General features: G+C 36.7%; 3 protein-coding genes across 3 annotated transcripts; 2 read left to right on the top strand and 1 right to left on the bottom strand.

Moving 5' to 3' along the window:
* The first annotated feature begins 22,480 nt into the window (after nt 1-22,480).
* Nucleotides 22,481-87,038, top strand: LOC120627652 (RNA polymerase II degradation factor 1-like). Its single transcript, XM_039895665.1, has 4 exons — nt 22,481-22,554; nt 81,557-81,667; nt 83,840-84,034; nt 85,572-87,038. Exons 1-4 carry the CDS (start codon nt 22,537-22,539, stop codon nt 86,760-86,762), a joined length of 1,515 nt encoding a protein of 504 aa, XP_039751599.1. The 5' UTR covers nt 22,481-22,536; the 3' UTR covers nt 86,763-87,038.
* Nucleotides 87,039-94,731: 7,693 nt separating this feature from the next.
* On the top strand, nt 94,732-96,708 carry LOC120627728. Its single transcript, XM_039895752.1, has one exon. The coding sequence runs from the start codon at nt 94,732-94,734 to the stop codon at nt 96,706-96,708; it is 1,977 nt and encodes a 658-aa protein (XP_039751686.1).
* A 6,847-nt stretch (nt 96,709-103,555) lies between these two features.
* On the bottom strand, nt 103,556-123,967 carry LOC120627611 (protein TsetseEP-like). Its single transcript, XM_039895623.1, has 6 exons — nt 123,947-123,967; nt 109,553-109,677; nt 107,936-108,059; nt 106,156-106,278; nt 104,472-104,663; nt 103,556-103,885 (listed from the first exon to the last, which is right to left on the bottom strand). The coding sequence occupies exons 1-6, from the start codon at nt 123,965-123,967 to the stop codon at nt 103,556-103,558; spliced, it is 915 nt and encodes a 304-aa protein (XP_039751557.1).
* Between the last annotated feature and the right edge of the window lie 1,094 nt (nt 123,968-125,061).

Raw genomic sequence — 125,061 nt, 5'->3', positions numbered from 1 at the left:
GGGTACTAACATCGATAGCATGATAATCGCTTGGCGGCAAGTCTTTAATTATTGATTTTTTTTTTATTCTTTATTTATTTATTTTTAATCTGTATTATATTTCTTTTTTTGTTTATTTTAAAAATCTGTCTTAAATTTATTTTGTGTTAAATTTTGTATATGGGTCCCCGACCTGAAATAAAATTGTTTTATTTTATTTTTATTTTATTTATTTGTTTTATTTATTTGTCGGTAGATAGCTAGCCACTCTACTGTTAGAATGGATGAAACCCGCCAACCCGCGTTGTAGCAGCGTGGTGGATCGTAGCGCGATATCTTTTATTCCTTTTAAAAAGACCTGTACTAAACTTTGGGATATTCATAGTAATAATGAGGACTGACAAGTAGACTTCCTTCCTACGCAGTGGTGACCGCTGTGGTCACCTGAGTGGAGGTCTCAGGTCCGATACCTGGATGTGTGTATTGTCGTAGTATATTTAACGCTTATCATGTGCGGCATAATGAAGTAAAAGGTTCCAGGTCATGCTATGCTTATTTAGGAGGTGTACCTTATCACGCCTTAAAATAAACCAGCAAACTGCTGCTTTCTCGTAGATCACAGTTTCAACAGTCGATGGTTAATTAAAAATGGAGTTAATAAATAAATAAACTACGACAACACACACATCGCCATCTAGCCCCAAAGTAAGCGTAGCTTGTGTTATGGGTACTAAGATAGCTGTTGAATATTGATGTAAGAAGTATTTATATGTATGATGAATATAATGCATATAAATACTTATAATATTCAGATAAATACCCAGACACTGTCAAACAATCATGTTCATCACGCAAACATTTTCCAGTCGTGGGAATCGAACCCACGGCCTAGGACTCAGAAAGCAGGGTCGCTGCCCACTGCGCCAGTCGGCCGTCATACCACGTAACGTGAGTTCTAGGAGTAATATCGAAACAGCAAACATACAGCGTGTGCGTGTGTGAGCTTTTATCTGCACAAAATATTGAGTGCAATGATTTATCTACCGATCTAAGAAGCAGCTTCCAGCGGTCAGATTAATCTTACAACAATGCTCGGCGCCTACGCGGAATCGAACCTTGAACCGCGACCTTTACTCGACTGAACAATTACGACGAAAGGTTGACCGCGGTCTGTGAGATACGAGTACGGTGGGCTCTGTAACTTGAGCAAAACGTGTATACAAACATTATAAAACAAGTCTATCATAATAAAATCTGTCTGTATTATAACCCATTACCGGCCCACTACAGGGCACGGGTCTCCTCCCACAATGAGAATGGGTTAAGGCCGTAGACCACCCAGGTTTTACAATCTAGGGTTATTCAAGGGGCGGATAAACAAATTCCTTGAAAGCCGGCAACGCATCGGTGGCTTCTCTGGTGCTTCAGATGTTTATGGGCGGCGGTGATCACTAAACATCGTATGACCCACTTGCTATTTTCCCGTTATTTATTTAAAAAAAAACCACTACGCTGGCGCAGTGCGGTTTTGTGGACTCCACACACTATTGAGAACATTATGAGGAACTCTCAGGCATGCAGGTTTACTTACGATGTTTTTCTTTGCTTTATATTTTGTTGGCTTAAAGCGCACATAATGTAGAAAAGTAAAGACGATAGGAACTTCGATGTGACAAATATGTGTGAAAATTGCTAAAAATTTTGCTACAGTAGGTCCTTCGAAATCATTGTTAGTGTAGAATGGTGTTCGTTTACGAGGTTTACGGGAACATTCTTATTTTTCCACCAAATAAAGTCCTCACTTCGCGCCCTAACAAAGCAACCAAACCGCTTATAAACCGCGGGTAACACTGCTGGGCGCAGCTAGTCATGTTACTAAAATGTATACGAAGCCCGTAAAAGGTAATACAGTCATATTTATTTTATTAGAGCGGGCAAAAGTTTCATTAACCTAAGAATAACGTGTAACCACAAGAGAGCCTTAGATATTATTATGCTTCTAATAATATTTGTGCGCCTTGACCCGACCGCCTCGTAGGTAACGTGAGGTACCGCCCCCCTAATTGTGTAGGATAAGATATACAAGATATGCAATACTAGTTTCCCCGCGATTTCGTCTGCGTACAACTTTAAAAACACAGCACAAGTCCAGGTAAACGCATCGTCGGTCGGCCGCCAAGGAGGTGGACACTCAGAGCTCAGAGGCACTCAAGTCGGACGATGGAGAGAGCTATAGGAGCTATAGGAGCGTTAGGAGTATCTACGTGATGAAATCAGATATGAGGAGAAGAATTTGAGTTACTGACATAGCTGAACGAGTTGCGAAGCTCAAGTGGCAATTGCAGGACATATAGCTCGGAGAACGTTGGCGTCCTATGGTGCCAGAATGGCGAGCCCTCTGATCACTGAGAAACGCAGCGTTGGTCAACCCCCAATGAGGTGGACAGACGACTTCAAATGAGTCGTTGGGAGCCGCTGGAAACCCAGGCCCGTGGATTTAGAAACTCCCTACAAAAGACCGTGGACAGTCAGTGGACTTCAATCGGTTGAAGCGATGATGACAACTTTTAATAAGAAAATTAACATTCATTCTACGTCCCACCGCCCAGCATCGCCAGCACGTCGCGTTGCCCAACACAAAAAGGGCTGTACCGCAATTCTTTCTTAAGATTGTGTTATCCGATGCCAATACCAGCTCTTAGTTCGAAAGATTAGTTGTTCTAACAAATACATTTTGTCCTTTATTTATTTTTGGGGTTGGATGGTCTAAGATTATGAAACATATTGTTTTACCTACTTAATTAAAAAGTAATTACCAATTTTCATCAATATAACCAGAATAATCACGGACTGTCATACCAACTTTCATCCCATATTTAAATCCATTGGGGGTGGAATTTTCATCAATCGGAACCTAAAATGAGACATTTTAAATGTCGATCTAGATTGATGGATGTGTGGTGGATTCGAAAATAAAAACAATATTGGTACAACCAAATATTTTAATAACTTTTCAAAAAAATGGCGGACTTTGGCTAGCTTCACGTACCAAACCATGATGGCGGCATTTTTAGCATGGCGGTAAGGTACGACAACATGGCGGCTTGGCTTTGACAAATTGTCTATCTATAATCTGCGGTCGATGCACTGGCTGACGTCTCATCCGTTACAATAGGTAAGTTATGAAGTTATAGTCCTATAAAATTGAAATATCTATTGTAACAAAGATTTTTCAAATAAAACAAACATTAAACAAACTATTTAGTTTTACTATTAGTTATATATAACAGATAAAATATTAAGATAGATGATATACAAAGGATTGCACTGGCGCGGGTCTGGCAAAATGTCAGAACTGTGAACACGATATTTCGTACAAACTGTGCACACGTGGACCGTGCACTCTAAAACGGGGTCGCTTACTGTTGACCTCATAAGAAGGCTCAGAGTCATTCAGCGGACGATGGAGAGAGCTATGTTAGGAGTATATACGTGATTAAATGAGATATGAGGAGAGCCGTAGAGCAACTAAAGTTTTACCGACATACTCAACGAGTTGCAAAGCTCAAGTGGCAATGGGCGGGGCATATAGCTCGGAGAACTGTTGGACGTTGGGGTCCCATGGTGCTAGAATAGCGAGCCCGCACTGCTAAACGCAGCTTTGGTCAACCCCCAGTAAGGTAGGCAGAATACTTCAAACGAATCTCTGGGAGCAGCTGAAAACTAGAGACCTAGGACTGTAGATTTTGGAACTCCCTACAAAAGACCTATGTCCAGCGGTGGACGTCAATCGGTTGGCGTGATGATGATATTCTTTCGGCTTTGTCGCTTGAAAAGGTCCCCATTCGCAGACGATCCGGCGCAACAACAAGTAGAAAGCCGCAGTTAGTAGCTTATATAACAATATAACAGTACAATTAATTTTTCCATCTTGATATATGATGTATTGTTTATATGTCATTACTTTTTATTGTAGGAAAGTATGTTTTTTATGAAACTTATTGTTTATCGGAATAAAAGTATCCTATATGTTGACCCGGTATATCAGCTACCACTATAAATAAATTTTATTTAAATCCGTTCTGTAGTTTTCACGTGATGCCCGGAAAGACAGACAGACAGACAAACAAAAATTAAGTAAAAATCTGTTGTCGATTATAAAGCATCCCCCGGTCAAAATTTTCAAAATATATTAAATGTACAGAAATCTTCCAGTTAAAGTTTTATTGTAAGTATAGATATAAGAAAAAAAAATATGTTGAAATAAATAAAAAAAATATTGTTATTAAAAAAAAAAACTTAATGTACGTATGTTTTTAATATTTATATACATATAAGAGATTTCCGCCTATATTGACTCATCACGATATCTCTGGAACCATAAGGCGTGGAGACTTGAAATTATGTAGGAATATTCCTTTCGGCGAGTAGAAGTCAGCTAAGGACGGATTTTAATTCCACCAGCAAGGGGGCGTTAAAGAACAATAAATTTTTTTTAATGATTTTTGTGAAATTAATTGATCAAACTTAAAGAAAAATTTAATTGTCAATGAAAAAAGTATTCAGAAAGGTATAAGTTGTTTTAGAGCAAGAAAAAATTTGAATGTAGAATAGGAGTTTCCACCTATATATTGACTCATCACGATATCTCTGAAACATGCGTACCATCCTACTAATATTAGAAATGCGAAAGTTTGTGTGCTAGATGTATGGATGGATGGATGTATGTATGGATGGATAGATGTTTGTGACGCTTTAACGCCACAACGAATGAACCGATTTGGCTAAAATACGGCAGAGATACCTACAATGTAGTCTGGAATAGCTTATAGGCTTCTTTTTATCTCGGAAAATCGCAATCGCAGTCGCTGTCGCTGTCGCTGTCGCTGTCGCTGTCGCTGTCGCTGTCGCTGTCGCTGTCGCTGTCGCTGTGGCAGTCGCAGTAGCAGTCGCAGTCGCAGTCGCCAGTCGCCAGTGGTATCAAGACAACCATGGTTCACGGTCCATGTGGATCTCTCAATTTAAATTCACTCTGTATGTAAGGTAACTGTATAAAAAAATACCGCAAGGTATTTTTAAAAGAAACTCAAACAGGAGATGACGGATATACCAAATATCGTAGATTCGTAGACGATCATCAGGAGACGGAGAAAAAACTTTCAATCTTAACAGCTAGCTAACACAATTTCATATTTCTTTCACTTGGCATGTACTTTTCAGCCACGCGAAGCGGGCGTAGTAACATTTCCAAAATATTAAAATACGTTTGTATGTGATCTCAGAGATCGCCTGCGATGAAAGTATTTGAACAAATACATACATACTACTGAACTACGCAAGCTACGGATTGCCGAGCGTGCCACGTGACGGATTGCCCCGTGTATGACCCTCTGAATTATTTACTTCGTGTATCAATCCAGCGAGCACATATTAATTTAACTCTTTATTTGTATACCACGACATTAACATATACATAAAGTAAAAACAGAAACATGGAGAAAGAAGTAGAATACAAGAGGCGGCCTCTGCCAGGCAACCTTAGAAATTAGGATACATACATAGATGCTAATAACTACATTCTAATACATAAACCAATTTACACAAATTAATCAAACATAATATAATCCATCCGGAAGAGATCGCTATGTAGCGATAAGGCCGCCAAATTGTATACCTTTTGTTAAATTTTTACTGTTAATTTGTTATGTTTATGTGGTGTACAATAAAAGGGTATTCATTCATTCATTCATTCATAATTAATAATTATAAAAATAAACTAATCTATCTATCTATCTAATCTATCTAATCTAATCTAATCTTATATATTTAAACGAGCATTTCTTGTATATATATAATTGGAATCTCGGAATCGGCTCCAACGATTTTCATGAAATTTAGTATACAGGGGGGTTTCGGGGGCGATAAATCGATCTAGCTAGGATTAATTTATATTGGAATCTCGGAATCATTTATATTGGACAAACGACAATTTTTTTAAGTCGACTCATTCGCGGACGAAGTCGCTGGGATCCGCTAGCATATATAATAACAACACATAAATATTTAAATACTTTAACATACGATTTATATTTACGGGTAATGAAATAAATAAATATACCTACTGCGACAATTCACACATCGCCGTCTAGCCCAATCTAGTAAGCGAGCAAGTAAGCGTAGGTAGTATAGTTTGTTATGTAGCGTAGCTACCGTATTAGCCGTATCAAGTTATAGTGAATGTACTGTAATAATTATTGTTATTATGATTTATAATTATAGAGATATTACGGAGATAATTAAGTGACAAGGACTTCCGTTTGAAAATTATTACATTTGTCAACTATGCTCTAGAAAAACGTGTTGTACGCCATTCATTATGAATTTATAATAGTTATTAATCTTTAATTAAATGTCACAGAAACATTTACAAAACAAAGTTCAAGGGTAAATGGTAACATTTAATATTAAAAAAAAGATTTATTAACTTATTATTTAGGTTTGGTAAAAGGAAGAAGTTATTCTTGCAATATCCACACGGATCCGACTGCCTTTTTTGTGACAATGCTCGTCCAGGGAAGTACGACAGCTACGCATATTTCTGTCGCTAAGCTGAATTTCTGTTCAGGTTTTGTAAGGGCATGGTTGCCGGTGTTATTACAGGCACAAGAGGCTAAATACAAACGCCCCAGGTTGATGTGCACATGGATTATGTACACTAAAAACGATTATTTTCAAATTAATTTACAACTTTAGACAGCCGGTTGGCGCAGTAGGCAGCGACCCTGTTTACTGTGTCCAAGGCCGTCAGTCGATAAATTTTTGAGTGATGAGCATGAATGTTTTTCAGAGTCCGGGTGTTTGTGTGTTTATTACCTGATTATATTTATAAAAATATTCATCACCTATCTTAGTACTCAACACAAGCTACGCTTACTTTGGGGCTAGATGGCGATGTGTGTATTGTCATAGTATATTTATTTATTTAACATTGAATAGAACTTCCAATCCTAGAATCGAAAATAATTTCACAAGCTCGATATTTAAATGTTATTTTTTTATTTTCAGTTACAATTGACTTTTCTTTTCGCACGTCGTGCCGCTCTTATTTTCGATGCGCTGGTCATATTGTAGCGTGAGAGGTTGTAGCTTTCCCATATTTGAGATATAAAGCTCTGAGCACTAGCAAGAGTACAAAGAGAAACCCAGAGGCGATGACAAGGCTGCTGATTTGAGAGTTTATGACATTCATAGCACCTGATCCTCAAGCATATGCCTCTCTTCACGCGGTCAAATCTGGTTCTTTTCTGTCCGAAATACATTTATGTATTGTGAGGTGATTTCAGTTTTGATTGATCTGAAAACAACATTTTTTTGAGGTCAAATTAAATTGAGATAAATAATAATTGACTAAGGGAACAGTATAGAGGGCCGCAGCGTCCTCTATACTGTTCCTTCGCTACTACTACCATCTACTGAGATTGCTATCCCGTTTGCCCAGCGTGGTGTTTTTTTAAAATTTGGAATTACAATGGATCAATAAACAGTGCCACGATAACTGTTGAATCTTGAAGGCACTGTGTCGCAATAATTAAGGCCCACCTCACACAATAAATGTATAGTACCCATAATACAAAAGTAGAACATAGTAACTACCTATAACGAAAAGGATAGTGAAGTAAATTAAACAGAAAAAAAAAAAATAAGGGCAAACCCTCCCGTTGGTAGAGGCCTTTAGTCCGACAGCGGACTGTTATAGGCCATCAATAATGATAGACTAGCGCTAGACAACAATTTCACCTCAAGGCTAGTACGGGCGGAAGATAAAAATTGTATCCCCTAGGGATATAATTAACGAGCCCACGTGCTAAATCACTGGAACATGGAATAGGAGAAGTTTACCCCCGTTTATTAATACACATACATGTATATTTGGATATTATTTCATCTGAAAGTTAATAAAGCTGTGGGAGACGATAAATTTATATCCTTTCCCCAGGGGAAAGGATATAAATAAAGCCCATGCTATCCGTTCTTATGTAAAAAAAGTGAACGCGCTTGCCCAGAAGATATTCACTCATGTTTTAAATGTACCCATGTGACAGGGTTACATGGGTACCTTTAAAATGGGAATTGGAATTAGGAAATATACTGGTATGGGAATTAGGAACACAGAACTCAGAACGGCGTTCCATACCCCAACCCCAGCCAGCGTATAAGAAAAGAAGATGCATATTGCTTCTTAAGTCATACAATATAATCCAACCTTCTCTAATAAGCTGCGTTATAAACTACGGCTATGTCCTTAGGTACGAAGCTACGTGTAGAATTTCTTATTTCCCGTGAGGTTTAGAAATTCTATCGCAGTTGGCCATGGCACTGTCTACAGTAATACATAGGACGATATAATATATAAATGTTATATAGTTTCACTTATATGATATAAAATTCCAGTATCACGATGTTTGTCTGGGATGAATTCCGAAACTACTAAACCGAGTTTAACCAATTTTTATTGTGTGTTTTGTTCCGACTTAGAAAATAGAATAGTTTATATCTCAATTTATAATTGCAATATTATTGTATTGCGAATTATTTGTTATTATCGGACAAAGTGTCCTAACTTTCTGTTGTTTGATAAGATTTTAAAGGAGCGCTGTATAAGGTAGTTTATCATCATCATCATCACCAAATCAAACAGATTGACGTCCACTGCTGGACATAGGTCTTTTATAGGGCGTTCCAAACTCCACGATTCTGGGCAGCTTGTATCCCTGTAACTTGTTTTATGTCGTCTATCCACCTGGTTGGGGATCGACCAACGCTGCGCTTACCGGTGCGAGGTTGCCACTTCGACACTTTCGATTCTAGCTCGGAGAACCGATGGACGTTGGGGTTCTAAGGTGAAAAAAAAAGTGAGGTGCCCCGCCCATTGCCTCATCAGCAACACACAACTCGTTGAGCTATGTCGGTAACTCTCCTCATTTCTGATCACGTAGAGGTACTCCTAATATAGCTCTTTTCATCGCACGCTGATTGACTCTGAGTCTTATGAGGTCCATAGTTAGCGACCATAAGGTTGTTGACTTTTGGTTAGTTGACTGAATTAAGATAGTATCCAATAGATGGCGCTATTAATATTAAAAATGTGAAATTGTGTTTTTTTGTACTTTCGTCACGTCCTAAGCAATCAAATTCATATTTGGCAGTTAGTTCAAAGGACTGAGAGTAACATAGGCTACTTTTTCGAGTCGATTTTAAATGAGAACTTACCTATTGACTTTCCGGACTGTCTTCACAAACTCCTTAGCTCGGCCATGTACTTTAGGCGTCCTGTGGTGGCTTTTGACTTTTAACAGTTTTAATGGTACTGGTGACTGAGTCGGCTAAAGTCATATTTTTTCATAGCTGTGTTGCTAGAAACCGGAAGCGAGACGTTTTTGTTATAGTATTAAATGTTTACATGATTTTTAATCGTAATCTTAGTACATTGCCATTTCGTAAATTTGTCTATAAATAAAAATTTGGTACGGAATCCTTCGTTTGCAGGCTCAATTCATACTTAGCAGGTTACTTTTTCTTTCTTATTCGTACAATGACAAGAACGTATTGTCAGAGGTACATTCTTGAGATAAAATTTATTGTATGTTTATTCAATTGCTTTTTATTTGCATTGAAATAAAGGGATGTATCTGTTATTTTTCCTATTTTATTTTTATTTAATCCGTGGAGTCTGAGCTTATAAAATACTTTTTTTGTTTAAGTGTTTCCATTTTAAGTTCGCGGTCCGATCTTGGATTTCTTTCTTTAACATTACATTAATTGACTTGAATTTTTTGATAACAAACAAAAATAACACCCAGATAAGTTTGTCCAGCGCAAGGATGCGCATCACGAGAAAATTAGGTCGTCTATTGCTACAGAAAAAATACGAGTAAAGTGTAGAGATTGAACATGCCACGATGTTAGCCCTATGGAACGCGTTTGGAACGGGGGTTCCAAGGTTCCGGGTGTTTTGAGTAACGTAAGTAACGTGTATTTCGCAAATAAAGATATACTTTTCTATTTTATTCTATGTTGGGCTCAACGACTGCACTGGTTTTGATAAAATTTGGCAAATATGACCTCGTACCCTAGAGATGGATGGTATACTTTTTATCCTAAAAAAGAACCGGGTATTTATTACCTATGCCTGGTTTCACGAGTAAAACGATACTGGCAAAATTGCACATAGAAATTGGTGTGGCAATTATTTATTTAATTCAAACAAACACATAAAAAGTATCCAAAGAATACAGATAAAGTCTGTAAATTCCACAATAATACTATTGTGTCGTGGAAATCACATAGTTCACCCACCCAGGTGGGTGTACCCACCAGGCCCAAGTGCTGATTGGTAGACTTCACCCACCTTTGCGAGCTTTGTGGTGAACTCGCGTTGTTTTCTTTTTTAATTTTACTACAAGTTAGCCTTTGTCTGCAATATCACCTGGTGGTAAGTGATGATGCTGTCTAAGATGGTAGCGGGCTAACCTGTTAGGGAGAATGGTAGTCATACCCCCTAATCGGTTTCTACGCGACATCGCACCGCAACACTAAATCGCTTAGCGGCACGTCTTTGTCGGTAGGGTGGTCATCACCAGACCAGACCAGAGAAAATTCAGAAATTATAAAATCCCAAATTAATCCTGCCGGGAATCGAACCCGGGACCTGGTACTTAAATTCACAGCGCTCAGCGTTTCACAGCGCCAGGGAGGTCGTCGCTACCTTTATTCAAAAATTCAAAAAATATTAAATCTAGTTAAGTTATATTTTAAGTTAAGTAATATTAAATTAAGTTATATTTTAAACTTTAAATAAAATATGACTTGCTTTAATATAAAAATAAAACACATAATATTCAGAAACGGTACAGGTGCGTGCTGGAAATTGAACCCCTTTCCGAAAGTTCTAACCACTAGGATACCGCTCTATAACAGTTAGTATAATAAATAATAATAATAAATATACTACGACAATACACACATCGGAATCTAGCCCTAAAGTAAGCGTAGCTTGTGTTATGGGTACTAAGATAAAAGATGAATATTTTTATGGAAAATATACATAAATACTTAGATTATACACAGTGGCGTGCACTGGATTTCTTACCAGGGTATGCATGCAGCAGGAAAATTGCATAAAATGGAAAAAACGGGCTCTTATGCGGGCTATATTTAAATTTTAGGGTATGCAGTGCTTTTGTTCATGTATGAAGTGCACGCCACTGATTATACATATAAACACCCAGACACTGAAAAACATTCATGCTCATCACTCAAACATTGTCCAGTAGTGGGAATCGAACCCACGGCCTTGGACTCAGAAAGCCTGGGTCGCTGGCCACTGCGCTAGTCGGCCGACATAAGTAAGTGTAAGTAATATGGGTAATTGATTTGCACGTTGTAGAAATAATACAATTTAGTAAGACCGTCGCCTCAGCGTAGTTTTGGCCGGACACGACTTATACCTACTTATGTTTATTCAAAGAAAGTGCTATTTGCACACCAGTCCTTGACATATCTGGTGCCGCACTGTAGCAATGCGATCATACATAACTAAGGAGCCAGCAATAGTCTTTATTGCGTGCGCACAAGGTCGAAGGTTGTGTAATGCGGCATTCAATTGGGATGCATATCGTGATGCAGTATTCGGCGCGGTCCCTAACGTAACCGCCTCACGGGCTGAATAATCGATGTTGTTGCCTCGATTCGGTGCTTTGACATCTGTCATTGCGTTCGCGAGTTCACGCTCGTTTGTAACAAGCTGTTACCCGCGCTTTCCGTCCGCGTTTATCACGGTTTTTTACAAATCCCGTGGAAACCGTTTGTTGAAATACAGAATCACAGTAAAGAAAAGTATTTACAACAAACTTCGACCACGTTAAAATTTTCCCTAACCAACATAATCCAAGTTCAGTTAAGCCTAATTTTCGTAATAACTCTATGAATTTGCTCTGTAGTGTACAATAAAAGTGTATTCATTCCTTCATTCATTGATAGCTTAGAAAAGTTTGAGGTGCATGCTAGGAATCGAACTCGGTGCTCCGAACGTGAAACAAACGCCTCGAGCTCCGGCACTCAGCTCTTAACATTTCGGAGTTATGTGCGTTTTAAGCAATTAGCTATCACTTGCTATAACGGTCAAGGAAATTATCGTGTGGAAACCTGCATTCCAGAAAGTTATCTATAACTCTCATGGGTGAAACTCAAAGGTGGGTCAAGTCTTCCCATTAGTACTTGGCCAGCATGGTGAACCCTTAAAGCCTTATCCCTTCACATTATGAAAGCTGACCCGTGCTCTGTTGTGGGTCAGTAACGTGTTGGTAGTCATGATGATGAAGATGACAAGCTTTCATTCACTAATCTAAACAACACATTCCGAAAAACCGCGTTGCATCGCCCGCCCGCCCTTTTACTTCATTTTCGCTGAGCGTACTTTATTTATTTAACTCTTTATTTGTACACCACTATGAAGTTAGGAAAAAAAAAACAATAGAAATACAAAGACAGATGTAGAATACAAAAGGCGGCCTTATCGCTTAGTAGCGATACGTAATTTCTGACTGTCCTTTGTTTCAGCTCGGTTCCTGAAACTATGTCCAGATACTTTTTCCGTATCATGGATACATATTCATTGGTTGGTAACTCAACCTATACATCGCATGCGGGAAGTCCCCGTAGACGGATTAACTCGGACACTCGGAAAAACTATTCGTGTATGTGTTGACTCGGATTCAATCAAAACTGAGAGCTACTGACTTGTCACGAACTCTACAAGCCACACCTCCAGTATTACCGGGTAAAAGGGCGTGGGAAACAAATAATTGATCATAAGTCCTTTAAATCATTACTGACTGTGCCGCGCGATTTTACCTGCATGAAATTACGTAACCTAAGTAAAAATCTAAATGTAGAAACCCTTTTTTCTCTATAGTTGGGAAGGTGGAAATATGTAATACGAAGTTAATCTTTTGGTCCACGACTTTTTATTGATTTCACTACTTTTAGAGCAATAACTGTCTAGAGTTGTCATCAATACGGTGCAGAGACAAAATATATAATATCAGCTGTGATTTTATCAAATTAGATAAAGGATTTACATTTCATTTCTTTTTATTAACCCCGACTTAAAAAAACGGGGTGTTATAAGTTTGACGTGTCCGTGTGTATACATATGTTTGTTGTGTGTGTGTGCGACTGTCTGTGTGTGTGTCTGTGGCATAGTTTTTCACAAACGGATGGATCCATTTTGATTTTGTTTTTTTAAGGGCGGCCGTCGCCACATGATGTTGGATTACATATTTTTAACACTACTCCCTATATATGGGTATGAAAGATACATTAGTAGAACAATATATACTATTGAACGTTGAGGGTTTGTTAAATTTTTAATTTATATAATTAAACTAGCTGTTACCCGCGACTTCGTCTGCGTCTGATTTTGTTTTTATCGTATTCAGTATCGCTAAGCCTTAAATGAGTACATGTGACTGTCAATTAATTATAGACAAATAATTTGCAATAAAATAAAATTGCGACTATAATGAAATATCTAAGCTATCCTATCTCTTAAGTTGGACCAGACTGCTCACGGTGTGCCAATTTAATTTAAAATCGGTTAAGTAGTTTAGGCGTCCATCGCGGACAAACATCGTGACAGGAGATTTATATATATTAAGATAAGATTGGTGTTGATGTCCACTGCTGCTAGGTAATGTAACACAGCACTCGGTTCTAAAAGTTGTTATCATAATATGATTTTGATTTACAACAAATTGCTTATAGCTATTAAAGATTTGCCATTTTTGAAATTCAAGGCAAAAGTACGTGACTGGTTGGTTGATAAATGCTATTACTCGGTAAGGGAGTTCTTGGATAATAAAATATTATTATTAGTTTAGTTATTTTTTACTTGTCATTCCATGTTTATTATTCCATACAGTAAAATTAATGAAATTTTATTATATTCAGCCGATTGTTTTGATTTTATTTATTTTCATGTTTTTTTAGTTATTACATAAATGAATTTGTTTAAATTAAGATTTTCATGTCATATATTATGACTAAACATGTATACCTACAATTTTTTATGCAAATAAAAGGATTTGATTTGATTTGATTTGATTTAGGTCTACTTGTAGTCTTTGGTAGGGAGTTTCACAGTCAACGGTCTTGGCCGCTTGTGTTCAGATACTGACACGTTACCACTCTGATATATATAATGAGTGAGTATAATAATTCAAAAACAATGCTATGTAGCGCGGACATTATGTTGTTGACGATGATGACGATGATGATGACGACGACGACGACGACGACGACGATGTTGATGATGATTATGTACCGAGATGGATTATGTTATCAAATATAAAAAAGCGGGCTTATAGAGAAGTCCTATTATAGTATAAAGGACAACATAATAGATAAAAAAGCTTGGTTGTGAATTATCGCTTTAACCAGGTTGCTCTTCTAATAATTTTAAATGACAATGTGAGATGGTGATAACAATAAAAAACACACGGCTAAGTTTGTTGTGGATTATACTTAGACCAGGACGCGTTTGGAACCCTCGTAGCTTTAAGTTTACGAATATGGTTATCGCCAGCATCTAACTACCGTGTAATTCTCATGTAATGTACACATCAAAAGTGCCACCTATGGGTCTGCTTGATTAAAGATATTTTTGACTTTGACTTTGACTTCAATCACGGAGCAGTAACCAAGTATAATATAATTTCGCTATGTAAATCTGGTGCTGTAAATTTGACCTGAAATATTCAAATAGTACATTATTTTGAGACGAATTTGTACTAAAACTGCGTCCAGACTGACATTGAGTAAATATTATTTCGTAATGGTTAACTAAATTAAGATTAAGATAGGCATCGTGGAAAAAATAGTAATAATGTTAATTTTGAATGACGCATAGTGTAATATCGACAGCGGATAGACAACCGGACTCGAGGCGGCCTTGCTTTGTCCAGCGAAGGTTCACCGCCACCACATATTGTTAACGTACAGGTCGTACGAGCTGATTATCAACATGTAGGTGTATTATAGCCGAGTACTTAAATGGTTTTCTAAGTTTTTTTTACCGTTTTCCACACCACCTATTTAATTAGTAGAAGTATTTAATAGTATTATACAAAAAAAAAAAAAAAAATGCTGGTAACAAACAAACGCTTTAAAATATTCAGTATCGCTAAGCCTTAAATGAGGGGTTTGCTGCTGTCCGCTGGGGAGTTCTGTTCTCTATCTGCAACCACACAGATCTATACAAAGTTTAGGCAAAAATAAACACATATTATAACCTCTATAGTACAAAAATAATTATTTAAATCGGTAATAAATTGTCTGAGTTATGGTGTAAACTTCCAAGAATGTGTACAAAGTTTCATGGAGATCGGTTAAGTAGTATTTGCGTAAAAGCGTAATAAACAAACTTACATTGACATTTATAATATTAGTAGGGATAGGGATTATAAGTATAGTTTTTTGAAAAAAAATCTATACTTATACTACCTATTATCGAACACTATTAAAAAACTATCAAGACTTCAAAAATAGCTGGCATACTGTGGTCAAGGTAAGTCTTTGAACTGGGACACCTGGAGAAGGTCTACAATAAATTAAAGTACTGGATTTTAATGATAATAAATTGAAATTAACCCATTGTCTATATATTATTTATCAGCAATCAAGGCTTTTGTTTATTTAATTAGTATTTGGAGCCACCGCCATGATTGTTTCTGCAGCTAACCAGCATTGTTTTGCTAAATGGTGGTTGTTAAATGGTGTGGTTCGGCATGTCATTACAGGCACATAAATAAGGCTTAAGGTGAGCATGAAGGATTCTTTAGAAATCCCTCGCTAACGTTGTTAATTTAAGGTAGTGAAAGCGTTCTTCCTAAAAAAGCCATCGTTTATTTGCCAACGTTTAACGCAGAAGAGGAGCATTTAATGGGATTGAAGTTCATTTAAAAATGTCTACAAGTGTCTTTTTTTTTGTAATTAGGAGGGGAAAATCCTCATGGACATTCCCATTGATAGTGTCGGACTTCTACCGACTAAAAACCCCTTCTGCCTTCTACACGTTAGTGTACCACTAACGTCGTTTTCCTTTTACCTTCCCTCTCTTTCGTCACTCTCATTTACTTTTATTATCACTTCCATATCTTTTATACATTTCCATTTCTCTGACGACTCTAACATTATGAAGATAAGGTTTCCTGTCTTTATTTCACTTCCTATTACCTTCTCCACATTCTCCCTATCTTTTATAAATCGTGGGCAGTGAAACAGGGTATGTTTTGCATCATCACATGGGTGTTCACAATACATGCAATCACTACTTACTCTTATGCGTGCTATATATTGCATGACCGGTAAAGCACAGTGTTTCATCCGAAACGTTATAAATAAACAAAATAAATATACCACGACAATACACACATCGCCATCTAGCCCCAAAGTATGCGTAGCTTGTTATGGGTACTAAGATGCCTGATACATATTTTTATGAATTATATACATAAATACTTAGAAAATACACATAAGCACCTAGACACTGAAAAACATTCATGCTCATCACACAAACATTTTCCAGTTGTGGGAATCGAACCCACGGCCTCGGGCTCAGAAAGCAGGCTCATTGCAACAGCCGTAGTTATGTTTCCATGTTTCCTATGTACCCAGCCCAAAGTACGAGTAAGTGTCTGTAGCTGTGATTCAAGATTATGAATACGTGGTATGGTAGGAATGTAATGCTGTTCATTGAATGCGAGCGTAGGCTGCGTGAGTATTGTCAATTTGTCAGGCAAGGACGGAAAGGTAAGTATAGTAGGTAAGTATATACATTCTTAAGTTTTTACTTTGCGGGCAAAAAAGGTAGGAGCTCCTGAGGATGCTCCGTTGTTGGAGCGAAACGTGCGTAGAAAATACATTTACTCGTAGGTGTGGTTGGTGTGGAGTATACCGGTTGAAGTAGTAAACTGTGATAGTGTTTAAGGAATCGTTCAATTTCACCTGCTGATCTTTCAGTGTATACAAAAATTTTGATTAATTGTTGTCTAATAGACAGTTTTTTTTCAAGTTTCTTTTCAAGTTTGCAAATAAAAAGTCATACTTTTCATTTTAGTCCTATTATTTTGGTTGGTAGCAATAACAAGGTACATTCGTTATGGTAATATGATAATGAGACATGAGTATAGGTTCGTACTTACATCCTCATATAAAGTAGATAGATTAGTACGGTTGTCGCAAATTAAGCTCAATGCCATTGTGACTTAAAACTTTTCGTTTACGTACCGTTTCGCTACATCGGTCATCTTAATTTGACAAAAAAGTTAACAACATTCCACATAATATTCTGTATTGTGTTGGGCCGACTAGGCAATATGCCGGAATGCCAAAATCTGTCAGTTTAAATTTTCATAAGCTTACTTAAGATGTTGATAGACACCAAGGGTACAACTTGGATAGATTTTCGACGGTAACCGGATATCGGGCGAGTGTCGTGAGTTGAGTCCATTGTTTCCATTTTACTTTCGCCGCGCGACTGCGGGCGGTGCGGGGTGAGGGGGGTGTCAAGGTCGTTTGTGGGCCAATCTAACTTCATCTAGAAGCTTTTCGTTTTAGAGTGTGTCTTGTTGTTCTGCAGTACTCGGTTATTATAACCTTATCAATGATATTATGAAGTCTCAATTGTTAAAACCAGCATAACCGAGGCACGACGCCATCTCAGCCTAACATACTCGAGACACTGACGTGTAGCTATAAGATGGCATGAATACGCTCCCCCAGAGAGCCAGGTGGAAGTCCTAACCACAAGGCTTTCTCCCCCTTGATACTAATACTTATATACTAAATTATTAATTGGCAGTAATTACATCGTTGGAAAGAAATGCATTAAAATACTCGAACGTGTTACATATCTATGAACATAATAGAATAGTTGTTTAAAATGTCTGTGTAGCAATTTAAAAAAAGAAGATATATTTTATGGTTCCTTTTTCTTTTTATTTACCTGTAATATGTAGACTTACGTCCAAAACAGAGTTTATTCCCGGCTTGTACCTCTAATTTTTGCATTTAATATCACTTGTATTAATGGTGAAGGAAAACATCTGCACGTCCGAAATTTTTCTACAATGTTCTCAAAGGTGTGTGAAGTCTAACCATAATGTGAACTACGGTTAATTCTGCTCACTCTGAGAGGAGACCCGTCTTATTTATTTAAATTATGTTTCTTTGTCTTTCCTTAACACCAATTTTAATCAGTCAATCTTCTTGACTTTTGGCAATGAGTTAGTTGAAAGAACGGAGAGTAACATAGGCTTTTATCCCAGGAAAAAAAACGGTTTCCGGTTTCGGGATTTTTAAAAACCGTAATAAAGGACATGGGGAAAAGCTAGTAGTTTGATAATGATTATGTATATAATAATGTGGTCAAGTTGTTCTTTTAAAATAGAAAAATCTAAAATGGTGATCCTTTTCCAAACAAGTTGGTTTCTAGTTCAATAGAAATGGACTTTCCTTCAATTGCGTTATCGTTTAACTTCTTCTGGAATAAATAAATAAATAAATATACTACGACAATACACACATCGCCATCTAGCCCCAAAGCGTAGATGACTAATGAATACTTTTTTTATGAATGACAAAAAAAAATCACTTAGCGCAAGACCGCAAGAAGTTGGCTGAGCTGACGGCCAACCTCCAGTAGTGGAGAGGCACAAAAAGAGACAGAGGTGAATAATATACATAAATACTTATAAAATACATAAAAACACCCAGACACTGAAACACATTCCTGTTCATCGAACAAACATTTTCCAGTTGTGGGAATCGAACCCACGGCATTTGACTCAGAAAGCAGGATCGCTGCCCGCTGCGCCAATCGGGCGTCAAATGGAACGGGTATTCCTTGTACATGGACGTTTTTTTTCTTTGACAGACAAAGTCACATGTAAGTGCATGAGTGCGGCTAATCGATGAGTTGTAATAGAAGCCGACAGTAATAGCGTTGGGCAATACTGAGGCTCGTAACACGAGTAGTCATCCATCATTGACTCTATTGGGTGAATTCTGTGTCAAGAACTCGGTGTATGTTACTTTTTGCTACACTTATTTATTTACTAGCTATTGCCCGCGACTTTTTTCGCGTTTTTGTCGATATTAAAATTCCGCAAGATTCGTTAGTTTCCCGCGATAAAAAGTATCTAAGATCCGTCCTAAAAATAGCTTGTATCCTAGCGAGCTATTTTTATGCAAAATTTCTCCAAGATTTTCACCTGTGATGGCGTGCATAAGTAACAATGTTTATTTTTTAATTTTAAAGATGAGTTTGATTCGTAAAACATATTTAATCTAGCTTTCGATTCAAAGAAGAACTATGGAAATATCCCTGACTATAAAAAAAATTAAGTCTTAAATTTATACAATGTTTCGTCCAGATCGATTGTAAAATACGAACTGTGAAAAACAAAAGAAACTGACAGAACTAAGAAACTTTTCCAGACTTAAAGAAGATAATACCCTCCGAACTGAACGAACTGGTATCCAGTCAGTAATGGCTATTTGTGGACATGAATTTTAAATTAAAACACTGCACTCCAATTAATTAATTCTAAAAAAAATATATTTAAGGGAACTCAAAAATGAAGGTAAATCTATGTAGTATAATGAACCAGATCGCTAACAGCCTGTTGAAGATTCAATTAATATGTAAACCATACATTATAACAAAGAATTAAGAAAAATAAAACTATCCCAACAATCGGATGGCTGAGCTTGATAATCTCCACAAACAAAAAAACTTGATTTTTTTGAAGTAGGTCCAGACGGAGCAGGTTGGGAACCCCTGCTATAGACTGTATACAAGGCACGGCGCGCAGGGTCGTCTCCCAAGCTGGCCCAGTGCGGATTGCTAGAGTTCACAGGCCTTTGAAAATATAATGGAGAAATCTACATGCAGGATTCCATACAATATTCATCGTTAAAGCAAGTATCATTCAGTAAGTATGGTTATTTGTGGACGTGAATTTTAATTTAAAACACTGCATACCAATTAATTACTTCTAAGAAAATTATATCTAAGGGAACTCAAATATGAAGTTAAATATATGTAGTATAATGAACCAGATCACTAACAGCCCGTGAAAGATTTAATTAATACTCCAGTTATTTTTAAGAAGCGTTGCTTGTGTAATACATCTATAGGATTAGGTAAGCGTTAACATAATTTCTAAAACCACAAGTGCATAAGGTTTTATCTACAAAACAAAGTTAAATTCATGGTATTTTAAACATATATCATCACATTTTGAGTGTCATGTCCTACGGGATCTTGTTATGGGGCAAAGCTGCTGGTACCTAAACTATATTTATATTGCATAAAAGAGATGTACAATTAATATAAACTTAAATAACGCGAACCCCTCAGTCATAAAGAAATAGGTATATTCACGGGAGCTTCTCAATATATTTATAAGAATATAGTATTTGTAAGACAAAACATTACTCTTTATAAACGATAAGTGGATATAAACAACCACTTTACTCGAAACGGACATAAGTTAGTTACATCTGGATATCGTTTGCGAAAGGTGCAAAAGTCATATGTGGGATTGAGTATACGCCTTTATTATATGATTCCTACTAATGCATAAGTTAAAATAATGTGTTAAAACACATTTAATTAGTCGTGGTTACTATACGATTCATTAATTTCTCAACGACAAGGTTGCTTGGAAGCAGGCTACGCTTTCATCTCTCACAAGTTAGAAAATTTAAAAGATTGTAAACTATAAAATGCTGTTGAAAAAGAGCAATCTGCTGTGTTTCTTGTCGGCTTTTCTCTGAGGAATCTGCCTTCCGAACCGGTAGTAGAGTCACTACAGACGCACAGACTTGACGTTTCAAAAGTTCCGCTATCACGTTTGCAAAATGCGGATTGGTAGACCTCACACATCTTTCAGAACATTATGAAGAACTCTCACTTCTCAGGCTTGAGATTTCGTAATATTTCTATGAATAAGTACCTTATTCTGGTTATACCTTAAACTACGAGGATTTTACAAGCATCCGGATAGTATTTAAATATTAATAATAATTCACGACTTGGGCAACTATAGTCTTAGTTTCTTTCGTTTTATACTTTAGAAGTTTTATTTCTAAACTACAACATTTGTGAACTTCATACGAAGACAGATTTAGGTTACTCAAAAGCTAGTCTAAGATGAAGCCCAGTCTTATCGTATCAGTCAGCGATAATGTGTCATCGGATAGAAAGCAAACACCACCTTACGTCCTGATTGACGCACTACTAGCTAACGGCGAAAATTGCTCAACGCCTGGTGTCAATGGGTAGTATTTGCAGCCCCGCTTGCACGCTTCAAGTATTCAACGCGCTTCAACGTTGAATAATGCATTATAGCTCGCGTGTCGTAACCCGCCGAATCTGGTCGAGTTACAGGTTAACAAATCGTTGCTACAGTTTATCCTGATTTGTTCTACGGAGAAAATGTTACGGAAAATTGTATGAAACTGCTACGTAATTTGGAGCTTAGAATAGGTACTTAGTGCCTAATTGAACTTGTTAGCATATTCGGCTACGGATCATCAGAAATTCGGTTTTAATCGTTCTTAATTATTGGGTATATCTACCGAGAAATTTCCAGTCTAGTCCCAGGAACTTCGTGTCTCAGAGGCCACGCTAAGCCAATGGTCCCGGTTTTTATCACTGGTTTTATCAATAAAACCTACTAAACTGCATGGGACCAGCTTAGTGGGCGTTTGCTCTAATGACCTCTCGCTATAGAAGTAAATTTAAAAAGAAAGCTTTATTACAGAAAATTTTCAATGTTCCTGAAACACTTCCGAAATATCTTTAAATAATCTCTATTCAACAAGACATTTGAAACTATTTCTCATTATTATTATGAATGCGGAAGGGCAAAATGATAATGAACAAAAACGATCAAAGAGGAGATGGTTGGATTATGCGAAAGTGCTTGTTGTATATTGAGCTGGATGGCTTATACAGATGAAGATGAAAAACTGTTGAGAATCAAGCCATAATTGTTGAGAGTCTGCATTAGTAGTTAAGAAGTTACTGAAACAAAGCTGTTCTAACCATATGCGGTGGAGTAACCATGTAGGTAGGTATAGAACCCTAAAAAAAAATTAGGTTACATTTGGCTTCCGTTCTACACAGCGTACCGATGATGCTTCACCGTCAGGGTGTTATCTCTCCTGCGCCTACGCACCAACTAAGTCTCGGAACTTTTTACACTTTCTCTATTCAAATTTATTCTCGTTTCGGGATTATCGAACTAGGAAGCGTTTAATCCAGATCGATCAAGCCTGTAGTGAAAATTCAATCGTAATTAATATAATAAAGGTTTGGGGGGGCGGGTATATAACGCGGAGCTAGCGGCCGGCGCCATTCGCCGCGCGTCTTTCCGCGCATGCGTCCACTCGCGAGTGACAAGTGACAGTTGACAAGTGACCTACAAAATGTCCGCCAAAATTTACGTAAGTGTCAAAATTACGCGTATAGGATTGTGGTTTTTGAACGCACCGTGGATTTTTTCAGTGTTTTTTTTTTTAATAAATGGTGTTTCAAAGTGTCAACTGTTTGGCAATTCCGAGGTGGTTCTGGACCACATTTCTATGGCTATTGTCGTTTTAGTACTTGGGCCTTGTAAATATTCTCAAGCTTTTAATATTTTATAATCTCTAATTAGCGTTAATTGCCATTTAAAGATTATGAACGGATGTTTTTCTTCGACGGTTTATGTATTTTTTTATGTTCTGACCTTTGGCCACGCTTTGACCTATGCTTAGAGTTGTAACTACAGTCTGTGATCTTTTATCGAATAGCGATAAATATTTACATTCTTAACTTTATTCTAATAGTATAGGTATGGTGATTTATAGATTTTCCTACAATTAAATTCATTAAAAAATTATGACTGGTTCTTTTAAGTTTAAAAAAATACGATTCGACTGATATATGCAACTTAAAATTTTTAGAAAGTGCTCAATTTAAGAAATGGTGTCATTAATTAGAATAAGAGCTTAAGAAGATAACTAGAGAAAGATTAACTTAAATCAATTAAAGTATACCACATGCAATCCGTGGAATTACAATTCACTGAGGTAAACAGTATGTAACATTCAAACTTTTTCTAGAACTATCTACAGGACATAGTGTATTATAGAAGTCGGTCGGATTTTTTTTCATAACTCAATGATGATGTGGTTACTTTTGTTAGTCCGTGCTGTTGGTGATTTGTTTTCACACGCTTGAAATGAACAAATAAGTACTAAAAATAATATTTTTTTCGTCACACTTATCATAGAACCAGTCTAAGATCTCAGGTACCTAGCTATTAACGCATTGAAAGCTTTATTTGGTTATACTCCGCGAAAAACAGGGGAATCTGTTAATTCTGACTAAGCGATTGTTCGTTGTAAAGTCATCATCTCCTGAGGATGCTCCGGTGTCGGAGCGAAACGTGCATAGAGAGACATTTCTGAAGGTCGTATTCGTATGGAGTTTAAAGAATGAAGAAATTATAAACTGCAACGTCCAACTTTTCGCTGAGTATATCAATTAAAGTTTAGTGTTTAAGCATTTCGCGGAATTCCATGATATCGTCATGAAATCATGGAAATCCGCAAAGTGCTTTTTTCCAATACTAACGTATTGAGTGAAATGATAACGGCGGCGTGCGTGCGGCATCTTGCCTTAGACCTTTGAATGTGATCCCGGGGTCAAGTGAAGCCTGTTTGTGATATTAAAATGGTGGGAACCTACTCCACTTTAACAAACAACTTATTTATATAATAAATCGTCAAAAAGTTGCAAGAAAGTGGGCATACAGAACTGATTAGGGGGAATGGGTTTAATATATACATGCCATACCCCTAATAGGTTAGCCTTCTTCTTCTTCTGCTTGCGGCTCAGGTTCGCCTGGTCCCTGGTGCTACGATCTATAGTGACGCCGCTGTCTAGATCTCCCAGCAAGGATTGGTCGCCGCCAGGAATAGCAGCACTTTCCTTGCTGGAAGAAGTTTAGCATCCTCTGGTTGTATTTTATACTTCCCCAAAATAGTTCTGCGTTTATGCATCATCGCGGGGCAGGAACAGATTAAGTGCAGCGGCGTCTCCGCCTCTTTACAGAGTCAACATAGATCTGTGTTCTTCGATTCTGTGTTGAACATGTGCCTGTTAAGCCCACAGTGCCCCGTTAGCGCTCGCACTAGGATGCATAGGTTTTTTCTGTTGAGTGCTAATGCCTATGACGCGGTCCTTCTGTTGAATGGTTTTATTAGCACTCGAGAGTGGTTAATTCCTAGGTTAGCCTGCTATCAACTTAGTCTGAATCACCAAATACGATTTCAGAAATGGGTAAACTTTTGTAGTAGAACAAAAAAAAAGTTATAAATTAAAAAAAAACAATTGATTTAGGACAAATAATTAAAAAAAAAATTAAAAAATACGTTAATATAGTTATGATACTTAAGCAGATTAAGAGGATATTTTTTAGTATTGCAAAGTATAGTTGTAGTATAGTTACCATTTACTACCATCACGAACCCGTTGGTTTAAATCCAGCAGTTACTGACTGTTATAGACTTTTCGTTAATTAAAGTAGTAAAGCCTAGACTTTACAAGGATTCGAGAACCAAGAGGCTAAGTTAAAAAAAATCTGAAAGTTCAATATGTATTCATTGCGTAATTTTTTATGACACATTTTTACTCTACCTATTTTACGTTATATTTTTTATTTTTATTTAATACTAGATGTGCCCTGCGGCTTTGCCCGCGTAATTTTGGAAAGCAGCGTACTGCTACATAGTCTACCCCTATAGTCTTATATGAGATTTTTAGTTTTTTTGACAAACATTTTTTTTTATCTTATGTAATTTTTTTTTCACAAAAAAGTATACTATGTTATTTCTGATACCTCCAAGAATATGTATAAAAAGTTTCATGAAGATCGGTTCAGTAGTTTTCGCGTGGAAGCGTAACAAACAAACTTACATTCACATTTATAATATTAGTAGCGATTATGTCTAAAACTGGTAAACGTTATTTACGCGAATGCTGTGCTACTTAATGCCTAAGTAGTCGTTATTAGAATTTAGGAAGTTTGAACCATTTAATTTAAAATGACCTCGACCTCTGAGTCATTTCTACTAACAATGTTACACATTTTCTACTTTGAAAATGTTTAAAATATTTTTTGGGTTGCTACTTGCCAAACAATTTTAATTAGAATATTGCTCAACAGTAGGTAGTTACTTACGTGTTTAGTTACAAAATAATAATTAACAAGTTTGTCCGTGTATGGTAGGAGCAACAATCTAATCCTTTGTGGATTCAATACGCTGTAAAAAAGTTTCGAAAATTCTAGTACTAACTAGATCTCTTGTCTTAAAACGCTGTAAGCCTAACCTAAAACATAACAATTTATTTATTGGAGCTAGCTAGCAGATGGCCGAAAATTCAGGAAAGTCCCGGAAAAGTGTGTCGGGTTCCGCGTTAAATGGCAATGTTATGTTTCAGTCTTTTCGCATTTCCGCCAGCGAAACTAGTTGAAGTTGAACTAGAGAATTTTAAAGAGTATTTTTGGTTTTCCCTTCAATTAATTAGACAAACCTCTGTGTGTTGTACTTGGCAGCAAGTCTTTGTCGGTGGGATGTTAACCAGCCATGCCAAAGCCTACCAGACAAAATACATAGGTAGAAACACCTTCACACCGGAAGAAATATTATGTATCCGCAATAACGTTGATTAATTTTACAATGATCTTTCAAAACACAGTTAGGAAGTGCTCGGTGATTGCTATTATTGTCTGTGTCATAATATTTGGTTTACTCCAACACTGACTCGACTCTAACTGCCACTTCCTGCCGCTGAGTTAGTGTGTTTTCACTTTCGTTGAATATCGAAAGTGAAACGCGGTGTTAAGCAAAATGTATCAGCTGTGTAGCCTGAGTACAAAATTTGCTCGCAATCGAGCAGACGTTTTCGCATATCAAACTATACCCTCAAAGTAAGATAGGTATAATATCACAAGTTTTAGAGTCGCAAATACTGTACGTCTGGTTTTTATTTCAAAAACGTTCTGCTATAAGCCCTAGACACAGTAAATAAAAATTAAATATAATACGACATCGCCATCTAGCCCCAAAGTAAACGTAGCTAGTGTTATGGGTACTAAGATGAATATTTTCATGAATAATAAACATACATACTTATAAAATACAGATAAACACCCAGGCAATGAAATACCATTTATGTTCATCACACAAACATTTTATAGTTGTAGGAATCCCTTGGACCTTTGGCCAAGACTCAGAAAGTAGGATTACTGCCCTCTGCGCCAATCGGCCGTCAAATATTTTGAAGCAGTAGGGAAACTAAGAACAAACGTTAAAAACGGCACACAGATATGCGCACCGATAAGGCCATAAGCTATTATCGCAGGATTTAAGTCGGGGCTACCGTGTCGAGACGAGCGTTTGCTCGCGTTTCTTCGCGCCACGGATCATCCTCGATAGAGTTTTTAGAAAGTCATTAAAATCTCTCTGCTTGCAAGGGTAAATACAGCCCGCAGACAGACGGATGGACGGACAGTTGTCTCTTTTTTAAGTCCGTTGGCAACCTTTGGGTACGAACCCAGTAAAAGAGCATTACTGATTAGCTGCGATACACAAAACTTTTGTAACTGTCACATAAATTGGAGCTGGAGAGTTTAAGGCAAATTTGAGCTTTAATTCATTAGGTATATAAGATCCATTTTACTTCTCGATTGCGAGGGAACCTCGTACTAAGGCAAATGTATCGCGATGCAAATCGAGTTAACTAAGTATACCCACTGTTATAGCGGTCTTTGTGAACGGCGCGAAATATTTATTTCAATCACACCGGTTTGTTAATGCACCGTTATTGAAACACCAGAAAATAAAACAGTATCTGCCTTTCTATAGTAATATTATAAAGATTTTTTGTTTTTATGTACCCAATAGGCTCCGAAATTACTTTACCCATATAAACCATTTCTTCGCTGTAAGAAAGCTAAACTATCACAAAGTAACATAGGCTATTATTTATTTTCGACGACCTCTGCGAAGTAGGAGATTCCGGGTTCGATTTAGAATTTATAATTTCTGAATTTTCTGTGGTATGGTCTGATGGGAGACTTTAGCCGTGGCCACCCAACAAGCGACCAGACCAATTCCCAGATTAAGCCCTGGAGGGGATCAAACCATGGACTTTCCACTTAAAACCCTAGCGCTCACCGCTGTGTCACGGTCGTCAATAAAGCTTCTTGGTCAAGTTTATAGGTTCGATTTAGAATTTTCAATTTCAATATTTTTAAACCTGCTTAAGTTATATTGTCACAACTTCTCAGTTCACTTATCGGTATCGCCTATCACGAGCGGCGCGTTGGGCGTATACAATATTTCTACACCACTGTAGGCGTGGGATAGTTTAGAATATTTCCGAGCCAGTACTCGACTATTAATCTTTGGCCAGTATCTAACTATCTATCATTACCAAAAACATAGCCAACCGAGATCAATCCCCGGCACGTACGTTTTTGGAGTTACGTGCGTTTTAAAGTATCACTTGCTAGGAAAGTATCAACCGCTATAGATTGATATATCATATCTTAATTTCAGCGAATAGAAGACCATGGCCACAATAGCAATTTTTTTTAAACTCTTATTCCACTACACGTTAGCCCTTGACTCACCTTGATCTCACCTGCTGGTAAGTTATGATGCAGAGCTTGTTGTATTGGTTCGATACAATCCAGGCAATCTCCAACAGCAATAATATTCACGGGAGTTAAGCCGTCAATACACATTTAAAATCAACTTTGCTCACCATAGTTCAAATTCGAAAACTTCGTTCCAATTAACATTTGAAAAGATTTAAGTAAAGTACTTTGATTTCACCATTACCTCAGATTGCCAGACATTACCACCATTTAGCAAGCACTGAGAGAAATTAGAACTCCACTGACTCCTCAGATCACAGCGTTTGAAATTCACTTTCCCTTCAATGACTCGTCATATGTTTTCAGCCAATCTTTTTGTGGCTTTTACGTTAGAGATTTCTGTGCTCATTCATATGTTACTCGCGACCAATATTATATTTACTTATTCGTATGTAATTTTTTTTTAATGATTGCATATATATGCATAGCAATCATTCTGCTTTTTCCATGTTTTCCTAATCCTAAGATAGTCAGGATATCTTATATCAGAGATCGCTTCTAAGCGATAAGGCCGCCATTTTTCCTATTCCTATTAAGTATATTTCTTTAAATTGTAGTGGTCTGCAAATACAGAAGAGTATAAATAAATATTATACTTTAAATATTTTTCATGATGAATGTTTTCAGGGTCTGGGAGCCGAGAATTTGCTTATAAACAAAATTTGCTTCGACCCCACAACGTTAGCTGTAGACAAACATGCTAAACGCTACATGCACTAACTAGGTAGTTGTATAAAACAGTCAAAATCGTGGTTTTCGCCTGTCACGAGTATGATGCGTTATTCACTTCCGCTAACCTGAGAACCAGGTCGGCGTAATTTACTAGAACATAATTGAGACATAGAAAACTATTTATTTAAAATAACCAGCAATCAGCTTTAGAAGTTCAGTTACACCTTTCTTCTAATCATCATCATCATCGTCACTATGATCAACCTATGACCGGTGCAGTACTTTGTCTTCAAATTCAAAATTCATTTATTTCAAGTAGGCCTAATATGTGGATGAATGTTCCGAGTCGTCGTAGGACACCCTCAGGTCGACGTCTCCCACCTTCCCCGCGATGTCGTCGAGCCCTGGGACTCTTCTTATTACGAGCTCTCGCGCTTGCCTTCCTCCCCCGGTGACGCCGTAGCAACCCCTCAGGTGGTCATCGGCAAGTGTCCACCCGAAAAAGAAAAAGAAGAGAGGCAATTCCCAAATTCCGGGCTGGTACTAAGAATTTCTGATTTTGTTGATAGAAAACCCCAATATTATACCCTGAGTTTTAAAATTGATGGTGATTCACCCTCCTGAAAGTTATGCACTTTAAGCACTACAGTCGAAGAAGCTCACGCAAGTCCAAAGAGGTAGTATGGTTACCTACCTTAATTATTGGAGACATAAGTGTAAAGACACTTGTTCCAAGGTTACAGTTCTTAGTTACCACAGTTCCATAAGATCACATAGTAAGGTGACTAACCTTGTAAATATTACAATGAAGAAGTGCAAAAAATAACAATTTAATTATTATTTATCATGCTAAATTAATCTCAATTCAAATCAAGTGCGAACTTCAGCGATTGCGATCACAAGAGCATCTGACGGAGTGAATATTATCGCGAGATCGCCTCTGCTGTACTGGGTCACGAATTATGAAATGAACAATAGATTATTGCGCCGATGGTAATCGTATTGTTTGTCTTGGCTTTATCGGATGCGTCACATCAATATTGCGTACGACTTGCATACGACTTGCGTACGACATTCGGACAAGTTTTAAATCATAATCATGATTATTCATTGTAAAGTCAACATCTCCTGAGGATGCTCCATCACTCCCTACATTGCCGAATCTCTATTTGGTGTGAAGTATAAAGATTGAAGAAATTATAAAAATACACCATACAAATTCTCCGGCTTTTCAAATTAGCAAATTAAGCTTAATTTTCATAATTGTTAACTATTTGTGCATTTGAACTTCACTTTTGGGGGGCCGTGTTCGAATCCCAGCCTCAAACTTTTCAACATAAAAGGTGGTAACATAATCGGTAGCCCTAGTACAAGATTTCTCGCTCGTAATCGAGAAGTCGTTCTCGCGTATTAAACTCTGTATCATCAAAATAAAACGGACTTAATATCTCTCGTTTTAGAGACGCAAATCCTGTACTTCTGATTTTTGTTTTACAAACGTTCTGTCAAAAGCCCGAGCTAAACTGTTGTTGGCCAATTCGAGCTTAAACGAATGCAATTAAGATCCATTTTACTTCGCTGTTCTAGTATTCGTAGTTCATACGAATGCAAAACTTGTACTAAGTCTGGTCGTGCTGTGAAATATTAAATGTTTTATCGAGTATCTGTTGGTGTGAAATATTATGCAGCTCTTTAAATGATATTCGCTTTTTAAGGGTAGTATAATTGGCGACTTTTCCGCAGTTTGCTGCACTGCATTTCGTCAAGGTAGATAACATCGTCCAACCAGTTGTATTTGCAAGTAACAAATGCTTTCATAGGTCAAAGTTTGCCCCGTGGGCAGTTGGCACAGCATTGCTAAGTTACTTAGCGATTACTCAATTGGCAACGCAAAAGATCTCCATCTATATTGTCATAAAGCTACGTAATTAGGTTAGTATAGTAGATATGATAGTACTTCGTACCTTAGTAGATACTACTAATCTTTATATATATATTTCTTGTGTGCGTGTGTATGTCACTGAACTCCTCCTAAACGGCTGGAACTAGTTGAATGATTTTTTTGGTATGCGTTTGGGTGGCACCCTGGATGGTTTAGATTCACAAATCAGCCCGACAGATGGCGCTGGGGTCGGCTATTACTATTATAATAATGAAATCCATATTACGTGGTCCATGGTATATTATTAATCTTTTTATTCCACTACATGTTAGCCCTTGTCTGCAATCTCACCTGGTTGTATGATGCAGTCTAAGATGGCATCGGGCTAACCTGTTAGAAAGTATGGCAGTTATATTAAACCCATACTCCCAGAAGCTCCCTTGAGTTTGTACAAACTTCCTATAAGAAAGAAAACTTTTAGTTGCTTATGTACCTACTTGCGGGACATTTAGCTTTGCCTACAATCCTTATTCCAATATTTAAAAAAATTGGATTCAATATGCGCCGTAGAAATATAATTTTTTTCATCATCATATCGACACATTACCGGCCCACTAAAGCACACGGGTCTTCTCCCACAATGACAAGGGGTTAACGCCGTAGTCCACCACGCTGGCCGAGTGCGGATTGGTGATTTTTTATGTGAAAAGGCATTAATCGAAAGCAAAAGTCGTTGCATTGTTTCCGTTTTTCTCGCACTAGTGCGTCAAAGAAACATAATTAGCTTACACATAATATACGCACAGAAAGCGGTTTAAGTGACTCGGTTCTCACGTGCTGATGACGTTGAGAAAATTATCTCGCGATTGTCTAGCACTTTACGACTGTTTGTAATTAACATATGGGTAGCTTTCAGAGTTTTTTTTAAATACTTAACTGTTGAGTTCATTGGACTAGACTAGCGGCGATAGCCTGGTGGTTAGGACTTCAGGTTCTCCCTTTTAGGGTCCCCAATGTTGACTCGGGTTGCGCGTTGGATTGTTATTGTAAAAAGACCAATTGATTTAAAAGTTTAGTTTAGTTTATTAGCTTATAATATAATTATACTTAACTACTTATAGTATAATTTTTTTGCGTGATATTTGCCGACCCCCCTCTCTCCAACGTAAGATTAGATGAGATTTGACTCGACCCCAGACTTTCTTGAGAACATTTCAACAACGTCTTTGAGAACATTATGGGGAACTCTTAGGCTTGCAGGTTTCCTCGCAATGTTTTCTTTCACCGACGATTTTCTTTTGACGCCCGATTGGCGAAGTGGGCAGCGACCCTGCTTTCTGACTCCAAGGCCGTGGGTTCGATGCCCACAACTGTAAAATGTTTGTGTGATGAACATTAATTCTCTCTGTTTTGTTTTTTTTTCTTCTTGTTTTGTCTCTAATCTCGATGCACATATGGGAAGACACTGACCCCCAAGACACGGGATATCCTAGTTTGGGGGTCCAGGGTAATATTAGAAAACACATTGTACTTTTAAGCAAATAAAAACTTTTTATTATTATTATTTTTATTATTATTATAATGTTTTTCAGTGCCAGGGTGTTTATCTGTATTTTATCAGTATTTATGTGTATTACTCATAAAAATATTCAACAGTCATAAAACAAGCTACGCTTACTTTGGGGCTAAATGGCGAAGTGTGTTTTGTCGTGGTACACTTATTTATTTATTTATTATATATTTTTCACCTTTAGAGCAAATGATATTTTTAAAGGTTGATTTAAAAAAAAACATTTTTAATTGATTTTCGCCTCGTAACAATGTTCATTAAATCTTGATATTTTCAAGTAGTTTACAACAATTTCCTATAAGACGTACCTACTTATTGTGTATTATGCAGTATTATTGCAGGTAGCTTATTATACTTTTAATGTTGCCCTAGATATTACACAAGTAGGTGAAATTGTAGTTTTTCATAACAGAACAAAAAAAAAACGTATTCTTATACATTCCAGTTACAAAAAGTAATAGAAAACAATATAGTTTTTATTGTTCCGTTCGCTTTGTAAACGGAATCCGTAACCTGAATACCTATTATGGCGAAGTTGGCAATCTATATCTAGATTTCTAGCCAGTGAAACTTCTAAAAATTATATGAAGGTAACAATGTCGCAGCCCGCTAATCCGCATTGGAGCAACGTGGTGGGTCAACGGTCATAATAACTCTCCCTTATGAAAGATAAGGACCCCAGTGCCCAGCCGTTAGGCATAGGACTTTAGGTATATTTAGTTTCTTTAATAGAAGTGATGTGTTATGTCCTTCAGAGCTCAAATTTTCCCCACCGGGTATCAAACCCAGCCACTATTGCGCCAGAGAGGTCTTCAAAACATCTATTGAACTTTAAGCTTCATCAGCATCATCACATTAACACATTACCGGCCCACTGCTGGGCACGGGTCTCCTCCCACAATGAGAAGGGGTTAAGGCCGTAATCCACCAAGCTGGACCAGTGCGGACTTGTGTACTCCACACACTTTTGAGAACATTATAGAGAACTCTCAGCTATGCAGGTTTTCTCACGATGTTTTCCTTCACCGTTGAAGCTATTAATATTTTAATTGCATAAAACGCACATAACTTAGAAAGTTAGAGGTGCGTGCTGGGATTCGAACTGGGCCCCCGGAAAGTGAAGTTGAAGTCCCACCCACTGGGCTACCATTGCTATAATCTTACTTACCTTATATTATGTACTATACCTAAACTTCCAAAGAATATTATTTTTATGTGTTGTTTTATGTAAGAACATCGTTTACAACACGTTACTAAACAACATAGCATAGATTCTTACAACAGATAAAAAACTAACGACGAATTAAAAACTTAAAAACCCGCTAAGTGCGAGCTCGACTTTCACACGCAAGGTTCCGTACTAAGGCTCAAAATTAATCACTACATAGTATTAACTTTGTTACACTCAAGAAAAAACTAAGAAAATCACTTATCTTATATGAAGATTCGTCTTTACTTTTAAATTTATTTTTAACTAGCTTCTGCCCCCGACTTCGTCTGTGCACTTAAGGATTGGGACTAAAGCGTCGGGATCGGGAACTACTTAAGGAATCACGATCAAAGGAGACTACTACTACAAAAAAATAGAATAAACAAAATATACTACGACAATACACACATCGCCACCTAGCCCCAAAGTAAGCGTAGCTTGTGTTATGGGTACTAAGATGACAGATGAATATTTTTATGAATTATATATACATAAATACTTAGAAAATACATATAAACACCCAGACACGGAAAAACACTTATGCTCATCACACAAACATTTTCCAGTTGTGGGAATAGAACCCACGGCCATGGACTCAGAATGCAGGGTCGCTGCCCACTGCGTCAAATAGAAAAATAAATACTGTCGAACTCTCTGTTTATTACGGTTAGCTACAAAGACGGACAACGGAAGCTAATAGAGTCACGTCGGTAACCTTTGGGAACGGTACCCTAAAATCGTGATGTTAAAACAATTTTCCGAGAAATGACTACGCAAACAAGTTATCTATACTGTGAAACAGCAATTATTTAGAGGCCAATGTAGTACGTAATGTTTTAATTGTATGCGTACGTGAAAACAATTAGGCATGTAGGTAGGTGGTAACAAAGGAGCAACGCTAGTCACGGCTCAGTCACGAGGAATTCATGACCTCTGCACCCCGGATTTACGGCGTTACGGAAAAAACTTCCGCAGCTAGTTAACCAAAACTGTTAATGACGATGGTGCGATAAACTAATCGAGCTATAAAATTAATGTTTTTCGGTATCTAGGTGTTTATCTGTACCTATTTTATAAGTATATATATATATATATACATATATATATATATATATGCTTATAATATAGGTTTAATGAATAATATATATATATAAATTAGTAGTAGCTTATCGTACGTAGTACCTTGTACATTTATTTATTATTTGATTCGATGAAATTTATATTTCACTAAGCAGAAAGTTGCCGATGGCGGTCTGCGACCATTAATCCGATACAATTATGTCCACGGCTCTTGTAATGGGTCCTCATCGATCATGGGGCTACAATAACAATAAAAGCGTTTCAAAACCCCGCCGGCCGCACACGCCTCGCTTTCCCAACCGACAATGTGATTAATACGAGAACACCGCGCCAGTGCCGCTGTTATCAGATCAATCTATTAGCTAGTGGCAACACTAATATATAATACTTGTATCATCTGTAACTAAATAAGGCTTTGTCCTGACTAACGGACAAGTTGTCTGCGACAACCTACTGCACAAACGGCTGAACACTTGAAATTCTGGATTGTTGCGTTATAACTTTTAAAAAAGCACTACTACATACGTGCGGAAAAAAAGGTTTTTATTCAAACGTTTCAGAGTCGTGCCACAAAAGTTGGTGTTAAGGCATTTGGTGAAAGTTTATTTCCACAAAAAATGGAATTTTGTATTTCAATTACGCGTCACACAGATTTGAAAATGTTACCAGTATCAGTGTAAAATATATCCCTTATTACTGTATCCATAATACATCGTTTATATCTGTTGCCCACCAACCAAGAGGAGCAGTGTGGTGGGTCTATGAGGGCGAGAGGCGTTGACAGTTGACACCTACGGTAACCATGGACTCTCCTGTTCAAGAAGCCCTGGTCGCTTCTCTCGCCATAGCACCATCAACGACATCATCAGACGATCTCTTGCTACCGCTCACGTATCAGCTGTATTAGAACCTAGTGGTTTGGCACGGAGCGTTGGCAAGAGACCTGATGGTATTAGGCTCATTCCTTGGAGGCTGGGCAGGTCACTTGTGTGGGATGCAACTTGTGTCGATACCCTAGCTGCACCGCACATCCAGGCCACCTCGTCAATGGATGGTGGGTGCGGCTGCTACCAGTGCCGAGACGGACGTAAATATGAAAACCTGGATAGCAGTTTCATTTTTGTGCCTTTTGGAGTAGCGACTTTGGGACCGTGGGGACCGGAGGCACGAGCTCTTTTTAAAGAATCATCAAAAAGGGTTATCGAGTCTACCGGTGATCCTAGAGCGGGCCAAAGAATTAGTTTGGTAATCCAAAGGGGCAATGCTGCCAACATCTTAGGAACTGTGCCTCGCTGCGGTGGTTTCGAAGACGTTTTAGATTTTATTTAGTTTTACATACTTTATTTTCGGCAATATTTAAATAACAAATTTACGCCTTAAACTTAAAATAGATTAATAATATAAATGTAAATATACTACGACAATACACACATCGCCATCTAGCCCCAAAGTAAGCGTGGCTTGTGTTATGGGTATTAAGATGACTGACAAATATGAATAACATACATAAATACTTATTATATACAGATAAATACCCAGACACCGAAAAACATTTACATGCGATGTTTTATATTTATTTTAGTTCTTGTTCTTTTATACAAAAGGTGTTTCAATTATATTTTTTTATATACTTTTTCTTGACACGATGTTATTATCGTCAGTCGATGTACGTGCTGAACACAATATTATTATTAGGAGTCAAGTTTTAAAGGATGCAAAAAAGACTATACCCTAAGTCGACATTGAAGCGATTTCCACTTCACTAAACGATATTACGTACCTACCACCGAGGTCTTCATATTTGTCCTTTTATTCTTTTGGTCGACTAAATATTTAATCATTTGATGGATGGCAAGTGTTGGACTTAGTTCTAAGTGAATAAATGAAAACATGAATAACTTGTCCAGAAAATAACATAAAATATAATTGAAAATTATATAAGAGCGTATAAATAATTTTTTATACTTTTGAAAATTTTATTTTTTTTTCCCAGCAGGGCTAGCACAGGCAGGAGACAAAAATTATATCCCCCGATTATATCCCCTGTCCACCTGCTAAAGCACGGGAACATGGAATAGCCCCCGTTACCCCCGTTTATTATAACACAGTTAATTGCGCCAATGTTGATGACAGTTTATATAATAATTAAATAAATAAATAAATATACTACGGCAATCCACACACCACCATCTAGTCCCAAAGTAAGCGCAGCTTGTGTTATGGGTACTAAGATAACTGATGAATATTTTTTATGAATAATATACATAAATACTTATATATATATAGATAAACACCCAGACACTGAAAAACATTCATGTTAATCACACAAATATTGTCCAGATATAATAAATAAATAAATATACTACGACAATTCACACATCGCCATCTAGTCCCAAAATAAGCGTAGCTTGTGTTATGGGTACTAAGATAACTGTTGAATATGTTTATGAATATTATACATAAATACCTATATATAGATAAACACCCAGTCACTGAAAAACATTCATGTTAATCACACAAATATTGTCCATATATAATAAATAAATAAATATACTACGACAATACACACATCGCCATCTAGTCCCAAAGTAAGCGCAGCTTGTGTTATGGGTACTAAGATAACTGATGAATATTTTTAATGAATAATATACATAAATACTTATATATATATAGATAAACACCCAGACACTGAAAAACATTCATGTTAATCACACAAATATTGTCCAGATATAATAAATAAATAAATATACTACGACAATACACACATCGCCATCTAGTCCCAAAGTAAGCGCAGCTTGTGTTATGGGTACTAAGATAACTGATGAATATTTTTTATGAATAATATACATAAATACTTATATATATATATATATAGATAAACACCCAGTCTACTAAGATAACTGTTGAATATTTTTATGATTATTATACAAAAATACCTACATATAGATAAACACAGCCACTGAAAAACATTAATGTTCATCACACAAATATTGTCCAGTTGTGGGAATCGAACCCACGGCCTTGGACTCAATATAGCTATGGGAGAAGATAAAGTCTTCTACCCATGCTTACCGTGAAAGAAGAAGAAAGAAAGAAGAAAGAAAAATTTATTTTTTACATTGCGCAACACATTACAATATTCACGACACCACATATGTTATGTGTGGCACAACCTAGAAAATAGGTGCCAGCTCAGCATTGTGCTGCATGCGCCAATGGGTGCATACACCACGGAAATACGTAGCCATCCACTGACCACATTTTAATATTTTAATAATAAACTAAGCAAAAGTATCTATATACTTATATAACTTTTGCTTAGTTTAACAAAAATCAATACTGTGCAACACCGTGCTGATACTTTCCCCGATTGCTTGAGACCCTTCAGCCGACTCGCAAAAACAATAACCACTTTAGTCCAAGGCTGAGGGTTCGATTCCCACTACAAAATGTTTGTGTGATGAACTTAAATTATTTTCAGTGCCTGGGTGTTTATCTGCATTTTATAAGTATTTATGTAAGTATATAATTCATTAAAAATATTCATCGGTCATCTTTATAGCTATAACTCAAGCTACCCTTACTTCGGGGCTACATGGCGATGTGTGTATTGCCGTAATATATATTTCATATGAAATGAAAATGAAATGAAAATTCACTTTATTGTACACCTAACAGAAATTAAATTATAAACAAAAACCACACACTAAAACACAGGTACAATGGGCGGCCTTATCGCTAAAAAGCGATCTCTGCCAGGCAACCCAACAAAGGCAAGGGAAAATTAAAACACAGACTTAAGGGTTAGGTTGTACACAAGAGCAGAGCAGTTACCAAATAGTATATTTATTTAGTATTTATTTTAGCAGTATATTTATTTATTTAGGCTGCCAGTCCACCGGAGCGGAGCTGAGAAATGGACTAATGCGGAGAGGAGTTGCGTACAGCGTTTGACCACCGGAGCGAAGTGAGAAAGTAATACGGAGCGGAGTTGCTGTGTTTTTCAATATGCGGAGCTGGGCAGCAAGCGATGATTTACTCGCTGCGCTTCCCCGCATGTAATTCTCCGCCGTGTTTCCCCGCTCCGCTTACCGGTTTTATACAAATTTTTAAACTAGCTCGCAAGTCCCTGTCCACTTAAGAGGAGCGGAAATTTTGTGGCAATCCTATTGGTTAAGATTTCTCCGTTTCTCGGCTCGGCAGCCTCGCTCCGCCCCGGTGGACTGGCAGCCTTAATCTCTGCAAGGCCATCAAGCTCTGGAGGATAAATCAGTGACAGCATTATTGGCATCCCGAAGACTGTAATAAGCGACAAGTGACACAAGTTCGAAGCACCCATGCATAACGGTTTCCATGTGCTCGGCACTTGAGTTATGTCCTAGAGAACACAAAGCATATACTAATGAACGATAAGGTCTTGTCAGCCGGTATTGTTGAGTTTATCTCGCAACCTTGCGGCTTCATTGTAAGCGAGATGGGTTCAAAAGGATAATAAATTCTGTTTGAGACTATCAATTACTGAACATTTTCGCACATACATTAATAAGCCCTCAGTGTTTCAACTGGACTTAAACATATAATATACGGTGGCGTGCACAGAGCTTTTGACCAGTTTAGGCATAAAGCAGTAAGATGGCATAAAATGGAATAATTGTCCTCCTACACGAGTAATATAAAAGTTTTAGGGTAGGCAGTGCTTTTGTTAAAGTATGAAGTGCACGCTACTGATAGTAGATGCTATAAAACCGTTTTATAGCTATTCAAGGTAAATACGTTACTCCGTTATTTGTAAGGACTACGTTTTCGCGGCGCTTGCGTTTGAGACTCTGGGCCCATGGTCTTTGGACACGAACATTTTTATTAACATCGTGTCCCAAAAATTGGTCTTGACGTCCGTGACCAAAGAGCTGGCGCTTACTTAGCCCAACGGCTAAGTCTAGCAATTCAAAGGGGCAATAGCGCCAGTATTTTGGGTACCATGCCCATAAGTGAACAGTCAGACGACTTATATTATATTTGAGTTTGTAACTGAAAGATAAATATGTTATTGCCAGTTCTTCTTTTTCACAGATTTGATAGTAAGACATAAGTGTTTGAATTGAGTGCCTTTATTTGCACGTAAAGCAAAGGCACACGTGTAACAAATATGCAATACATACACGGAACGCTAGCTTTTTCTCTATTTCCATATTTATTTACTATTTCTACAAAAAAATGGTTATCATATTCCTCTAAGAAGCGGTGATAGTCAAGTAGGTAAGACTTTAGCCTCCCTTTTGTTAGAACGTTATCCTCACCATGAATTTCTACGTTTCGGAGCTATGTGCGTTTTAAGCAAATAATTATATGATAAACGACTAAGACACCGGGAGGCATCTTTGCATCGTTCGAGTCCATGTAGGACTAAAGTGTATCTATAATGCCATCGTATTTATATCAAAATAGCCACCGAATCAATGTCATGAACATTGATTATTAATCAAATATAATTTAAATTGTTTGTTGAAACTATCTATAAACTAATCAATATTTATTAGGGTATCTGTAAAATCCTGATAAATTTAATAAAATATCTGGCAAATGTGAATTTGTAGTTACCAAAAGTTTGGTTATTTACGCACTTTATAATATTACTGTAACATATAACTTCCTCATGGGGAACCCTGCATGAGAGTTCTTTGGACAGCGTGGTGGAATACAGCCTAAACCCTTCTCATTCTGAGAGGAGAATCGTGCCTTCTGGGCCAGTAATGCGAAATGTGATGACGATGATGATATCCATAATATTTAAACCGATTAGGCCCCATTATGAAAATTAACCTTAATTTTCTATACTCCGAGAAATGCAGGAGAATCTAAAATTTAAAATTTCTTCGATATTTATACTCCACAAACAGATCTTCAGCAATGTTCTGTACGCACGTTTCGCTCCGACACCGGAGCATCAGGAGATTTTGACTACACAATGAATAATTGTTTAAATTTTTCTGTTTATTTTTCTTTAAAGTTAAAGGATATAACTCTTTTAGGTACAATTCGTTGAACAAAATTGATTTGATCTAAGAGTACCCGGTTAGTATGGCTCAAAAAAAAACGTTTTTTATGGACACATCGACATTTGTTTAACTAATTTGAATATGGCCTAAAATACTTAGTTCGGTGTGAGAAAATTTCCCAAACCGCTATTATCTCTCATTCTATTAGGTAGTATAAAAGTTCACACTAAACACAATATAATAAATAGAAAGCGCCTAAAACTTTCATTTCGCACTCAAAATTGTTACAAATAATGACAAAAAAACTAGTGCTTTCACTTGTACAGTGTTTTGCTTTGATATAACGAACTGATTAGGTAAATGTTATGAAATATTATGTTTTAACTATTGTCGTGGTTAAAAATGTAAGTTCGAACTTTCTGTATTGAAACAGCTGTATAAAAGCGATAGAGCTATTTCTCGTACACTGTATAGCTTATGTACAGCTTTAAAATAATTATTAATTTCAATTTTCATTATTTATTTCAATAGGTAAAAGATGCTTTTGAGTTTTACATTTTTTACATGGTACTGAGATGATTGTTGGAAGAAGCAGTGATAATCTCAGTAATAATCAAATTCAATAATCAGTGAAAAGAAGAAAAAAAGTGGGTACGACTTTAGCTTCCCTATCAGGGAACCAAACCCCAGTATGCACCTGTAACTTTTCAGTGTTATGCGCGTTTTTATTTAAGCAATTAGATATCACATGCTTTAATGGTGAAGGAAAATATTTTAAGGTAACCTGCATGCCTAAGAGTTCTCCATTATGTTCTCAGCGGCGTGTAAAGTCTTCTAATACGCACTTGGCCAGAGCAGTGGACTCTGACCTAAATCTTTCTCATTCTGAAAGGAGACCCGTATCGTGTAGTGGACCTGTAATGGCTTCATAAGATCATGGTGATAACTAAATTCGTAAAATTAAATATAAAGGCGTCATAAGGCATAAAAAACTCAGCCAGGTGTTCCATTTGTTATCACCATCTTCCATTGCCACATAAAGCTATTTAAAAAGCAACCTAGTAAGAGCAAAATTCAAATTCAAAAAAAAAATATTTATGTAGACCTTATCACAGGCATTTATTAAGCGATCATACATTTAACATGTTAACACTAATGTTAGGTGACGGTGATAACTGCATTCGGTAACTTAAAACTAAAGCTAGGAGGGTTCCAAACGCGCCCTGGTCTAAGAAGAGCCCACAACAAACTTAGCCAGGTAATAAAGCAATAAAGTTCATACCCAAGCATTCTTTCGCTTACGTGCTCCTTTATGGTATAAGGATTTTTAACATAGCTTTTACCCTTACTCAATAACCTGGCTATCTGACGCAAATATAGGTTTTGAAAATCAGATTGGGAGTTCCGAAGATAAACGCCATCAAATATACAAACAAACTAACCACCTTAATCGTATTACACGTATAGATATAGCATAGATTATTTAATATGTGTGTTAACCACTATTAGAAATTTAAACGCCAATTAGGTATATATTATATTATATGGTCTAATAGTTATGACCAACTATTTTTATAATTAATGTAATTGGGTGTTAAATTCACCTAAATTAATAATTATTCTTTTATTGCTTGTACACCTGATTTAGTAGTAGTAGTAGAACTTTTTGTGACTTAGCTCCGCAGAAACAAGCACGGTAGTAGCACTTCCCCAGAGTGGGGAAGTGCTACTACCGTGCTTTTTTCTGCCGCTAAGCAGCATTGTTGCAATGCTGTGTTCCGTTGAAGGGCGTGGATGCCGGTGTCATGAGGGGCACACGAGGCTTAACACCTACGTCTCAGGTTGATGGATAGGGCGGTATTTCGTAGGACGTGTTCCTTGCATGCCCGTCGTTGTGTTGTGTTTATAGACGCTGGTAACACTGGAATCCGTAATTTTTTATTTAAAAAAAAAGTATTTTTATATGATTTCAATGTAACTGCAATAAATTTGGAAAATCCAAAAGTGAACGCCTTATAGCGGTTGTTCAAATTAAAAAAAAAAATCCTAAAACAGAAACTCAAGTATTTTAAAATGAAATAACAAATAAAATTAATATCTTTATGTCTCACGCGATTTTATGAGACGAAATTTGCATAGCGCAGGCGCGAATCTTGATTTTCCAAATACTCTTGCATATAGAAAAAATAGTTTTTGATAAATTATAATTAAACGACAGTACTTAGAACGCTAATATTAACTAGGAATCAGCACAGTGCATTACTTTATATAATAAAAATAAAATATTCCGGTACGTCAGACATACGGACGTCCAAGAATGATTAGTTTTATTATTATTTACTATATTGAACAAGAATAATTGCTTATAAAATATATATCATAAGTGCTAGACAGATTATTTAACTTGATGTTAGTGCACTCATATTATCCTGTAAGTGTTATACTAATAAAAAAAACATCATTTAAGTTTTGAAAGACTGGGTTTTTTGACATGTCGAGAGTAGAGCGGCACCACACGCTCCTCTTATGAGGGGTGCAATTAAGGTCAAAGGAATATATGGTTATATGTCGGGTATAACTAAAAGGCGTGTTTTATATTTTTAGCTGATTTTGACTATGTTTCCGCTGATTAACATTATTATCAACGCTTTATCGGCCCACTACAGGGTAAGGATGTCTCTCAGACAGAGATGGGCCATAGTCTATACAACGCTGTCCAAGTACGGATTGCTAGACACACACATTTGAGAACATTACGATGAAAGCTCAGGCATTTAGGTTTCCTCACGATGAAAATTAAATTTACCTTCACCGGTTATATTTATTTATTTAATTTGTCCTCTTGATTTGCACACTACAAGTTAAAAAAATAGAAGAATAATTAAAAACACGGAAATAAGTTGAATACAAAACGCGGCCTTATCGCTTAGTATCGATCTCTACCAGGCAATTTTAGGAAAGAAAACTTGGGGATAACAGAGTGTAGGTTATAACTAAAAAAATACGTACGAATAACTACATACTAATAATTGAACTAGATTACACAAATAAAATAATACATGATAAGATAAATACTTGAAAAAAAAACTTATAAATACTTTAACATATCGTAAATACATAAATAACAGTAAATAATAATGAGAGTTGTAAATAATTATTAAAATTAAAAACGCACATATCTCCAAATAGTTAGGGAGGCGTGCCGGGCATCGAACTCGGCCTCCTCGAAAGGAGGCAGTGTAAACCACAAGGCTGTCACCGCACTACTGACACTAATTGCGACCTTTTGATTAAAAGTATCAATACATGTGGTTCAAACAACGGTATTAAGCTTAACATAAGTTTCGATAAAAAGGGTAACTATCCAAGTGTTTCATAAAGAAACAAGTTCAATAACCGAGTTAATAAAAAAAAACAGAAATGTGTTAACTTATTATACAATAAAAATATTAAGAACACTGTCTGTACTGTGTATATGCGCAAGTTATGTGCTCTACATTCTGCCCTTCGGACCGGTTACTACAAAGTTATAACTTACAACTTGTTGGGTTGCGTAACCATCTTATTGCTACGCGAAACCATAACCTGCGTACAGGTTACACTATTAACATTTCATAATTATTCTTACTGTTACGTGACGATCTTGTAGTGCAAGGCTTAAGGCGTTAAGGTCCTGTTTTTTTATCCCGACGTCGTCTTTAAAGCTTCAAAGAAATCACCTTCATTGTTTTTTCGTTAAGTTTCGAAGGGTACCTAGAAGAACTTCTGACCTGTACGGTTTAAGTATCTTATTTCAACCGGACGGAAGCGGTGAATAGAGATTCTTTGACATATTCTGTTTCTTGATTTATACTTAAGCATAGGTGCATAGAAGTTTTCTACGCAAGCGCGTCCCGTAATACGCCCATATTACGAATTCAGAACTCCACTATGTGAAATTGTTGACAAAAAATTCTTAATTTCTTTATTTGTAGTTATATGAATATTTGTAGGTATATATAGGTCGCAGGGAATAGAAAATAAGGCTGCACTGATCGACTGTCTGACAATTTATAATAAAATAAACAGAGTGATATTGTCCAAAAAAAGGACAGTCAATACATAACTTTGATAAACGTTAAAGTAGCAACGACTTAGCAAGCGGAGTGTAGTTGCAGGGTTCCCCCCACTGAAGGTGCGACGACTTCCGGTAAGTAGCACGCATTGGATGCAGAAGGTTGGAAGATGATGATGATGACAAAAGTGACATCTTGGAACAACAAAAAGTTTTCTTTATTCCAACAATATTCCTTCTCTCAATGTTTGGGTTCGCAAAACTCGAAAAGCAGTTGCTAAAATCTTGTCTTAAAATTTCAAGTAGATCACTGAAATTTTAAGATAAGATTTTTGTAAAAGATTTGGATATATAAGACTGAGCTATATAAGGCTGACCACTGATATAAAGAGTGGCCAGGTTCATTCATTAAAAAACACACAAATGTATTTAGCATATTTGACCGACATTATTATTAAATTTCATAATAAACGTATTCGTCAAATCAGACTTAGGTGCTTATTTATGTTCGCATATGAGTACGAGATTGAGCTAAAATGTAATGCAACAGCATTTAATTTGACTGAAGTTATTGTGACTAAAGTTACGTAATGTATTAGCTCAGGCTGCAGATTTAGTTCAATTGCAACACCTACCATAGCTCGCAGCCTCTAGAGAAAGAAATATAAAAAACAAAGAATAATATTTATATTAACTAGTGATAATTAAATTAAGAAATGATTGCAAGGGAAAAATTTCGGCTCCGTGGATGATTTTTTCCAATATAATAAAATACAACTGTGATATATGTATTTTATTTTGACATTGAATACGAATTTTTAATTAATGTTTCTGCGTTTTTAATAATTATTTTATACTATAATTATTATTATACCAACTATTGATTGCAATTAACACATAGAATCAATTATAAAATAACATGCAATTTTAATACAGTATAGTTGCTTAATTTGGGAATTTATTATATCTGATATTTTCCTGGTCTGCTCTGGCGGGAGCCTTCAGCTGTGGTAAGTTACCATCGTACGAACAAAGACGTGCCGATAAGCGATTTAGCGTTCCGGTCCAATGTCGCGGGCATGGATTTAACATAACTGCTATTAAGAAGAGGACAAAAAAAGGTTTCTTTTTTTGTCCTCGGCCAGCATAGTGGAAAGTCTAAACCTTGCTTAAACGACTTCCAAAAAGGAGGAGGTTCTCAATTCCGTTGTGTTTTTTTTGTTTGTAATTTGTGTGTTTTCTCAGCCATTAAACGATTTGAATTTTTTTTGTTTAACATGGTTTACTTCCTATGTAGTGCCATTTTAATCAGGTTTTCATCTGTTGAAGAGATCATGGAGAAATTAATGGAACTCTTTAAATATTATACGAACACCTCATACCTGTGTAGAAGCATTTGCCTACCCTTAAAAAATTATACCACTCGTAAAGTAGGATGATTTTTCCATTTTCTGCCTAGTTTCCAAGAATAAAAGGAAATACGAAGTATATTAAGGTCTATACCTTATAATTTTCTACATTTTACTTGGCACCTACTTAAAAATGTTGCACAAAATATTTATTTTTTGCATTTCAGCAGTCTAAGATTGTAGGCTAACCTTTCAGGGAGTATGGCTGTCATACCCCTAATCAGTTTCTAAGAGACATCGCACCGGAACACTAAATCGCTTAGTGGTACGTCTTTGTCGGTAGTGTGGTAACTAGCCACGGCCGAAGCTGGCTTTTTATAATGATAATGAACCGCAGATCTTATATTTATCACGTTCAAATTGTTGAACCATTCGTGTAATAAATAATTAATAATGTATTATCTTTCTGTTACAGGTAAGTACCTACTCCATTCGATCACAGCGTAAGCTCTAGACATTAGAAATTGTCAGGTAAATAAACACTACTTATGTAAATAGCCGCAACGGTAGCAAAAACGCTATTCACTCGTAAACAGTTGCGAGTGATACTATTTTTACATAATCACTAACAAGTCAGAACATTTCCTATTCGAGATAGAAAATAGCATTTATTTTATGCTCTCGCTACTCTAGATTAGTTTAATTTATAACCTCAACAACATCGTTGTCGTTGACAATCACTGTGTTGACACACAACATAATTTACCTGAGATAATCGTTAACACTAAAAGTTTACCAATATTTAAAAAATTTTTGTTATTGAACATGTACAAAATACCGTTCAGTTAAGTTAATGTGACCTTCCTTATAAAACGATTTGTATTATCGCTCGCTAACTTTTTATTTATTATTTATTTATTTATTTATACTCTTTATTTGCACACAAATAAAAATACAGAAGAAGAATAAAAGAAAACACAGACAGAAGAAGTATACAAAAGGCGGCCTTATCGTTTTGTAGCGATCTCTTCCAGGCAACCTTAGGATAAGGAAACCAAAAGGATAATATACTGCAGGTTGTGCATATTAAAAAAAAATACATACTAATACTTAAACTAGATTACACAAATAAAATAATACATAATATATTAAATATTAAAAAATAAAAAATAATAATAAACTAATATGTATTATAACATATCATAAATACATTAACAACAGTAAATACTATTACAAGTCGTCTTCAATGTAAACTATAGTGGTTTTTGACAGCTTTCTTAAAGATACAAAGTGACTTAGACTGCCTTATGTCGATTAACTGACCGCAAAAAAAATTACTTTTAAATAATATGGTACATTTGTACCACTTTAAGATTTTGAGATCTACTAGTTTTAAAAAAATATTGTGTTCTCGATGTAAGTGAACTATTCTGTTCTTTTTGAGAAATAAATGTCTTTAAGCCGAATACTAATATAATAGATTTTAAACTAAGGTTTTCGTGGTTAATCAACATTTGTGGTAGAATTATGCAAAACAAGAAAGCTATGATGCTTTCAGCTTTTCAATTTTAAAGTGACGTTGTCAGTGTAGTATGTCGTACAATTCTTGAAATACCAACAAAAAGAACACGGAAGCGGGTAGGCAGATTCTGCCCGACATCCAATGACACGCAGTTTCCCTGACCGATTTGCCCCACGTTGTCACGTGTTGTGGACACGTTGGAGTGTCCGTTTTGCTAAACTACTACGTATAACAGAATTCAGTTGTCACTAACCCACCTCTTCCCGCGGGTGTGGTGTGCGACTACGAAAATATAACGGAGAGTGGGTAGCAGCGTTTTCTGTGCTACTATTACCATTTACTGCAAACACTAAGCGGTCTGCCCAGCGCATTGAATATCGAAATAATATTGAAGGATACGTAAGTATATTTCATAAGGAATCACCCTGTACAATATTAAATCAATAGAAGCATATTTATTTTTCCATACAAACGATTCTTAGTGTTTACTTATGACAACCCTGTTGAAGATAAAAGACCGACACAGGCATAGTACCTAATTAACGCGACGCGTACCTAATAAAGTTACAACAGTCATATGATTTTAATTTTGCATGTAATGATAGGTCTGTATCTAATTTCTCTCAATAAAAACTGTGGCAGTGGTTTACTCGAAAACCATTAGATTTTCGGTTTCACAGATAAGTCTCAGAGACAGTACATAATTACCTCTAAAGCCGGGGAAGTATTATTTCGGTATTTATACACACGTTGTATAGCTGCACAGCGTAAATAAATATAAGAAATATTATTATAAAATATTAATATTAAATATTTTAATAGATATATTATAATAGAATATTATAAATAGAATATTTATAATTAGAACTATTTTAAAACTATTTTAATAGAACGTTTTTTTTTTCAATTACTATGCTATGCTACCTACCATTATGTATGCAAAAAGGTCGCCTAGGTCGCTCTAAGGTCGCAGAAACCAGACCTAAAGGCAAAATACCTAAACGGCTAAAAGCACCGAGTCAGCCCTTTAATGAATGCACTTGCCCTAATAGACGTCGGGAAATTATGAAAGGCTACTCACCCATATTTCCAGTACAAACAAGTATGCGAACTAAATAAAGCTCGTTATAGATAACTCTTTGAACCGCATTCTTGTGATTTTTTCATTAGCGACTCGCGGAAAAACTAAGAAAATGGATTCCGATAATATCAAACGTTTGGTATTTTTGTAAATATGTTAACGGTTTCTAGGTGAGGTAGTGTTTCGTGGGAAAACGGATCTGTCACTAACAAGCCTGGCGTGACAGAGTTGCTCATAATTCAAACTATTTCGATAAATAAGTAATAGTACCTCAAATCACTCGATCAGTAGTTAGACGATCAGTTCAATTAGAAACAGTATTATACTGTTTAATACAAAATTTAATCACCATCATCATATCAACCCATTACCGGCCCACTACAGGGCACGGGTCTCCTCCCTCAAAGAGAAAGGGTTAATGAGAGGCCGAGGGTGATGGAGATCTCTCAGGTATGCAGGTTTCCTCACGATGTTTTGCTTCACCATTGAAGAAAGTGACACTTTAATTGCTTAAAAAGCACATAACTTACAAAAGTCAGAGGCGCGTGCTGGGATTCGAAAAACTTATCCGCGGTACGAAGTTCGCCGGGACAGCTAGTCTGTATATATAAAAGAAAGATGTGTTAGTTACACCATTTATAACTCAAGAACGGCTTGACTAATTTTTATGATATTTGATTTTTTGGATTCCTGTTAGACCGGAATAGGATAATAGTTTGCCGGGACAGCTAGTATATATAGTTGGGAATGCGCCTTCAGTGTAAGTCCATGTAACCATATTCGTGTAATCATTTTACTCACTAAAAGGCAGTGACTGATTCAGCAAGAGCGGAGCTCGTAGCAAATTCTTTAAAAGAGCTTCTTGATCTGCTATGTGTTCCTAATTATGAAGTGGTAAAAATACAATTCAATACTCAATACGTATCTTAAATACAACACAATTAAAAGGTATAGGTATGAATCCGCTACCATATACGACTGCATCATACCATACCACCAGGTTATATTGCAGTCAAGGGCTAACGTGTAGTGGGTAATAAAAAGCACAACAACTTTTAAAACGTTAAATTTAGCCCATGCTACCCTTAAATTATGACTCAAGTAGGTACTCACGTGTATTTGCATTTCAAAACGGCTAACTACAGAACAATGTGGTTCAACAGCGTGTCACATTTATACCTGTAGCCTGCTTCTTTAGAAGTAACCAAAGTAAACAGAACTCTTTTCTTTTAATCTGCATAATCAGTTTATAAATCCTATTTAATATTTATTACTGTACAATTATTTTTCACTTCATAATAATTATATTAGGTGAGTTTTTTTTCCAAGTCACAAAAAACTTTTTATAAACTATATATTTATAAAGTAGACCTAGTTGAAGTTAATCTTAGAATTATTTTAATTTAAAATCTCATTTCTCTACCTGCAGCCTGTATTTAGGCTTGTAATTTTTGAAATTTTGTAAAGTGGTTAAATAATAAGTAAACTTTGATAACTAAAATAATTTGGTATGTGCCAGATATTTTATTATATCTATTAATTATTAATATTTGCTTATAATTCCTATAAAAAAAATACTAAAATTATATTTCATCCTCAGCTAATGTTAATGACATTATGTCGGGGGGTATTTTGATTTAAATACTGGTGCATTTTTGATAAGATGATGCAAAACTATCCCGAGTCGTTATCGCAATATTGGAAATTTCTTTTTGAACAAACCTTACGTCTGTAGGTAGCGGGCAGCGAGTGGCCTTCAAGGTATCCTTTCTAAAACTTTGCCACTCTGATTCTAACCTTTTAAAGAATGTGCAGTAATTTGAAACTCATATAGGGAAAACTGCCTCGTTGGTCTCGTGGTTCGCATGTCCAAATATGGAAAAGGTCCTGTGTTCGATTTTGAGAAAAAATTGTAGGCAGTTTTTATTTAAAAAAAAAGTTAATTATTTAAGTTGAACACTTACAGTCATAATAAAATTTGCCATATTTATATATAGCTGGGGAAGCATCTTCAATCTTGAAGATAGGAGTATTATACTTTCTATCCCGGAAAACCTAGTAACCAAAGGTAAATCCCCCGAGAACGTTGCCTGTGTGGGTTTTTTTTTAAGGTACATTTTGCTACCGCATAAATCACTTATAAATCGATTGCGAAGATTTGAAAAGAGATTGGAGACAAAAATAAAAAACTTCACCGCAAGCACCGCGTCCGTCCAAGCAAAATTGTTGCGGGAATTTAAAAAAGTAAAAAAAACCCAAAAGATATTTATATATAAAAAGTTTAAAAAATTCTGTAATTTTAAATTCATTTATTCAATTATCCCTAGTTCAGGAGTATGTTTTTAGTGACACTGCCACTACTGGAATTGCTCTTTCTCAATATCATATATGTGTTATATACAAATATATATAGTACAATATATTATAATATGGCGCACGTGCTAATTCTGCCGTGAAATAGTTAATTAGCGTTCATCAAATAAAATTATTATGGTTCTAATAACGTAATTGATTTACTCGTACAAACAATATTACGATTGTTCTGCGTAATATTGCATAAGCGTAACATTACATACATCGCGTGAGCAACGGTCACGGATGTCTGATATTTGTCTGTCCGTCGGTTCATTATACACGCAAAGTAGATTAAAAAAAGGTTCTTAAATTATATAATGCTAATCGTAACGAATGCGGGAAGATTTACTTGCATACCTGTTTGGTATGTATAGACGAAGCTCGCTCGAAGTTTCCTTATATAGTACTAAATGACGGATCAAGAAGATGGCCCACCTGATGATAAGCTGAAAACAATCGCCTACGAACAGAGTAACTCTTTGCAGGGCATATAAGGAACACTTCCACAAACTGCTGTCTTGTGCAGTGGCGTGCATTGGGTTCCCTACCAGGGTATGCATACTGCAGAAAAATTGAATATAACGGCTAAAATTCTCCTCCTATACGGGTTATATAACAATTTTAGGGTATGCAATGCTTTTGCGCATGTATGAAGTGCACGCCACTGGCCTTGTGCCCATGAACCTGAGGCGTAGGTGTGTAGCCTCGTGTCTGTAATAACAACGCAACCACGCCTTTTAGGCTAGAAAACAGGATTGCGTCAGTGATGCTTTGCGGTCACAAAAACCTCTTGTACAACAAAAACATCATCAACAATTGTACCAATTGACGTCCACTGCGGGACAAAGGTCTTTTGTACGGAGTTCCATAATCCACGGTCCTGGGCCGCTTGCCCGGCATTGCGACTCGCCTGATTTCGTCTGTCCACCTCGTTGGGAGCCGACCTACGCTGCGTTTACCGGTGTGGGGCCATTAAGGTGCTGGCCTTACGACCCCAACATCGATATTGATGGACACAGGACGGCATGTTGCTGGACGTGCTCCTTGTGAAGTGTTGCTGTGTTTATAGGCGATGGCTTCTCACTTACCATCACGTGGACCAACTTCTTGGTCCGTCAATTAATACTATTCATAATGCTCGATAGGAAAGTAACTCGTGTAATAGATATTAACGTCACATCTTCGTTTATAAAGTCCCATACCACGTAATTATATTTTGACACAGTACTCTTAAAAATAGCCTGGATGGTTTTTTTTTTATACAAAGCAAATGTCTGACGCATATCACTCCGTTGGGGAAACTGTGGGACTTACACCTACTAAAAACTTTGTGTGTCCCTCGATAGACCTATAAGTGAGAGTACGAGTTCACTTGCATATTCACCGGACTCTTGCCAAGGTTTTGCTTCTGAAGTGTTGCTGTGTTTATGGGCGATGGCTTTTCACTTACCATCAAGTGGGCCAACTGATTGGTCCGTCAATTAATACTATAAAAAAGTACTTCTTCAGTACTTCTTCTCAGTAGAATCTGCCGTTGCTTGAGTCACTACAACGTCTGTCGTACTTGATGTTTCAAAAGTGCAAACACTATGTGAAAAGGATGTGATTTATTGACCTGGCAATTGACGTTATTTTGTTCGAAAAAAATATTGCCATTATAATGAAATTCGAGATTTCCTACAGAATATTATACATTTAGTAACCTTGAAATCCGATAATCCGGAAATGAGCAGCCGGAAAGTCTTAATTTACGATCACTTTAATAACCTAGCCGATATTAAAATAGGATGCTTAATAGTATCATCAATATTAATGAAAGTCATACAAATTATACAGGTTTATGAATATTTAGCGTACAAATGGAAATCGCTGCATTAATTAGGTGCACGAAGACCACAACGTTACGTCGGTAGTATGAAAAACTTGTGTTCAAAAAATATCTTTATTCTAGTATACATATTGGTGGCACTTTTGATGCGTACATAAGAACCACACGGTAGTGAGAAGATGGCGATAACCACATTCGTAAACTTAAAACTAAAGCTACGAGGGTTCCAAACGCGTCCTGGTCTAAGAAGAAGCCCACAACAAACTTAGCCGGGTGTTTTTTTTTTTTTTTTTGTTATCACCATCTCACAATGTCATTTTAACACTAAGAAAGCACTAGAACGACATGTAAAACGTAAGCTTATAGAAAAGTCCTGTTATAGTATTAAACGTCCTATTATAGTTGTCGTATCAACGATAAAAATACTTCTTTAATAGTGACAATGTGAGATGGTGATAGTGATGGTTCATTTAAAGCGCTGATAGCTGTTAAATGGTGTTAAAAGCATTTATGCCCAGTTTTTTCTAACTATGAACAAGGCAATACTTTAATAAGTAGCGCTTAATCTAAAGAGATTCCTAGGCATACATCATTTCTTCACACATAGTTTTCACCTAAGAGTAAAACGTTTTTTTCACCTCGCCTTTTATTATTAGGCAATCGATTTAGGCAATTCCTAGGTTTAGTTGAAACGGGCATTAAACTATTAATAATTTGTGTTGAGCGAAAAGAAAATATTTTTTGTCTATATTCCTGACTTTACACGATTCAGTCAAACTTCTTCGATAGAAAAAAATGGTGACGAAAGTTTGAAGTATGTTTTTCTTACTTATTGATTAAAAAAAATGCATAAAATAAGAATTACTACGTTACTGAATGGTTTAGTAGTTTTTAAATTTTTTTTTTTATATATTAATAGCGGGCAAACGAGCAAGTGGGTCACCTGATGGTAAGTGATCACCGCCGCCCATAAACATCTGCAGCACCAAAGGAGCCACCGATGCGTTGCCGGCTTTTAAGGAATTTGTTTATCCGCCCCTTAAATAACCTACACTTAACTTTTTACTGATTTATAATGTAGTATATTTCCAAGTGTAGGTCATTTTATAAAAATATAAAATTTTAATTATTTAATATAACAAATTTATATATACGATTATGTATCAGAAATTGCGGAAAAAAAAGTGCCATAATCGTCTCATCTTTTAGAAATAGGACGAGAAAATGGTAGACTATTGGCAGTGCGTACGCTTCATAAATGCACAAAAGCACTGCCTACAGTAATATTTTTGTATAACTTATAAAGGGGCAGGGTTTTATGCCATTTTTTGCATACCCCGGTCAAAAATCCTGTGCACTCCACTGACTATTGGTCTGAATATCAAAAGGCTTCTCAATGTGAAAACATACACAAACGTCCAAACAACAAACACACACACACACGCACACACATACACTCACACCCACCGAACACCCACCCATATACACACAACCTAAAAAGCTAATCGTAATACAGATATAGATAAGACTTCGTTGCGTCGTTAGTAAAAAAAAAGGTAAGTAAATAACAGTATGTCATTAAAGTTAACTTGAGGTCATTTGCGTTATAAACTTTCTCTAACCTCAAGCGCTGACCGCACGGCCACAACTCCATTTCACTTATTTGCTTAAGATTACCAACTCATATAATAATGATTTGATGGGAGGCTTCGGTCGTGGCTGGTTACCACTACTACACTTTCAAAAAACGTACCTCCATGCTACGTTACGATACTGCATAGAAACGATATATCTGCCATGCACGTTTTCACCGTTCTCGAAAATAATATCATAATCATATTTTACATGTAAAGTACTCATCAAAAGTGCCATCTTTGTGCCTATTTGAAAAAATAAATATTTGACTTTGACTTTGACCTAGACTGGTGGTTACACCAGGTTATCACCGCATACTAATATGTAAGTAAAACACGCAAATTTAGAGACTTATGTTCCGATTTAATCAAGTAACCATTATAACGTGTACCAAATTAAATATTATAACTTGTTACGAAATAGAAAAAAAAGAAATAGGATTTTTTTGCTTGAATGTGAGCGTTTTAAACAAACAAACAAAAACTCACCTGCTTTATTTTATTTAATTTTTTCATATGGAACGCGTTGAACTCTTTTGTTCGTAACGCTCTAGCATCACGCATGAACTGCGAGAACTGAGCACCTCATAAAGATAACATTTTGGAATGAATGAAATTGTCTTAAAGGATTTCAGATCGATACCTACTCCCTCCGACCGTTGTATGATCTGCCCGTAAGATAAAGCTTGAAAATTACGATGATATATATCCTACTATATCTTTATATATATATTTCTTGTGTGCGTGTGTATGTCACTGAACTCCTCCTAAACGGCCGGACCGATTTGAATGAATTTTTCGGTATGCGTTTGGGTGGCACCCTGGATGGTTTAGATTCACAAATCAGCCCGCCAGATGGCGCTGGGGTCCGCTAGTATATTATATATCCCTATAGCTATTGTTTTTTGTCAACAAATAAATTTTTCATTTCATCATCCCTATCCCTATCCCTATCCCTATCCCTATCCCTATCCCTACTAATATTATAAATGTTAATGTAAGTTTGTTTGTTACGCTTTCACGCAAAAACTACTTACACGATTCTTATGAAACTTTGTACACATATTCTTCGAAGTGTTAGAAGTAATATAGGATACCTTTTAACCCGAAATTAAGCTCGGTTTCTTTGGGAGAGGGGTTGAAAGTGTTTGATGATTTTATACCATAACTCAGACAAATTATAACCTATTTAAATAATTATTTTTGTACTATAGAGGTTATAATATTTGTTTAATTTTGCCTAAACTGTGGTTGGAGATAGAGGACAGAACTCCTCAGCGGACAGCAGCAAACCCCTCATTTAAGGCTTAGCGATACTAAAAACTTAATTATTTTTTAATTTTCGGTCTGAGGCTTCAGTCGTGGCTAGTTACCATCCTACCAATAAAGACATGCCATTAAGCGATTAAGCGTAAAACTAATCAGGTTTACTTTATCTGCCATTCCCCTAACAGGTTAGCCCGCTACCATCTTAGACTGCATCATCACTTACCAGTTAGATTGCAGTCAAGGGCTAACTTGAAGACTCCTCGGGATAGAAAAGGAATGTCAAAAATTATGAATTAGACATACACGAAACTTATATACTTGAAAAGTTAATTTAAAAGTTGCTTATACTCGTATTCATAATTTTTTAAACAAATTCTAATTGTATTACCATATACTTTTGTCTATTAAAAATTACCCTAAGTTTTATTAAAACAATTGTTTTTTAATTTATATTATATGTATTGGTAAAAAGTGTTCTTCATTGTTTTTCCTTTATATCTACACTTGTTGGGGAATAAAAATACACTATAAACAATTTAAATATTTTTTTGTACGAAAATCCTTAGAGTATTTATTATATCTATTCCCGCAGTATTGTCTCATTGTTTCGTTAACTTTTATGTAAAAAGAACTCTGTATATTAGCTAGTTTAAACGCATAAAAGCCAACATTAAAAAAAAATCACGTGACCGCTGTGTACGCAGGTCTTTAGTCCCTCCCAACACGGTTAATTGTCAAGGCCGCCTCTCCAGTGAAAGTGTAAGAGGGGCTTCTCACAAATTACCTCACCTGTTCGTGTCACATACTGAAAGTTTGGACCATCTGCGAAATTGTTTTGTAAATCGTTTTCATTACATTTAACTATTATTTCTGAGTTCAAGGCCGTGGGTTCGATTCCCACTACTGGAAAAGTTTTGTGTGATAAGCATGAATGTTTTTCAGTATCTGGGTGTTTACATGTATAAACTAAGTATTTATGTATATTATTCATAAAATATTCATCAGTTATCTTAGTTCATCTTAGTATCCATAACACAAGCTACGCTTACTTTGAGGCGGCGATGCCGATGTGTGTATTGTCGTAGTATATTTATTATTAATAACTATTAATGTCTAGTGGTTAGCATGTTCGAGTACTGATCAGAAAGTCCTGAGAACCATTATAACATTACTATATTGCTATCATAGTAGGTACGGCTTGCATAAAAATCATTGCAATTTTATATACTAAAGTAAAACCGTGTTACCAAGCAAAATTATTTTAGGTTACACCTGTTGTTCATCTATTATATTATAACTATTTAAAAAAAAATATTATTAAATATTTGGTTATTTTAATACCTAGCAAACCAATGGCTGAACTTACAATTCAATTCTTCAATCGTCAATTCCTCAATTAATCTTTCTCAAAATAGTGCGTAAAGCTGGCTTGGAAGTACTTCGGTGTTAAAATTACGCGGGTACTTGTGTACAGACCCCCTGGACATATCTGAGATGTATGATAGTCAAAGGTCGAGGTCAACTTTGCTTTATTTCAAATCAAGATTGATTCTATCGCCGCGTGATTGATAATTCTCGATGTAATGGCGTTAAGAAATTCTCCCGACTTGATTATCAATCATCGATTTTAATGGTTTGGGAATTCATTTTTTCTCTTTTGTTTTCAAACCCTTTGTATAAATAAATATTGTTGAAACACCAACACATTTGTTTTAATATTTTTTAATTGGCTAAAGCATAGTCTAGTGGTAATATTTGTTTAACACCTTAATGGAAGAGGCAGTATCATTTATAGTATCAATTGACGAAGCTGATGGCCCTTCAGATACTTATTTGTAAACCTTCACTAATGTCGAGCTAAATTTCGCAGGACATGCAAGGAAGTTTGTTGTGGGCTCTTCTTAGACCAGGGCGCGTTTGGAACCCTCGTAGCTTTAGGTTTAAGTTGACGAACGAAGTTATTACAACCTTACAATTATGTAAACAATATATATATGAACGTTGTATAACTTTTTAACGACAAGGCTGCTTGGAAGCAGGCGACTCCGCTCTCGTCTCTCACAAAACAGAAAAATTGTAAAGATTGTTAAACTATGAAATGATGTTGAAAAAAATAAATGTGTTGAGTTTCTTGCCGGCTCTTATCAGTGGAATCTTCCTTCCGAATCGCTGGTAGAGTCACTACAAACAAACTGACTTGACGTTTGAAAAGTGCTTATAAACTAGGCCTACTAATTCAAAATTCAAAATTCGAATTTCAATAAGTGCCTGTGAAAGGCCTGTGAAGAATTTTCGAATTTGATTGTGTGGTATCTTGCTGATTTTGGTTTTGAATTGCCAGAGAATTATTATTAAGAATTGAAATAAAAAGTACTATTGGTATTACAAAGAACCTTATTAATTATTTTATTGTATCTGCATACGTATGTTTTAAGTTTCGACATTACAAAGTTCACAGGCTGTGTAATCAGTGAGTCGCCGCGGCCTTGCAGAAGTAATTATTGTTTTACTGTTTCGCTGTAGGTCTTTTTTTCTCTCATATATTTTGACACCTAGGATTAATGTAAACATTTTTAAATTTTTTTATTAAACTACAAGTTAGCCCTTGACTGCAATCTAAACTTTTGGTTAGTGATGATGCAGTCTAGATGGTAGGCGGGCTACAGGTTAGGGCTTAGGTTAGGTAGGCAGTATTCAACCCATGTCCCTAATCGGTTCCTACGCGACATCGTACCGGAACGCTTAATCACTTAGCGGCACGTCTTTGTCGGTAGGATAACTAGCCACAACCAAAACCTTGCACCAGCCCTGAACAGAGAAAATTCCGATACTATAAATTCCCAAATTGTCCTTGCCGAGAATCGAACCCGGTACATCGAACTGAAAACCACAGCGCTAACCGCTGCGGTTAATTTAAGTAAAACGATACCATAGAAATTAGAATACGCACATTTTTGACGATTTCCCTGGAATCGTCAAAAATGTGCGTATTCTATGGTATCGTTTTACTTAAATTCATTTTCTTTTAGAGTACAGAACCATCGGTGTATGAGTATGATATACTTGGCAAGTTTTTTGTTCTGTGTTCTGTTCTCGTAATTTCTAGTAAGTTCAAGGCACCGCCTGTGAAGAGAGCAGTGAATCCTCTCTCACAGTCGCCTCTCGTCCGAATAACATTTGCGTCATCTTTACTCTGTAACCTTAGTACAAGATTTGTTCGTTCGCAATCGGAGTCGTTGTCGAGTATTGAAATACTTGAACGTCGGTGTAAAACGAATCTTATTTACATTGTGTTAAAGCTCAAATTTGTCTGCAATGCTTTAGCTCGGGCTTATGATGCACTTTTGTAAAAGAAAAATTAGAAGAACAGGATTTGCGACACTAAAACGAGGGTCACTAGGTCCATTTTACTTTGACGATACAGAGCTATGCGAAGACGACTCGATTGCGAGCAGCACTTCTTATGCTAAGGCTGCTGTTGTAATCGGCAACGGTTGATATTACAATAATAAGCACTTACGCGGATCGATAAAATCGTAAAATAATTAACGAGCGAAATTGATTTTTTTGCAAAGTCACGACTAAAACCACTAAAACAAAGAACTTGTAGTGTCTCGCGATTTCACCATCATCCTATTTTATTACAGCGGATAGATGTCTACTGCTGTTGTTCATATTTCGCGTGGAAGGCTTTGCTCCCATACCATACATAGTTACCACCAAGCAGGGCTAGCAAAGGCTGGAGACAAAAGTTATATCCCCTGACGAGTGATTTAATTAACGTATCCAGCTGCTAAAGCACGGAAACATGGAATAGGAGAAGTTTACGTCCGGTTATTATGAAAGAACACTAATTAGAATCCTGATATCGTGTATTTGTAATAGTTTTTTGTTATTTCAAGAATTGCTCTTTTAAAGATATCTTATATCTTTAAAAGAGCAATTCTTGTATATATATATATTGTATATATATATATATATATATACAAGAATTGCTCTTTTAAAGATATAAGATAAGATGTACTGTTTGTAACACTTATCATGAATAAATGTTTTTTCTTTCTTTCTTTATATTTATTTATTTTATTTATTTATATTTATTTCTTTTGCATCCATGCCTTCACGTAGTCATGAAGCCCTGTCAGGGAATAACAATAACAAACAGTTTGACCCTTATAACTATTACAAATGTATACAAATGTATACTAAATTTCATGAAAATCGTTGGAGCTGTATATATATATATATATATATAATTGGAATCTCGGAATCAGCTCCAACGATTTTCATGAAATTTAGTATACAGGTTTCGATCTAGCTAGGATTCATTTTTAGAAAATGTCCTTTTATTCGTGTTTTATCGATAAATAACTACTAGATACATATGATATGCCTATATTTTGAAGTTGACTCTTTTGCGGACGAAGTCGCACGGGTCCGCTAGTAATAATAAAGTAACAACATAGTATACAACATACAATGTCTGTGTGTAACACCAGACAGAAAGGGTGTACAGCTCAGCATTTGCCTAGCATTGTACCTAAGTACATGCATGCCGCTGATTTTCAGCTGAGACCCGAGTGACGATACGGCAAACTAAATAGATAAATAAAAATAATGAAATAAATAAATCAAGTGAAGCACAGCTTATTCCCATTAAAGTAGGTAATAAAAGTGATAAAAGCAGCAAATTTATGATTATATTAAAAAATAATAAAGATCAGAAATACTATTAATTACATAATAATTAAATAAAATGTTGCAATTATATAATTAGTGTGAATATAGATTAATATAATATAATACGATTTGTATATAAAGATAACAGATTAACTGAAACTGACACATGTATTATTTGGATATTATTTCCACTTGTGCGCCAGTGCTCTGAGAGTTGATAAAGCTGTGGGAGAAGATAAATTTGTATCCGTCCCCGGGGAGATAATTGTCAGCCAACGCTAGAGCCGTGCTGCCGTCAAACGAAACTATGTAGCGGTCTGGTAATTGGTTGAAAAATAAAGAAATTAAAAATAAAATCGTTTATACGCCGTGTATTAATGCCGGATTGGTGGACACCACACACCTTTGATAACTCTCAGACATGCCGGTTTCCTTACGATGTTTTCCTTCATCGTAAAATATCACTTGCTTTATATTTTAATAACTTAAAACGCACAAAACTAACACAAGTTAGAGGTGCGTGCGGTCGAACTCGGGCCACCGAAATTGAAGTCGAGCTCCCACCCAATGCGCTATCACCGCTGTTATACAACAGTATATAATCATTAATCACCGTATAAGTCGACGCAGTGTCAACAACTCTACCGAGATCCGGCGCTGGGGCAGTACCAGTGAAACCATCTAACGGCTTTCTAAGGCGTCCCGCGCATGCGTAATGCGGAACGCCGGACACAGGGGAAAGTGATTCCGTCCATTACACACGACGCATAGATGGCTAACGGTTTTTAAGCATATTAAACTACGCCACAACTAGTGCAATCTATTCGAAATGCATGCTGAATAATAAACATTTGTTCTGCATGCACCTACATCACAACACACATCATATCTATCTTTGTATATCTTTGTTAAGTACTTAGTATTTATCGCCACTTGTCACTACTTAATGATCATTTTAGCGTAAATATAATTTTAATTTATTATAATTTTTTTGAATTATTTTTAAGTAAATATAATTTTTAAATATTATGTTTATATTGGTTACTTATTTATTTATTTGTTTTTAGTTATAAATATCGTTTTATATATATTTATTTAAGTAATGAAATAATTATTTAATGGGAATATATAAGCGCCACCTAACTATTTCTGTATTTTTTATCTCTGCCATTGGTTGCCTGGAAGAAATCGCTGCCAAAAAGGCAGTCAAATTGTATACGTTGTTTTGTTTTACTTTTCTTTTTATGTACTTTTTGTGGTGTGGAATAAAAGTATATTCATTCATTCATTCAATTTTAGAATTTAGTTATGCACGACGAATGATTGTCGATGGCGCAGGGTGTAAAATTTAAAATTCAAAATTCATTTATTTCAAGTAGGCCTAATATAAGCACTTTTGAAACGTCAAGTCTGTCTGTGTGTAGTGACTCTACCACCGGTTCGGAAGGCAGATTCTACCGAGAAGAAGCCGGCAAGAAACTCAGCAGTTGCTCTTTTCCAACATTAACAATTTACATTTTACATTTCAAAATTCATTTTTCTATCTTGTGAGAGATGAAAGCGGAGCCGGATGTAACGGTAGATATCTTATCATCATCATCATCATTTCAACCCATTACCGGCCCACTACGTGAATTACGTGCACTACAGGGCACGGGTCTTCTCACTCAATGAAAAGGGGTTAAGGCCGTAGTCCACCACGCTGGCCAAGTGCGGATTGATGGATTCCACACACCTTTGAGGACATTATGGAGAACTCTAAGGCATGCAGGTTTCACCGTTGAAGCAACTGATATTTTAATTACTTAAAACGCACATCACTTTGAAAAGTAAGAGGTGCGTGCTGTGATTCGAACTCGGCCCCGAAAAGTAAAGTTGAGCTCCTGGGCTAGCACCGCCGCAAAAATATAATATTAACTTTATTATCTCCGAAAAAACCTAATTTCAACTGACCGACGTTCTCAACCGACAGTTTCTGTTAATGGACTTCCTGACAGTGACAGTTAAGTTGCCAGGAGTAAAGAAATATACGTCAACTGTCATTACTGACAATGTCAACCGACCATATCTCTATAATTACCAAGGAGAATCGATATCCCATGGACATTTTCGAAGCACTTTTCTTCCTCGTTTCTAATTCTCACTACAGCGTCAACAAGCCATTACTGTCCCACTCTACGAGGCTCGGCTTCTTCCAGTAGAGAAGAGTTTAGGCCGTAGACTACTACGTTGGCCAAGTGCGGATTGTATTTTTTCGTTGGCTGGGATCATTCTCTTTGAGCTAGTAAACTAATAAATAAATAAATAAATATACTTGGAGATGTCTCTTAAAAAGTTCAAAGTTTGTATTAAACGTAAGCTTATAGAAAAGTCCTATTATAGTATAAAGGACAACGTAATCGATAAAAAAGCTTGGGTGTAAATTATTGCTCTAACCAGGTTGCTCTTCTAATAATTTTAAATGACATTGTGAGATGGTAATAACAAAAAAAAAACACCCGGCTAAGTTTGTTGTGGGCTTCTTCTTAGACCAGGACGCGTTTGGAACCCTCGTAGCTTTAGTTTTAAGTTTACGAATGTGGTTATCACCATCATCTCATTACCGTGTAATTCTTATGTCAAAAGGGCCACCTATGGGCCTACTTGAATAAAGATATTTTTGACTTTGACTTTACTACGACAATACACACATCGCCATCAAGCCCCAAAGTAAGCCATGTAATATGGGTACTAAGATATGAATATATTCATGAATAAAATATACACTAACAGTTATAGTAAATAGATAAACACCCAGACACTGAAAAATATTCATGTTCAGCACACGATAAATTTTCAGTTGTGGGAATCGAACCCACGGCTTTGGACACAGAAAGCAGGATCGCTGCCTACAAAACAACTGACGAAACTAGCTAAAGTGGAGTGGTTTTGGTGGTTTTTTGAAGCTTCAATTTTAGTCGTATACATAGTTTCTGTATATTCTTTATTCCGTGACAGCATTTGTTGAAGTTTATTTAAAAGCTATTGAAAGATGACGGCAAGAATTAGTGACATAGCTGTTGTTTACGAACGTCTAAACTAAATTGACAAATCTAATAGTAGTGCCATCCCTTTCATTGCGTTTATTGTGAAACAGGATAGCACCATCTTTAGAACAGACAATTTCGTTTGGAGATTTGTGTTTTGAGTCGGCACTACTGGCGCGGTTCAATTATACGTTTGGTTATAAAGTGCAAAATACTAGTGTTACGGTTAGTGCTTCATATGTGATAATTGAAACCTTTCGTGTTCCAATACATACTTAATTAATATGTATATAATAATTCGAACAAACTTAGCTCTGCACAATACGCGGTAAAAAAGATAAGTCGTATGACAGATATAAAAACTGCTAGTTTATTAATAAAGGTCTACATGAATAAAACATTTTTGAATCTGAATTTAAAATAGAAATTGATTTTGAATTTTAAATTTGATTTTCATTTGAAAAACTAAATAGCTTATAGTTTATTCCTTCCGTGTTTTATGAACTTGAAACCATTCACGCGTTTTTATAATAATTCTTTTAGATCAATGTCATGATCCCAGATATCAAACAACAACACAATGGTTAAATGGTTTAGTGTCGACAGAACAATTTTGGAATAATTACAGGATTATGTGCAAAAATATAGACTATAACTATTGAAACTCAACTCAGTGAGAAGTAAACAAATCTTCGATCGAAGTTCGGATTGGTAAACCGACAGTCATTTTGCCGGGAAATGAGAAAATTGGACACGATCGAGTAATTGAACTCACGAACTGCTGTTTATGTAGATATTAACCGAAAAAATAATCGTGGACTTTATTTACAAATTAATAAAGTTTGAATTAGAAATAACTCGTTCATAATAGGCTTATTAGATAATTTAATACAAGCGTTTTAGTAATTTTTGTCTGTCTGTTTGTCCGGCTTAATCTTTAAAACGGTTGAGGCAATTTTGATGATTATTTCCAAGGACTTTTTACGCAAATCTTTTAATCTTTTAACTCGTATAACTTTTTTACGGCTATTGCCCTCGAGAAGAAGAAATGGGAATTGGTTAACAGTTAGAAAGTTATGTTTTTTTTAAGTTCACATTTTTTGGATAAAATTGCAATATTGGAAGTAACTTATTATTATGGCATTTTTACTAAAAAAGTACTTATTAGTATGGCATTTTTACATTTTTACGAAGTAAATAATTCTGAGACATCTCTCATCAAATCTACAGTTAATTTTAAATCTATACGTTTGTTTAAAACATCTCATGAAGAAGTGGAATAGAAGATGTTCTGTATGGAAAAATTTACTGATTATATAACTTACCTTGACATAGTGAACAACAGATATATATATCTACATCCAATCATATAAATTGATAAACGTAAATTTTTATTACTTTTGATTTATAAAAACCTGTAAAAGTACGCGAGTGACGGCGAATATCGAATGTTCACGGTCGAAAGTCAACTTTAGGTTACAAACAAAGAACTCTGAATTTGTTACAATATTTTATAGGTACAGATACTTGGCTGTCAGACTTACAAACGGTTACCTTTCTAATTGCCGAGATAAATTTGCAGTTGTCAATCAAACAAGTAGGATTATTTAGTTAAATGCAGAACGCCTAGCGCTACACAATATGTAAAGTCATTAAACTGCTACTTACAAAATTTGTTTAGTCCACTCAAAATATCAGCCTTTACGTGTGTCGAAAGAAAGCCCACAAGATTGTCATTTGATGATAGCTATTTATTTGTCATTTGCGATGAGGCCAGGCTTTTCATCGGGCGCCCTCCAATTTAGCACTTTCGACATTGCCCACTTGCAAAATACATCGCTTTATACATGTTCGTATTACTTAAAACGCAACCTATTGTTGTTGAAAGTCTCTTACCGTGTAGCGAATGTGTTTTTATTTATATGTACAAAAAAATCTTAATTTGCTATGCTCCGCGAAAGACTGGAGAATCTGTATGGTGTTATTTATAATATCTTAAATCCTATACTCCACACCAAACAGATCTTCGGCAATGTACCTTCTTTTTCGAAAAGTTTCGAAACCGGAGCATCCAACGCATAAGTTCACGTCAGGAGATGTTGACTTTACAATGAATATTTTTCACGCAGAATTCACAATGATTTTTACCTTCCGCCTAAAAACTTGCGTCTATTCAATTGAAATGTGAAAAAAAATTGCTTGTCATTCCATTTTCGGATTTCAATTCAGTTTATTTATATGCTTTGAAGTTAGAACTGTCGGTTAACTTTAACCTTCGTAGAAAATTTATTAGAGCGGATAACTAACTGTTTCTTACACTCTAAACTCATTTTACTGCATTGATACAATCTCGTCTAGCTTTATTGCTTGTGTTTGGCCGTGAATTTGTTGTAAGTGGTGTTCTGTTACAAAACAACGTGTGCATAGGTCAATTTGTCTTGAAATGTATGAATTATTACGGTGGTAAATTTTTCTTGCATTTTTAATTTATAACATTGATATTTCCTCCAAGTGCAGGTGAAACACTTTAAGAATTATAAGATTATAAAAAAATCTATTTGTCATATATTTTTTCTTCAAAGTGTATCATTGTAATAGAACTACAATGTTTCCTACGGCGTATCAGTGACGTGCATCCCTATCCCTACTAATATTATAAATGTGAATGTAAGTTTGTTTGTTACGCTTTCACGCAAAAACTACTAAACCGACCATCATGAAACTTTGTACACATATTTCTGAAGGTATTAGAATTAATATAGGATGCTTTTTATTCCGAAATTAAGCTCAGTTCTTTTGGGATAGGGGAAGAAGGTGTTTGACGATTTTACACCATAACGCCGTGTTGATAACCGATTTAAATAACTACTTTAGAGGTTATAATGTTTGTTTAATTTTGCCCAAATTGAGTGTAGATCTGATGAATGAGATTGGAGATAAAGGACACAACTCCTCAGCGGTCGGCAGCCAACCCGTTATTTAAGGTTTAGCTATCCTAAATACATAAAGTGCGTAGAATTACACCTAAATCGAATGCCAAAGGGCGTTTGAAAAACAAAAACAAACGCAGACGAAGTCGCGGGCAACAGCTAGTATACATATAAAAGCAATGCCTACCCTAGGTTATTTATGACCAGCTGTTGCCCGAATTTTTCACCGTTTACTAAAGTTTTATACAAATCCCGGGGATACCGTTTTATTCCCTGGGATAAAAAGTAGCCTATGTTACTCTCCGTCCTTTCAACTACAAGATATAGTATGTTAAAAATTTAATTTAATTTAATTTATTTAAAAATTTTCCATTTTATACGATCTGTCTGTTTAATGGCTAATCAAATAGTCGCCTTTGAAACACCGATTTTATCACTCATGATATTGCTCTTTCTGATACATGTCATGTCCCAGAGCGAAACTAGTTTGGGGGTTTGGGCAATGACATCGATGTTTGTCACGACACATACACACATACACCTGTTTGATCTTGACACAGTTCATATATCGTTTATTGTATAATCGATTCGATGTTTATTATGTAACAGATATACAAACGCTCTACTTTAAATGGGCATATTCTAAGCAATTTGCGGTTGAGAAATTAATAATTTGAAATTCTCATAAATCTTTTATAGATTGTAACTAAAGCTTGTCGCACATTACTCCCTAATCAATTGCGGTTAATGTTATCTTTTATGTATAACTAAGTTGTGGAAACTTCATTGGTATATGTGATGTAAAAATACGGCATTACACTTATGTGGATAGTACTGTTTGTTTCCCATGAAAAGGTAATAAATAAAAGAAATAAATAAATGACATTAAATTAGCCTCGCGCAGTGAGCCATATTAAAAATCATCAGCACGAGTTTCCGTCACCTACAGTCAACAGCCATTTCCAGTTGCCAGCCAGTTTCAACGTTCCAGTGCTGGCCACAAATCCTACCTCTTAAAATAAAGCTGGGTTAGTGGGCTTTAAAGATTTTTATCAATATTATATAAGTAAGTGAGAATAATAGGGAATTATTGCTGTATTTCCTAACTCTAAATAAATAATAAATATACTACGACAATACACACATCGCCATCTAGCCCAAAAGTAAGCGTAGTTTGTGTTATGGGTACTACTGAATGATGAATATTCTTATGAATAATAACATATATACTTATAATATACATATAAACACCCAGACACTGAAATCATTCACGTTAATCAAACAAACATGTTCCAGTTGTGGGAATCGAACCTACGGCCATGGAAAGCAGGGTCGCTGCCCACTGCGCCAGACGACCGTTCCACTGCGCCAGTAAGCCTAACTAACTCTGGGTCTACTACTACGAGAGTTTTGAGAAAAAGCCAATGCCTAAAAAATTTTGGGCATGGACGCTGACAGTTAAATGCGGCACGCAAGGATATCGAATACATCTGTTGTAAAAATAGCTAATGATACTGATCGCAACGAATCATTTAAGTTTCAGCCAAGTTAGGCAGCCGCGAAATGCCGTTAAGCGACATTATTGAATCGGAGCTAAGGACGAATGCCTTTCTAGTAACTCGTAGTACTAAAACTCCAGGAATATCTGTTACTTTTAGTTAATTAAAGTTATGGTTAAAATTCGATGCCAGTAGAGGTATGTGGTGTTAATAGGCCGAGAATCTTCGGTTAGCATCTGCTAATTTATAATGAACCAGGTACGTTTTTTTATCCAATTAAAGAGCTGTGAATTCGGATTAAATTTTGTTTTGTGTTTCGACAAGATTTCTTACAGGCAGGAATTAAAGGCCAGAAGGGAGTGTTTGGAATCTCAATAGCTTTAGTTTTAATTAAGGAATATAGATTTCACCATCATTTTACTACCATGAAAAAATTCGTGTGTATTGCTCAAAAGTGCCATTTTAAGTGCGTTTCTATCTATCTATATATCTAAAAGAGAAAGTGTGTGGGTATGTTCCGTATAGGCTCCGAAACGGCTGGACCGATTTCAATGAATGAAACTTTCAGGGAATCTCCAGATTGACCTGGCGAGTAATCCTGTAAAGTTTGGTGACGATCGGAGCAGTCCTATTTTTGAAATGTCAAACTGTCAAATACAGCTTTTATTTACTATGATGATATTCTATTGTTGGGTATACATGGGTGTAGATAATGATCTTCACCCGCTCTAAAAGAGAATAGAAGAGAATGAATACGGAGAGAAATAAATGATTTAATATATTATGAGACTTAAATTAAAAATTTAATGATGTAATTTTATAATTTAAATAAAATAAAGCAAAATCTAGCCCGGCGAAGCGAACTGGGTACGCTAGTAATATAAATGTTTTCCGTGTGGTGACACTAACGGCAGCAAAGAATACGGTTTTTACAACTCCTCTTCTCCGCGGGTGTCGTACGAGGCGACTAAGGAAACATAACGGAGAACGGGTGTCCTCCGTGCTACTACTACGATCTACTGCGTCTGCGCAGTGTTCTTATTTTGGCTAACCTTTTCCTTGAAAGAGGCCTTTGGTCCAGTAGTTGATAGGCTATTGTTATTGAAGAGGTTCTTGGAGATATTTATAACCGACTTCAAAAAGGAGGATGTTCTCAATTCGTTGGAATCTTTCTTTTTTATGTACGTTACCCGATTACTCGAACATGCCTGAACCGATTTGAAAAAATCTTTTTGTTTTAAAGGCCATGCGTTTCAGGTGGTCCCATTTAAAATTTATCGAAATCGGTCGAGCTGTTATCAAAATATCAACAATAATGTAAACCAAAGTAGCAAATTTTTTTTCTCTTTAGTTCCTAGGCGTATGTTGAAGTCGGTTTTATTTTTTAATTTAAAAATAATTTACTACGGAAAATTTACAAATGTTAAATTGCCAAATTGTCCCTAAAAGTATAACGCGGGATTGACCACTGCACGAAGCCCGTCGTCAAAACAAAATATAAAATCTGTCTTTGTTCTTGAAACAAATATCTAAATATTCTTTTTAAAAATAAATAATATTAATCTTTAAATTCTAACCGTATCACTCCTGCAGAGATCTTTAACACATCTATATATTTGTGATAAGTTCGATGTTCACGTTATATAAAGATAATACGTAAATATTCACACATCTTGGCAAACGACATAAGTCAAACTAACATGTTCAACAGCGTTGTATAACAAAAACAATGCTATAATATACCTATGTACCTAACATGTGAGAATTTTCCCGAAAGGCGTTATAAAAATGTGAAATTCTTTATATTGTCGTTCACGAATTCTGTCGAAACGTGAACAAAGCGACATAAAACTGAACTTTCACAATGTTCACGCGCAGATTGTCTTAAATATTGTTATTGTGTGTTCTATAACCTTTTTGATGAATGCGTGGTTGATACTGGTCACTAGAATTTACTAGACATACTAAACTGACTTACTGAAGCGGCCATAGCCCAATGGTTAGGACTTCGCCTTCACTCTCGGGAGGCCGAGTTCGAATTTCAGCACGCACCTCTAACTTTTCTAAGTTATTATTAAAAATATTACTTGCTTCAACCGTGAAGGAAAACATCGTCAGAAAACCATCATGTCTGAGAGTTCTACATATTGTTCTCAAAGATGTGTGGATTCCACCAATCCGCTCTGGGCCAGCGTGGTGGACTACTGCCATAACCCCTTCTCATTATAGGACCCGTACCCTGTAGTGGGCCGGTAATGGTTTGATATGATGATAATGAAAGTTATTTGACGGCCCATTGGCGCAGTTTGCAGCGATCCTGCTTTCTGAGCCCCAGGACGTGGGTTCGATTCCCACTACTGGAAAATGTCTGTGTGATGAGCATGTATATTTTTCAGTGTCTGGGTGTTTCTATGTATATTTTAAGTATTTATGTATGTTATTCATAAAAATATTCATCAGTTGTCTTAGTACCCATAACACAAGCTACGCTTACTTTGGAGCTAGATGGCGATGTGTGTATTGTCCTAGTATATTTATTTATTTATTTAAATATATTTATTATTATTGATTTCAAGTCAAACATGCTTACCAATGGACCAACGAGTTAGTTATTTTCATTCTACAGCACCTCTTGTACCAGTTATTTACGATTGCAAATAAACGATTAGAGGGAATTTGAGAAGCATAACAAGTACAAAACGAGTGTGCTGCTGTATGTCCGAGCCTGCGTCGCAACGAAAGCCGCATACCGATCTAGTTACGTAAGGGTAATTTTTTTTGCGCTACTTGTCTCACTTTTCCCCGAGGCCTACCCGCCCTGTGTTATATCATTCGCTTTTGTATGTTACGATTAAGACACGATGTTGAAACTATTTTTTTACTAACGGTTGCCCGCGAGTATTATTCTGTGTATTGGAGCTGAAGCTCCCAGATTTTACTTAGAAAGACCACAGTTTATTTTTTAATTTATTTATAAAGAGCACTAACAAAATGCATATTACACGTTTTTAAACATAGCACACACACAAAAAGAAGTACTGATATGCACGTCAATAAGTGCACATAGACTTCATATGCCTTCAACACGACGAAAAAGTGGAAGTGTCAGTAAAAACTTAAATACTTGACGTTTCAAGCTTGCTGATAAAGTAGGCGTACGTTTATAACAATGTATTTTGAATTTAGAAAATATTGTGGAGAACTTTCAGGCATGCAGTTCTTCACGGTGTTTTCACCGTTAAAGTACCTAAATGATTTTAATTTGCTTAAAACGCATATTAGTTGAAACTCGCTTGTTTAGGTTTCAAGATCCAGAACATTTTTTCAGTACCTCTACACCATATTGATGTCGTATCGTATAAAGGAATTATTTATAAGCTGATAATGCTCATAGTAAACAACTAGGTCGCGTTTTGTAATTATTTTAGAAGTTGGCAATGTAGATTTTCTTTTATACTATTTTTTTGGTACGGCCTAATCTCATACAGTTATAAAAGGCTTGATTAGTTTAATCTCTATTTCAAAAGCAACAAGTAATAAAATTATAGTAATAATGTTTCAAAGTGACTTGTATTACCCAAGCTGATCTCACATGTGTTCGCGTCTTCTTGCACACAGCTGTCTCAAAATGATTTTTGAAATCTATGTTTTATGAAAAGCATTGAGTATCCTGTAAAAATTTACGTGTTATGTATGCGCAGCTGTTAGAGATTGCAAAGGGTATTTAAATTCTTCTCTTTTTTCCAAATTCACGGCAAAAAAATATCGCTTAGTAATATAGCATTGCAGCGAGACTTCGCATCGAAATGTGCTTTTATTAAACTAGCATAATTCTTCTAGACTAACACGGTTTCATGGGGGACAGAGCGCTTAGTTGCCATTGTATAAGAATTTTTCACCGTCATATCTGCGATCTATAGAAAAGAGATATAGAGAAAATAACATACAATAACCTACAAAGCTGATCCAATGTGTTTAAAGGCCGTGTTGCCGTAAATGTGTTTTGATAATATGATCCAATGTGGTTTAAAGGCCGTGGACAAGATAGTGTAGGTACTACTAGGTAACTATTATTTTAATCTGTGTGTTTAACAACCTGCGCTTAAAGCAGTATTTTTTCAAATGACTAAAGGGCTCTCCCAACCGGATGGTATTGCCCGTAACGACTAAGGGGCGGTGATTTTAGTAGATGGTCATATTTTGCATGTAATGTACGCATCTAAGTGCCACCTATGTGCCTATTCGAATAAGGAAATATTTGACTTTGACTTTGACTATGGTAATAGCACAGAGGAAAGGATGAAGACTTCTGCCCGTTCTTCGTTATATTCCCTCAGTCGCTTCATACGACGCCTGCGGAAAAAGTAGTGGTGGTGACAACTGTATTTTTATCTGCCATCACAATATGGCATATACCTTGACGTTCCTAAAACAAGGTTTATAATCTTGAAAAAAAAAACGTCATCAATTGTAAATGAAATGAATGCGCGTGCGTTACGTGCGGGGCTTTCATCGCGATCAGATGTATGAGCAGCTTTACTCGAGCTTGCTACACTTGTGTCATTATTATAATTAATCCAACCATAATGTGTAGTATTCACATGAGATGACATGAAGATCAGTGCTCATGTGTAGAAATGGATGCGCTTGCGACTTATTGAATTACACAAGCGCTTAATTAGGCTTTATCTAATTAACTAACTTACGTTAGCAAATACGGTTGACTTTGAAGTTTATGAGAACCGCAAAATTCACATGGAAGTAAAATAATTCTGTATACGTATGTATCTACAATAATGGTCTTGATGACAAATGTATACAAGTTATTACATTCATCATCCATTACCACAGGTGTTCCCTCAGAGTTTAAGGTTTACACCGTAGTCCACCACGCTGGTCCAGTGTGGATTGGTGGGCTTTATACGCCTTTGACACCACGAACCAGTGGCAGTGTCAGTTCAAACTAATATACTGACATTTCAAAAGTGCTTATAAGTTAGCGTACTTGAAATCAATGTATTTTGAATTTAATGAACTAAGAAAATATTGTGGGGAACTTTAGAATATTATGTAGATATCTGAGATATCTACATAATATGCAGGTTTCCTCACGATTTTTTTCTTCACCTTCGCCTTAATTCCTTAAAACGCACATAACTTAGAAAAGTTAGAGGTGCGTGCTGGGATTCGAACTCAGGCCCTCAAACACTTTTGAGTCCTACCCAATGCGCTATCACCGCTTCATATTTGAACTTATAATTTAAATTAATTATGGTCTAATTTTGACCAATGGGCGAGCACTGGTATTAAGTTAAAGCAGATATCTCTTCCCCTCGGACCTCGATCAGGAGTAGACGCGTAAACTGTGTTAATTTCAATTTTTATTTTGTATAATTTTTATTCTAAATTAGTAGAGTAATTCATTCAATATATTAGGCGTGCATAAGTGTTAAGGAGTTGTATGAAACGTAGTGGCGATAATTAAAAACCCGCTCGACGCCATTGCTGTTACACGCACCGCCCCTGCAGCGCAGCCATCTTGCGGTGGGTGTGACATAGCTGCTCACGCGCCGCCTTTTTCGAAACCATTTTGGACGGAGGTGAATCGACTATTGCTGCCCTGGTACTGCGACGTTGATACTGATAAAACTAGACACACACAATTCTGCATTCTTCGGTTCCGTGTGTAGCTCAGACCATCCACAACATAGATACTGCAAAATAGAGAGGGCTTCTTTGCTTCTCTGTTTCATTTATTATTTATTTATTTTTTATTTTTTTTTGTGCCTTTTTCTTCGTCTCTGGTCCAATAAGGATGATGGATAAATCTCTGTCAGAAACCAACTTAGATGGTATTTGCAGTAAAGACACCACACCACCAAATTTCACATCGCTTCGATACAAAAGAAAACGGGATGAGGTTGGCTCTGCAGATTTTAGGATCTTCCAGGAAGAGATGAGAGATATGATCAAATCACTTTTTTCCGTGCAGGAACAAGAGTTAAAAAAGATTGCCCCCACACTCAAGGATATACAACAGTCGTATCAAAATATTGAGAAAACGATTGCATTCTTGTCTGCACAGAATGAAGAATTTAAAGAAAAAATTTTTAAGTTGGAAACTCAAGTTAAGGAAGACAGAACGTATATTGGTGTTTTAGAAGAAAAAATAGAGGACTTACAGAGAGGAAGTAGAAAATCAAATTTTGAAATAAAAAATGTTCCAAAGAAAAGTAATGAAACGAAGGAAGATTTAATTGAAATGGTCAATTGTTTGTCAAAATGTGTTGGTAGTAGCTTAACTAATGCGAATATAACAGACATATATAGAGTGCGTGGGAAAAGAGAGGGCATTACTAACACACCAATCGTTGTTGAAACCTCTTCTACCATACTTAAGTCTGATATCTTGAGGTTGTGTAAAATGTATAATGTTAAACACAAATCTAAATTGTGTGCCAAAAATCTAGGATTCCGCACCTCAGAAGACACTCCTATATTTGTATCAGATCAGCTTACCCCTAAGGGAGCCCGTCTTTATTTTCTTGCTCGTGAACTGGTGAAAACGAAGGCATACCGATTCTGCTGGACAGCGTTTGGGAAAATTCATGTAAGAAAGGACGAAAACTCCCCTATCATTACTATAAAAGATGAAGCTCAGATCTCATACCTATTACGTGGAGCATGACTAAGACACTTTGTTATTATTAATTTATTTTTATTAACACTAAATCTAGTTTTAAACTGCTGGTCAACTAATTTTTATTTGCTTTTTAAAAATATGTTACACTACTACAATACACACACTTGCACTCAAACATCAAACACATTACACTACAAGAATATTGATATAGTCCCGTTCAAACACACGCGTCATCATCAGTGGCTTAGCCACACACAATTCATGCTAAGAGTCATTGCATCCAGTCTTTTTCTATTAAATTATGGATAACACATCACTAACTCAATCCGACCTAGACAATGCAGAAATTTCGCAGGCAGTGATATGTGAAATATCAGATCTTCCAAAGCATATTAGTATTAATAACAAAGGTCTTACTGTCCTTTCTCAAAACATTAGAAGTATTTATCGTAACTTTGATGACTTTTGTGTGACCTTGTCCCAGTTAAATCACGAACCTGATGTTTTGATTCTTACTGAATGCTGGCTGAGCCAAAATAAGCCTATTCCTCAACTGAGAAATTACATCTCTCATAATTCTACTATGCATTTAAACCAAAATGATGGTGTAGTTGCCTATACTAAAAATACAATCAATGTTAATGTTAAAGAAGTTCAGCTAGTGCATGCATCATGCTTACAATTAGTAACAAATAACAACAATGTCATATTAGGCATCTATCGCTCGCCATCTCATAACAGTGCTGATAGTTTTATTGAATCTCTTAACTCGCATTTAGAAAATATTAAATCCTACAAGAATATCACAATAACTGGTGACATAAATATAAATATTATTTCAAAACTTACTGAACACACGTACGAACGCAATAATAGAACAAATTACCTTAATATGCTCACTCTTCATGGTTTACTTCCAGGTCATTTACTACCAACTAGGGAAGATAATTGCTTGGATCACTGTATGCTTAAATTAGAGAAAACCAAACGTAGTGCTTTTATAGCTGTACTCAATACTACTGTTACTGACCATGCCATGCAACTTCTTCACTTATCAAATATAGTTGGTAGCAAATATAGATGTTCAAAGATCAAGACAATTACTGACTTTAATGAAGCACTCAAGAGTCTTGCTAATAAAAACATCTCTATACTACTACATTGCGATAACCCTAATATATTAATTGAAGAATTAACAAATAAAATTAAAGATTCTCTAGACGAAAATACAAGAACTTTAATAATTCCTAAATGTAAACGTATTATTAAACCGTGGATAACTCCAGGAGTCCTGCGTTGTATAAGGCACAGAAATAAGTTACAGAAAAGTTTTCGTGCTAATTCTTTTGATGGTAACTTAAAAATTGTTTACAAAAGATATCGCAACCATTGTAATAACTTAATTAAAAAACTAAAACGTAAATTTGAAAAAGACCAGTTGAATAAATCTACAAAAAATTATAAAGCACTTTGGAAGAACATTAAAAGTTTTACTAATCTGAATATCTCAAAAAATAAAAATACGGATCTCCTAAGTATTAAGCCTTCCCCTTCTGAATCTGTTAATCTTGTTAATACATATTTTGCTGGTGTTGGAAAAAAACTGGCCGAGAATATCCTTCTAAATAATCCGCAACAAAAGCCACCTAGGCTCATCACCTCTAACTACTCCCATTATTCATCATTTGGCCTCCTTGAAACTGATTTTAAGGAAGTTAGTGACATACTTGTGAATCTAAAAACGGGTAGTGCATCAGGGTGGGACAATGTCCCAACAGAATTTCTTAAACTAGCTAACAATTTGATTGCTCCCATCATTGCGCACTTTGTTAATCGTTGCTTCAGTACAGGAAATTTTCCTGCTATCTTAAAAAAATCGATTGTTACACCAGTCCATAAGGGGGGAACCACTAATGATGTTAGTAACTTTAGACCGATCTCAGTATTACCTGCTATCTCCAAAGTTCTTGAAAAAATAATCAACATACGACTGCTTAATTATTTAGAACAACGCAATATATTATCTGAATGCCAATACGGATTCAGACGAGGTAAGTCTACAGAAGATGCTGTATCAGCACTTAGTACTCTCATCGTAAAACAGTTAGATAGCAATAAAAAATGTCTCACAGTCTTCCTTGATCTTAGAAAAGCTTTTGATACTGTTTCGGTGCCCATTCTTATCAAAAAACTCGAATCTATTGGTGTAAGGGATACGATATTGTCTTTGTTTAAGAGCTATCTGAGTGAGCGTACCCAAGTAATCAAGATTGATGGATATATTAGTAGGGAGATAGATATTAATTATGGCGTCCCCCAGGGTAGTGTTTTGGGTCCAACCTTATTTTTAATCTATATCAATGAGCTGTGTAATCTAAAGCTACAACATGGACAAATCTTCTCATACGCAGATGACACTGCCATTGTGTTCACTGGCAACTCTTGGGAAGAAGTTCACAGTCATGCTGAGAGAGGGCTCAGGGACATTTCTAAGTGGCTGGTATGGAATCTTTTGACGCTTAATACAGAAAAAACTAAATATATGTGTTTTACTATCCGTGAATGTACACAACCAGGTCAACATCTTAAACTTAAGATTCATACATGCGGACAGTTACGCAATGACGCGATCTGTGACTGCCCGGTTATACAGAAAGTTTCGACTATTAAGTACCTCGGTGTAGTGCTAGATCAACGAATGACTTGGTATTTTCATATAGATTTAGTCTCTAACAGGATCAGGAAACTAATATGGATATTCAAAAGCCTGAGACATATAGCTTCTAAAAAAATTTTGAATACGGTGTACATAACTCTTGTTCAATCAATTATATGCTACTGTATAACAGTCTGGGGTGGTGCAGCCAAAACGAAATTTATTGAGCTAGAGAGAGCCCAACGATCTCTTTTAAAAGTAATGTTCTTTAAATCTTATCTGTTCCCTACTTCACAACTCTACTCCACCTCTGGGATACTTTCAGTCAGGCAGCTATATGTTTTGAACATAGTTCTTAGAAGGCACAAATCTTTACCGTTTATAGCTTTAAATAAACGTAATCGATTTGTTGTGGCAAAACCTCTTCGCACCAGAACTGTTTTTGCGCGAAATCAATATTTCTCGCAATCAAGTTACTTATATAACACGATTAACAGAAAACTTAAAATATATCCGCAAAAATTGCATGCATGCAAAGAAATATTAAATAAATTTCTATTAACATTAAATTATAATGAAGTGGAATCGCTATTAAAACGCATAATTTAATATTAAAACAATTATAGAGGTTAAAACACACACACACACGCACGCACACGCACACGCACACGCACACGCACACGCACACACACACACACCCACACGCATACTCACACCCTCACGCATACTCACAAACACGCACGCGAATTACTTTACACTTTAAATATATTGTAATGTCATTTTTCTTTAATGTTCATTTTTTAGTTAACTTAATTTCTTCTGTTAAGATGTCTATTATTTTTAATATCAACTCAAATATTTTTGTTTGTATACCTACCCTCGTTTTTATGTTTATTTCTTGTTATGGAAGAGCGGTGTCTTCTGACACAGGGGTAGTAATACTACCCTTAAAAGAAGGCTCCAGCCATTAGTGTTCAAAGTAATTTTATTTACCCAAATAAACTATTTTTATTTTTTTTATTTTTATTTATTTTATATCTGGTGCATAAACTTAATATAAACTGTTAGCTTACATAACTGGCTTAAACGAAAGCTAGTTCAAAGTTGTCAGGTAAACGAACTGAAGATGGCACCGTCGTTTAACCATGACCTTCGCCTAGTGTTTGTTACATTAATAAGTCATGGAGCTGTTGTTGAGGTAAACAGCTGTTATTTTACTATCTCTATATCTTTATATCTTATCTATCGTTTTGTTTTATTACTAGCTGTTTTCCGCAACTTAAATCGTGTTTGTTGTGGGTTTTTATGGTCGTTTAAAGCAATAATTAAAGGCCCACCTGATTTTATGTGGAAAACCGATGCGTATAGACAGATTAACTATTTTCTTCCAGAAATCTTTCTCCGTCCACGCTACACACCTTTGGAACTTACTACCAGAACATATTAGACACTGCCGATCGGTGCACTCTTTTAAACACAATGTAAAGGAGCATTATCTATCGTTGTCATAGTATATTTATCACTGTTTACTTATTATAGATATATATTTATATTTATATTATATAAATATTTTTTATATTATTTTTATGTATTTTGTATATATAGTATATTCAAATGTTATTGTATTAGTATGTAGAATTTTGTTATTATTTAGATATATTAAATATACTTAGTAGTTATGAAGTATATTGTACCTTTATTTGACCTATACCACAATTAAATCTTCTTACTCACATCCTGGGGTAGCTGGAAGAGATCTCTTATAGAGATAAGCTTTCCTTTGTACACTTCATGTATCTTATGTTCACAATCACAATTTATGGTACGTAAATAATAAATAACTAAATAAATAAAATTAACACTTCGCAGGGCATGCAAAGAGTACGTAGTACAATTTGCCGCCATATATGTCAACCTGAGGAGTTGCTAAGCCGCATATGCTTGTGATTGCACCACCAACGAAGCCTTCCAGTTCGGAACACAGCAATTCTGGAACACATGCATGCTAGAACATATTTAAGGGGATTTAGGTTGAATTTACATGCACAAAAGACTTTCTATATAATTATATTGGACGGCCGATTGGCGCTGTGGGCAGCGACCCTGCTTTCTGAGTCCAAGGCCGTGGGTTCGATTCCTACAACTGGAAAATGTTGGTGTTTTGAACATGAGCGTTTTCCAGTGTCTGTGTGTTTATATGTATTTTATAAGTATTTATGTATAATATTCATAAAAATAAATAAATAAATAAATATACTACGACAATACACACATCGCCATCAAGCCCCAAAGTAAGCGTAGCTTGTGTTATGGGTACTACGATGACTGATGAATATTTTTATGAATAATATACATAAAATACTTATAATATATAGATAAACACCCAGACACTGAAAAACATTCATGTTCATCACACAAACATTTTCCAGTCGTGGGAATCGAACCCACGGCCTTTGACTCAGAAAGCAGGGTCGTTGCAAACTGCTCGAATGGGCCGTCAAAAATATTCATCAGCTATCTAAGTACCCATAACTAAAGCTTCGCTTACTTTGGGGGCTAGATGGCGTTGTGTGTATTGTCGTAGTATATTTATTTATAATATATATTTATGTTGTATGGATGAGTTAAGCATTGCCCTATCTGGAGCTTGCCAATCGGGAATTTATTTTAGTGGACCCAGTTTAAAAAAACGAATGTACAAAATGAGTCGAGTAAAAATAACCTTGAGTCGGACCGGTTGACAGTAGAAAGGGCGTAGAACTCGCATTTCAGTTCAAACTAACAGCACGATACTGTATTTCACTTATATTACGCTTTATAACCCACATAATCCTACTATCCTACTATCATACTATCCTACTAATATTATAATTGTGAAAGTGTAGATGTTTGTTACTCAATCACGCAAAAACGGCTGAACGGATTTGGATAAAATTTGGCATGCATGTATGGAAAAGAAGTAAGGCTACCTTTTATCCCGATTCTTTATGTAGCTCGCGAGGGAAAATTGTTTACGAGCTAAGCCGCGGGCAGAGAGCTTTGGTATTTGGTATACATGTCACCTATGCTATGTACTTTCTATTCCGATCGCTCAAATAGTTCCAGTGGTAGTATTTAAAATTGATAAAGATTTTAAACTAAGATTTTTGTGGTTAATCAACATTTCTTTAATATAGTTAACGGGTACATACCACGATAATATTTTTTGGATTTTTTTGATAAAAATTGATAACGAACGAAGCTTTAGAAACAATTCTGAAGTCCACGTAGACGAAGTCGCGGGCAGAAGCTAGTATTTACTTAAATCTTTCTAGAGCTGTTTGTGAGTGTATACTGTGTGACTATTTCACATCTTTCTTCCATCTTTTATATATAACTATACTATCTAGGGCTGTTACCTGCGTTCTTCGTCCGCATTTATTACGTTTTTTTACAAAACTCACTTGTTTTCCTGGGATAAAACAACTTTAGAACTACTAGCCGTCAATCACTGGATTATATATTTTTTTAAAGTAAACCAAATATTGGTACTTTTAAATCAAGAATATACAGTCACCTTATATGCTAGCAGGGTCTTATTGTAGTAATATATCTTCAAGTGTGTAAAACATACTAACATACCTACTTATTCCAGGTCATAGCGTGCCATTTTGGATTGCATAATTGTACCATCAGATGAGATAGTAGTCAAGCGTGAACTAATCTTATAATAAATGCTTTATTAAACTGATAAAATCGAGGACATCAACTGTTTACTAAGAGTCTATATCGACCTTAAGTGGTTTGTATTTATAAATGTAAAGCTGTAAAGTTCAAGGTTATAGCCCTCAATGTAAAACAGCTATAACATATATATGTTTATGCTTTAACGTGTAAATAAATAAATATGCAATTCAGCGCCTTGCATTAAACATCTTGTTGTCCAAATATAAGCGTAATTATTTGTAATAATAATTTTATAAATATTTTTGTGATCGGAAAAGATTAAAGAAACTTTATATGGGGATGGAATTTTAATGTGAGGTGATATGCATATTTTTACTGTTTAACATGTATAATATGAAATTTTACGCTCATTAATTACATAGTGTAAGAGTTTTATTGAAAAATAAACTATAACGATATTTGAACCACCTTTGAAATAAAAAAAAGTACTTAGTACCTACAACAAAATTCATTTATTTCAAGTAATTTTTATATAAGCACTTTTAAAACGACAACTTTATGATTCTACCACCGGTTTTGAAAGCATCAAACATCGAGCAAAGCGGATTCTACCGAGAGGAGCCGACCAGGAACTCAGCAGTTGCTCTTTTCCAACATCATTTAACAATTTTACAATCATTGTTCTATCTTGTGTGTGATGAAAGCGGAACGGCTTGCTTCCAGACAACCTTGTCATCAAGAAATTCATCATCGATGTTTTAGATGTCATCTTCATTATATGACATTTTTTTTATGCCAACATTTTAATAAATAACTAAGAAAAGCGTACTTAAAATTTTGGTTAGAGGTAGCCTTCACTTAAAATATTAACAAAAATAGCATTATTTGTTTCGCAGTAAACAACTAAATAAATTATTAATAGCTTAAGGTCTTTCAATTCAATGTGAAGTGTAATGTGAAGACCGCTACAGACACAGAGCGGCACCTCCTCTGCTCTTCTCTGTTCTCTTCTCTGTCTGCGAAGTGTTGCTCTATCTATGGACGATAGTTCCGATTATCCCCAGATGGCTTACTTGGTCCGTCAATTACTGCTATAAAAAAGTGAGATAAAGTGTTGCTTCCTTTTCTTTCAGGTGCTTTGTCTGGTGCTGGCGACAGGGATGGCTGCGAGGCATCGGCCACGCGTGCAGCAGCCCGTAGACGAGTACGACTACGAGCCTCAGGCGCAGGAGAGAGGGGGACAGGTAAACCTAACTTGCTGATTACCTTAAGGTTTTCTTCTTCTTCTTCTTTCCCTAGGCTTGTCTCCCTACTTGGTCGGCCGGAACCTTGCGTTGTACGTAGTGCCACTGGTACGGCCCCCCGCTGGGTCGCTCCAGCCAGCCGAGCTCACTCCAGAAGCTTAGCAGGCCGCCCAGGTCGCCGAGTGCAAAAGTCTTCATCACCATCATAATTTTTACGAACTCCCTGGCGTAGCTAAGTCTCATAATTAGGAGGTGGGGGCAATTTGGATATTTATAACTTCCGAATTTTTTCTGAAGGCTGCGGCCGTGGTGTACGATGCGGTGTAGACACTATGGGATATGGGTTTAATATAACTGTAATACATTTATGCGTATGTAAGTTCTCCCGCTGCCATGTTAGACTTCATCATCACTCACCAACAGGTGGATTGCAGTTAAGGGCTAAGTTGTAGTGGTATAAAAAAAACTTCAACCGATCTATGTTCACGGCTGAACATATATCTTTTGTAGAGTTCTAAAACCCACGGTCCTGCGCCGCTTGTATCCAGTGGCTTCCAGCGATTCGCTTGATGTCGTCTGTCTACCTCGTTGGGGGTTTACCAACGCTGCATTTTCCAGCACGTTGGGACCACAAATTCCATTGGTTCTCCGAGCTATATGCCCCACCCATTGACTCTTCAGCTACGCGACTCGTTGAGCTATGTCGGTAACTCTAGCTCTGCTACGGATCGCCTCATTTGATCACGTATATATCCTACAAGCATAGCTCCCTCCAACACCTGCTGTATCCTACAAGGCTCAGAGTAAATACTCTGAGCCTTCTTATAAAGTCCATAGTAGTTTCAGAAGTAAAGGTCAGACACAAAAAACTAGTGGCATGCCCATATCAAATGCTCAACGTAAAACTGGTAGCGAATCTGGGTTAATGTAGACCTGTTTGAGGTTTGAAACTAAATCCGTAATTCAATAGTATGCGTGTATTCGTGTTACAAAGTACATACGTAACGACACTTTTGACTGAGCGTACATCACATGCACTTCTATATACTTGTCAAATCAGTTTGACAGAAAGCAGTCTTTTGTTATCGGGGCTTGGATTCGTGAGTGTTTGGGTTACATGGGATTCTTACCCACTAAAGCCCATGCACTTATTGAGAAACTCTAAAAACTCCTGAGAACTCATCAGTTCATACTTTTTCCGATGTCAGTGAGGGTAGGCTTGTTAGAAACGGTCAACTAACCTTACAGACTTCAACCAAAAGTTGCAGTCTTCCTGAGGTCACCCAGAGAGGGAGTAGGGGCTTTTGAATGAACAAGTCGGGATAGTAGTCACACCTCTTCTTTGTCTCCGAGCAGGATCGGCTCGCTACCGACCCCACTAAAGTAGTCCGGCGTCCTTCTATAAAAGTATTTTCAGAAGGAGATTGCTCTTCGCACTTTACCCACCTAGAATAGTATAGCAGCTCTTCTAAGTGGCTTCTAAATGTATATAGTTTTTCTGTTTAAAAATCTCTGTGTCCATTCGCTAGCCTCAGAGAACACGTTCAGCCGGCGACCACGGTTGTTATTACTAACATATGACATAAAGACATAAGATAGCCGGTGAAAGATAGATAGAAGATCGAATAGATAGAAGATAGAAGTTAAGGGCATTGATCTCCCTTTCGGAGAGATGTGCGTTTCAAATTGTTCGATTAAAGTATCACTTGCATTAAAAATTGAAATAAAGCATCGTGAGGAAGCCTGCATGCCTCAGAGTTAGGTAAATAGATGGATAGATACTTTATTGTACTAAACTTCATTAAAAACACACATACACAGACAAAATAAAATTTACACAAACATTGGTATGCATGGGTGGTATCCATAGGGTTATCCAATGCCTGTGACATCTACCATTTGGCCAGCATGGTGGACTACGGCCTAAGAAGAGATCCTTAAAACCTTACAATGGGCCGGTTAATGGGTTGGTGATGAGAACGATGACATTATAATCGGCAGTGGAATCTTAATATGCTAATGATAAAAATGAAACTGAATTCCTCAAAATATTCCTATCATTTCTTAAAAATAGTTAAATTTGTCGAAACGTCTTGTCGAGACTTGTTCGTGTACCACGAAAGTCTTAATATCACATCTTTAAATCTTAACCATTGTTGTGTATAATTCCAGGTTGTACTAGTAGCACCGGATGCCTACGAGGGTATCTACCAAGCGCAGGAGCGCGCTGACGAGGAGTACCAGCCCAGAGCCGAGTACCAGCCCAGAGCCGTGCACCGCGCGCCCCAGTCCAGGCCGAAGTCACAGAAACCTGTGCAGGAAGGACCAAAGCAACCGCCCGTGCAGACTATCAGAAACTATAATAAGGTGATTCCATTGTGACTTAGAAATAAACATTTTCCTCTCCCGAACTAACCTATTTTACCTACTTAGCTGGTGGCCGCGTTTTTCGTGCTCGTTATTACTGTTTTTTACCAATTCCGTGGAAACTATTTGTTTTCCCGGAATTATAAGTAGCCTATGGTACTCCGTCACTTCCTTTCTACTCCGTATTATTATTTTGAGCGTAAAGTAAAGACAGACAAATATGCAAATTTCTGCATTTAAAATATTAGTATATTTTTTATATTATTGACGGCCGATTGGCGCAGTGGGAAGCGACCCTGCTTTTTGAGTCCAAGGCCGTGAGTTCGATTCCCACAACTGGAACATGTTTTTGTGATGAACATGAATGTTTTTCAGTGTCTGGGTGTTTATCTGTACCTATATTATAAAGTATTTATTTATGTATATTATTAATAAAAATATTCATCAGTCATCTTAGTACCCATACGCTACGCTTACTTTTGGGCTAGATGGCGAGTTGTGTATTGTAGTAGTATATTTATTTATTTATTTAATATGTAAAATTATTCATAACAGAGAACGAAAAGCAGCGTCCGCTGTACTACTAGTACTATGCTACTATTGCGTGCTACATCTACTGCGAACCCCTGCCCAGCGTGGTGATTATGGGCATACCCTCCCTTGGAGAGGACTTTAGTGCAGCAGTGGACTGCTAAAGAGTACTCTATTGGTTAATAACTATAAAATGTTTCAACCTCCCTATATGTAAAACCTATTCAGTCTTCGCGTTTTAAGAAAAAGATAATAGGCATATTGTTAGCGTGTACAACTCAATACACATGTAGCGGTCTCCACATTACAGAACTAGATGGCGCCACAAAAATCCTGCATCACGCCAGCGAAGTGTTCACGAAGAATGCCTATATATACAACTCCCAGAAATGAATGTTCGGAACTCGGTCCCCGAGCTCGGTCCCCGAGATTACCCGCTCGGAGGAAGATGTTCCTATTGTAACGGTCGAGTGTATCGCCATAGCTCCCGTACACACAAACATCCTGTGACCTTAAACCAAAGTGGTAATTTCGGCAGCGACTTTCACCAATTTCAAAAGCTATAGATACAAAATAAAGCAAAATCTACAATTATTAATTTTCCGAACTTTGCCAGGATTGCGATTTCTTTGTTAAATACCTAATATGTACTACCCATGTGTGTGTTGATCTTTTTGGTTTAATATTATTGCGTATCCTTAATTAAAGATAGGTTTTTTATACCATTACAAGATAGCTCTTGACTGCAATCTCACCAGGTGATGATGCAGTCTAAGATGGAAGCGGGTAACCTGATAGAACACTTGGCGGCACTTTTATGTCCGTAGGGTGGTAACCATCCACGGCCGACGCCTCCCACCAGACCAGAGAAAATTCAGAAATTATAAAACCCAAATTGCCCCTCCTAGCCCGAATCCACCACATAAAAGATCACAGCGCACACCATGGCGCCAGAAAGATCTCCTAAATAAGATGATTAACAAACATATTTTTAATATAATTTCAGGTAAATGATGACGGTAGCTTCACTTTCGGCTACGAAGCAGCGGACGGATCTTTCAAAGAAGAAACCCGAGGCACTGACTGCGTTGTGCGCGGGAAATACGGTTACGTCGACCCCGATGGCAACAAACGAGAATTCACGTACGTGTCCGGAAACCCTTGCGACCCTAACAAACCCAACGAAGACGAAGAACCAGACTCTCCTGCAATTGATTCAGCGGAGAGAGATGACCCTGAACCCAACTACCCGTCGAGACCAGTGATCAGACCCACAACCGCCCGACCAGCGACTACCTACTTCCAAAACGACTTTAGGGACGCTGATGAAGAACCCGAAGAGGAACCCCTGCAGCAGTTCAGACAGCGCGTCGTTCAACGCCCACAGCCCGCCAGACCAGCGGCACGACCAGCGTACCAGGCCCAACAAATCGCTATCACTCCCCGCCCTGTGCCCGTAACTACTGCCAGAGCATTACCCCCAGCAACGACCTTCAGGCCACAAATCATTCAAGTCACTCCCAAACCACAAATCCAATACAGCCCCGAACCTCAATACTCTCCTTCTCCTGCTCCCGCTATTTCCTCCAACAGACCTGGGCAAATTGATTTCGCCGCAGAATTCGCTAAATTCCATCGCGACAATCAAGGGCCGTCCACTACACCAGCCGCACTAAACCTTGGCTCCAAGAGCACTCCCGCTTCGGCGAGCAATCCTCTATACTCGACTGAACTGGTCTACGATCCTTCCAGTGGTTCGTATGATACCCAGCTGTTCCAGTCTCTACCTCAAACTAAGGGAGAACTTAATCTCAACCAAAGACTTCAGCCATATGTCGCTCAGCAACAGCAACAGCAAAGACCCTTCAACCCGTCTCCACAGATTCCCTCTAATGCTCCTGTGTACAGGCAGCAGTATCAGGCCAATCCTCAGGAGATCTACCAAAGGCAGCAGTCTGAGTCGCAGTTCCAAAGCTCTCAACAGTTGTTTGCTCAACAGCAACAACTTCAGCAGTCCCAACTACAGAGAGACAGGGCGGCGGCGAGAGCTCAAGCTCAAAGGTTATCTCTTGCCCAGCCCCAGGCTCCGCAAAGAGCGGCGGCTCCGGCGCAGCAATACTACTACGTACCCCGAGGGGAGAGCCCTTCATCTGGTCAAATCGACGCGTTTTTGAGAGGGCACGGCATCCAGCTTTGAAGTGTTTAGTGTAATGAGCTAGATAGAACTATCGATCGACTGAGTCCATATAGCCATATGTTAATGTACAAGTGTAAAATATCGGTCGAGGAGTGCGGTGGAGTGAATATCTAGTTCCATGGACTGTGGCGGCGCCACAGGCCGCGAGTGTACATAGCTGTGTCTCAGTACCTTAAACTAAATCTTAGCGTAAGACTTAATTTTATTATTAATCGCGAACCATCTTTGTCCGAAGTCCACCACGTTCTTGATATGGACGTTTTTGTAAAATTGCAATACCAATTTTTTGTAATATTTTGTTTTTTAATAAATTATATTTTTATTGAAAAGATTGTTTTTTTTAAACATTAGATTAAGCTTGAAAACAAAAATCCATGCTTATATTATAACCGCGATAGTGTTTGTTTGTTACATTAATTTAATATGATATTGTGTATTTGTAAGCTCACTGGTTTGTTACCTTTGACCACATCATCCACTGCACCTATCTTGATGAAATTGGTCGCATATAGCTTGCATTCATGAACACAGATAACTTCTTATCTCAGAAAAGTACCCGTGGTTCATTCCCGAAGAAATAGAAAAAAATCCCTTACTTTAAAAATTTCCTTCGTTACTTATACTTATAAAGCCTTTACAGCTTAAACGATCATTGCAAAATTTGCGTACTTGGTTCCAGAGTATTTTCCACTTAACCTTGAAAATTAACGGTTCCAGCGAGATTTTTAAAAACCCGGTAAAATTCGTTAGCAAAAAGCTAATACGAGTAACATAATAAAGCTGGCGTATTCCATATCTTTAGCATATATAATTGATTATGATTTAAACAACTAGTGATTTCCATTTACGCAGTAACGGTTTAGGAAAAAATCGGGGTAAAAATCTGGTACTAGAATGGCAACATTACACCCGTAAACGTTGGTTGGTTGGCAACCCCAACTAGTTTGACAGATGACACCAGACTAGTCGCTGGGAGCCGCTGAAAACAAGCCACCCAGGACCGTGGATTTTAAAACACCCCACGAGTTAAGACTTCAGCTATAAATCCCAGCAAAAGACCTTCATCCAACAGTGAATCAATTAGTTGAGGTGATGATGCTGAGCTTACAATTGCTTTACACTTTACATTTCTGTTTTTTTGAGATCATAATATTATTTTTTATTTTATTTGTTTATTTTTCTTTAATTGGAAAACCAACAGTTGTAAATACTATATAGTTAACAAATTGTTTCACTTAATACTAATAACAGGTTCCCACAAATAAGTTTTCTATAAACAAGGGTAACCGATAGAACCCAGCAAAAATGCAACAAACTATAACTAAATATTAAGTTTACCTAGCATGCAACAGTTTATATACTAAGTTGCGACGTACACTATTCATATAACTAAAATAAATCGTTTTCGGGGTCATTGTTAACAGAATTAAGAGGGCGAGAGACACGGATTACAAAATAATTAAATCTGTTCTTAGTTTTAGTTAAGATTATGATTACAAATAAGGATCACGTGTTTTATTATGCAGCCATTACATATTATTACGCTAAATTATGTATTAATTAGCCCGTAAAACATTGTAGAATGCGGAAGGCAGTTCAACTTATACTTATTGTAATTTCTAGGCCGTGTCTGATTAAATAATATGTATCTATATGAGTTACATCAAGGTACCTACTGATCCACTAGTCTATTTTGATTACATTGAAGCTCGATTAATGCAAGAAGAACCTACCTACTCACCTACTTTGCGTAAACGTCTTAATAGGCAAACCTTTTGTAAGGAGTTAATTAATTTGAGTCAATATAAAGTCAAAAGTCAAAGACAAAAATATCTTTATTCAAGTACGCCCATAGGTGGCACTTTTAATGCGTACCTACATTACATGAGAATTACACGGTAGTGGGATGATGGCGATAACCATATTCGTAAACTTAAAACAAGAAGAAGCCCTCAACAAACTTAGCCACCTGTTGCTAAGTTTGTTGTTTTGTGGTCTAAGAAGAAGCCCACAACAAACTAAGCCACCTGTTGCTAAGTTTGTTGTTTTGTTTTTTTGTTATCACCATCCCACACTATCATTTAAAATTAAGAGAAGAGCAACCTGGTTAGCCTTTTTTGCCGATTACCGATACCGATATACCGATTTTTTACCTTTTTTATCGATTACGTAGTCCTTTATACTATAGTAGGACTTTTCTATAAGCTATAGCTTTTCTATTAGCTTTCTATAGCTTTAATACACTTTGAACTTTTTAAGAGACATCTCCAAGATGTCAATGGATAGTTTATTGATATAATATTGAGGATATCCTTTTTGATGCTATAAATGCGGAAGTGTGTTTGTCTGCCATTTCTTCACGCTAAAACTAAGCAACTCACTAATTTCATTACACTTACTCGTAACGTTGACGTTATTACATCTGTATAAGGCGCATAATCCAAGTTATTAGACCCGCGTGTTTTGTTTAAAATTACCGTAGGTATCTGTGCTTTAATTATGATGTCCCGATTATGTAAAGTTTGACCATTTTGATTTAGCTGGGTAATACCAATTCTTTTTTCGAACCTTAAAATAGGTTTTATACGACCAAAATTTGTACGCATATCCTTACATGAACAAATGTATTGTACCTTTTCTATATAATTCTAATAAATGAATTTTATCAAAATATTGACAATTCATAACCAGTTATATTTTGAATATGATTTGTGTTTAAATAGGAATATTTGCCTTTTATTATTTTTAAATGAATAAAACCGTCGCGCCATTTTCCATAATAAGTTTAAGTTGGGTTTGACGCGATCTTTTGCAAAGCAATAGTTTGTTGGCCTACTTACTAATATAATAAATGCGAAATCTTGTTTTTTGTTTTTATTTACGCAGTTACTTAGGCATTTATTTCTTGGAAGTGGGCGGATACACTAAACGCCATGAAGAATTGATAAGAATTAATAAATTGTATGACCGTTACTGAATTATTTCACCTAGCTCAAAGAGTCTTACTAGTGGCGCATTCTGCCGGAATTCTCGTCAATACTGAGCTGGAAAATACGTCAGCAATACATGCATATAAGGTCATCACTTTCACGTAGCTGGGTAGCATATTGAAATAGTTTCAGTAACTAACGCGAGATGGTGCTTAAGGTAAGTTTATGTAAAGTGAATGAATGAATAAACTTTTATTGCACACGAAACAAAAGAACAGAAATAAGAAATAAACACAGAAGCACACAAGAAACACACAGAAACATACAATATATCAGTGAGGAACAGTCATTGTGACCTCTGAGAAACTAGTGAAGGGTCAATATTTATCTCCATCACTTTATTTATATCTATATCTCGTTTAAATTGAGGATGTTATATATTGATATAAGTATTTATTTTAAGTTTTCATATTTTTATATATATTTTTTCTTTTTTTATATGATTTTTTGTAGATTATATTAATTCAAAATCAAGAAAAAAAAATTCAAGTATGTATGTATGTATAATCACTTTTGAAACGCCAAGTTTCTCTGTTTGTACGGCTCTATCGCCGGTTAGGAAGGAAGATTCTACCGAGAAGAATCCGGCAAGAAACTCAGCAGTTGCTCTTCTCCAACATCATCAACTGTTTACATCTTACATTTTAACATTCGTTTTTCTATCTTGTGAGAGATGAAAGCGGAGCCGGATACTTTCAAGCAAGCAAGAAAGTCAGTAAGAAATTAATCAATTGTATCGTTACCTCGCTGTTATTATGGGTAATTGTTTGTTTAGCGTATGTTTATATATATTTTATAGCTATATATTATATTTGAGTAATATTTATATCTTATTATTGCACCGTCTAACTCTTTGGTTGCCTGTAAAAAATCGCTACGTAGCGATAAGGCCACCAAATTGTCCCCTTTTGGTCTGTGTATATCTCTTTAACTACTTTTTTCTTTGGTGTACAATAAAAGTGTATTCATTCATTCCCAGTTTAACAATTTAGCAGGGTTTGGAGTGACCTATGAAATGAAAAATGAAATAAAATGTTTAGGTGGGAACATGTGTAGAAGCGGTGAAGGCCCAGTGGACTTTAAGACTGTAGTCCATCACGCTGGACTTTCTTTCTCAGCTTTTTGTCAATAGTGTTCTCAAGTATAGATTTAGTATTAGATTTCCTCGAGATGTTTTCTTTCTTTCTTAAAGCAAGCGATATTACACTGCTTCAAACGCACGCCAACCAGAAAAGATGAAAGTCCATGCTATTACCTAGCCTTATGGACTTTTATCTTATATCTTAAGAAATATATAATAATAGTATATAATAACTTGGCACTAAGTATATAATAACTTAGTGCCAAGAATATATATTATTACCTTTATCAAATATATGCTGTTCGACTGTTTACTCATGGGTATGGTCACATAAGTAAACAGTCGAACATATATTTAGATAGATAAATAGCCCAGACAAAAAATATTATGACAGAGTTGAACTGATGATGAAACAAGAAGGTGCTCACGGGGACTCTCTAATAAAATTATGCAAGCCCATTGATTTTGGGATGAATTAAATATCAATTTACCTATAATACCCATGCATGGCTTGACCGCTTTACTTAGATGGCACAGAAAGAGTTTGTTTCCTGGGGAGGTTAGTATGGTTTAGTATCCTATCCTAAAAATAATATCCTATTAATAATTAAAAGGCGTAAGTTTGGATGAATGCAGTGACGTGCACAAGGTTTTTGACCAGGGTTGCATAAAGAAAGTAGATGCCATGAAATGGAAAAATCCTTCGCATTTATGAGTTATACGCAAATTTTAGGGTAGGATAGGCAGGCTTTTGTGTATGTATGAAGTGCACGCCACTATATGGATGGATGGATGTTTGTTTCTGTTTCACGTTAAACTACTAGTTAAACCATTGGACCGAAATAAGAATTATACAATCATCATAATAAGAATCGACATAGATTATACTCTTGATGAACAAATAGGCTACTATTTATCCCGCCAAAAATTAAATTCCCGCGGGACAGGGACGGAGCGAACGAAAACCGCGGGCAACAGCTAGCTGTTGCCCGCGGTAATAAATAGATTTGATATCCTCGGAATGTCGACCCTCCTCCTTCTTTTCCCTGGACCTGTCTCCGTAGTGCCGCTGTTGCGGCTCCCCGCTTGCTCACTTCGGCCAGTCGAGCTCACTCCAGAAACTTACCAGGCCGCCCAGGTCGCCAAGTGTTTCAGTTTGTGATGCTGAGAAGCCAGTCTATCATATTGTAACCAATTTTAACGTAAGACCTAAAATAGTAAAGTTTTGATTATGCTTCGTAATTTGGATGAAAATTATTATAACCCTCTTTGAACGTAATCTGCACATAAATGCATGCCTAGCCCAATTAACCTCAGAGTAGCGGTTGTAATTACCACCCTATATTTCTAAGCCCATTTTAAGACAGCACCAGGAACCTTGGATGCGAAATCCACTTTAATTTCCACTCAAATTTATTGTAATTAAAGCCGACATTGGCAGCCGACCGTGCGAAAAATATTTAACAGCGGAGAATGGTCGCTCTCCTAACAATTGTGTAAATAAATATAACAGATGATTTATTGCAGTGTAAATTGCCCATTGGACTAATTGTTGGGATGTATGACTACGGACTATAAGGCACTGAGTTCGACTTGCAGTCGGGCCAAGAACTGCTCAGCAACGGTGAGGAGTTAGAACATTAGTTTTGTCTACCCCGTGCCTTGGAAAGATAGGAGATTAGTTTTGTCTACCCCGTGCCTTGGAAAGATAGGAGATTAGTTTTGTTCACACAGTTAGAAGATCTTAGACTTAACGTCTACCCCACGCCTTGGAATGTTAGTTGTAATCAACTAACATTCCAAGGCGTGTAATTAGTTTTGCCTACCCCGTGTCTTGGAAAGTTAGGTTTTAGTAGGTTAGTTTTGTCTACCTTATGCCTTCAAAAGTAAGGTTACGCAGTTTCGGCTATAATACTTACCATTTTCAAATAAATATTAAAGTCCGCCAACCCAATTTAGAGACGCTTAGTCTGGCTTAGAGGGTTTTAAATCTCAATATCGCTATCTTACTCTCTTGTTTTGCTGGAGTTATCTCTCTTATGAGATTTCAGTATGATTTCTGATAAGTCGACCTACCTGGCGCAGTGGTACTGGTATATTTAATCTCCAACGGCTGGTCTGTCGGGAGGCCTCTGCCGTGGTTACTTGCCCTAAATATAAAGACGAGCTGCCAGAAGATTTCAGATCTATTAGGAGTATTGGTTTAATATAACTACTCCTAGCAGGTTACCTTGTCACCATCGTCATTCACCGTCAGGCGAGATTGCAGTTAAAAGCTTCTATTAACATTTTATTTTCTATTATAGTAAGATTATTTCTTATAATTTTTTTTTCTATAAATACCGCAATAGCATGAATATAACATGTATACAAAAACATTAATATGAATAAACATATTTTATTCATTTTATAGCACTGAAGGATAACATTGTGAACACCTTTGAGAATTTTATAGAAAAGCGTGTTCCATAAAATTGCTCTCAATGGTGTGTAAAATCTACCAATCCAAACTTGGCCAACGTGGTGGATTAGGGCCTAAATCTTGAGAGATTAGGCCGAAACCGGTGACCGGTCCGGTGATCGCTTGATTATTCTTCGTTATGTATTAGAAGATATTTAATAAATCTTATCTAAAACATTTAATGATATATTAATAAATAAAACTAGTACTTACAACAAATACCTTAACCCTTTTACAGACAGGACTGAGACAGGAGGCCTGTGGCCTATGCACACTAGATATAATATAAAAAAAATCTCCAAGAAAAGTTATAAATAACTTTAGGGCATTGTAAAGGCAGATCTAGTTTTAAACTAACCTTTTGCAGTTATGTTGGAAAATAAGGAAGGATCTTGGTAACATAGTATCTCAGGGAACACGTAAACCGAAAGTCTGTGCGGCCAATATCGCAGGTAATTACAGGTTTTTTGGGAATAGGCCAATTAAGGGGTTTCCTTTGAAGAGGATATAAGATTTTGTGTATCATTATGAAAATAGCACTTAATTTGCTATTCTAATCTAATCTAACTTGATGTATATCTCCGCGAAAAGCAGGAAAATGTGTATAGCCTGTATTGTTACTTAACCTTTATCCATTGTAAAGTCAGCATCTTTTGATTAAGCTCCGGTGTCGGAGCGAAACTTGCGTAGAGAGTACATTGCCGTAGATCTGCCCGGTGTGGAGTATAAAGATTGAAGAAGTCATAAATTGCACCTTACAGATTCTCCTGCTTTTCTTCATTATCATAATCACATCAACTCATTACCGGCCTACTTCAGAGCACGGTTCTCATCCCACAATGAGAATGGGGTAAGGCTGTAGTCCACCATGCTGTCCCAGTGCGGATTCGTGGATTCCACATAATTGAGAACATTATGTAGAACTCCAAGGCATGCAGGTTTTCTCACGATGTTTTCCTATACCGTTGAAGCAAGTGATATTTTAATTACTTAAAATGCACATCACTTATAAAGTATTGAACTTACGCTAGCGAGTGGTCCGAGGTTTCACCACCCTAGTGACGAGAGTGGAGAAAATACCGCCAAGCGATTGAGCAGTCCGGTATATTGGTTTAGTATAATTTACTAACCCTTTACAGATAAATGAATAACTTAATATCAAAGCCGTCTGGCGCTTTTAATAGTTTCCAACATAGAGTAGGCAACAAAGATAGCATAAATACACTTCGGTGGGCCCTTAAACAATTGGGATCGTGCAACGCAAGTATATGCATAGAAAAAAGATTTTCCGTTTCAGATAATGAAGTGACAACAATAGCGTTGTTTGCGTAAGGCGTTCACACGCTGGGACGCAAGTGGGGCGATATTTTATATAGAGGAGTGGTGAGTGAGGCCCGAACCTTAGCTCCGTCATGCGGCTGCCGGCGTCCTACCGAGATGAACCTCCTCGTACTCCTCGCTTGCATCACTCTGACGTGCGCAGATATCACCAACACCACTGAGAATGTCACGTCAACCGAACCCCCGACCGACTCAACCAATTCAACCAAAGAAATCCTCAAGGCCAGTGAAACCGGCGACCCAACCAAAACCGAAATAGTGAAACAAATCCGCCGCCTCAACGAAGATGGATCGTACACCATCGGCTACGAAGCCAACGACGGGACATTCAAAATAGAGAGCCGTGACGTCTTAGGAAACGTGAAAGGAACTTTTGGATATCTTGATGAAGGTGGGGAAATTAAACGCGTCACGTATACTTCCTCGGGTGACAGCACACCTGTTCCAGTGACGACCAACACCACGCCGACTACACCAACAATGGTTGTGAGGGTGAATAAAACAGTCTCGTCGACGACTAGAAGGCCTCTTGCAACTGTAGTGTATCCAAGAGGCAGTGCAACTACTAGAGGTACGGTGATCCAAGCGATACCGCGACGTAGACCGAGCTTGATGCGGTCAACCACCGAATCATCTACCGAAAAGGATAAGCTCGAAGAAACTACGGCCAGTTCTCAGAACCTTTATCGAAAAGAAGATATTATGAAAACTCGGGTGCAATTAACAAAGCCCGTGTCTGTGACTGTGAAAGACGATTTAATTACAAAACAGACGACAACTGCAGCACCTTTAACGTTAAAATCTGTGTATGAACATCACAATGACAAAGAACATGATTCTAATAAGTCTAATGGTATCAGACGTGAACTTGCTGGAACGAGTTCTAACCATCACATGGTGAATTTGCAGCAGTCGATGGGTGATGATTCAACTGACGTGTACGGGAGCCATCTGTCACACGGAACTTTGCGTCCTCTTTTTACAACAACAACAACAACCCGACCCAGACTGATACCGTTACATTCTTTGCTAGCATCGAGACAGAAAATACAACAGAAATATCAAGACACAAATTTAGAAGATCAGGAAACAACTATAGAAGCGAGTACAGGTCGTGTTTTCGATCACGAAAACGTAGTGACGTCAAATCCAGTGCCAGTGATTCACATACCAGCTCATAGACCCGTGGATGAACGAGATTATGAGCAGCCTTTATATCAACGACCTTCAACAATCCAGTTCCGGACCCAAGAATACTTGAGGGACAACCCTGGAGCACCGATACCTATAGGTAACCAGCGGCCCTTTCTCCACTTTGAATACCAGGACAAAGTATTGGAACCTCAGTATGGAAAGGAACACCCTCAACAAAAGGCATCTGAGGCGTCGTCAGTTCCATACGAATTAAGACCAGTTACAAGAGTAGTTCAAATACCAGTGGACGAGAGGGGTGTTCCTATTCAAGGCTACGAAGCGAGATTCGTCAACCCTTATCGAAGTCAGCCTCAGTACCAGAGATACGAACCGATCGACGAAATGCAATCTATCTCGGCACCTGTAAGTACAAGAGATTTTAAACGCTTGCTTCACATTTTGATACTAAGACAAAACCGTTTGCAAAATTTAATGGATCAGTTAATGCCCGGGCCGCCGTATCAGCCTGTGTCGTACCGCCGCGAGACGTACCAGCCCCGGCATTATCAAGACGATAACCGTTACGATTACAGATACGAACCGCGGTATAGACAAGACGTGTATTCAAACCAAGTGCAATACGACGATCAGTATGAGAGCCAGAGGTACGTGCCTCGGCGACGATACACCCGCCCGTACGATTCCCAAAGTTCCGCTTCTAACCACATTGACGAAATACCCGAGTACCTTCCCGTCGAGGTCAGGGAAGCTTTACTCCTGAAGATGCTTCTGCTTGCAATCAATCCTGACTATGCGCCCACTCCAGCACCAGCTACCGAACTCACCACTGCAGCACCGACGCGTAAACAGGTGAGGAACGTTCAAATACTCGGAGAGGATGGCTCCACGAAAACAAAATCAACACCGAGTAGGCACTAGGTAATTATTCATATTTATTCGCAGTAAATTAATATTTTTAAGGAATAAAAACGCTCGATGGTATTAATATTTTTAAACGACGCTAATGTATATAGTTTTGATACATAGTTTGTAGAATTGTTTTATAAATTTAGATAAAAGATGAAACTTTTAAAGAGTCTTTTATTCGATTGTTATAATTTTTTCATATAGCTACTTTTTGACTATATTAAGTATATTAACTGCATTTCAAGGCTGTCTATTTTGGGTCATAGTATAAAATACGCTAAATTTTACACTAAATAATTTTCTTATAATAGTTCTGAAAATGAGTTAGCTTTCGGAAAGAATAGCCCTCTTTTCCAGACAACTGAAGGCTCAAAAGGTAACAGCTTTGGCGTAACTAAAATGGACAAACGTATAGACTCAACAATCCATAGCATATAACAGTTCACTTCTGCACTTAAGTCCTTTCTCAACGGATGGGATAGTTCGTAATCATCACACTAGGAAGACGGGTTACTAAATGTAGTAGTAGCATAGAGGACGTTGCTGCTCGTAATATTCCCTTAGCCGCCACGTACGTTACCCGCGGAAAGAGGAAAGGTGGTGATAACTGTGTTCTTATATGCCGTTACCATACGTCACAGACCCATCAATATCCTTTTGTTTTTTCCTACTAGTTAGCCTCTGACTGCAATAAGACCTGGTGGTAAGTAATGATGCTGTCTAAGGTGATAGAGGGCTCACCTGTTAGAGAATATAGCAGTTATATTAAACACATACACCTAATCGGTAACCTGCAAGTCAATGTCGGTAGGATGGTAACTAGCCTTGGCCGAAGCCTCCCACCAGAGCAGATCAGAGAAAATTCAGAGATTATAAATTCCCAAATTGCCCATGTCGGGAACTGAACCCGGGACCTCCAACTTGAAGCAGTCTATTAATATTATTGCAACTATCAGCGTACATAACTGTGCAAGGTCTACAACGGCGGCTAATTTTGCAAGCAGTTAAAAGTAAAACAATACAAATGACAAACGAGTACACGCAATATATGCAATGCAAGTATTGTTTGGGCGGTCACCTCCACCCACGCCGTCTCACGCCGCGCAATCACTTCTAAGTAGATTCGTCTAATTGGAACAAAATTTAAATAGGAGTAAATCTATTTGCTATTAAGAATAAATCCATATTAAAAACAGAAACACATTAAAAGAATTAGATTAGTTGTAAAAATCTAAAATGAAATTAAAAATTTAAAAACCCCGACATAATATAATACCAATAATATGAACGTATAAAGCCTAAAAAAATTAAATACGCTATTATGTGACAGAACACACACACACACACACACAGCCACACGCCCACACACTTTTGTTAAGGTTTAGCTTCCAGGACAGCAGACAGTGTGCGAGGTATCGGTGTACCGCCGCAGGTACCACAAAAAGTTTGTTTATTTGCGGATATTCGCAGGAGCTTCCCAAACATTGATGGAATGTGAATCCCGCCTTGTTATTAATATATTGTATAAAAATAAATTGTGATAGAGAAGTACTATCAGGAAATTATTGTTTATCTCACAGTGACTTCAACTTTAAAATAATGTCCTAGCAAAAGCACGTTAATTTAAGGTCGTGCTAGCGGACGATTCTTGAAATAGAATATTCTCCATTGCCGTTATTATAATCAAGGTTATTACGTTAGAGAACCTGTGAAACAATGGCCAATCTTGACGGTGACGAAAAGCAAAAACAGATGCTAAAAATTATGCTATATATTATGCTATGTATCGTGAACTACTTATGTGCCGTGCTTATGAAAAACGCAACTTTTGCCATTTTGCTCAGAGTTTCAGTCTTGTTCTGCATCTTCAAAATGAGTTCTACCTAGGTATTTTACTTATTTGAAGAGACGTTTTATTTTTAAACAATTAATTTCAAAAATCTTTGTCGCGTCTAATGAAGTCCCTAGAGCTAAACAATTAGTTTGGCCATCCAAATCTAATATATCCAAGTGTATAATTGCGATTGGATAACATGGACTTTTTAGATTTAATTTAAATTAAATTCAAATTCAAAATTTCTTTATTCATATATACCTATCACATGCACTTCTGAAGCGTTCATACATATATATTTACATAATTGTAAGGGGATGGTGATAACTTCGTTCGCCAACTTTAACCTAAAGCTACGAGGGTTCCAAACGCGCCCTGGTGTAAGAAGAGCGCACAACAAACTTAGCCGGGTAATTTAGGTAGGTAGGTAATTTTTTCTGCATGTTTACATTAATTAGATCTCCATAATTATTACAATACCTATCAACAGTTGATTTGGGCATCTTCTTTCGATCTATAAATTCGAATTGGTCGCTCAAAATGGTGTATCAAGCAAACATTCATAACAATTATTCATTGAAAAGTCAACATCTCCTTAGGATGCTCCGGTTTCGGAGCAAAACGTGCGTGGAGGGTACACTGCCGAAGATCTGTTTGGTGTGGAGTATAAGGATTGAAGAAATTATATATTACACCATACAGATACTCCTGCTTTTCGCGGAGTTTAGCAAATTAAGCTTAATTTTCATAATACTTATATCATGGATTTCCGCACAGTTACACCTGCTTCTATCCAATGGTATATCAAGCTTTATCCTCGTTCACGCACGACTAGATCCCAGCTTACTCTTAAATGATAAATCATATTGTCTATTCGCGAACACAATAATTGTATTGTACGTAATGTTACTCAACCGCATGTGAACTGCACACATGTCGGGTAAGAGGTTATTGTTCCTTGTTTTTGACTCATGAGAGCTTATCCCACGGCCTCCGCTTCACCGGTACAACAATACAGGTGCTTTGTGGAGTCCATTGTGTAATCATGTATATGGTGTATTACATATATCTGTACTGTATTGCAACCTTGAAGATCATTTTCCTTATGTATTATGGGCCTGGGGCTTACTAATATCGCTTAAAGCAGTCAGGTCAACCCATTACCGGCTCACTATAGAACAGGTCTCCTTCAACAATGGGAAACGGTTAAGGCCGTAGTCCACCACGCTGGTCCAGGCGGATTGGTGGACTCCACACACCTTTAAGAACATTATGTAGATCTCTCATTCCCAAGTTTCCCCACGATGTTTTCCATCACCGTTGAATCAAGTCATATTTTAATACTTAAAAAGTAGTCCTACATATAATTCCAATTAGAAAACGCATAATAATAATTAGCAACTAACATTAACATTTACAATAATTAGAAGCCGTCTAACTGTTCAGTTATGGGCATGGTACCCAAATTGGCTGGCGCTATTGCCCCTTTGAATTGCTAGACTTAGCCGTTGGGCTAAAAAAGCGCCCTTGGGTCACCAGACGTCAAGACCAATTTTTGGGACATGATGTTAATACAATTTTTCGTGTCCGAAGACCATGGGACTAGAGTCTCCAACACAAGCGCCTCAAAAACATAGACATTACAAATAACGGAGTATTTACTGCGCTTATAAGCATTTGAGCTGATTCGGCAGCTGCTGCCGCATTTTGGGACGTACTCGGCAAGTGAGAAACTGCCAACGTATCAACGCAGGTCGCATCCCACAAAAACAAAGGTCAACAATATTAAAACTCTCGTTTAAGCTATGGTAGTATACCCATTCTAGCCGTGACATGCTGTGAATGGACAACATTTTACCTTCTCCTACAGCTTTACAAACTCTCCGTGCATTGGCGCGCAAGTGAAAATAGTATCCACATAGTATACGTGTAATAATAAAAAAAACGCCACGCGAAGTGTGATTGATTCAGTCACTGGTCTTCTAGCGTAAAGCTTCGACAACATCTTAGGAATCTTTTACTTGGTTGTTGGATCAAGTGTCGTATACAAAAGACAGTTGTTCTTGAAACAGCGCATATTGAGAGGAGGTTCCTCACTCTGGAACCCTGGCCGCCGGTTTCTTTGGTACTCAAAATCCCCGCAAGCGGAGGAGTGGTTTTTTTATAAATTTTTAATTGTGTTTATTTTTAATTTTCACTTTTGAAAATGACAGAAAAATGTGTGTGTTATAAATGACAGAAAAGAAAAAAGTGGTAAGTAAACTTTTACTACTCCCGTTTCTCATAACGTTACGGACGCGTTAATTTTCTCTCCTGTCAGGGGATAAAATCTGCGGTTATAATTTTTGTCTCCTGACTTATCAAGCTGTGCTGTTTGTTATGATTAATTTTTAATCTCTTGTGGTTAGCATTATGGATTGCGGATCACGCATTTCGAATCATTCCTTTCCGGGTAGGGTTCAAAGTTGTGCAGTATTGGGTTTTCTGTTAATAAATTTATTTATACTCTTTATTTGTACACCACTCAAACAAAGAAACAAGACAAAAAAAGAACAAACACATGAAGAATGAAGCAGGATACAAAAGGCGGCCTTATCGCTAAGTAGGGATAAGGCCGCCATAGAATAAATTCCCATCTCAAAAGTTCAAAAATTGGCAAGTGTCATCCCCATGCCTTTTAGATCATGTTAAGCGGTCAGTCTTGACTTTCGTTGATGAATGAGTAACTCACAACCTTTGCTTAGTTGCAAAATAAAATCACATCTTATAAAAATGGCATTTGTATTTCATTAAAAACATATTTGGGATATAACTCAGTATATTTAACAGCTATGATAAAGTTGAGATCCTATGATAGCCATTTTTACAAATATATTAAAATAATATATTAAATCATTGTTATTATTTACATTATTATTATCAAATTTTAAAAAGTTCTACGGTTCATTTCAATTAAAGAAATAGTTGCTATATTATTGGACTATTAATTTTTTTTTGGTCGATATCAATTCAAGCATTTCACGCTATGGAAAGTATCTTGCTTATAAAGTTCCTACACAAATTGTAAAAATCAGAAAGTTCTGAAATATTAAGGACGTTATTATATGTATAAATATATTATATATATATTTATTTATTTTGTACTCTGCCGATATAATTAACTGTATGGAAAACTGTCAATATCATTCATACGCTGATGACCTTCAAATTTATGTTCCTGTTAATCACCAAGACGTTAATAAAGCAGTCGGGCAATTGAATAAAGTCCTTGATAAAATTTCACTGTGGTGTCAACATAATGCTCTTATTCTTAACCCTATCAAGTCTAAATTTATGGTAATAGGATCTAAAAAGCAAGTTAGTAAAATTTTAGCTTGCCAGCCAAAGTTGAATATCAATGGAATATGCCTTGAACATGTAAGTGATGCTCGTAATCTAGGACTTCGAATGGATGAAAACTTACGTTTCGAAAAACATGTAGTGGAACTAGTACGAAACTGTTTTTATAGACTAAAAGTACTGTACAGGATAAGACCTTACATTAACATCAATCTTCGAATGAAACTTTGTGACACGCTGATACTTTCGAAACTAAATTATTGTTTTACTGTTTATGGTCCATGTCTATTAGGTAAATTGTGGCGATTAATTCAGCGCACACAAAATGCTTGCGCCCGATTTTGCTTTACTATTCCGCCCAGATCTCACATCAGTCCTTTTTTAAATGATCATGACCTACTAAACATGAAAAATAGATATAATCTGCTAGTAGGCACTCTTCTTTTTGGTGTTGTTAAAACAAAAGAACCACCATACCTGTATAGGAAATTAGTTTGGCGCGGCCCTTGCTACGGTAAAAGAACTACAGCGCCACCACTATCGATGCCACGCCACAGGTCTGCAGCATTTCGTGGCAGTTTTAAATATCTTGCCACCAAATGCTGGAACGACATCCCACCGCCTTTTAGAAATGCCAAATCAAAGTTTTGCTTTAAAAAATTATATCGCTATTATCTACTGAACATTCAAAAATCTAATGTGGCACTATCTTACAATAATAACTACTAAAAACTGAAAATTATTATCTGACTAACATACTTTTCCATTACTACTTAAACAAAAATGAATTTTCATCTTCTTTCCATAATGAAGTTTACTTTCTTTTATAAAGTTTATATATATATATATATATATATATATTTTTTTTTTTATTGTTTTTATATGTGATTTCATAATTGGACTTCCCTCAACTAAATAGGTACTGACAGAATACCAGCGTTGTGGGTACATTAGTATCCGGAGCATTAAGCTGAGTCAGAACCTTTTTATTGGCACGACACATCATAGACTTAAGCTATTTATAATTAAGTACAAAATTTTTAAGTTACTCCGTATGTAAGTCTGTTTGTGTTGTTCTGGTAAATAAACAAATTCTATTCTATTCTATTCTATATGTGTTTTTTGAATATTGGTTCCTTTAAAGAAGAAAGGTTAATTTTTGTATGTAACTCAATATAAATACAGCCCGACGCCTGCCCTGAATAATTGGAGACGAGTTGGGAGTGTGGGAGGTTAAATAACTCGCGGCCGATCACGTAGTCTTTGTTTTGAATAGGTAATTTGGCTAGAAGTTCACTCTTTTAATCGAAAAAACATGTGAGTTTATAAACTCATCTGAGTTTCAGGATGAAAAGAATACTAGTTTTAGTAGTTTGTGTAATAAGAAAAAATAATAATAAATAACTTCTCGCAAAAGCACTACCATTACAAATAATGGACCAAGAAAGTATTTCCTGGACTTTGTATTACTATACTACTTTTTCGATCAGCGTAGATGGAAAAAGTATTTACGGTAAACAAACTTTTTGATGAATAGAAAAAGCCAAGTTAAAAACCCCATCAACATTTTTCGTAAAGTGCTATGGATAAAAAAGCAATGAAAAGCGGAAATATTAATTTAAAAAATATGTTTAATTAAAATACACTACATATTTACAACTGCGTTCGAACAATCGAATAATCGTACTAGAAGGAACCGAATGAGATGTCGTGGAGGGGCGCGGAGCCGCCCTGGGGCAGGGAGTACTCCTTCAGGAGCTGGTCGAGCATGGAGTAAGGTTGGCTGCGGGGCTGCTGCTGAACTTGGTTTGCTGAAGGGAACCGCTGAGGGCCGGAGTTGTAGTCTTGACCGAAGTCCGCTTGGGTTTGCCTGGGGGCGAACTGTTGGGGTTGAGGCGCTGGCCTGAACTCCTGTTTGGGCTTGTACTGTTGTTGTCTGGGCTGTTGGGGCTCGGGGTTGAAGAAGCTGTCCCTGGATGGGGCGGGAGCTGGGGCGGCTCCGGCGAAGAACTGGGGCTGAGGACGAAAATAAACATATAATCTAAGGGGTTTTAGTAAATAAACCAAATTTCTTTATGGTGAATATTTTTCATGAATTATATACATAAATACTTGTAATATCCATAAAAACACCCAGACAGTCATAAATAGCTCGAAATAGTTCGAAGGACATTTGCTGAAGTTGGGGCACTGTGATCTGGCACCCTAGGTTTTTTATTTTTTTTTAGTTTTTCCCCAATATATCTTGATGGACTAAAATTTATATATTTTAACTAGCTGACTCCAGCAGCGCCATCTGTCGGGCTAATTTGTGAATCTAAACCATCCAGGGTGCCAAACGCATACCGAAAAATTCATTCAAATCGGTCCAGCCGTCTAGGAAGAGTTCAGTGACATACACACGCACACAAGAAATATATATATAAAGAAAGTTATAGTATTGATGAGGTTGCTTACATTAATACAATAAGCAAACTCACCGAAGTGTAGGTGAATATTGTTAAAAGTCTCTCATAGAGGAATCATTATACTGTTGTGGTTGAGTATTTGTCCTGTACTACGGTTGAGGTTTAAATATGATTGTTATACACTATAAACTTACCCTAGGTGGAGCAGGTGCGGACTGTTGAGGCGGGGGCCTGTACTGTTGTTGAGGTTGAGGGGCTGGCCTGTATTGTTGTTGGGGTTGGGGAGTGGGGCGCGGGGCGGGTCGGGGCGCGGGGGTGGGTTCTTCGTAGTCGTAGTCTACAGACTGCGGCGCTGGTTCCCGGTATTGGGAGCGACCGCCTTGGTTCTGTAATGACGAAATCATAGTAATGTTAGGATTTCTTTTTGTCTGGTGGGAGGCTTAGGCTGTGCCTAGTTACCACCCTTTCGACAAAGACGTGCCGCTAAACGATTTAGCGTTCTAATGATGTCGCGTAGAAATCGATTAGGGATACGGATTTAATATAACTACCATACTCCCTAACAGGTAAGCCCGGTACCGTCTTAGACTGCCACTAGGTGAGATTGCAGTCTAGGGCTAACTCGTATTGCAATACTAAATAAATATTCAATCAAAGTAGAGGTACTTTGGGGGCAAATAAATAAATCTCTATTTTGTAGAGACAAAAAACATACTTTTGGATTTGTGTGGATGTTTAAAAAAACGAAAAAACCCTAACCAATATTAGGGATAAAAATAAATTCTATATCTATCTAAGGATGCAAGCTAAGTTAATGAGTGAATTCTATTCAGATCTATTGAACCAAGGATGTGTAAAAAGCAAACAGATATATTTTCATCGTTATAAACTTTACCGGTACTTTGCCTAGAAGGGAAGGTCGCAAAACTGGCAAAGTGCGGATTGGTTGTTAAAAACGAACAAACATTAAGATTGGAGAACTCTTAGGCACACATGTTTTCTATTTCACTGAAAACGCAAATCTATTATATTGCATTTATCTACTCTGTCTAGACGTCGTATAGATTTGTTTCTTGTAAGCGGATTATAGAGAATGAAGCTTCATGTTAGTTGTATATCAACCTTCGCAAAGTATTGCCTAAAGTGATTAAAATTTTTAGAGTTTCTTTGTAACTCTATCAAGGAGGAAGTAGAAAAGTCTATAACTATAACCTTACTAGACGTTTCGCACGTTTAATTGCGAACGATGAATCCGCGTTTATTGCGGTTTATTGCAAACATCGTGGGCTAACGTTTGTTTTCCTATAATAAAAATGCTAAAGTTTGGATGTCAAAGTCAAAGTCAAAAATATCTTTATTCAAGTAGGCCCATAGGTGGCACTTTTGATGCGTACATAAGAATTACACGGTAGTGAGATGATGGCGATAACCACATTCGTAAACTTAAAACTAAAGCTACGAGGGTCCCAAACGCGACCTGGTCTAAGAAGAAGCCCACAACAGACTTAGCCGGGTGTTTTTTTTTGTTCACACTCACAATGTCCTTCAAAATTATTAGAAGAGCAACCTGGTTAGAGCAATAATTAACACCGGAGCTTTTTTATCGATTACGTAGTCCTTTATACTATAATAGGACTTTTCTATACGCTTACGTTTAATACAAACTTTGAACTTTTTAAGAGACATCTCCAAGATGTCAATTGGTAGTTTATTGTAGAATTGTATGCAATTGATGATGTAATGACAAACAAACAAACACTTTTATAATATAAGCATGGATATTTCAAGGGATGTAGTTTAATTATATTACAGGGACTTCCGCAAATGCCTGAGTTTTTATTTTCGTTTCGTGGATGAAGTCGGAGAGTCTATAGCTACCTTGCTCGGTCTGAGTCCTTCATCGCGAGTGGACTCATCGACGAGCGTGGGAGGGGCGACGGTGATGCCCTCTCCCGCAGGCTGGAAACCGTACTTGTTGGCTCCGTACTCGATCACGCGGACCTGGAATATTATAGAAAACTTTTTTGGAAGGATCCAGAAATATGAAATCTTTCGTTATACTAACCAGTAGCCTATATAAGCCCACTGCTGGACTAAAGGTCTCTCCGAACAAGAGGGCATGTCAAAACCCTATAGTGGGGAGAGAACTTTGTTGTTGTGGTGATTATGGAATCACCACGCTGGGCAGAAGGGTTTGGTGATCGCAGTAGATGTTATTACACAGAGAACGCTGCTTCCGTGTAAGGCTTCCGACAATCGTAAATCTTGCGATCTTTGCTGTGAAACATTACTTTTACACAGAAAAAAAATACACCTCTGTATCCTGCGTGTCACCGTTATATATTTTTTTTTAGGCCAGTGTTTGATGACAATCATGCCCGTTAGAAAGCAATGATGAGGTCTAGGTTGGAGCACGCTGGCCTAGAAAAAGCCTATTCACTCTAGCTACTACTCTATATTCTTTTAGTCGCCTCGTACGACACCCGCGGTGAATAGAGTGGTGGTGAAAACTATCGGTAAAAAATATACCTGCCGCCAATATGGCGCCACACACCTCATGCTAGATATTTTGAAGATATTGTCTCTAACGGAGAAACATTGCTTCTTTCATGTAGGTTCACTTGAACGCGGGTACTGCAAAAACTGAGTACTTTGAGATCTTAAGGTTCTATAGTGGTAACCCTGCTCCAGTAAATGTAGTGTGTGTGTCCCACTTGCGAGACAGACCACATCGAAAAAGTCACACGGGCTTGCTGGCCACAAGCGGCCGGTTTCAAGATGGTGAGAGATCCATCTCCAGCACTTGTCTTCCATCGGTTAGCGATAGTCTAATGAGCAAGGCTACTTTGACTTTACTATTAGTTGATGGGTTAAAAAACCAAAATCCGACTCCTATGTTTTAGACGGCTGACTGGCGCAGTGGGCAGCGACAGGCCGTGGGTTCGATTCCAACTACTGGAACATGTTTGTGTGATGAACATGAATGTTTTCCAGTGTGTGTTTATCCGTATATTATAAGTATTTATGTATATTATTCATAGAACAATTCATCAGTCATCTTAGTACCAATAACACAAGCTACGCTTACTTGGGGCTAGATGGCGGTGTGTGTATTGTCGTAGTATATTTATTTATTTATTCATTTATTTATATGTAACAACTAGCTGTTGCCCGCGACTTCGTCTGCGTTTGATTTTGTTTTTAAAGTATTCAGTATCGTTAAGCCTTAAATGAGTATAGTAGTATATATATGTATAACATGTGCCTGTCAATTAATTAAAGACAAATAATTTGCAATAAAATAAAATTGCGACTATAATTAAAGATCTAAGCTATCCTATCTCTTAAGTTGGAGCAGACTGCTCACGGTGTGCCAATTTAATTTAAAATCGGTTAAGTAGTTTAGGAGTCCATCGCGGACAAACATCGTGACAGGAGATTTATATATATTAAGATTATTCCCACGACTTCAGGCGTTATACTGACTGTTGTTTTCCTACGAAGACCCAAGGAAAGAAAAAGCCCAGAATACTAAATATGGCCTAGATGAAACGACTTTGCTTAACCAGCTTAATGGAGTAATTTGTGCAAACGCAGCTAATCCTTCTTGAAGGTATTGAACCAATCTATTAACTGTCCTGAAGTTTGGTGACCTAACCTTGCCGGTGTCATCTCTGTAGCCGTACTTTCCCTTAACTTCTCCGGTTGCCGACTTGGTCTCGATTTTGAAGGAGCCATCTCCGGACTCGTACCCGTATGTGTAGGAGCCATCTTCGTTGTGCCTGGAACACAACATATATGTTAGTTTTACAAGTGCATGGATCATCATCGACCCGTTACCGGCCCGATTGTATAGCTACTCGAGTCGAGTAGAGTCTCCTTTCAGAATGAGAAGGGACTTTATCGCAGTCTGCAGACTACTACGCTGGCCATATGCGGATTAGTAGACTTCAGATCCCTTTAAGAAAATTATGGAGAACTCTAGTAGGTTATACTCTGTAGGTTTCTTCACGATATTTTCCGTCACCTTTTAAGCAAGTGATATTTTAATTGCTTACTTATTTGTTTATCTGTTAGCTATACTCTAAAACCTGTATAGGAAATTAGTTTGGCGCGACCCTAGCTACGGTAAAAGAACTACAGCACCACCACTATCGATGCCAGGCCACAGGTCTGCAGCATTTCGTGGCAGTTTTAAATATCTTGCCACCAAATGCTGGAACGACATCCCACCGCCTTTTAGAAATGCCAAATAAAAGTTTTGCTTTAAAAAATTATATCGCTATTATCTACTGAACATTCAAAAATCTAATGTGGCACTATCTTACAATAATAACTACTAAAAACTGAAAATTATTATCTGACTAACATACTTTTCCATTACTACTTAAACAAAAATGAATTTTCATCTCCTTTCCATAATGAAGTTTACTTTCTTTTATAAAGTTTATATTTTTTTGTTTTTATATGTGATTTCATAACTGGACTTCCCTCAACTAAATAGGTACTGACAGAATACCAGCGTTGTGGGTACATTGGTATCCGGAACATTAAGCTGAGTCAGAACCTTTTCATTGGCACGACACATCATAGACTTAAGCTATTAATAATTAAATACAACATTTTTAAGTTACTCCGTATGTAAGTCTGTTTGTGTTGTTCTGGTAAATAAACAAATTCTATTCTATTCTATTAAAACCTTTGTGAGTAGTATATCGGTAAAAGTCCAAACCTACAAGTATAAAACTCCCATTAGATATATAAATTAAACATCTGAAAGGTTATGTGCTTTTTTTTTGTTTATTTGCACGTTTGTCTGGTGTACAAAATGTGTATTTCCTTTTTTTAGTTCAAGCATTTAATCGTGAAGGTGAACAAATCTCACGAAGAGACTGCGAGTGGCATGAAGTTATGTGAATGATTTACTTGGCTTTCGTGCAATTATGAAACTTCTGTTAGGATGAGCTCGAGTCGCACTAAAATCTGACTAAAATCTCGTATCGGGTGATTACGTATCTCACGACAGGCTTGCGACAAGTGTAAATATTTAAATCTGCTGTTAAACGTCAATTTTAATATCACCGTGCCGTTTTGCATTACTTCATGATAATTTTTTCGCTCCCTTGCGGTTTTCTGGCCTTCCTCATTCTACTACTTCATATACATATTATATTGTACATCATCAATAATTCATCCCCTGGCGCGACTACAAAGCAAGCAAATCTTTACAAGTGCCCAAATGTGGACGTGTATCAGCTATAATCACGAGGCTCACCTGTTGATTTGCTTTAGGATGGCGACGGGCGGGGCGTACGTGGATTTTGGCTCAGACGGGATATACCGCGGTGCGCGCTCCTCTTGGTATTGCGCGTGTGCGCAAGCGCACAGTGCCAGAATTGCCTGCAAAACACAAAAATGTATAATTGAATATATTTGCTCGTAAAATGGCTCGTTGTACTAACACACAGTGTCAAGCAGTATATGGTTATGGTATTATGACTACAATAGTGCTAACTAGTAATTGATACGATTGGAAGTTATCGTCATTATTTTGATACATCAGTAATTAATTGCTTCAATGGTATTTTTTATTTTAATACAAAATTTTAATGAATAACTAAAAAAAACCCTATTGAAAACTTACGTTACATTGCCCTTTATTTGTTCAGAATTTTACTTAACCGTGTGCAATATGGCCAATAACATATTTTTTTATCGATATAAAGAACTCCATTAATTTAATAAGCCTGCATAACTTTGCAGCAACAGTGAAGGAAAACATCGTGAGCAAACCTGCATGTCTGAGAGTTCTCTATAATAAATAAATAAATATTCTACGACAATACACACATCGCTATCTAGCCCCAAAGTAAGCGTAGCTTGTGTTATGGGTCCTGAGATCGCTGATGAATATGTAACACCCAGACACTAAAAAACATTAATGTTCATCACACAAGCATTTTTCAGTTGTGGGAATCAAACCCACGGTCGTGGACTCAGAAAGCAGGGTCGCTGCCCACTGCACCAGTCGGCCGCCATGTCCTCAAAGGTGTGCGGAGTCCACCAATCTGCACTGCTCCAGCGTAGTGGACTACGACCTTAATCCTTTCTCGTTGTGGAAGGAGACCCGTGCCCTGTAGTGGGCCGATAATGGGTTATATGATGATAACTTTGGTTTACTCAGAGTCTTCATAGCACGTGTTGATAACTGATTAACATTCTACGTCAGGCATCGCGTCGGTCCCTTGAATATCACGAAACAACGAAGGTTCAATTTACACAATTTCCGTACTTTTGATTGAATTGGCAACATGTAAAACAGACTATGTCGTCGTTCAAATTGTTTGGTAACTCTTGCACGCACTGTGAACATTAGCGAGACGCAAGTTAGAAATGGGCTATAACTTCATATTTACGACAAGTCCGCGTAAATGATATCGTAATAACATAAACCCCTTTAGAGCATTTGGTTCGATTAGGAAACGCGGCGAAACGACCTTGGCGTCGAGTTACGAAAAAAATAATTTTTGTTTAGAAAAATGCCGCTTTCGCACGTGGTGTCGTTTGGTCCAAGTCAAGGAAGGACGTTTTATTGAAACCGATTTAACGATTGCTACCCTAACTCAGTGGGTATGCCGGTGAATACGAATTACCATTGCACCCAATGGTGGGTGCAGTGTCAGTACTACCATACAAACCGAAAAGCCTTACTTGCGTTACAACAAATATCTCTTTTAAATTTTGCTTGACTATTCCGAAATGAAATTCATAAAATAATTAACACTTGATAGCAATGAGGATATAAACACAATGTTTTAACTTTTACTTTTTGTCTACGTTACTGCAAGCACTATGTTAGTCTGGCAGGTGGACTCTGTGGATTCAAGAATACTTATACGATACGTTTATGTCGGTAGGTTGATAGCCGCAGGCATAGCCTTTAACTATTCCAAAACTGAGGCATTTAAAGAAATATAAATTCCCATATTGCCTTATTGCTATTTTACCCTGTAACCGCAGTGAATTTCGTTTAATCATTCCCAAATTGCCTTATAGTTATGTAACCACATTGAATTCCGTTGCGCGCGTTAGGTCGTCAAAGAGACGAAGTGCTCCGCTCGGCTGCCATGCCTTGTGCCACTCCGCATAGAAGTTACGCATTGATGAATTTACGTGTCAAAACGTTTCTGTTCTATTTCGTTATGCTTTAAGTGAACAAATCATGCACTCATGTAGGTTTAATAACCATTAACTTGCAAGAAATAATTATAAGGAAAATTATTTATTATTCACTCTAGTTTTTCAGTTTCCTTAAGACGAAATGTAGATAGGTGATCAAACGTGCGATATAACACTAATTCATTGTAGAATATCTTATTACATATTTGTATTATATAAGATTTATGTATCTATATACTACGAGGGTTCCAAACACGCCCTGGTCTAAGAAGAAGCCCACAAGAAACTACGCCGGTTGTTATTTTTATTTTATTTTGTTTGTTATTGATAACGATACACTATTTATTCTATAAAATGTATAAGTAAATTGTCATCATCATCATCATATCAACCGATTACCGGCGCACTGCTGGGCACGGGTCTCCTCCCACAATGAGAAGGGGTTAAGGCCGTAGTCCACCACGCTAGCCCAGTTCTGATTGGTAAGCAAATTGTAACGAATCCTCATTCGAATTCAAAAAGATTCACTCCGATACGGAGAATCCTCAGGAGATGCTGACTTTACAATGACAAATGCTTAACTATTGTTCACTGTCAAAGTCAACATCTTCTGAGGATGTTTCGGTGTCGGAAAGAAACGTGTGTAAAGAGTATATTGCCGATGATCTGTTTGGTGTGGATTATAAAGATTGAAGAAATTATAAATAATACCATACAGATTGCCCCGCTTTTCGCGCAGCAAGTTGAGTTTAATGTTCATAGTGTATCATGGAATTCCGCGGAAAGTTATTATTATTATTACTCTTTATTTGTACACCATATAAAGAAAAAGAATTATACAAGAAAAAAAGAAACATAAAAATTTAAGCAGAATACAAAAGGCGGCCTTATCGCTTAATAGCGATCTCTGCCAGGCAACCTTAGAATTAGGAAAAAAAGGAGAACAAACCGCTGCACAAAATATAAAATACATACAAACGAATAACTAAAAACTGATACATATATAAGATAAACTATTATACACAAATGAACTTCATCTTCGAGTACTTTTTCTGAAATAATAATGCCACTATGCGAATTTGAAAATGTATTTTTTGCCATATCTGTGTTCCGGTTCACGTGCGTTGGAGTCGAATCAATTACAGCTCTTTGTCTGCAGCTCCACGCAGGTACACAAAGGGCGGCGATCGGAAAGTAGACTCGTTAGAGGCCACGGCCCGGTTTTGCCTGTCGCCGACTACCGCCCGGCCACGGCGCTTGCTGGCCCTTAGTACGGAATTTTAATAATTGCATCGATTTCGAGTAACACACGATACCTGCATGTCTGAGAGTTCTCTATAATAAATAAATAAATATTCTACGACAATACACACATCGCTATCTAGCCCCAAAGTAAGCGTAGCTTGTGTTATGGGTCCTGAGATCGCTGATGAATATGTAACACCCAGACACTAAAAAACATTAATGTTCATCACACAAGCATTTTTCAGTTGTGGGAATCAAACCCACGGTCGTGGACTCAGAAAGCAGGGTCGCTGCCCACTGCACCAGTCGGCCGCCATGTCCTCAAAGGTGTGCGGAGTCCACCAATCTGCACTGCTCCAGCGTAGTGGACTACGACCTTAATCCTTTCTCGTTGTGGAAGGAGACCCGTGCCCTGTAGTGGGCCGATAATGGGTTATATGATGATAACTTTGGTTTACTCAGAGTCTTCATAGCACGTGTTGATAACTGATTAACATTCTACGTCAGGCATCGCGTCGGTCCCTTGAATATCACGAAACAACGAAGGTTCAATTTACACAATTTCCGTACTTTTGATTGAATTGGCAACATGTAAAACAGACTATGTCGTCGTTCAAATTGTTTGGTAACTCTTGCACGCACTGTGAACATTAGCGAGACGCAAGTTAGAAATGGGCTATAACTTCATATTTACGACAAGTCCGCGTAAATGATATCGTAATAACATAAACCCCTTTAGAGCATTTGGTTCGATTAGGAAACGCGGCGAAACGACCTTGGCGTCGAGTTACGAAAAAAATAATTTTTGTTTAGAAAAATGCCGCTTTCGCACGTGGTGTCGTTTGGTCCAAGTCAAGGAAGGACGTTTTATTGAAACCGATTTAACGATTGCTACCCTAACTCAGTGGGTATGCCGGTGAATACGAATTACCATTGCACCCAATGGTGGGTGCAGTGTCAGTACTACCATACAAACCGAAAAGCCTTACTTGCGTTACAACAAATATCTCTTTTAAATTTTGCTTGACTATTCCGAAATGAAATTCATAAAATAATTAACACTTGATAGCAATGAGGATATAAACACAATGTTTTAACTTTTACTTTTTGTCTACGTTACTGCAAGCACTATGTTAGTCTGGCAGGTGGACTCTGTGGATTCAAGAATACTTATACGATACGTTTATGTCGGTAGGTTGATAGCCGCAGGCATAGCCTTTAACTATTCCAAAACTGAGGCATTTAAAGAAATATAAATTCCCATATTGCCTTATTGCTATTTTACCCTGTAACCGCAGTGAATTTCGTTTAATCATTCCCAAATTGCCTTATAGTTATGTAACCACATTGAATTCCGTTGCGCGCGTTAGGTCGTCAAAGAGACGAAGTGCTCCGCTCGGCTGCCATGCCTTGTGCCACTCCGCATAGAAGTTACGCATTGATGAATTTACGTGTCAAAACGTTTCTGTTCTATTTCGTTATGCTTTAAGTGAACAAATCATGCACTCATGTAGGTTTAATAACCATTAACTTGCAAGAAATAATTATAAGGAAAATTATTTATTATTCACTCTAGTTTTTCAGTTTCCTTAAGACGAAATGTAGATAGGTGATCAAACGTGCGATATAACACTAATTCATTGTAGAATATCTTATTACATATTTGTATTATATAAGATTTATGTATCTATATACTACGAGGGTTCCAAACACGCCCTGGTCTAAGAAGAAGCCCACAAGAAACTACGCCGGTTGTTATTTTTATTTTATTTTGTTTGTTATTGATAACGATACACTATTTATTCTATAAAATGTATAAGTAAATTGTCATCATCATCATCATATCAACCGATTACCGGCGCACTGCTGGGCACGGGTCTCCTCCCACAATGAGAAGGGGTTAAGGCCGTAGTCCACCACGCTAGCCCAGTTCTGATTGGTAAGCAAATTGTAACGAATCCTCATTCGAATTCAAAAAGATTCACTCCGATACGGAGAATCCTCAGGAGATGCTGACTTTACAATGACAAATGCTTAACTATTGTTCACTGTCAAAGTCAACATCTTCTGAGGATGTTTCGGTGTCGGAAAGAAACGTGTGTAAAGAGTATATTGCCGATGATCTGTTTGGTGTGGATTATAAAGATTGAAGAAATTATAAATAATACCATACAGATTGCCCCGCTTTTCGCGCAGCAAGTTGAGTTTAATGTTCATAGTGTATCATGGAATTCCGCGGAAAGTTATTATTATTATTACTCTTTATTTGTACACCATATAAAGAAAAAGAATTATACAAGAAAAAAAGAAACATAAAAATTTAAGCAGAATACAAAAGGCGGCCTTATCGCTTAATAGCGATCTCTGCCAGGCAACCTTAGAATTAGGAAAAAAAGGAGAACAAACCGCTGCACAAAATATAAAATACATACAAACGAATAACTAAAAACTGATACATATATAAGATAAACTATTATACACAAATGAACTTCATCTTCGAGTACTTTTTCTGAAATAATAATGCCACTATGCGAATTTGAAAATGTATTTTTTGCCATATCTGTGTTCCGGTTCACGTGCGTTGGAGTCGAATCAATTACAGCTCTTTGTCTGCAGCTCCACGCAGGTACACAAAGGGCGGCGATCGGAAAGTAGACTCGTTAGAGGCCACGGCCCGGTTTTGCCTGTCGCCGACTACCGCCCGGCCACGGCGCTTGCTGGCCCTTAGTACGGAATTTTAATAATTGCATCGATTTCGAGTAACACACGATAACGTGAAAAGTAAAATGAAACTAATTCCATGCAGTTCGCTCTACGCACATATTCCTAGATGTCTTAGATCCTATTTAACTTAAGCTAATGCGGATTATCGGGCTTGAACAATTACTAACTCGATATCACGCACTTTACTTCTACAGTAACGTGCGCGATATCGAGTACGTTAGTGTTAATAATCAGGAACGACGTTTCTACTCTCTGAGGCAGAGGACTGAATGAGTGAATGAATGAATGAATACACTTTTATTGTACACCACATAAGCATAATCATTAAAAAACTAAATCAAATATCTGGGCCACGTTCTGCGACATGAGCGACACCAACTGTTCCAGCTCACAATGATGGGCAATGTAGAATGCGAACGACGTGTTAGAAGGAGGAAGAAGTCATGGTTGCGCAACATCTGTGAATGGCCCAATATCGTTAGCGTGGAAACATTGTTTCGCCTGGCGCAAGACCGAGAGAAGTTCACTGAGCTGACGGCCAACCTCCAGTAGTGGAGAGGCACAAAATGAGAGAGAGAGAGACATAAGCATACAGGATAATCATACGATTTGGTGGCCCTACAGCTACAAAGAAATTTCTTTCAGGCAACCAATGGGGTAAAACACAGCCAAGAAGAGAAGTCGGTGTTCCATATAAATATACATATTTATCTCCAAATATACCTAAGAATGAAAGAAGTTAAAGATAATAGCCAATTTTTTAAATTGTACAGTCGCTGTCAATTCTGAATTAGTTGGGTTTTTTTTATTCTACAGTGAGTGATTTTTAGACAGCTTGCGCAAATTGATGAGTTTTAGCTTTAAAACAATTGTACAATTGATAAGTTCTATTCTACTCCGATATTACAGAAATTCATGTTTCGGTAATCATAAGTGAATTTCCATTATGAGAGTAGCAATTCCTTACTAAATATATGTCCGAACTCAGAACGGCCTTGCAACTTGTCATCGTAATTCGCTTTAACTCGCTGCTATTTAGGGTTCCGGAAGCCCACAATAGAATAACGGAACCTTATAGGGCCACTTTGTTAGCTATCAGTCCGTTTTTACAGTAATGTATGTATTATAAAAATTAGTACCATTAGCAGTCTATTCTCCTCTTCTTTTTTAACACGCTTTTATTAGCTTCACCTGTATGTTTGTATGTTTGTAACCGACTTCTTTGGATGTTATTTTGACCCACTTTAAAGGGTCAGATCTCGTTCAAACTTTGTAGACATATCGAGGACCGATGACAATATATTAATTTGAGAAGATTATTCCAATTTTCAATTGGTAAAATATGATTTTTGTTAATTTATATAATTTTCAGATATCGTCACTAAGGCAGGTATGATGTTCATTTTAATTTCCAACCATTATCTTTAACTTCTCTCTTTGATCTCTAATTATCTCTTTGATGGTGACTAATTTTACTCTAATAAAAATAATAGATCAAGAAAAACTAAAAAAAAATCGCTTTTATAAATAAACTAAACTAAAAGGTAGAAATTAGTTTAGTTTTTTATACCAAGCGTGTTTTTTAGTTTGTTTGAACTATTTAATTTATTCCTAATTCAAAGGCAGATTAAGCGATAAGGCCGCCTCTTGTATTTTACTTCTTGCTTTATGTTTCTGTTTTAATTATATTTTTTTATATCTTTATGTTGTGGTATACAATAAAGAGTTAAAAAAAAAAAATTTAGCTAAAACTGTACTAATCAAAGTTCAAATTTGTAGTTCTGATTCTACAAATTAATTAACTGCCAACAAAAACTACTAAATACTAGGATATATAGAGACAGAGATGTCTTTTGGCCCAAATGAAAATACAATCCGAAAAGCACTGACTCATGATCGGTGTCCTATTCCTCCTGGCAAAGTTTTTTTAAATTACCACGCGAGTGCAATAGTTTTAAGTTACTATGTGAGATGGTGATAACAAAAAAAAATAACCGGCTTAGTTTGTTGTGGGCTTCTTCTTAGACCAGGCGCGTTTGGAACCTCGTAGCTTTAGTTTTAAGTTGGAGAATATAGTTATCGCCATCAACTCACTACCATGTACACATTTCTCATGTAATGTACGCATCAAAAGTGCCATATATGTGCCTATTTGAATAAAGAAATATTTGACTTTAACTTTGACTTTAGCGGGTATCAGCTAGTTTCCTAATAGGGGAACTGATGAACATGTGCAACAAACAAACTGTTCCGCCTTTTGTATTACACTACAAGTTAGCCTTTGACTGCAATCACATCTGGTTGTACGATGCAGTCTTAAGATAGTAGCGGCCTGACCTTTTAGTAGTCGTAGCACGTCATTGTCGGTTGGTTGTTAACTAGCAACGGCCGAAGCTTCTCACGAAACCAGACAATGCAACAGAAATTATAAATACGTAAATATCCCCGAACGATCTCTGGCACCTCCGCGTATGACCACAGCACACAAAATAACTCAAACTTCCTCATCACTCATTCCCTCAGTGGACGTACGAAATTCGGTATAGAATTCGGAATAAGAAACACCCTATATAATGAGTTCCAGTGACGTGGATTTAAAGCGGTGTCAGTTATAGATACGTTCGTTCACTCATAAGTAAAAAAAGATAATGTGTGCTGTATTCTATAAAGTGCTTCTAAAAAGTCACAGACAAAAGCCTAATTTCAATGGGATCGTGACCTTATCTGATCGGAAGAAGGAAAACAGAGAATTTATGTGTTCACTATAAAGTTGCCTTATTTCTACAACTGATTTTATATAGGTGTGCGTGTGCGTGTGTGTGTGTGTGTGTGTGTATGATATGTTTTATCTTATTAGTACAATTTAATTTATAATTAAGAAGGTGTATTGATAACTTTTTATTTTATTATATAATTTTTAGAACATTATGTATTAGGAATTATTTGTAAAATGGCATTAAAATCTGTACCACTGACTGCCATTAATGCCAAAGTTAAAGGTGCTATTTATCGATATCTCTGTGAATAATAGGCTTTGTACAATATTATATTAGCACGATTTACAATTAGATAACGCAAACGTAGGCGCGTGCAGTGCGTCAGGTACAACTAGCCGTATAAATAACTCTTGAACATTGTTTAGAGAACGCTGGCTTTGAGATATTATCAATTACATCTGTTAAAAAATCAAAAGACAGAAATAAAACCCGAAAAGACAGCTTTACAAAAACAAATATTATATGTATTAATTTTCGGCTATTATTGCATGCAGTATGTACGTGAAAACGCCCCGCGCACGTCAGACTTCACACCCTCGTAATGTTGCTAGCTCACAAACTTTTCCCATTTACTCCATTTTATGGTAAATATTTAGAACATTAGAGGTAAAATTACTGTCAACTGCTAAATGGAGTAAAGTAACTAACCGCCTGTTCGAGAAACACTACTAAAGTGGCTCGAGATGCTTCAATATTAGTCGTTAACAGACTTTCAGCATTTTGTTATAAATTCTGTGGTAACAACCTACTGACCAAGATGTTCCGCTATTTAGCGCGTAGTGGGCTTACGTGGGAGTTGGGAGTAGACCTGATGTCACCTGAAGAATTTGAAATGCACTGTGTTTTAATTTTGGCCGTTAATAAACTCTGTATTGCAAGATCGCCACGCTACGCACTGTGAATGAATAAATGAATGAATATAATTTCATTGAACACAAAAAAACGAAAAGTATAAAAAAAACAACGTATACAATTTGGCGGCCTTATCGCTTCTTAGCGATTTCTTCCAGGCAACCAATGGCGAAGATAAAAAACAGGTACATTTACCCACAAAATAAATATTTATTACTTAAATATATACATATAATATATAGAAAACAATATTTGGAACTAAAGACAAATAAACAAGTAACTACAATTATATATATATATTATATAAAAATGATATTTACTTAAAATAATATAATAGACTAAATATGAAATGAAATAAATAAAAATAATAAAAAAAAATTAAAAAAGTGAAGAAGGGAGAACTATCCCATCAGTTATTAAGACAGTGACGAATATATATAGATGTTTTTGTATAGGGATCATCAATAGACCATAACTGTCCACAGACGGACTAAAGGCCTCTCCCAACGGGAGGTTTTGCCCACAATAACCACGCTGGGCAGACGGGTTTGTGATCGCCTGAGATGGTAGTTCTAGCAAAAAGACGCTGGTGTCCGTTCTCCGTTAGATTCCATTGATTGCTTCATACGACACCAGCGAAAAGAGGAGGGCAACCGCTTACTGTATCTGTATCAAAACTGATTGATAATCTCTTAAATATAGTTCAATATATCGTTCATACCACGATAATATTTTTGGATTTGTCGATATTTCGACCCAGTTGCATTAATCGTTGTCACGACGGGACTGCGTAGGTACGAGATTTCAAGTAGGATGTCACGGGCAGAATCTGACTACCCGCTTTCCAGTGGCGTGCATAGAGGGTATGCATAGGGTATGCAGATGATATAAATTAAAAAAATCCCCAGTACGAATTGTAAATACTTAAGGGTAGACTTTTTATAACTCTTACAATGCCTATCCGTAAGTTTTTTATAGCTCTTACTGTAGATTTTCTTCATTTTAAATCATCGGTATACCCTGTGCATACCCTCTATGAACGCCACTGCCACTTTCGTGTCCTTTTTGTCGGTATTTCACGAACTGTTCGACACACTACACTGACAACGTCACTTTTAAATTGAAAAGCTGTACGCTGCTTTCTGGGATGCATAATTGTATCACTGGATTCCACACACTTGCTAATTTAAAACCATCCATTGAAGTTGCCGCCGAATTTCAATTGCTTCACGAACTAGTTTTGGAATATAGTGACGGTCAGTGGAGAGAAGGGTCATGTAGCTCAATCAAGTGCTGGGTGCCCCCTTGTAGTAATGTGCTCCGCAAACCCTGATTTATAATTATGCAGAATAAATTCTATCCGTTGGTAAGGGCATCTCTTGAAAACGGTCTTTATGATTTTTAAAGGTTGGATTAAAGTTCATCATCGTCACACCAACCCATTACCGGCCCACTACAGAGCGCGGGTCTCCTTCTACAATTAGGAGGGGTTAAGGCCGTGGACACCAGGCTGGCCCAGTGCGGATTGGTGGACTCCACAAATCTTCGAGAACATTCTGTAGAACTCTCAGGCATGCAGGTTTCCTCGCGATATTTTCTTCCAACGTTGAAGCAAGTGTTATTTTAATTACTTAAAACACACATAACTTAGAAAAGTTAGGGGTGCGTGCTGGGATTCGAACTCGGCCCCCCGAAAGTGAAGTCGAGCTCCTACACACTGCGCTGTCATCGCTTCAAACGGATTAAAGTTAGGGAGCAAAAATTTTGGAAATGCTTCCGTAATAAAAATAAATAATTCATATGACAATTCCTATCGAGTGATCCTAGAGCGGGCAGTTACCTTGGCCAAAGAATTAGTTTAGCCATCCAAAGGGGCAATGCTGCCAGCATCTTAGGAACTGTGCCTCGCTGCGGTGGTTTCGAGGACGTCTTAGATTTTATTTAGTTTTAAATAGTTTATTTAAGGTTATATTTATAAAACAGTTATTTTAAATTTATAAAAATAGTAAATTTATTTATTTATTTTTAGTACCCAAAATGTCACCATCTAGCCCCAAAAAAGCGCAGCTCGTGTTATGGGTAATAATTCGGAAATTCCAAAAGAAAAGAAAGAAGGTACCTACTTCTTACTTTTAAGTGATTTTTGTAGGATAAATATTTTAAGGCTGGTAATATGTAGGTGAAAGAGTTAAGACCTCGTCAATATGGCGATTGTGACAGTAATGCATTTATTACGAATCAGCCCACCTGGTGGAGACCGTCACTAACGGGTAATCGTACAATGCAACTACCACGCATTGATGATAATCAAACTGTTGATTTCCATTCATTCTAGAAAATATAATTTATTTACTTTACAATCGGTCAACTTTTTAAAAACAAGGCTGCTTGGAAACATTTTGCTAACTCATCTCTTACAAGTTTATCTTACAAGTTATTGTACAACTGTGAAAATATGTTGGAAAGAGTTACTGCTGAGTTTCTTGTCGGCTTCTCTGTAAAATCTGACTTCAAAACCGGTGGTAGAGTCACTACAAAATGACTGCCTCGACGTTCCAAACATATTTATAAAGTAGGCCTCCTTGTTTTAAATGATTTTTTGCTTATACTATTTAATGATACTTGTTATCTTTTCTTTCTGTATTGACATCTACAATCAGTCGATAGACTATAAGTAGATTTTTGTAGTTTAAATGATATTCGAATTTGCAATTTTAGTAGTTTGTGTTCGAGTAAATATATGTTACAATTTCTTGTTGCTGTTTTGATTAAACTGCATACTGCGTGACGTCCCAAACATATGTATATTTCTATCAATAAGAAATGTCATTAGAAATCGATTCTAATGGCTATGATAAGGCTAAAAAAGCTCGTAAAGTTAAACAAAACGACCTCAGAATTAAATTCCAGTCCACCCATTCAATATCGCGTAGCTTTAACAAAAATATTTAATTTATACCTGTTGTAAGGCCAAATAACTAGACCTTCTAGCTACTACAGCAGTGGCAATAGTTTTATTGGCACATAGTCTTGTCTTTATAACCGACTTCCAAGAAGGAGGTGGGTTTTTATTTTATTTCGCCACGTACCTACGAGTATGTTTCAAACTAATAACTAATTTAATTTTAATCGGTCGGTTTTAGTTAATACTTTTTCTCTATTACCTACTTTAGTTATAATGCGGAAATTGCTACGTAACTAGATAACTGCATAAATAGATTAACTAACTGAAGGACTAAATGGCGCATCAAATTTATAAGTTTTAGGATGTAAAGTATACTGTGTTATCTTTAAGAGCTTTTTTTATCATCTTTCAAAACCACAGATATCTATTTATTCACGCCACATAAGAAGCGTTCATAAGTGTGTTGGCTGTCACTGCGTACGTTTTGTTAAACCTTTTATACAGTTATTACCTACTCTAAAGAAGCAAAATTTTATACATTTTAATCAAAATTGTTCATTATCGGCATAATACCTTATTTTGTGTCTGTGTCAGTCATTTTTATAATGTACAGAGTTAACGCGAGTGAAATCGTGGGGCACAGCAAGTCACGTGTTTCAAATGCTAGAAGCACGATTTGAAAATAATTTTAAACGTTGATGAGGATTTATATTACTGAAAAACTAAAACTCGAGTCATCCATTTCAACTACATAGGAGCTAATTAGAATATTTTTTGTAGCAATGATCAACTGATCGGCCGATCAGTCAATGATTTACGTCAGCCGGCGCAATCGACCGTTCTGCGCTAATTGGATTTCTTTCTATTTATAAATATACATAGAAATCCGAAATCTGAAACCATCCATTTACGAACTTGGGCGTAAGTTGCTTAATCAGAGCAATCATATGAAATGATTTCGCAAAAACTGAACCTGGAAGGGCATTTTAAATAATAGAAACGTTTAAATAAATGCTTAGTACGTAGGAACAAATTATGATCTCTAAAGTCGATGCCATCCAGTTACTGACTTGGGTCAAAGTTGCATAAAAAACGCAACGGAATCACTTCGTGACTGGGTCTTAAAAAAATTGATATTTGCACATCATATTTCTTTGAAACGTGGAAATATACATGGGTATTATCTAGGAATATCACTTAATCACCTACACCTTAAAATTGTCTGTTATAGTTTAGTTTCAATTTAAAAGAATCGCACCAATCTTCAGTCCAAAAAAATCCAATATGGCGGACGGTAAATGTCAAAGTCGAAGCTTGTTATTTTTAACAACTAGCAACCTGTATCAGATAATGGATCTAATTATAAGTTAGCAGCAGCGCCGCACCTTGAATCACTTCCATTATCACAGACAAAGAAACACTATCACTTATCAAGTTATCACGATGTTATCACACGCAATCATTGCTAGCGAAAGTTCACTTGCCGTTATAGTTTTAAAACACGAACCATATTGCACTCATTTATGGAAAACACGTAACAATAATAATGCTAAGAACATAAAAAAAAATACACATGAACGCAGAGAAATGATGAAAATTGAAGACATAAAAAAATTTAACCTTAAAAAACACTATGTGATCACAGATTAATAATTAAAAAAGAAATCATGAAAAAAAAACTAGCATGTCAAAACAGCAAGTAGCTTTTTTCTGCTTTATATTTTCAAAATTTAAAATAAAAATAAAAAAATTTGTTCAACATAACATTGTTTATCGATTTGAATAAAAACATAATAAAATTCTTTATGTGAACCTAATTTTCATTTTAATATCAATAATAGTTTATAATTATAAGTCAATACATTTGCAAATAATTATTTTTAATAAAATATTAATGGAGCTGATTCTTCAAGATTCTATCACTTCCTGGTTCCTGAACGGAAAAATTTGGTTTTTTAAATTCAAATTTAGAACAAATTGCACGTACCAATCGCGCTATCGCCGTCATGTCGTCAAGTCGGAGGCGCGGCGCGGGTGCAAGCCTTTATACCTTTCGGTTTCGCCTTTCACTGATTTTAGTTTTATTTATTTTACAAGGGATGCTGTCTCCATGCGGATTCTCATATCCTGGGATATCCTTGCAATGAGGCCTAGGGCTATTACCATTTGGTGACAAGTTGTTTGACTGTTATCTAACTTACGGGTTCTATTGTTGATCTCTCAGCTTTTGACTAGGGCTGCTACCTTTTCTTTATCTATACTTCGTCTGTAATTTAATTTCTTTAGCCTAAGTTTCAAAAGGAACAGATTTTCCAAAATATGCCCTCTACGCACGTTTCGCTCCAACTGATGTGGAGATAAAGAAAAGAGGAATTATACATTAACCCGTAAAACCAATATAGAAGGGTATCGTAATATAAGTATAAAACATGAGTTAAAAGAGTCTATGTCTAATTAGACCCGTTACATAACAAATAGGTAATTATTATATATATAGCAGTTAATTACTTCAACTTAAAAAAACAACACGTGAAAGTAACACGTTGACAATTAAAACAGACATTTAAAGTTTCGTTCAAAAACTAAATCGGAGTATTTTATCGTTATGCACAGTTTCATTATAAGCCAAAAAATCACTAACACTAAGTTAAGAATACAATTAACCAATAAAACTTAACATCACCAACCTCATCTATATTAATATCGTATTTTTTTTTTTTTGTTCTTGTGTGCAATATACTCGTAGATTGATTGATTATTTAATATCGCACTGCTTGTTACAGAGAACAAAGTAGATAGAGATTTACATATAAGACCCTCTAGACCGTGTTAGAGCATTTGGTTCCAGCATGGTGGGTATATGGTACCCAATGTGGGTTTCTTTATATCCATATTTGATATTACGAGGCTGAGGTAAATTTATTTGTATATTTGTCTGTTTAAATTTTGGGGTGACACCGCGGGTCACAACTCACAACTATTTATTTATACTCGATGACATTGTTCGTCAAAGACAATGTCTACTTTTCTTCGGTAAAAATTATAGACAAATGGGAATTAAGAAAAGTAAATTAATTTTGTGGTGTTAAGGAACGTACTAAA

Source organism: Pararge aegeria, chromosome 11, assembly GCF_905163445.1.
Source record: "Pararge aegeria chromosome 11, ilParAegt1.1, whole genome shotgun sequence".
NCBI classification, from domain to species: domain Eukaryota; kingdom Metazoa; phylum Arthropoda; class Insecta; order Lepidoptera; family Nymphalidae; genus Pararge; species Pararge aegeria.
This window is presented reverse-complemented; position numbering and strand designations above follow the sequence as displayed.

Excerpts from the sequence above, each read along its gene's own strand:
- LOC120627652 (XM_039895665.1), top strand. Across the intron at positions 81,668-83,839 it reads CGCAGGAGAGAGGGGGACAG|GTTGTACTAGTAGCACCGGA; the intron begins GTAAACCTAACT and ends GTATAATTCCAG. Across the intron at positions 84,035-85,571 it reads CTATCAGAAACTATAATAAG|GTAAATGATGACGGTAGCTT; the intron begins GTGATTCCATTG and ends ATATAATTTCAG.
- LOC120627728 (XM_039895752.1), top strand. The coding sequence starts at position 94,732 with ATGAACCTCCTCGTACTCCTCGCTTGCATCACTCTGACGTGCGCAGAT.
- LOC120627611 (XM_039895623.1), bottom strand. The coding sequence starts at position 123,967 with ATGACGGCGATAGCGCGATTG. Across the intron at positions 106,279-107,935 it reads ACAGAGATGACACCGGCAAG|GTCCGCGTGATCGAGTACGG; the intron begins GTTAGGTCACCA and ends ATAATATTCCAG. Across the intron at positions 104,664-106,155 it reads AAGGACTCAGACCGAGCAAG|AACCAAGGCGGTCGCTCCCA; the intron begins GTAGCTATAGAC and ends TCGTCATTACAG.